General features: G+C 37.6%; 2 protein-coding genes across 2 annotated transcripts; one reads left to right on the top strand and one right to left on the bottom strand.

The window, feature by feature from the left end:
- Window positions 1-2,000: 2,000 nt before the first annotated feature.
- On the bottom strand, window positions 2,001-16,000 carry LOC308514889 (killer cell lectin-like receptor subfamily F member 2; the record flags this gene model as incomplete). Its single annotated transcript, XM_081085224.1, has 6 exons — window positions 2,001-2,133; window positions 2,789-2,901; window positions 3,718-3,872; window positions 9,371-9,436; window positions 14,867-14,965; window positions 15,862-16,000. 6 exons carry the CDS (start codon window positions 15,998-16,000, stop codon window positions 2,001-2,003), a joined length of 705 nt encoding a protein of 234 aa, XP_080941350.1.
- Window positions 16,001-49,086: 33,086 nt separating this feature from the next.
- On the top strand, window positions 49,087-89,009 carry LOC308513988 (ovostatin homolog 2-like; the record flags this gene model as incomplete). Its single annotated transcript, XM_081084025.1, has 36 exons — window positions 49,087-49,151; window positions 49,428-49,611; window positions 50,128-50,284; window positions 51,501-51,553; window positions 51,924-51,944; window positions 52,558-52,726; window positions 53,215-53,299; window positions 57,170-57,287; window positions 58,282-58,393; window positions 58,845-58,954; window positions 59,298-59,456; window positions 60,739-60,966; window positions 61,974-62,028; window positions 62,469-62,614; window positions 62,961-63,110; window positions 65,814-65,984; window positions 66,761-66,905; window positions 71,362-71,458; window positions 71,913-72,141; window positions 72,522-72,651; window positions 74,711-74,826; window positions 75,417-75,468; window positions 76,205-76,288; window positions 77,011-77,187; window positions 78,026-78,107; window positions 78,710-78,866; window positions 80,687-80,776; window positions 81,596-81,761; window positions 82,530-82,741; window positions 83,913-84,122; window positions 84,566-84,690; window positions 86,156-86,246; window positions 86,616-86,684; window positions 87,304-87,406; window positions 88,362-88,435; window positions 88,832-89,009. The coding sequence occupies 35 exons, from the start codon at window positions 49,087-49,089 to the stop codon at window positions 88,412-88,414; spliced, it is 4,371 nt and encodes a 1,456-aa protein (XP_080940151.1). The 3' UTR covers window positions 88,415-88,435; window positions 88,832-89,009.
- Window positions 89,010-107,440: the final 18,431 nt, after the last annotated feature.

Genomic DNA, 107,440 nt, shown 5'->3' on the forward strand with positions numbered 1-107,440 from the left:
TTAAGCAGTGAAAAACCACTGAATGGAATTAGGTAATGACTAATGTAACCTGATATGAGGATTAGAGAGTCACTACGTCATAATATGCAGAATGGACACTGGCAGAAACAAACAAAAAGATTATTGCAGTAATCTAGGGTAATATGGAGATATGAGGGTGAATTTCAGAAATACATATGTAGTAAAATTGAAAGGACTTAAATTAGTGTTTGAATATTGAGGGTGAAAAAAAATGGAAGAAGTCATGGTTGACTCCAAGGACTCTGGCTTAGACTGGTGTGGGAATGTTCCTGTCATTAAGTTAGTGGAGATTGAGGGGCCTTGAGATGTTCAAATAGAGATGCCTGATAGGTACTACACTGTAATAAGATCTAGGCTAGAAATGAGGGCTTGGGAGTTACAAATAAATTGAGGGAAATTAAAATTATGGAGTGGATGAGCTCAGACAAGAATTGTGTGTGATAGAGGATCCACACAAACTCTGAGGAACAGAAGAGGAAAGAGACACGACAGAAAAGACTGAGGAAGAATAGCTGGAGAAATAGAAGTTCAAGAGGGTCTTATGTCATAGATCCTGAGGTTAGCGAATATTTCTAAACGAAAACACAGGTCAACAATGAGCAAACTTGATAGTTAAAATGAAAGTTAAAAAGTTCTCATTATATTTAACCAGAAGAAAGTCATTGGTGACATGGTGAGAGCACTTTGGTGAAACAGTAGAAAAAGCAGAAGCCAAATTTCAGAACTTGAAGTGGAAGGTAGGAAGAGGAAAAAGGAAAATAAACATTTTTAGGAAGTTTGACTTATAAGAGGTGGTAAAACCCATGGGCAGAAACTAGAAACTGCCGGAAGCCGGTCCATCCTTGCTGCTTGACACAGTCGCTGCAGGATAGAAACATCTGCACAGCATATGTTTCAAGGGACCTGGCGTATATAGCATACTGTTCTTTATATGTTTGCTCCCCTTAGTGCTATGTGTTTTAACCAAGGTCACCTCTCCGAGAAAGGTTGTTTCCCCAGGTAGGGATTTTTCCCTGAAGTTAGGGAGGGGATGAAACTCCTTAACTAAGTGCCAGGCGGGTAGTTAATCACTTTAACTACAAACAATCATGCTTAAGCTACATAATCTTTACTCCCTGGAATGGAGATAAGAAACGCACTAACCTTTGTAATAGAAATTGACAGGATTAAAATCAACTGGTATAAATACGGATGTAACAAGACAATAAACAGCAGAACCTCTCTGGAGATCCAGACCAGAACTTGGCTGGAGATCCTGGCTGGAGGTCCTGGCTAGGCTGCTGATCAACTGAACACTGTCTCCGTGTCCTTCCTTCTTCGCTGACTCCGTCTACGCCTTTGGGAACCCCTGGACCTGCTGGGGTTGGACCCCGGCAAGAAACCACATGTGGTTGAGGCAAGTTTTCTTGTAGTTGCTGATAGAAAAGGAAACAAGAACAAGAGATTAGAGAGGAGGTAATCAACAAAGGGATTTTCTTGAAAAAATTAAAAGGGATGTAATTTTGACTGTAGACTTGTAGATTTTATTTAGACAGAAAGAGAATACTATTTTAATGGAGACAGGAGAAGAGGAAAAAGTATTAAGATGCAGACAAATACGTAGACTCAATGGGAGAAAGTTCAGGAATATATCGTCTAATGTCTTCTCTTTAAAAAAAAATGAGCAAAAGAATAAACTCCTCTGTTAATGGTGACTAAGAGGTGAAGGGAGAGAATCATTGAGGAGATAAAAGAATAATTTCTGTCTGAAACAGCCACTCTCATGAATGGGAGATGACTATGGAAATACAGTTTGAGTGACCAGGTAGAACCAAGAACTCAGTTGAGGCTGATTGCCTGTATTTATAATGACACAAACTGACACCAGTATCATCAATATCACAAAAAAATTTTTTGTAGAAACAAAGTGTTTTTACAAAATTGAATAAATAAAGAATATCTGTGGACATTTTTTATTGGAACGCATACCTGTAATCAATTTAGAGGTCATCGTCTGAAGAAATCACGTTTTGAAAAATATGGTAACTATGAGTTTGACATGTTTCAGAAAAAACACCCTTCTTTGTTATCACAGCACAGGCATTGTCTTCATCCTTGCTCTTGACTTCACATCTGTAGAGGAAAAGGCACATTGTTCTCACTCTGCTGAAAGCACAATTGTGTGTATTTTGTGTGTTTTCTCTCTTCTTAGAAAAGAATGTACTATTCTCCAAGCTGGAGGTCTAAGGCATTGTAATATTCAGACAAGAAATACACAGTAAACAAAGACTTATCTAATGAATAAATTGCTCCAAATAGCTTTTTAACCCAAAATGGTCATTTGTAAATAGAAATACTATGTGGAGTAAAGATGTGAATAAGAAAGACTGGTTTCCAAATGCCATTTGATTATTGAAGTCTAATATCTTATTCCTTAGAATTTTTAATTATTAGAATCCTTTTAGTAAAAATGAGGATTATTCTATACCTTTTGAGAAACATTTCATAAGAATTTAAATTTAGACAATTTTATATTGAATACAATTTCTATTTATACCTCTAGTGTTATAGATAAACTAAAAGAAAATGCAAATATGAAAATAAATTAGCTTAGAAGCCTTCATTTCTCTAAGGAAAACTTCCTACACCCACACATTAACAAATATCAAATTCTGCAACCTACCAGTATAAGAACCAGTTGTCTATCTAGAGTTTCTGAAAGCCCCCAGTAGGGATTGGCTGCTGAGCTTTTATATATCCCAATGATATTCAAATGTCAAACACTCACAACTGTGGATTTAATGGGGTGCCATCCAGCCAGGTCCATGTCTTTTGTGGATATGTAATGTTCAATCCAATCCAAAAGTAGATTCCATCTTGTATACTATTTTGTATGAAATCCTGTGAAAAGGGATACAGAGGAAATTAAGTGAGTTACACCTAGTAAAACTGTCTCTTCTACTTCTTTCCATCTGTAAAAGGTCTTGATATTTATCTCCCTAATCAGGAAAATCTTAAGAAAGTTAAAGATGTTTTCTACATATGTAGGCAAGGAAATCAGTGTAGGAAGAAATTCAAAATACATGACTTTAATGAAAGCATGCACTGCTTAATGGAACTCATGAGGATGGTGATATAAACAGCAGCTGATGAAAGGGTGAAAGGAAGATATGAAGCAAAAACGAGGAATGAAGAAGTCTGTTTAAAGAAGCAAGAACTGCACATGGATGGCTCTGTCCACCAATGTGCAATCTTGTAGAAAAATGAAGCTTATGGTGAAACTTCACACAAATGAAACAAGAGCCCTATATTTCCACCCAACATATTCGGATATTGCCAAATATTTGTAGTGCTTTTGATGAGTACCTCAAAGAGCTCCTACCATTCTCTCCAAGAAGGATGCCATGGATATCCTAGCTTTGTAATTTACTTAGGAAGTGAAATAGACAAGTTTATAAAAACTGTCAAGTTCTGCAGATTCTTATGAAAATGAGGAAAATACCGTCACCTATGTCATAAGTTACTGTGAGCACTAAGTTATATAACATTTGTAACACGTCTACCATAGTTCCTGCCATATGACAGGAATTGAAATGGCTGTAACTATTCATCTATAATTCCTGGATTATGAAATGTACCGATTTCTCCCAGTTTTCATTTTTTTTATTTTTTCCTCTCCCATAGTATATTTTTTCACTCGCAGTGATTAGCTCTTACCAGTTCAGCCTTGTCTTGTATCATCAAGAGTTGTGATTTCATTCTTAAGCAGAATTTTTGGCTATCGGTCCAGGAATTAAAAGTTTTAAAAAAGCTATAGCATTTCCCTTTCTCCTGCACCCAGTCATTAGGGCATAAGTTTAGTCTAGGATTTCCTGAAAAGAAAACATAGGAAAAAGTAGGTATGAGAACAAGGTGTGAATATCAAAAAACAGTTTTGCACTAATTTTATAAACTGTTTTCTTTATATATATATATACATATATATATATGTATATTTTATTGAGTTTTCACAGAGAGGAAAGGAGAGAGATAGAGAGCCAGAAACATCGATGAGAGAGAAACATCGACCAGCCACCTCCTGCACACTCCCCACTGGGGATGTGCCTGCAACCAAGGCACATGCCCCCGACGGGAATCGAACCTGGGACCCTTCAGTCCATAGGCCGACGCTCTATCCACTGAGCCAAACCGGCCCCGGCATAAACTGTTTTCTTAAAGTTAACTATTTTTCCCACTTTTAAGAAATAAACGTCCTCTCTACTGATTAATAGTCTTTAGAAGAGATACATGCAAGAAATATTCAGTTGTTATGTGTTGAGTTATTACTACATCAAGTAATTCTCTGAATTTTTATGTACATGAATATATAAAATGTTTTTTTTCTATAAGAAACATACAAAATCCATGAAATGATTAACTCCATGTTCCTCATTTTATAAATAAAGATACTAAAGGTTAAAGTTAAGTTAAGTTAAATATAAACTTGGAAACTGAAGGTTGAATGACTTACTCAAAGTTATAAAACTAATAAGTGGTGGGCATAGGGAAATTTAAAGTAAAACAGAGAGCTTGAACGGCATCACAAGAAAACTACTGTGGAAAAATAAAGTCATTTTTAGAGTCCTTTTTAACTGCAGAAGAATGTATTTCATAACACACTGTATTAGCGACTTCATAAAACAAATTGTTCAACATGACCCCACTATCTATGTGCCTCAATGGCCACCAGACTTATCTCTGTAAAAAGGGAAAAGGTGGAATAGGTATTAAAATAAATCTATACTCAGAAATGAGTACAAACAGGTTTCAACTGAACTAACATTTTCTATTTTAGGTTGAATAATCGGTATATAAGTATTGATTGTATTCTATTTAAATGTTTATATCTTAAATATTGCATATTATATTTAAAATAGTCACAAATTTTTATAAAAACTTACCTGATATTCTTATATTAAATGAGATAACCATGAAAATATAAGCTACTGTATAGAAAAGTTAGTTATTACCATTAAAGACTATGGGAGCTCTTTGGGAGACCATATGAGAAATCATATTATTTCAGGAAAACATTAATACTAAGTTTATGAGTTGGTCCGACGGTTGTGGGTTATTGCTAAGCTGATTAATACTAAGTTTATGTTTAGAATCAGCAAAGCATCTTGATTCTTTACAACCCTTTTTCCAAGGCATTTTATTTTATAAGTAGTAACAACAAAGTGGTCATTGAAATAGTGTATTAATAAGCTAGGCTTTAACTGCATTGGCCAGGAAAAATATCCAACGAGACACCGAAGACCAAAGCTAGAGAAAAATGTTAGTTTTCCTGATATTCAGTATAACAAATTATTGACAGAAATAGATAACTTTAAGGTCTCATGCTTATTCAGACATTGACCATGACATGCCCTTTGTGATGGTAGCATTTAGCTTCTATAGCAAAGCATCAATTATTCACTTCACTCTTTTTTTTTCTTGCCTGAAAGTCACATACCACAGCAATAGAGAAGTCCATGCTTCTGCCAGAACAGTACAAAGAAAATAAATTAAACTATTGAAAATTAACTACTGGGGATCTAGCCTGCAACCCAGGCATGTGCCCTGAACAGGAATTAAACCAGCGACCTCTTGGTTCATGGGTTCGACGCTCAACCACTGAGACACACCAGCCTGGCGTCAATAAATAATTCTTGAGTGCCATAATTCTGGGATTGCCCCCCCCCCCCCCATCAAGAGAAGGTCTCCAAATGGTCCAAATGGTCCAGAAAAGCCTAGAAAAGTACATGTATGGAGAGGAATATCAGAATTACCACAATAAGGAAGTATTTTGTTGACCTATTAAAGAGATGTGTTGTGAAGACTAAAAAAAAAAAAAAGTCTTAAGGGTAACCATAAACATGCACATTACTTAAATTTTATATTGTTTTTAAAATATATTTTTACTTATTTTAGAAAGAGAGGAAGGGAATGGGATAGAAAGACATAAACATCGAAGAGAGACATCATCAATTGGCTGCTTCCTGCACGCTCCCTATTAGGGATGGAGCCTGTATATTTTATTCTATCACTCTTATAGCCATTGATAGTTAATGAGAATATATTTGTTAATTATCCAAACTTAACATAAGGACTGGAAATATATTTTAGTATAATTCTTTGTATTTAGACTGTGCAAACACTTATAGTTTAGGGTAGATATTTTACTTAAAAGTTAGTTGTAACTTATGAGAAAATGCTAACTTTTATCCTTAAAGAGAGAGAGAGAGAGAGAGAGAGAGAGAGAGAGAGATCTGTTGTTTCCCATATGTCCCCAACCAAGAATTGAACCAGCAACCTAGGTATGTGCACTGACATAAATTGAACCTGCAACCTTTGGTTTACAGGACAATGCTTCAACCAACTTGAGCCACCTGGACAGGTGAGAAAATGTTAACTTTTATTTTACAATAAGCACATATAAGAAAAAATAAGCACCCTAATGTTTTTTTTTAAAGGGGGCAAAGATGAATAATAGGCAATTTATAGAACAAAAATTATAAATATCCAACATTTGTTTTTACATTTAATTTCCCTATTATATAAGAAGTGCAGCTAAAGTCAACCATGATTTTATCATGATTTTTATCATATTATATTAGCATGTATAATCTGAACTGTGTGTGTGTGTGTGTGTGTGTGTGTGTGTGTTAGAAGGGTTCAGCAGGTAAGAAGATGAAATGGAGAAACAAATATTCAAAAGAGATGTACTTTTTGATAGCAGCACAATTTACAGTAGCTAAGATTTGAAAACAGCCTAAGTGCCCATCAGCAGATGTGAGGGTTAAAAGACTATGATACATCTTCACAATGGAATATTATGCAGCTGTAAAAAAAGAAAGAACTCTTACCATTTGCAACAGCAGGGATGAACCTGGAGAGTATTATGCTAAGCAAAATAAGTCAGTCAGAGAAAGATAAGTATCACATGATCTCACTCATATGTGGAATCTAATTACCAACATAAACTGATGAACAAAAATAGACCCAGAGACATAGAAACATCAGACTGTCAAATGTCAGAGGGAAGGCAGGGGAGGGTGGAGGGTGGGGAAGAGATCAACCAATGAACTTATATGGGTATAGGCATACCCCAAGGACACAGACAATGGGTAGTGAAGGCTTGGGGGTGAGGGGGAGAAGGCAGAGGGCAATGGGAGAAAAAAGGGACATATGTAATACTTTCAACAATAAAGATTTATTTTAAAAAAGAGAGAAATGGGCTTGATCAGCATGAATAAGTTGAGAGAGTATGCTGCCTCATTACTTCATAGAGGTTTGTTTTGCTGGAGACTAGTACAAAGGAGAGCTCTGTGTTGTGAGAAAGTAGGCTGCTATTGTAGGAAGTGAGGACTCAGAGGGCATTGTAGAATATGTTAATGTGCTTCAGCTTTATTCTAAGGACTACAGAAAGTGATTATAGAGTATTAACAACAGGAATGCCCTTGCCACTGATCTGCATTATAGAAAGATCCTGCTAGCTGAAGCCTGGAGAATGAACAGATAGCTCCTCGCAACTCCCTTCTTCATGAGATGTAGTGATCGCCAAAGACCTGACAATTAAATCTTTTGATATTGTAAATTTTAAAGAATGACCTAAAACATCTTAATTGCATATTAAAACAAATAATAAGTACAAAAACAGTAATCACTATAGTATAGATGTAGCATCTAATGGATAAAAAAATAAGCACTGTAAGTACTAGTATAATGTCCTTGGGAAGTAAAGGGCAATCTTATCAACAAAACTAGTGTAGGCCAATGTGTCTCACATTTTTCACCAAATCATCTCAAATGATAAAAGACAATGAACTTCTTCCTTAAATTCCTATGCACAACATCCTGAAAAATTCATTTCATCTTAAATTTTCATGCAACTATTACATTCTAACCTTTACTGTATTTGTGAGCTAGATTTAATACACTATTTAGATTACTTTCCATTAAATCATATAAATAATGCTTCTTTCAGGAAGCTACTGTAGACCTCTGTTAGAAAAGACTGTATTGGTTCAAACTGCAGGTGCAGTGCCATATAACTATCCTTACAATCCCACACATTGATCATGAGATTCTTGAGAGCAGAAAATTTTTCTCAAATTTCTTGTCATCTTGTCAGTAAAATAAGTATTTTGTATACATCTAATCCTATATAATAAAAGACTAATATGCAAATCAACCAAATGGCAGAACTACTGGTCGCTATGACATGCACTGACCACAAGGGGGCAGACGCTCAATGCAGAAGCTGCCCCCTGGTGGTCAGTGTGCTCCCTCCAGGGGAGCACCTCTCAGCCAGAATCCCTGATCCTCTCCCACCTCCACAGCAGCACTAATGATGTCCAACTGCCGGCTTAAGCCCGCTCCTCATGGGAAGCAGGCCTTAGCTATCAGTTGGACATCCCCTGGGGGCTCCTGGATGCAAGAAGGCACAGGCCGGGCTGAGGGACCCCCCCTAACCACCCCGAGTGCATGAATCTCATAGTATATAAAGTCAAATAAATAAATTAAAAATTTGGAAAATGGAAAGAGATAGCCAGTGGTAGGTTTGTGGCCAAGGGGATTACATACTTGAAGTAGGGGCAAGTTGGCTATTGGAGAAAGTGGTATTTGAGAAAAGTTTTAGCAACAGTAAGGTAAACAAGTCAGCAGTAAGCATAGTCTATGAACCTGAGCAGATTTACAGAAAGCCGAATGGGAAGGAAAGATTGAAGTAAAAAAAAAAAACCATCTTCAAAATATTGAACAGTATCTGAATACACCAGACAAAAATATTTCATTTTGGTATAAGAATTACTTTAAGCTAAAGATATTTGAGATTTAGCAGATGATCCTCTGAGTTACTCTGACCTGACTGAAAGCAGAAAATTCTGAGAAATGAGGGGGCCATAAATTTTGTCTTTGGGGTGATTTATTCTCAGGAAAAAGACTGAGAGGAAACCCACAGTAAGCCCACTCTCTGGGGAGTTTTATGGTCATGAAGAAGAGAGAAAGACTAATTTCACCAGCACTAACAGACACTGTCACATACTTCCTGCAGTTTGTATTTCTAAAAAAAAAAAAAACACTTACCTTTCCTAAAGAAAGGAGGTTGGCCCATAGAAGTCATCTCTTCCCCTCCTTTTCCTCTCCTAAATTAGGTATATGAGGCTTTAACTTCAAGCATTTTGAGCTAGCCACTTCTTTTGTTAGTTCCAGTATGCACATAAATAAACATTTTTCTCCTGTTAATTGTCCTTTTGTCAGTTTAATTCACAGTCCCCCAAGTTTTAACTTTAGAGGGTAGAGGGAAAGTTTTTTCTTCCCTACAATATAATGAAATAGAATCACTTACTTGTGAAATTTGTATTACATTCTCTGGTTCCATTTTCACTGAAGGACCGTAAGTTTGGGTGACATACTAATTTAAGAAAAAGAATAACACTAATTAGGTTTCTATAATTATAAAACTGTGGCTTTTAATTATCCATTAAAATGAGCCTACAAGTGAATGCATAAACTTCTGGTTGAAAGTAAGTCTGTTTATAGTATTTCAACCCTCTAATTTAACAAAAGATTGATTATTTAGAGATAGATTTCCACTTGTAAAAAAGTAAGTAAAAACAAAAAATAAAACAAATGATCTTAGTAAAATTAAAACATATTTAAATTTGCATCTGTTTATTATGGTAGGTTAAAATTATTTGTGATCTTGAACTAATTATGAAGCCTCTCTGTTTCTAAGTACTTTCATATATAAAAGGGAAATGCTTAACAAACAGACTTGTTTTAAAACTAAAAGAAAATGTATATAAAGTGTGTATCCCAACCCCTAACACACAGAAAGTCATAACAAATAGAAAGAATAACAGATATAATTATCCATAGCTCTTATTCAGTAGAACTCATCTTAAAAAAAAAATCTTTTCAATTGAATTTATTAGAGTGACATTGGTTAATAAAATTATGTAAATTTCAGGGGGTACAATTCTATAACACATTATCTGTATACTAGAGGCCCAGTGCATGAAACTCCTGCACAAGTGGGGTCCCTAGACCTGGTCAGCAATCAGGGCCGATCGGGTTCCCTGTCTCCCTGCCTCCCTGCCTCCCTGCCTCCTCCTTCCCTCACCGCCCACGCACCACCATGGTACAGTTTCCCACCTCTCCGCCTCCCCCCCCCCTTCCCTTGCCACCCATGTCTGCTACCACCCACCCCCAGTTCCCCATCCCAGCCTGGGGCCCAGCCCTGATCAGGCGATCGGGGTCTACCGGCTGCGGGAAGGAACCAGGAGGTTGGCCAGCAGGCCCCATTGGTGATCGGGGTCTGGGGGCTCAAAGCAGCTCCTGTGTTAAGCATCTGCCCCCCCCCCCCGGGGGTCAGTGCACATCATAGCAACTGGTCGTTCCAGTAGTTCCGTCTTAACGGTCACTTAGGCTTTTATATAGATAGATTGTATTGTGTGTTTACCACCCAAGTCAAGTTTCCTTCCATCACCATGTATCCCCCCTTTACCCTCTCCTACTTCCTCACACCCTTTTCCCTCTGATAATCACTATACTGTTGTCTGTCTATGGGGGGGGGGGGAGGGAATAGTTTGCTTTTTTTTTTTTTTGCTTAATACATTCAACTTTATCACTAGCCTCCCCACTCCTTCCCTTCTGACAGCTGTCAGTCTGTTCTCTGTATTTATGAGTATTTCTATTTTGTTAGGTTTTTTGCTCATTATATTCCACAGATAAGTGAACTCATATGGTATTTGTCCTTCCCTGACTGGCTTGTTTCACTTATCATAATACTATCTAGGTCCATCCATGCTGTCCCAAATGGTAAGATTTCCTTTTTTTTTTTTTTACGGCTAAGTAGTAGTCTACTATGTAAATGCGCCACCACATTTTTATCCACTTATCTACTGATGGGCCCTTGGGCTGCTTCCCTTGGCTATTATAAATAATGCTGCAATGAACATAAGGGTGCATTTATTCTTTCAAATTCGTTTTTCAGGTTTCTTCAGATATATCCCCAGAAGTGAGATCACTGGGTCATAAGGCAATTCCATTTTTAACTTTTTTAGGTAACTCCATTCTGCTTTCGACAGTGGTTGCACCAATCTGCACTCCCACCAACAGTGCATGAGGGTTCCTTGTTCTCCACATCCTAACCAACACTTGTTTATTGATTTATTGATTATAGTCATTCTGACAGGTATGAGGTGATGATTAGTGATGTTGAGCATCTTTTCAAATGTTGTATCTCCTCTTGGGAGAAGTGTTAATTTAGGTCCTTTGCTCATTTTTTAACTTTTTAAATTTTTTCCATCACAATTTATCCCCTCTTTGCCCTCTTCCACCTCCACACCCTCTCCATCTCCCCAGCCTCCCTGCACAATCACCCCACTGTTGTCCGTGTCCATGATTTCTCTTTCATTTTTTTCTTTTTTGCTCAATCCTCTCATGCCCCCACACCCCCACCCTCACTAGAGCTTTCTTTTGCCCAAGGAGATATATTAGAAAAAATATTGCTACAAGAAATGTCTGAGATTTTACTGCCTATGTTTTCTTCTAGGATTTTTGTGTTTTCCAGTCTAACATTTAAGTCTTTAATCGATTTTGAATTTATTATATATGGTATATATCCATGGTCGGCAAACTGCAGGTTGCGAGCCACATGCGGCTCTTTGGCCCCTTGAGTGTGGCTCTTCCTAAGCCATAGGAGTACCCTAATTAAGTTAATAACAATGTACCTACCTATATAGTTTAAGTTTAAAAAATTTGTCTCTCAAAACAAATTTCAGTCGTTGTACTGTTGATATTTGGCTCTGTTGACTAATGAGTTTGCTGACCACTGGTATATATGGTATAAAAAGGTAGTATAAGGAGATGGTTTATACCATAAAAAGTTTCATGAGCACTTGAAAAGAGTGTACATTCTGCTGGTTTGGCATAAAATACTCTGAAGATATCAATTGAATACATCTGATATAGGTGTCATTTAAAGCTGCTGTTTCCTTGTTTTTTGTTTGTTTTTTCTTTCTGGAAGATCTATCCATTGATGTCATTAGGATGTTAAAGTCCCCTACTATGACTGTATTGCTGTCAATCTCTCTATGTCCATCAAGATTTGCTTTATATATTTAGGAGCTCCTATGTTGGTTGCATAAATGTTTACAAGTGTTATATCTTCTAGTTGGGTTACTCCCTTTATCACTATGTAGAGTCCTTTGTATCTTGCTGTACCCTTTGTTTTAAGGTCTATTTTATCAGATATAAGTATTACTACTCTAGCTATTTCTCTTTTTTTTTTCATTTACATTTGCATGAGATATCTTTTCCATCCCTTTATTTGTAGTCTGTGTGTATCCTTTATTCCGAGGTGTTTCTTGTAGACAGCATGTATGAATCTTGTTTTCTTATTCATTCCACTATCCTAAGCACTATGATTAGTTAAGCCATTTACATTTAAAGTGATTATTGAAAGGTACAGATTTATTGCCATTTCATTATTTTAACTATTTTCTTCTTCTTCTTCTTCTTCTTCTTCTTCTTCTTCTTCTTCTTCTTCTTCTTCTTCTAGCAGACACTTTAATATTTCTTGTAATGCTTGTTCAATGGCAACAAACTTCTTAAGCTTTTCTTGCCTTGGAAGCTCTTTATTTCTCCTTCAATTTTTTAAATGATAGTCTTGCTGGCTAAAGTAGTCTTGGTTATAGGTCCTCGATTTTCAGATTTTTGAATATTTTATGTCAATACCTCTGGCCTGAATTGTTTCTGCTGAGTAATCAGCTGACAGCCTTATGTCAGCTCTCTTATAGGTAACTAACTGCCATTCTCTTCTGCTTTTAAAATCCTCTCTTTGTCTTTAGCCTTTGCCATTTTAATTATGATGTGTCTTGGTGTGGGCCTCTTTGGATTCATCTTGTTTCAAACTCTGCACTTCCTGGACTTGTGTGTCATTTTCCTTCATCAGGTTAGGGAAGTTTTCAGTCATTATTTCTTCAAATAGGTTCTCAATTCCTTGCTAATTTCTCTTCTTCTTCTGGTACCCCTATGATGCAGATGTTCATTTAGCTCATGTTGTCACAAATGTTCCTTAAGCTATTGTCATTTTTTCTTAATTATTTTTTTTATTGCTTTGATTGGGTGTTTTTTTCTACCTTGTCTTCCAAATCACTGAATCAGGTCTCTGCTTAATCCAACCTACTGTTTATTCCTTCTAATGTATTTCTCATTTCAGATATTGTAGTCTTCATTTCTGATCAGTTCTTTTTATAGTTTCTATGCTCTTTTTCATGTTGTAGTTCTCAAAGTTTCTTTTAGTTGTCACTAAGTTCATTGAACATCCTTATAATCATTCTTTTGAACCCTATATCTGATAATTTGCTTGCTTCCATTTCACTTAGCTCCTTTTCTGGAGATTTCTTCTGCCCTTTCATGTTTCTTTGTCTTCCTATTTCAGCTGCCTCTTTGTGTTTGTTTCTATGTGTTAGGTAGATATGCGATGACTTCCAGTCTTGGTAGGATGACTTTATGTAGTAGGTGTCCTGTGGGACCTTGTGGTACAGTCTCCTTGATCACCTGCACTGAGTGCTCCCAGACTGACCCTTGTAGGAACAGATATTAAATTTTACTTGGCCTTAAATTTTCAAGCAGCTCATATATTCTGTCAAAACTTTAAAAATTAAATCACTTGTAGAGTCAAAAATTTTTTTACACTTGCTCATAGCCAAAAGGTCGAAAAACAATCAAAAGTTTTTTTTAAAGGGCTAAATCATCTTTCATAGAACTAAGTAATTTACAAAAATATAAAAATTCAGCCTAGCTAGTATGGCTTAGTGGTTGAGCATTAACCCAGGAACCAAGCGGTGACTGGTTCAATTCCCAGTCAAGCCACATGCCTGGGTTTTGGGCTTACTCTCCCATCAGGATATTCAGGCAGCAGCTTAACAATAATGTTTCTCTCTGATCAATGTTCCTATCTCTCTATTTCTCCCCCTTCCTCTCACTCTAAAAATTGATAAAACATATTTTTTGGGGGAAAAAAACCAAAAAACTTCAGTTCATAGATTTATGACTGTCAAGCCCACAATATTTACCAATTAAGTAAATTTAAGAGCAGAATAGATTTTATAAATTAGTTTATTGCCTCCTATGTATAGGGAAAAATTAATAATCCTATATAATAAATAGGTGATATGCAAATTGACCATCATGCCCTCACAAGATGGCTGCCTATGACCAGGACAGCAGGGGGCTTAGTGAGGGATGACCAAATGACTGAACAAGCAAGCTGTGTGGGGCAACCAGGCAGGCAGGGCCATTAGAGAGGGATGACCAAACATCTGAACAGCAGGCTGCGTGGGGTGACCAGCCAGCAGGGGGGCCATGAGGGGCGACCAGGCTGGCGGGGGAGGGGGAAGTTGGGGGCAACCAGGCTGGCAGGGGGGACAATAAGGGGTGACTAGGCCAGCAGTGGGGACAGTTAAGAGCAACCAGGCTGGCAGGGAGGGGGCAGTTGGGGGTGACCTGTCTGCCAGCAGGGGGCAGTTAGGGCTGACCAGGCAGGCAAGCAGGTGAGTGATTAGGAGCTAGCGGTCCAGGATTGTGAGAGGGATGTCCCGGATTGGAGAGGGTGCAGGCTGGGCTGAAGGGAGCCCCCCACTCCATTTACAAATTTCATGCACTGGCCTCTAGTTATTAATAAAATAATCAACTCTGGCATTTATTACTAACATAATTAAATTAATGATGAAAGAAATCATTAGGCAAATGTGAAAAATTAGTCTGAAAAAGTTAGAGAAATAAAGGTAAATGCCAAAGAAAATGTGGAATATATAGCTTTCAATTTACTTACCCCAAATAATTAGTCCTATCACCGTAGCAATGAGAATAAGCAGTGCAATGCTCATCAGTCTCAGAGCAGTCTGATGCCACTTTGGACATTCAGGGTAATCTGTAATGATTAATTTTTCTTTCTGAAATACTTTGACATTTTAAATGAACTTGAAAATGTTTCACAGAAATAAAAATTCTGAGGGTACACATTGTCTGAAGGTTGGGGAAGAAATCTACAATTTTTATTTAAATTTCCTTGACATGCACACATATTTAATTATCATTAATGAATAAGATTTATTGATTTTAAATAAAAGGTCAATATGCTTTATTTAAATAAATATTCTTCTTATGTTAACACTTCTGTACCACTTGTACAATGACCAAATGGGTGGATATTAGTTGATCAATTGGCTAGTCAAACCATTTCTACTAAAATTTTTCATTTACCTTCATTTATATCTTGACTGGGTTACACAGATAATATTCAGTGGAATTAAGGCACAGAAAGGTGAAATATAAGTGGTATCAAAATAATCAAATAATAGTAAAAGCGAATATCTAATGGAGAAACATAAGAAAAATTGTAGCCATCTCCCCAAATGTTGTTTGAAATAAAGTTGTATATTTATATCAACTCATAAAACAAAAATAGGATGATAATCTTTATAATTATATACTTTGCTTCAATAAAATAAACATTATAACACCTTCACAATCTTCAACACAAGTCAAGTCAAATCTGATCTATTACATTACATTTAATAGTATTCATAAACATAGAACTACATGCCAGGGACTGTGCTAGATATAAGTGTTACAGAGACAGAAAACCACACACTCTAGTGCAGATACATCTATGTAAACATATTATTTCAAAATAAGATAACAAATTTTCTGAATAGACTCTAGTTCAAATTCTTAGAAGTTCTTATTAAAAACCTAGGATTAAAAGACCCATAAAGCATACTAGCTCTATAATCTGTGGTCTAATGGAGAGTTATGGATTCCTACCTTTGCATGTCCACTTGAGTTGGCAATGATAGGGATGTTTCCTTGGGTTCTGAGTCGCTGATCGCTCTGTGTTTTGCTCCTGTCCAAATGTCCTATAAATAGAATAATGCATCTTTGAATTCGATGGAAAGAGAGACATCACCTAGTCAAAAGCAGAGTTCCTGCATAAGAACTGTGGCACTGAACAAACCCCAAACCTACATGTAAAATTACAAAGGATGTGGTTAAAGAATGAGGAAAACATCTTTCTTTTTTATTTTTTTAACTTCCACTCAGCTTTAATTACACATTTTACATTTAAATACTTGACCAAAGGTAAGACATTCATCCAATTATTTGATTACAAGGCTCATTAACTGGGGGGGGGGGGATCCATTATAAATACTTAGTTTGACATGCATTCCTAGAAACAGAGCTAGGATGAAATCTACTAGTTAACATGTTATGAGTCTCCAGGACAATGTGACATGACTAAAAAATACTCCAGATAACCTTGATCTGCATGTGCTCTTTCCATGTCCATAAAATGAAGAGCTCTTCCTGATCACCAGTTTTCCATATAACAGGCAAGTAAACCTTGTAACACTAGACAGAAATGTCACAGCAATTTGGCTTCTTTCAACAGGCAGAGAGTGAATCTTCATTCAAAATGAATCTGACAGCCAGTGACAGCTTCATTAGTATTCATCAACCCCCAGGATGCTGGCAAGATTGTCAGATTTTAGCCAGGTAATTCTCCAGCAAATATTCTCCCATACGTCTTGGAATTTTCCTTTGCACCTTAGCATCTTTTTGTAACAGTGTCATTACACTGAGTGCCATTGTTCCAAGAACACAGGACCAACTCCCAAGTCCAGACACAAAAAAGCAGAAACTTCTTTCTTTAAATAACTTTTACTTTAGGATAATTTCAGATTTATAAATAAATTGTGAAGTTATTAATAAATCTAAATATCAGAGTTTCCATATAGCCACACCCAACTTCCCCTAGTGTTTGGTACATTTGTCAAAATTAATAAATCGACATTGATACATTATTATTATTAACTAAAGTCTATTTACTTTGCATTCACTCTTTACCTAATACTTTTTCTTAGTTTTTACCTAATGCCTTTTTCTATTCAAAGTTCCCATTTAGGATATCACAATGCATTTAGTTCTCAGGTCTCCTTAAGAAACTCTTGGCTGTGACAGTTTCTCACTCCTTTTATTTGATTATTTTTTAAATATCTGAGGAATGTTGGTCTGACATTTTGTGGACTGTTGCCAAATGGGAGTAGTTTAATGTTTTTCTCATCGTTATCATTAGGTTATAGGTTTTCAGTGGAAGAAGACAGAGATACATTGCCATTCTTATCATATCTTATGAAGGGCACAAAATATCACCATGGCTTATCACGGATGACATGATGTTAACTTCAATCACTTGACAATGGTAGTATTTTTCAGGTCTATTTACTGTAAAGTTACTCTTATCCCCATTTCCATACTGTACTCTTTGGGAGGAAGTCAAGATTTATAGCTCACACTTAAGTCAAGAGTCATGTTCCACTTCTTTGAGGACAAAGTTTCTACATAATTATTTAGAATTCTTCGAGTGACATTTGTCTCGTCTCCCATTTATTTATTTAAAAAATCTTTTTCACTAAAAACTCATTCATATTTGTTTTACCTTTTGAGTTATAATTCACTACTATTTTATTCATTTAATTTCTCACATTGTTCCAACTTTGGCCATTGGAAATGCTTTTAGTTGGCTCCATGAGTTCATATTATTGTCTACAACTCTAATACAAGGGTGGGAAAAAGTAGGTTTACAGTTGTGAGTTCCTATGATTTATCTTTTAGGTAATGATGGCTGGTGATTTAACTTGCATTTTTTTTCTATAAGAACCAGTGTAAACATACTTTTGCCTACCCCTATACGTTATAACATGGATCATGCTAGTCTCCTCCCTTGCATTTCTATAACCTCCCACTCCAAGAGTGAGAAACATGTCTACTACCATCATTATTCATTTACTTACTTGTTCAATTCCAGTATACATAGTTAGCGGTTTCAGCATTGTTATTCCACACCTTGTGAAAAATTACTTTACCAACTACAGTGCTTATGTACACTTCTCTTTGTCATTAGTCTTAAAAGTTAAGACGACTCATTTTTAAGTTTGCTTAGATCATCAAACTTCATTCCCACACCCTTCAGGGAGGCCATTTCATACATTTACAATATATTTCAGATTCTTCTGGAAGTTTCCATTTTCCACACTGGGGGCCAAGAGCTTCCAAAGTTATTTTTATGTGCATTCATTAAGGTTCAGTCTTTCTGCCATGAAGTTCTATGGGTTTTGACTAAAGCATAATGTCACGAACCCACCATTATAGTATCATACAGAATAGGTTCACTGCCCTAAAAATGTTCCCTCTGCTTCACTTTCAACCCTACTCTCAAATTCTGACAATGTTTACCTTCCCTACAGTTTTTTTCTTAGCTAGATGTCATGTAAATGAAATTATACAGAATATAATTTTTCAGACTGGCTTTTTTTGTGTGTAAATCTTCAAATCAGGTAGTGAGTCCTCTAACTTTGTTTTTCCTCAGCATGCGGTCACTGGTGTAGAGCCCTTGACTTTCTATATTTTTAGAACCAGTTTATCGGTACCTACAAAATAGTCTGAAAGAGATTTGTTTGGGATTACAGTCTGAAGTTGGAAAGAATTAGCATCTTATAATACTCAATCTTCCTATCTAAAACACGGAGTATCTCTACATTAATCTAAATTTTCTAAATTTTATTTTTATCAGTGTTTTATAATTTTCCAAATATAGATTCTGTATGTATTTTGCTAGATTTATACCTATTTTGATATTTTTTGGTGCTGTTATAAATGATATTTTTAAATGTTAAATTCTAATTCTCCATTGCTGGTACTATATACAAATGTAAATAATTTTTGTATATTAACTTTGTATCTATAAATTTTCTGTGCACACTTTTTATTTCCAAGATTTATTTATTTTAATACTTTAGGGTTGTCTAACTAGACATTCATGACATCTTTTGAAAATATTAATAAAATTTATCAAGCTCTAGTCAGGCTAAGTGAGAAGAGAGAAATTACCAATATCAGATATAAAATAGTTCATTGGCATTAAAGAGGCAGCATAGAAATACCACAGATAACTTTACTCCCATAAATTTGATAGAAAAATAAGCCACTTCCTGGAAATACACAAATTACCAAAACTCAAAAAGGAGAAATAGATAAATTGAATAGCCCACCTCTATTAAATTAATTATATCAGTAATTAATAGCCTTACAAAATAAAAAAACAAAAATAAAGCCAGATGGTTTCGCTTGTGAATTCTACAAAAAATGTAAGAAAGATATAATGCCTAACTCTTAAAAGAAATAAAACAGAGAGAATATTTCATAACTCATTCTATGAAGCCAGCAGTTAATACCAAAGCAGATAAAGACATTAAAAGTAAGTAAAAACACAACCCAATAAGAGCAAAGATATTATATCTACTGGGACAGTAGAAAAAGCACCTAGAGATAAAGGTTGTAAATATTCTTGGTACATAGGATGCATTGTGTGCGAATGTCTAGTTTTTCTACATCAGAGAAAAGCATCTGTGGAAAGACAACCACAGTATCTTCCTTTACTGGCACCTTATTTCCTCTCAGCAATGACAATGGCATTTCGTGGGCATATCTTGTAGTGTGTGGTTGACCTAAAAATTTATCATATATATCCTGTGCTTTCCTCATGTGTTTAAAATTTTTCATGATAAAATAATAATTTAGACCAATATGCATGTAAATAGACAGGAAGCAGCAAACTGACTGCTTGAGAACTGGGTATATTATCAGAAGAACTGATATAGTAAAGAGAAGGTTTGGGATTGAAGGAGATCTTTTAACAGTATGCTTACTTGTAGAGATTATTCTCCAAGGGGCTGGAGGGGAGTAGGGGCAAATAGAGGGCAGAATATGGCAAATAAGTAAAGAAAAAGATAGTTGCCAAAAAAAAAACCCCAAAAAACAAAAATGATATCACCATTATTGCAATAGAATTTGTAATAATTGAAAGAGCAAAGTAAAAAGTCCAGGTTGAACTCAAGATCATGTAGTAACTATGAATTTTTATGTCCTTACTTACAGTATGAGTATTGGAGTTACCTGTGTAAGTATCAAGGGTAGTTTCTTTTTCATCATTGGAATTCCATCACCCAGCAGAATGCTTGACAAATGGAACTTTAAAAAAATATGTAGAAAATAAAACAAAGACACAATAGGGTCAATAAAACCAACACAGTGATGATTGGAGCCAGGAAATGAAAAGGATGTGCTAGCTATTCACCTATTTACAAATAATAAAAATAAATATTTTATGATTTACACTAGAGGACTGGTGCACAAAAATTAGTGCACTCGGGGGGGGGGGGTCCCTCAGCCTGGCCTGTGCCCTCTCACAGTCTGGGACCCCTTAGGAGATAAAGACCTGCTGGCTTAGACCTGCTCCTGGGTGGCAGAGGGCAGGCCCAATCCCTAGGTGCAGCCCCTGGTCGGGCTCAGAGCAGGGCCGATTGGGGAGTTGGGGTGCTGCCCCCTGTCATGCACAGAACAGGGCGGATCAGGAGGTTGCGATGCCACCCTCAGTCATGCTCAGGGTAGGGCCGATTGGGGGGGTTGGGGCACCACCTGTGTCACACTCAAGGCAGGGTCGATGGGGAGGTTGCGGCGCCACCCCCTGTCACACACAGAGCAGGGCGGATCAAGAGGTTGGGGTGCTGCCCCCTGTTAAGCACAGAGCAGAGCCCATCAGGGGGTTGGGGAGCTCCCCCCTGTCACACACAGAGCAGGGCGGATCAGGGGGTTGGGGCGCCGCACCCTGTCACAATCAGGGCAGGGTCGATGGGGAAGTTATGGCTCTACCCCGTCACACACAGAGCAGGGCCTGTGGCAGGGTTGTGGTTGGGGCGCCACACCCTGTCACACACAGAGCCTCAGGGTGATCAGGGGGTTGGGGAGCTCCCCCCCTATCAGGCACAGAGCAGGGCCGATCAGGGGGTTGGGGCGCCTTCCCCTGTCATGAATAGAGCAGGGCGGATAGGGAGGTTGTGGCCCCGCCCCCTGTCACATACAGAGCTGCAGGCTATCAGGGGGTTTGGGCCCTGCCCCCTGTCATGCTGATCTTGGTGCCAAGAGGCCTCGTGGCTCCGCTGATCCCGGTGCTGGGAGGCATATTACCCTTTTACTATATAGAATAGAGGCCTGGTGCACGGGTGGGGGCTGGCTGGTTTGCCCTGAAGGGTGTCCTGGATCAGGGTGGGGGTCCCCACTGGGGTGCCTGGGCAGCCTGGGTGAGGGGATGATGGCTGTTTGCAGCTGGTCACACACCTTTCAGGGCGGGGGTCCCCACTGGGGTGCCTGGGCAGCCTGGGTGAGGGGATGATGGCGGTTTGCAGCTGGTCACACACCTTTCAGGGCGGGGGTCCCCACTGGGGTGCCTGGCCAGTCTGGGTGAGGGGCTGAGGACTGTTTTCAGGCTGGCCGGTGACTGAAGCTCCCAACCGCTCCATTTTTCTTTTCTTTTTTTTAATTCTGGGCCAGCTTTAGCTCTGAGGCTTGGCTGCTGAAAGCAGGTATATGGTTTGTTTGGGTTCTATAATTGAAACACTGTTTCAACTCCAGCTCCGAGATCCCGGGCTCGCTAACTGAGGTTTCAGAACTCTACTTTTGCCAGCCCCTGTGTTTGGTCTCAGCTGGAGGAAGTGGTGCATCGGCTTTAGTTTTTTTCTCTCTCTCTTTCTGCGGAGGTGGCAGACGGCAGGGGAGAAAGAGCACAGGGTGAGCGATGACGGTGGGGAGGGATGAGTGGGTTGGTGGGGACATGCTGGTCTTAATAGTCTATTGGCCTGCAGGGCCCTGCACCCACTCTCCTGCGGCTTTTCCTCCCACGGGTCCCTTTTGATGTCTGCATGCTTCTGGTTCGGCTCTCAACCTGAAACTTGTATAAGGAGGAAGTGATAGTTTCTCTGTATGGCACCCGTACATCTCCCTAGCCCTGTGGGCAGGCTGGGCTCCCAAGAGCTCATTAGAAGCTATAAGGCTTTTCCCCACCCTGAATCATTTTCCAGCGAGGAGATGGGGACCTGGTGCCACCTCCTCCGGACCCCCTCCCAGAAGTGGGGCGAGGCTGGATGCATCTGGGCAAGGGAGGCAGAGACACTGGCATTGGATTTCAATAGCATGGAGGTCACTGTTGACTTTGACCAGAACAGTTTTGTGTTTTTTTAAAAAATTATTCTTGTTTGACAACTGAGTTACATTTAATTTTTTATTTTTATTTTTTTTAAATATATTTTATTGACTTTTTACAGAGAGGAAGGGAGAGGGATAGAGAGTTAGAAACATCGATGAGAGAGAAACATCAATCAGCTGCCTCCTGTACACCTTCTACTGGGGATGTGCCTGCAACCAAGGTACAAGCCTTGACCGGAATCCAACCTGGGATCCTTCAGTCCACAGGCTGAGGCTCTCTCTATCCACTGAGCCAAACTGGTTAAAGCTGACCGGAGCAGTTTTGATGAAGTGGTAGAACAATAGAAAAAGCCATCTAAACAAATGGGTTCAAGAGAGAACAGGAGGAAAGTGAAGAGGGGAATTAGAGACATCTCTTGCCAGGGCCGACCAGCAGACCCTGGATGACGGATTAGTTTAAAAACAATTGATTGGCTTATTCTTGCCAGAGAGCCACACTCTTAGGGAATAGGGCATTAGACAGTGAGTTTGATTGTTTTGTTTTGTTAATTTTTATTGAATGTATTGGGGTGTGGCACTGATTAATAAAATTATGTAGGTTTCCAGTGTACAATTCTATAATATATCATCTGTATATTATATTGCATATTCTCCACCCAAAGCCAAGTCTTTTTTGGTCACCCTTTATCCCCCATTCTGTCCTTTTTTACCTGCCCTCTCCCCTCCCCTTCCCTCTGCTTATCATGATACTGTTGTCTATGAGGTTTTGTTTTTTTGTTTGTTTGCTTAATCCCTTCACCTATTTTACCCCACCTCCCAACCCCACTCCTCTCTGAGAACTTCACTGTCTGTGAGTCTATTCTTAGTTTGTGTATTTATTTTGTCCATTACAAGTGAGTTGGATGGACTGGCTAGTGATTGTTGAGAAAGGTGGGCCAGGTAGAGGACAGCAGGAGCAGGACAGGAGAAGAGTTTCGAAGTGGGAACTAGAAACTGGGAAGGAGCACACTGGAGGAACAGTGTGGAAGGGCAATAGGGAAGTATGCAGCACTCTTCACAGTTCTGCTCAGAGCACACCACACTGACAGCCTTCTCATTACCTTCTCACTGTCCCCCAGAGAGGTCCCTAGAGCTCAACACTGTCCACCATAGACGAAGCATTATGAAGAAGCATGCTAACGGTTTCTGAGAAAGATGAAACAGGCCTGAAGAGTAGAACACTGCAAAGAGAAACATAAGGCCATGGCCACGGTCCAGGATATGCATGAACTGGTGAGAACTTGAATACATGACTGAAAATGTTCGTAGTTGTTATTTCACTAATTAGAAGAGGAATTTTCTTTGCGATTATAGGTTTATGTTATTCCTTTCTGTAACATAAAAACGTACGCACAAATAACCTATTGTAAGAAGGATATTTTGAGTCAGTCATTCATTGAGCAATGACAGGCCTGTTACTATATTTGACTCTTGTGAAATAAAACAAATAGTTCTTTCCACTTAAAGTGCTTTCTCTAGGGGGGTCAGCAAGCGTTTACCTGAGGAAGTGAAGCCTGAGATGAATTTGAAATGAATAGGCGTTAAGCAGCAAATGTAATTTGAGAGTGGATTGATGGCATGGAGGAAGTGGACGAGAGCTTTCTGAGCAGTTGGAGACTGTGTTTCTGTCTCATCACTCACAGCTCCTTCTGAGTAGCTATTGTTTCATTTCAATGAAAGAAAATCGGAAAGTGAGTTTGGAAGTTGTTTTTCAGGAAAAAGGAAGTCAAGTAGCTTCCAAATAACCTCCCTTTTTAAATAACCATACCCCATGATTCTCTGACACAAAATTGTCTGTCTTCCTGTCCCCTGGATCCTTCCATAGAACTATATTCTTTCCTTTCTATTTTCAGGATATCCAGTACATTCTGAAGGCTATTTAATCCCATACATCTGTCAGGTGGGAGTGTAATGAAATATTATCGCTTAGGCATCATATGGGTCAATTAGTAAAAATATTAAATGATTTTTTTCTTTCAAGAAGATTGTCAAAATATTGCTCAAATATCCAATATAATAAAAAGATAATATGCAAATTGACCATCACTCCAACACACAAGACGTCCACCCCCATGTGGACACAAGATGGCCAGCAGGGGAGGGCAGTTAAGGGTGACCAGGCCGGCAGAGGAGGACAGTTGAAGGTGACCAAGCCTGCAGGCAAGGACATTTGGGGGGTACAAGGCCTGCAGGGGAGGGCAGTTGGTAGGAACCAGGCCTGCAGGGGAGGGCAGTTGGGGTTGACTGGGCCAGCAGGGGAGGGCAGTTGGGGGCAACCAGGCCAGCAGGGGAGGACAATTAGGGGCAATCAGACTATCAGGGGAGCAGTTAGGCGTCGATCAGGCTGGCAGGGGAGTGGTTAGGGGGTGATCAGGCTGGCAGGCAGGCAAGCGGTTGGGAGGTAGCAGTCCTGGATTGTGAGAGGGATGTCCAGCTGCCTGTTTAGGCCTGATCCTGGTGGGTTTGGGTCTAAACGAGCAGTTGGATATCCCTCGAAGGGTCCCAGATTGAAGAAGGTGCAGGCTGGGCTGAGGGAAACACACACACACACACACACACACACACACACACACACACACACCCGAGCATGAATTTTGTGCACCAGGCCTCTAGTGCTATCATAAATGCTGATGATTTGGTTTCCTCCTCCATAGGAACCTATCACAGCAATAGAATGTCAATTGAGTTTATCAGTAATTTCCTTCTAGTGTATTGTCTCAGAGGACAAAGACTCAGGATGTACATTATTAGAGAGTGACCATATTCAGGTTGAACCTAAAAGAGAACCTATTCTTTTTTACCACTGGAAAGAAAGTCAAAGATTCCCAAGTACAATTTGCTCATTTTACATGTGAAAGTTGCCTAGATAAGGTCACAGAATTAAGCATCAAAAAACCAGGACTAAAACAGATTTCTCCAAAATGATCAATCCTTGCTGTATCTTCCTGTTTCAGTGTTTCTTCCACTTTCCGGCATGTCTATTTGAATATTAACTTCTCAAGTATAGTGTTTGTCTGTTTTTTCAAGAATTTCTTGTTTTCTGAGATTTTTACATGTTTCTCCTCCTAGAGTCAGCATTTGAGAATGTTATGTTAAGAAATATTTTTTTTTTTCTGGATTCTCCTTTGACAGTATAGTGTTCTTATATAAAAGTGAGTCTATTGCCCCCTTGTGACTATAATGCACAATTGCAATAGTAAAAGTGCAATTTTTAAAGGGAAAGTTTCATGTTTATCAAAAGTTCAGGAATGGGTCAATAAAACCAGTATTTTCCTTACCTAGAGTATCTTCTCCCAAAGTTATTACAACTTTTTCACATATACTTTACCAATCTCTCTTGCATTCTATTGCCTTTTATTTTCTGAATGCTTTGAAAGTAAGTTGCACACATAAATAAATCTAAAAAAACCAAAAATAATTCAAAATTTCAAATTCAAATATACTCAAATTTTCCTAAAATATCTTTATAAGCCCTTATGTTCTTAATCCAGGATTTAATCCAGTTTTACACTTTGTATTTTGATTATTGTCACTGCTAAATGATAATTAAAAACTTAAAGAGTTTCTTTGACCAAAAATAAATTCAAATTGAGCAGCATTTAATCTAGCAGATAAAAAGGAGCTCAAGGAGCTGTACGAAAATGAAAAGACTTTTATAGGCAGAAGGGAGCAGAAACAAGGATGTTGTACTAGGCAAAAAAAGAATATTTGTTAAGGCACTAGAGGTCTGGTGCACGAAATTCGTGCATGGGGGTGGTTTTCCCTCAACCCAACCTGCACCGCCTCCAATCCGCGAGCCTTCAAGGGATGTCCTACTCACTGCTTAGGCCCACTCCCCAAGGTTCTCTGCTCTCTGAAGGACCTGCCTGCTCAACGCCATGGCAACGTGCAAGAAGGCCCTGTTGTCTGCTCTCTGCAGGGCCGGCTTGCCAGCTCACCGCCGGCGGGACTGAAAGGACTGGGGGACTGATGGGGGTGGGTCTGGCTGTGCCACCTGCCTGCCACTCCCCTGGGGGGCTGAGCAGACTGGGTGTCTCCATCTTGTTGGTATGAGCTCCACCATCTTTTGTGATGGAGTGACGGCCAATTTGCATATTCCCCCTTTATTAGATAGGATGGTCTTTCCTTTAGGATCACAGGGGTTTATCAGGCAGACTACCTAACTAGCATTAACCAGGTGATTCCTGATTGACTGCTTTAAGATTCCATTTCTGAGAGAGCTGAAATTCTTTGGTGATATGGGGCTTAGCACAAGCGACTCCATTTTGAGCCTTCAAACTCATTTTTGACATCACTCTGGGTTCTTTAATTTAAAAAATACTCCTCATTATTCTTTATCATCTACTCTTTTTCTACCATGGCATTCATTCATTGAAGAGTCTAGGCCAGGGGTGGGCAAACTTTTTGACTCGAGGGCCACAATGGGTTCTTAAACTGTACCAGAGGGCTGGAATAAAAGCATGGATGGAGTATTTGTGTGAACTAATATAAATTCAAAATAAACATCATTACATAAAATGGTACGGTCTTTTTTTTTTTTTTTTTTTAGTTTTATTCATTTCAAATGGGCCGGATCCAGCCCGTGGGCCGTAGTTTGCCCACGGCTGGTCTAGGCCAACTTTATTATAGAATGTACTGTATTATAGATTCAGATCTGATTGTTTTTTTAATAATGTCCATGTCAATTTTAAAATGTGGCTCCAAAATTCTTTGACATTTTCCATTGAGTGGAAGGGTCTGTGATTTGGTTTTCACTACTTCAACAAATGTTACATTCAAAGTTAGATTGTAAAGCTCAATGAAGTGTCTGCCTACACTGAGAAGCTCTTGGTAAGCTTACTTTTAGAACTCAGCAACCAAGGCCAAGAAGACTATTTGTAGGTGTTCTGGACAGAAGTCCCAACTGAAGTTCCAGGTGACAGCCATCCTCAGCTACTAAGTATGTAAGTGAGGAAGGCTTTGCAATGGCTTCAGACCCAGTCACTCTGTGAGAGCAATTGCACTAGAAACTCTAATAAAGGGTCCTGTCACCCCCCCGCCCCTCAGAGCATGTAAGAGATAATAAAATTATTGCAGTTGTTTTAAGTCACTATGTTTTGGGGTAATTTGTTGTACACCTATTCATCACTGGAACAGTATTTTTACACTGTTTCTTCATCTTTAACTTCAAATCATGAGGCAGTTAATACTAATGATGCTTCATTATAAAAACCTATTATTTTTGTTTTCATAAAACAATAAAAAAGAATTCCCTGGTGTTAAGAGGTTCTTGAAGTGATTATTATATTTGTTGTCAATAAAATGCATCAATTTATGAAATCTTATCTCTTAGTGTTGGTGCAGACACTATGTAATTTTAAATATCAGCACAAATTTATTTTTATTTTTTATGTTCACAACAGAGATGAGATAGAGGCTCTGACAGGTGGATTATTAGTTATTTTTTTTTCTAAAAGGCTTTTCTAAACAGGCGTATCATACAGCTTATCCAACGGAAAAATAAATGGATTCAATAAATGGAATCCAGCCATCTGAATTGTGTGATCTTGAATAAGTGACAAATATAAATTTACTTTTTGACATAAAAAATAAGAGCATTCAAGATAATGACATTCTCTCTGGGTAAGACTTTGGCCACATCTCATACAGTTGGATCTGCAATGTTGTTAATATCATTTATTACATATACTCTGTGGTTACTTGAAATTCTTTTCAGTTCAAGAATTATTTAGGAGTGATTTCCTTTCTTCCAAATATTGAGGGGTTTTTTGTTTAAAATATTTAATAATTTCTAAAATCATTACAAAATATTTAACCCTGTACTTTGTGTTTTTGAAAAAGAAATATGTTCTCTGAAGTACATAATTTAAATATCTCATATATCTACTCTATTATTTGTATTATAGTCTGTTATATCCTAGTGAATTTTTAGTTAAGTGAACCCAGCAAATAGAGTGTATATTGGCAAACCTTCCCATCATAGTTTTGTTTCTATATGTTTTACATATACTTAAAAACATTTCTTTAGATATTCTTAATCTATACTTGTAGTACATTAAAGTTCAAGGTCAACTATTCATTAAAGAAATACTGATTGACCTACAATGCCTGCCAGTATTTTTGTCACTTGGAATACATCAGTGAACAGAATACAGAAATATCCCAGACCTTATAAAGTTTACGTTTTCTAATGGTCAGGTTAATGGTAAACAATAAAACTAAGTGAACGTTGTCAAAGGTAATAAATACTAAAGGAAGAAAAAAGGTAAGAAAGTGTGAAAAATGTGAGGGATGGTGGTGGCTAGACTGCTATTAAATAAGATGGTCAAAATTAGACGTATGTAATGAGCAAAGGCTTAAAGGGGGTGAGAGAATTAGTTAATAGAATATCAAGGAGATAACTTAGACAATAGAATATTGTAGTGAAAGAGAAAAGGACCTAGAGAGAAGGAAAAGGCCCGAGAAAAACAAAAATATGGCCGGTAACAAAAGTAGGAACAGCAAGAAAGTAAAAATGTCTGGAGCTGAGTAAATGAAGGCACAGTGAGATAACAAGGTCAGCTCATGTAATAATAACTGTAGGCTATTGTAAGGACATTAGCTTTTCTTCTGTGGGAAATGGAAAGCCATTATGGGGTTTAAAGAAGAGTAAGAACATAATCTGGCTTCATTTTAGTTTTGGGGGATCAGTTTGGTTTCTGTGTAGACAAATAACCATGGAAGCAAAGTCAGAGGCAAGGAGACAGATTAGGAGACAATTACAGAAATATAGCATATTAAATGTAACAATGTCTGTAGTAATTATAAAATAACTAGGGACCCATTGCATGAAGATTCGCGCAATAGGCCTTCCTTCCCCTGGCTGCTGGCACAAGTTTTCCTCCAGCACCCGGGACCCAGGCCTTTGGTCCGGCCACAGTGGAGAAGCCAAGCCTCTTTAGTCTTCAGTCTTCAGTCGTCTTCAGTCTTCGCTCCGCATCTATGTATGCAAATTAACCTGCCATCATTGTTGGGTTAATTTGCATATTCATCCTGATTGGCTGGTGGACATAGCAGAGTGATGACCAATTTACATATTTCTCTTTTATTAGTGTAGATAATATTTATAATATAGCACAACATCTATATTTATTGAATTTACTATCTTAACAAGCTATTAAAATGTCCTTAATGAAGAGACAAATCATGTTAATTATCATGTGCGTAAATTCATGTTTTTTATAAGCAATGAACCAGAAATGTTCAATCATTTATATTAATCACCATGTTCATCAATGTTGATAATTCTCTATATTATGTGTAGGAGTTACTCAGAAGAATTTGGATTTTTCCCAAAGAGAATTGATTTATGTGTAACTTTATTCTTGGTGCATCCATGGGAGGAGGGAATTTTAGGAATCTCCTATGTTGCCATCTTGGAGACATTGTCTTCTGTGCATATCTTCAGCCAAAACTTTAGAGCAACTTTTCTCAACTGGGTAATATGAGAGAATTAAGTCCTACAGAGAAATATTTACATGACTATTTTCTCAGTATTTGCAAGAATGGCACATACATAGTACCATTCTGAGTGCATAGAGAGAAGGTAATTCATTACATTCATCAATAATTTAGGAATTAATTCTGTTACAGAAGTCTGAATGTGAAGGGTTAATTTAGAGTCCTGGGCTTGTCATTCCTTTTTGACTTTCCTAGAACTCTTGGAAGTAGTCAGCTCAGTACTGGACAATAAGCAGTGGAAATGTGGTCCCCAAATGCTTGCTGCCAATGGGTGCTTCATTAATGGTGAACAAGAGATTATCTTTTCACCAATGTGTGATATAGACTGCTGAAATTTATCTATAAATATTTACATAATTTTCATTGCTTTCCACCTTAGTTGGGTGAATAATCTATACCTATGAACTTCCTCCTATCTTTCCTAAAGATATACAACCTGAATAGTTTATAAAATACATGAGTTCTGGAAAAGAAAAATGTAAAAATGTTTTATATTACCATGCTGGTAATACCTGAAAGAGGAGGATTTTTGACTATCAAGAACTGGAGTTTTGATGCAAGTTAGCTTCATAGTAGGCCTAACAGAGCCTAGATCTATCTCCTGGTTGTTTATCTAGTTCCCAATGGGGTGGTTAAAATTGATGAACTAGCCATGATCAGAATCCCCACCTTTGACTCTTAGATTTATGAAATAAACACATACAATGAGAAGCAAAAAAGCATTCTGATTATTTTATCCTCAATGAACTAGAAATTGCCACTCATGCTCACTTTCCTCCGCTGTCTCTTCATTCCACTCACTTCTGATTCCAAATCCGTAACAATGCATCTAATTGATAGATCCTACATCATTTATCTGTTCCCTGGCTTTAAGGTAATCTAGAAATGGAATTTTCTTATTTCTTGGAAGTGAAATATATATGTTGGATAATCACCAAAGTATTAAAAAAGTCCACCAAATGGCCTGAGGTAAAGATTCATACCACTTTATGAGCCTTAACAAATCTGTTGCAAGATGATTATAGATTTAGAACAGGACATTCTGAGGGATTGTTGCAAGGAGGTTTAAGAAAGAGTTATATTGGAGAGTTTGTTCTTCTTTCTGGAGGATATGGAAATATATGACTCTGGGAGCCAAGTTGTGGATTTGGCAGTGGCTATTGTAAAACCCTTCTTTTCCCCTCTCAGACAATGGACCTTTCTGATATAGATGCTTTAGAACTCAGGAAAGAAATATATTTGCATTAATATGATTAAAAATTCCACTGAATTGGAAGCTGTTATCTGGACATTTGGGGACTCACATGTCCATGCCTCTTGTATAACATATACAAACTCTCAAGAAAAAATATATTTACTGATGCGCATTGGGGATAGGAGTGAACATAAAACCAAGATGAATTTATGGAACCTGTCCATGCACCACAATGCAGTAGATTGATCACTTCTAGATGTAGGGGGTTATAATTTGTTGATTTGGACTAGAGAACATGTATACAAGGACAATTTTAGAGAAATTTATTTAATATGAAATCCAATTTGATTAGAATAACATCTACTAAGCCAACACTGTGCTTAGAGATCTGTACTTCAATTATACAGGGTGGGGCAAAAGTAGGTTTATAGTTGTTTATATAGAAAGTAATACAATAATTAATAAAGAGTAAACTGTTTCACACACTCACAAGTGTACTAGTAAACCTACTTTTGTCACACCCTGCATAATGGGAATTGCAACAAGACAACAAAATTATATAACTGCAGTTACAAAGAGCACAATGATACATATTTTTAAGCTAACCTGGGCTAGGATCATTTTGTACTCATCTCTGTGCTTCAAGAATTCCAGTCAGTCCTTGTAACATATTTGACACCCTCCAATAATTTTTAAAATGTAATGTAATCTGAAAAGAATAGGGAAGGCACAAATAGTTATGATCAAAGCATAGTAAATACATAGTCCTCTGAGATTTATAGATATTAGTGTTCTTAAGCCCTAATAGGTTGTCAAAAGTATTTCTCCCCATTAAGAGATAATATTGTCCTAAAATAATGAATTTATATTTTTAAATTCAGATACAGTATGAAAATAAGTTAAACCTCACGGGTGAGAAAGACCTTCCTATTTGAGAAATTGAGAGAAGTCCACTTGGTCTGAAGTACAGCAAACTTGTTTTAAAAAACTCATTTGCTTTCCCTGGTTGGTTGGCTCAGTGGATGGGGTGTTGGACTGAAAGGTCCCTGGTTCAATTCTGGTCAAGGGCACATGCCTGGGTTGTGGGCTCAATCCCCAGTAGGGGGTGTGAGGGAAGGAGCTGATCAATGATTCTCTCTCATCATTGATGTTTCTATCTCTCTCCCTCTCCCTTCCTCTATGAAGTCAATAAAAAAATAGATATTAAAAAAAACTAATTTGCTTTTGCTACTGAATTTTATTGATTTGAGACTTTGTTTATTATAAAACGGGGTTTAAAAATGAAAACAAGTTCTAACTAGAAAATGTGTCTTATTCTAAAACTATGTAAATGAAATTCATATAAAGCAAAGAGTGTCAGTTCTCCACAACTTCAAAGAGGCACCCTTTACTTACTTAGAATCTTGACCTTCATCAGTTCACTGGCTCCATGCAAGGTCTTCTCCTACTGCTCAGCCCCAGGACTATCAGATTTAATCTTGATAATATTCATCAGTTAGGCTAAAATCAACAGTCTTGTGTGTTGCAATATAGGGGGAAGTAAATGTGATTTGGCTTAAGTATTGAAAAGGGAAATAATTTTATCTATTTAGGCTAACATTTTTTATTCGATTGCATATTACAAAGGCATTTGCAAGACTAGGTATCCTTATAGATACAATGAGGCAAAAACTAGTTGATTCAAAATATTAGCTGTTTTAAACATTGATCAATTGTTTAAAATGTAAGATTTCAAAGACATGGACAAACTGTAATCTAAAATACAGGTGGAAGAATTGATCTTAAATACAGAAGGCACACTTAATCTTCTGACATGAGAAAGAAGTTGAGAAAAATGGATTGAAATATATTTGAAAATTTGTGAGAGATATGGAATGAAGTCATAGGCGATGTTCTCAATTTTATTGATATAATAGGATAAAACTTGGAAAAGTGAAAGAATTCACCAATAATACAGTGACTTGCTTAGCTGGGCCACCAAAAGTTTTGCTTTAAAAGGGATTAATTTGTATAGTTGTATTGTTTCTTCAACAGCATGATTTTTTTTTTAAAGAGCACATTATTCTTGGTCAGGGCTTTCTAGAATAATAAAGATTTTACAATGAATATATTTCATTTCTTTTTCATTTGACATGGGACATAGATTGGAAAATCATCTCTTTACTTCTTTATAATACCTGGAAACTATCACTGGTCAATGGGAAAAGGAAACACATTATTTGGATCTTTAAAAGGCTTTCAACAGCAAGCCTAGTGATTTGTTGACTTTAGAATATTTTCTAATCCTTCTATTTGCTTTCTTATTCATACAATCTTAAGTTTATAAATGAAAATGCCTGGTTTTATGAGAGCTCAATTACATTTGAATTTTTTTTTCAGTCCTGGTGGATGGAGTTGTTCAGGAAGCAATTTTCCCATGTTTGTGTTGGACTAAATTAATCAAATATTGTTGGACTAATTTGCACAATTCCAGAACAATTGGACAGAGTCCAGTCACAGCAAGAAACTGATTATTCTTCCTTGAACAATACAAATCGCTGCCTTGGAACCAACCAAATGGCCACTGCTTTTCTAAACAATTGATTCTAACCACAGAGATAAGATGAATAAACGAAGGAGGAATCATAGAGACTATGTACTTTAAAATGGCCATATTCTACAAAAGCAAACATGAGGCCAGGTCAGAAAGTTTTAATTTGCTTACATCCAATGTTTTACTTCACCCTTCATGTCCTAAGATTTATTGTTTTTACTAAGTGCCAAGGATTGTTCACAATACTTTTAATCCTCATAAAACACATTTAGTCCTCATAAAAACTCTATAAGCTTGGTGCTATTATTTTTCTAATTTTGCAGATGAGAAAATCAGTTTCCAAGAGGTTTCAGAATGTCCAAGATTAATCAGTCTGTAAATGCAAGAGCTGTTAAAAAGAAACCATAGGCTCAAAATAGTGTCACTTGTACTAAAAGCCCATGATACCAAACCTAGATTTAGTACCTGATTTTAACTGCAGTTTCAAGTTTTTGCAGAAATATAATTTTAATCAACCAGTCTGGAATTTTCTAGTCAACACCAATGAGATAAACTGTCAAGTAGGCCCTCTCCATTGCCCATAAGAAGAAGAAACGAACTACATGAGAAAACACTTGCCTTACCATCTCTCCCACCCTAAAGATGTCCTGGTTTAAGATTAATCCTTTATTTTTTTTGCTAATGTATCCCCTGCCACACTCTTTTTCCTCTAATACCTTCTTAGCACCCTTCTATTTGCTGCCAAATTCAAGATATAATTGCCTTGAGAAGAATAAAGCAACTTCGTATGTTGGCAATGCAGATCTTTGTGCATGGAAGAAATTGGAAGGGAAGGATAAGTAACCAAACACAAGACTCAGTAATATGGAAACATGTGAGGCTACAGACTATCCAGAAACAGTATTTTGGTGCTTTGTGAAAATTTCTACAATATCACAGGTCTTGGGAGATAGATTCACCCACAGAACTTGGAAATCCAGTCACTATTCTTGCTTCACACAGATGAATTATATTATCCCATCTTCTATAATGCCCTGGAACATATTAGTATCTTAAAAGAGTAACATGCTTTATGAATATTGTTTCAAATCTCAATTGGAAACTATTAAAAGAGTGCTTGTAACTTGCAAAAGCATAATTTTAAGTATTATAAAGAAATATTACTTTATTCTTTTTCCTCCCTCAGTATGCAGGTGTACTGAGTTTGTTAGATTTCTGTGGAAATTATATTACTTTATAGGACTAATCTTAGCAGCAAAATTAGTATAATTTAAGCTAGACTCCCTGCCCCTAATATCTCCACAATTGCCTGTGCCTGAAATGCTGTTACTAAAGAGACCTTTCTTTGGCCCTGAAGCATTTTTTAACATACACTCACTTTACATTATAATACCCACACCCCAGATTAGCTAGCACTTTCATCATTATTATTAAAATAAATTATAATGACAGAAGAAGGTTCTTCAGGGGGGGATAAAAATGGAATGTATGGGGTTTTAAGGCAAACTTTTCTATTTCTTATTTAGTCAGAATTAGTCCAGATGTATTTCTTCCTCAATGCTATAAGAATATTTCTTTTTTGATGAGGTGGTCATTAACTTTTCTTTGTAGAATATATTATGGATTTTATAGATCAACAAAATAACAAAATGAAAGTTAGAAAACTGACAAAAGATGGCTGATTATTTTATTTTGCAAAGTAAGGAATTAAAAATTTAAAAATACAACCATTTGTTTTTACCATTACTCTATAAAAGAAAGGACATTTGATATCAAACATGTAAGAAGAATGTAAACTCAGAATGAAGAACCTAATTTGTAGTTTCCTTATTTCCCCCAAGGACTAATGCAAACTTTGTCAACAACACCAATACCTTATTATCTGATATTCTCACATCATTTGAGAAACACTATTCTAGTGGTTCTCAACTGGGGATAATTTTGCCCCCCAGACATTTGGCCATTTCTGGAGATATCTTTGGTAGTCGTAACTGGGGGAAGTGCTACTGACAACTAGTGAGCAGAGGTTAAGGCTTCTGCTAAACATCTTACAACACACAGCGCAGTCGACACAACAAAGAATTATCCAGCCCCAAATGTCAGTAATGCCAAGATGGAGAAACTCTGCTTGGCTGGTGCGGTTGAGCATTGACCTATCAACCAGGAGGTCACGGTTCAATTCTTAGTCAGGGCACATGCCCAGGTTGTGGGCTCAATCCCTAGTGTGCAAGAGGCGACTGATCAATTATTCTCTCTTATCATTGATGTTTCTTTCTCTCTCCCTCTCTCTTCCTCTCTGAAATCAATAAAAACATTTTTTTTTAAAAAAGATTGAGAAACCTGATCTAAGAGATCAAAGCAGTAAAGAAACTCCTGTATTGATAAGACAGCAGTTCAGAGCAACACTTCTTAAAAGGACTACAGTGTCTTCTTTCCTGGATTCTATGACTCCAACTAAGGACTTTGACACATATTTGAAGCCACATGAATCTGAGTTGGTGACCATTTAATCCAGTGCATTCCTCATTACTGCTCTTTTTCCAGGCTCCATTTCCAGGAGAAAATGTACATGAAAGTAGCTGGCATGTAGTAAAAGCTTCATAAATGTTGTTTTTCATATTTTTCCTTGTAAATCTATTTTTTCTGATAAGCAAAAATAAAAGCAAAATGGCTTCATGATTTGACACCTCAGTTTGCTTGCTGCCTCAAGTTTCAGTAGATCTTATCTCTGGTTCTGCATTCTAGTTGCCCTGGTCACACTGAATCCTTTTACTCGACAGATTCTTTCTTACTTCTAAGTTGTAGAACATTTTTAACTTCACTTGGGACCTATGACTTTACTCCAACAAAGAGGTATCACACTTTCAAGGTGGTAGCTGTCCCTGCTGCTTAGATCTCTGGTAGGCACCTGACTTATGTGTTCTACTGCTCCCATCAAGGCACTTATCACACTATATTATAACTGGTTTTGAAAATTTCTCTCCAATTAGGTTTTAAATCTCTTAGAGTGGGAATCACATATACCTTATTAATGAATTGTTGAATTCCTAGTGCCTTTTTTAAGGTTTGGCAAATAGTAACTGTCCAGTAATTATTTGTTAAATGAATGACAAACTCTTTTAAACAAATTATCCTGCTTTTCATATCTTGCCTGGAGGCCTTTTCAAGTAATAGTTAGGTAGTAGGCATTGACAGGAGTCCAAAACAGGAGGGAAATGATGAACTCCCGGGTGTTATGTACAGTTAGCAATTTGGTAACATGTCTTGGAGGTATCCCTGAAAGTTCATGATCATCTAGGAATGAATTTAGTAGAGAATGGCAATTGAACAAGATTCTTTTTTTTAAAATATATTTTATTGATTTTTTTTACAGAGAGGAAGGGAGAGGGATAGAGAGTTGGAAACATCAGTGAGAGAGAAACATCGATCAGCTGCCTCCTGCACACTCCCTACTGGGGATGTGCCCACAACCAAGGCAAATGCCCCTGGTCGAAATCGAACCTGGGACACTTGAGTCTGCAGGCTGATGCTCTATCCACTGAGCCAAACCAGTTAGGTGCCGGAAGCCGGTCCATCCTTGCTGCTTGACACAGTCGCTGCAGGATAGAAACATCTGCACAGCATATGTTTCAAGGGACCTGGCGTATATAGCATACTGTTCTTAATATGTTTGCTCCCCTTAGCGCTGTGTGTTTTAACCAAGGTCACCTCTCCGAGAAAGGTTGTTTCCCCAGGTAGGGATTTTTCCCTGAAGTTAGGGAGGGGATGAAACTCCTTAACTAAGTGCCAGGCGGGTAGTTAATCACTTTAACTACAAACAATCATGCTTAAGCTACATAATCTTTACTCCCTGGAATGGAGATAAGAAACGCCCTAACCTTTGTAATAGAAATTGACAGGATTAAAATCAACTGGTATAAATACGGATGTAACAAGACAATAAACAGCAGAACCTCTCTGGAGATCCAGACCAGAACTTGGCTGGAGATCCTGGCTAGGCTGCTGATCAACTGAACACTGTCTCTGTGTCCTTCCTTCTTTGCCGACTCCGTCTACGCCTTTGGGAACCCCTGGACCTGCTGGGGTTGGACGCCGGCATCTGGCGCCCGAACAGGGACCCTTAGGTAAGTCCTCCCGTACTTGGGACGGATAGGACTGCACCGTAGGCTGCTGCAGACCCCCCCCTATAGAGGATAAGTAGGGTAAGCTGGTAGTTAGTACAGAACTTAGACTGACAAGATGGGCCATACTGAGTCTAAGGAAAAAAGACTCTGTATTAATCTTTTAACGCATATGCTTGCTAGCAGAGGAGTTAAGGTTACTCCCAGTCAGACAGAAAGTTTTATAGAAGACGTATGTCAATGGCTTCCCGAAGATGGAACTGTTAATTTAGAAACTTGGACTAAAGTAGGAGAGCAATTAAAGAACTATTACAGCTACCATGGATCTGAGAAGGTCCCGGCAGTTACCTTTTCTCTCTGGAATTCAATTTGTGAAACCTTGGCACCAGAGGCAAAAACGGTTGAACTTTCTCAAAATTTAAATAGTCCCTCGGCTCCACCCAGAGAGGATACATCATTATTGTCTTCAGCTCAATCTAAAAGCAATTTAGCTATGCCTACTGATCGGGAGGAGAATAAATATCATAAACATGACCATTGGTCCTTTCCAGTCAGTAGAGAGGAGAGAGGACCTCCCATTCAAAACAGGCTCCACAAATTAGAAAGGAAGCCTGTGGCTCCTATGAGCTCCATGTCTAAATTTCAAAGGGCGATAAGAGAAGCTGAAGCTAATGGAGATCTTGAATTCTCACTCTGCTTCCCAGTTGCATATGAGAATGAGTCTGGTGGGGACGGAAACCCCACCTGGGAGCCTATACCTTACAAAGTACTTAAAGAATTAAAATTGGCCTGCTCTGAATATGGACCTCTAGCTCCTTACACACAAACCTTGGTAGAAACCCTAGCCAGTAAATGGATGACTCCTTATGATTGGTCACAGGTTTGTAAATCCTATCTCTCAGGAGGCGAATACTTATTATGGAAAACTGAATATGATGATCTTGCTAAGAAAGCTGTAGCCACTAGCAAAAAAACCAGAAAAGGAATAACCCTAGACATGATATGAGGAGAAGGTGATTTTAACACGGCTCAGGAGCAAATGAATATGCCCACAGAGGCACTTACCAAAGTAACCAGTTGTGCAGTAAATGCCTGGAAATCCCTACCTTATACAGCAGGAAAAACTACCACCCTTACAAAGGTTAAACAGAAGGTCGAGGAACTGTATCAGGATTTCCTTTCTCGCCTCATACAGGCAGTCAAGAGAGTAATCAATAACAAAGAGGCAGCCGATATCCTAATCAAACAACTGGCTTTTGAAAATGCTAATAATACCTGTCAGGCTTTATTAAGGCCGATTCGCAGAACAGGAACTATAAATGATTTTATAAAACAGTGTGCTGATGTAAGTCCAGCATTTATACAGGGTGTAGCTATAGCTGCAGCTCTCAAAGGGGAGACATACCCTCAATATGTACAGGGCATAGGACAAGCCAGCAATAATACAGGTAATAAAAGAAATATGAACTGCTACTCTTGTGGCTTATCTGGGCACTTTAGCAGAGAATGCCCAAATAAAAATAATAATAATACTCAGGCCAGATGGCAAGCTCCTCGACAGCCTGGAAATACAATAGGGAATAATATTAATCCTCCAAAAACCGTTTGTCCCCGATGTCAGAAAGGATTCCATTGGGCAAAGGAATGTAGATCAAAATACCATAAAAATGGTTGGCCTTTAAACCCTACAAATAACTCCCAAGGAGGTTATATCCCATCACCTCAATTGGGAAACTTGAGAAGGGGCCAGCCCCAGGCCCCTGCAATAATAGGGGCATCAACCCTCAACTCCTTTGCAAATTTCAATCAGTCAGTGACCTCTTCAGGGCAACCCCAGGCAGTGCAGGATTGGACCTCCACTCAACCACCCACGCAATACTAACCCCAGACTCGCCAGTAGCAGCCATTCCTACAGGAGTATCTGGGCCGCTGCCTGAGGGAACTGTAGGTTTAATATTAGGACAGAGCTCCACCTCGTTACAGGGGATCTTAGTCATCCCAGGAGTTGTTGATGCAGACTACACAGGAGAAATACAGATTTTACTTTCCCCACCCACCACAACTATACAGATTCAGCCTAACCAGAGAATTGCCCAATTACTCCTGTTACCAATACATAAAATAGGGAAAGCCATTACCCAGGAAGCTAGAGGGGCCGGAGGCTTTGGATCTAGCGATGCAGCATTTTGGATACAAGAAATCCATGCTACTAGACCTACAAAAATTTTACAAATTCAGGGAAAACCAATTGAAGGTCTATTGGATACAGGAGCAGATGTTTCCTGCATAGCAGGGAAGGATTGGCCCTCTTCATGGCCCACGCACACCACCTCCACTTCCCTAGTAGGACTAGGCAAGGCATCTAATTTAAAAAAGAGTTCTCAGATTTTAACTTGGGCTGATGAAGATCAACATTCAGGAACATTCTGTCCCTATGTAATTACAACTATCCCCTTTACATTATGGGGAAGAGATATCTTATCTCAAATGGGAGTTCTATTATATAGCCCCAGCGGTGTTTGATTTACTCCTGTTACAAAATATTACAAGAAAATGAGTTTAAATATTCCTCTCCTCACCATGTTCTACAACATACTCTATTTGTAATTAATATACTAAATGTAGATTCTGAGGGAAATTCCCCAATGTACAGGCATTGGAACCCTGATCTAACTAAACCTAAAGCCCTCGTCAAATGGAGAGACTTACTTACAGGAACATGGAAGGGACCTGATGTACTTTTAACCTGGGGGAGAGGATATGCTTGTATATTTCCACAGGACGCAGACTCACCTGTGTGGATTCCAGACCATCTAGTCCGACCTCATGTCTCACCGCCCGCCATCTCTGCTTCATCATAGCACACCTGACCAGTGCCCATCTGCAGCAGATGTGCAGCCCTGAACTGGAACAATCTGTCCATTGGGAGGATCACATGTGCCTCCTTTTTGTCTTTCCACATGTCCCAGCTTTGCCCCACATCTCCTTTCCTTTTTCCTTTTTTTAAAATCTAACTACTTGTTTGTTGGTTCTTTGGCCTTTCTCCTTATTTCCTGAACACAGCCTTTTCTAGAATCTCCCTACCCTACTGTTCCAGGAAGGGCACCTCCCTTTTATGCCATGACTAGGGGTGTTTGGTATATGTCCCATACATGGAGTTGTCTTGTGCCAAGAGCCTGGCATCCTGGGCTGAGAAAGCCCTGTTCCGGGACTCTCCTTTGTCCTTTATTGGCCCCTCTTACCCTTGTGTCAAAAGGGACCCTCTTCTTACAATCCAATTGCCCATAGCTGTTGCCTGAGCTCTCTGTTCATGCTGAGTTTGAAGCCTCATGGTGGCTGGTACCATGGATCTGTCGCTCACCCAATAGCATGAGCTGGGCCCTCCCTGGAGAAGAAACCTGGGTTCCCCAAGATATGTGATCAATGCCGGGGCCCAGCCAGCAGGCAAGGGGATCCCAAGGCAGCTGCTGGGCATGGAGGCCAGAGGGACATAGGCTACCAAGGAGACAGAACTGAACCTCACATCACCCTACTTGGCCCAGAGATGGCTGGTAGTCAAAGACGGGTAAGACCCCACAGGGTGGGGCAACCTAAGACAGGCACAGTCGGGGGCCAGTAGGAGAGAACTTGGGGTTCAACAGAGGTGGGGCACAGATCCTCACCGCCCCAATGAGTCAGGGGCTTGAACACTCGCCCCTTCTGAGGAAGGTCTCCCGTCCCCATGGCTGCTTCCCGCTTCCCAAGCCCAGCTCAGATTGGGACCCAGGTAAAGACAGAGACTGGCTGACAGCAGCTGGCCTCTCACTGCAACAGGACTTGTTTCCCATTTCTACCTTGTACCATGGGGAAAGGGTCAGCTGAAGGAAAGGGCTGTGTCAGTATGCTGCCTTCTTCCCTTTCTTCTCCCTCTTTTTTCTAAACATTTCTATGCCTTGTAGTTCTTTTGCTTTCTCTTCTTTTTCTCTCTACTACCCTCCATCTTCCATATCAGCTGACCCAGAGGGCACAGCTTACTCCTCCTCGGACACCGAAACCACCATTAACCACGGCCCTGATGGACCCTTTGATGCAGCCCTTCAACTTGCTGACGCTTCGGGAAGCCCATCGCCAGTGATGCCGCCCGCTAGCCAGACCAACAAAGACAATCAAACCAACAACTTGAGGACAGCTGTAATCCCTTGACTGAAGAGGCCAGCAACCTTCTACAGAAATGGGGCTCCTTGTGCTCTCCATCCACTATGTTTATAGTTATGCTCACTGTCATTGCTTGCCAGTCTTCTTCCAAGTTTTAAACTGCCAAATCTGAGAGGTGGCCACTGATTTGCATGCGCTATCATTTAAAAAATAAAAAAGGGGGAATTTGCCGGAAGCCGGTCCATCCTTGCTGCTTGACACAGTCGCTGCAGGATAGAAACATCTGCACAGCATATGTTTCAAGGGACCTGGCGTATATAGCATACTGTTCTTAATATGTTTGCTCCCCTTAGCGCTGTGTGTTTTAACCAAGGTCACCTCTCCGAGAAAGGTTGTTTCCCCAGGTAGGGATTTTTCCCTGAAGTTAGGGAGGGGATGAAACTCCTTAACTAAGTGCCAGGCGGGTAGTTAATCACTTTAACTACAAACAATCATGCTTAAGCTACATAATCTTTACTCCCTGGAATGGAGATAAGAAACGCCCTAACCTTTGTAATAGAAATTGACAGGATTAAAATCAACTGGTATAAATACGGATGTAACAAGACAATAAACAGCAGAACCTCTCTGGAGATCCAGACCAGAACTTGGCTGGAGATCCTGGCTAGGCTGCTGATCAACTGAACACTGTCTCTGTGTCCTTCCTTCTTTGCCGACTCCATCTACGCCTTTGGGAACCCCTGGACCTGCTGGGGTTGGACCCCGGCAGTTAGGGGTGAACCAGATTTTTGAATTATGTCATACCTTATTCCATGAGTGTCATAACAGCAATTCAGATTAAAATGCATGGTATTTATCATCAGAGACACAAAGTCAGAGTTATAAGGAAATATGGATTGGCCCCAGGCAAAATAAGCTGTGAAAAAGTAATTTGAAAATATGACTCAGGCCGTAGCAACACAATATATTTCCATTAAATGCATCATCACTGCACCACTGTGATATTAGAAAGTGGCAGAAAGACCGAGTTGTAAAGTTACATAAAATAATATGGCAAGAGTCATATATAAAAATATTATTTTAAATATCAAAATGGTAATCACAGTGAGTTAGGTGTCCAAAACAGAAGGGTTACTCAAGGTAGTTTGAAGATTGCTCAGATGGTCACAGTGAAGTAGGTCAGACCCACTCAGTTAAGATTATTTCACTTTTACGTTACTATCTTTTCATTTATCAAGTAAAGGAAAAGATGCACAAGAATATAAAAATATAACCTCCAGCACTTCCCTTCTACTTCACAGAAGTCCCATCTTAATTTGTTTTATCAATCCAGGAGTTGAAAGGAGAGAAAGTTCCACTGGTTTAGAGAATCCAGAATCACAGATTGGCTAACTTTTATCACTTTCATTCTGGGAAGAAGGTGAAAATCATACCTTTAAAGATTTGTCTGTGAACAAAACCAACTCCATATCTATGTCCCAGATGTCTTTAATTTTTCATATTGTGACCTTTAACCAACCTCACTGTCCTTAGCTGACACACCAGAGCCTTCTAGTTGATGATTATCTATATTCCTTAAACAGTAGCCATAAATATTTTTGTTGGTGATGACCTGAATGGCATGACAACTGAGATAAATATCAAACAGGTGATAGTATTGATTATAAACAATCATCCATCACAAGATGACCAGTAGGTATAGCATTCTTTGTCCCTTTGTCTTTTCAATCATTAGTACCTGAGTTATCCTATATAATGAAGAGGTGATATGCAAATTGACCATCACACGCTCACAAGATGGCTGCCTACAACCAGGCCGGCAGGGGGGTTAGTGAAGGATGACCAAGCAACTGAACATCAGGCTGTGTGGGGCGACTAGGCTGGCAGAAGGCTGTGAGGGGCAACCAGGCCGGCAGGGGGGCATTTGGTGGTGATTAGGCTGTCAGAGGGGGGGGGGGGCAGTGAAGGGCAACTAGGCCAAGGGGGGGCCAGTTGGGGATAACCAGGCCTGCAGGGGGGGCAGTTAGGGGTGACCAGGCTGCAGAAGGGGCAGTTAGGGGCAACCAGAAAGGTAGGCAGGTGAACGATTAGGAGCCAGTGGTCTAGGATTGTGAAAGGGATATCTGACTGCCGGTTTAGGCCCGATCCCCAACAGTCAGACATCCCCCAAGAGGTCCCGGATTGGAGAGGGTGCAGGCTGGGCTAAGGGAACCTCCCCCCATGGACAAATTTCATGCACCAGACCTCTAGTGCTATATAAAAAGAAAAAGTCCTGTAACAAGAGTCTATTGATGAAGAATAATCTGTACAGATTGCTGGGTCATCTGTCTGCTCTGACCTTACATCATTGTGAGTAAACTACCCCATAGTAAATTCTATTATATTCTATCAAGTTGCCTCAGCAGTCTTTGATTTTAAGATAGTTTCACGTTAAGGTATCCATACCTTTGCTCCACCATCAGACAATACCTCATCACTCATACTTAATGTCCAGGCTCCAAATTAAATATGTTTTTGGCCCCACAGCTGAGTAACCTCTTTCAAATTTCATTTATTGCCACATCATCTACCTTATTCAAGTTAAAGTGTAATAATAGTCCTAGGCATGGAGTACCACATTGATTAAGGCTCCTGCGTTTGATATATTAACAAAATAAAAATTTGAATATCCTTAAGTGACACTTCTTTGGTGCAATCCCCTTTGATTCTGCCATTCTCCAGGTAGAAAACTTCCTAAAAATGTTTCTTTCTCTATTATTGCATTTACATGGTTTGAAGTTGATTTGGGGCTTGTCTCATCAACTATATCACCCTATTCTTGAAGAAAATGAACTATATATACTTTTTTATTTCTATTGAATCATAAAATCTAAAACACATCTAATTAATATTGTTTAGCTAATGAATAAACCTCTATGTTGAATGGAGGTTAAAGTCCAAAGATGGTAGCAGCAATTCCCAGGCAGATGGTAGTTTCAGTGATGAACTACATTATTATAAATACCATATCATGTTTTTATTATTATTACACATCCTTTCTTTACCTTATCCATCCCTCATCCCAGGATTTTAATATTTCCTCTAGTAAAGAAAAAAGTTATAAAACTAAAGATGTCTGAAGTACCATATTGGTGGTAACATTTGGTAAGACTCCATTTACATTTCTCTTTATTTGTCTGTCTGTTTGGATGAAGTAATAGTATTTAGGATTAGTGGTGCTCACGTAGGCAAATTGAAATATAAAAACTAACTCTAAGTGACTTGGGATAAAATCCTATTTTTAACAGTGTTGAACTTTGCCCATTAAAAAAAAATAATAATAATAAGTGGCTCTATAAACCCAGTCACATCATAAGTATTTAGTTTGCCCTTCATTATCCACCTATTTCTCCTTTTATTTATTTATTTATTTTTTATTTTTTATTTTTTTGGTCACTCATCCACAGGTTGCTATTGTGTGATTAGAAATTTCTTGGCAATTCTAACAATCAATCAGTGTTGTAGGAGATAAAGATCTGAGAACAAGAAGAGCAATTTCACTTGTCAAGCTGGTTGTTCCTTTATAAGGAAAAGGTGATTTCCCTTTTAATGGATTACAACATCAGGAACTGAATAGCCTAGTATAGTTTAGTTTAGTCTAAAACATAATTGACAGCCTATACATTACTAATCTTGGGCAATACTCTTATTTGTAGTGTTTGCTTAAACACTTTATAAAGGTGAACTAGAAGTTCAAGATGTTCTCAGGAACTGTGAAATAGATTTCAAATTTTTGAAACTTACAATGGACTACCATTTTTTATGCAGGTGGAAAAATCAAGAAAATGTATCCCCATTATTTCAAGAACTTTTAAAAGACATAATGTCAAAATGACACTTCCAGGCATTGCCTCAGATTCAACTCAGTGACAGTAGGAAAATAAACCAATATTGTCCCGTGCCTGATGAATAGCGCCCAGCTGGAGTTGCAGAGTAGCCAGCCGGATCTTCACCAGTCTTTCCCTTACCATTGGTTATCTTCTTTCCCTTTGAAAATGCTTTTTCCATATAATGTTAGCAATGTCTGTGATATCAAGCATCATATGTGTGATGTAATGATTCAGAATCTTTATCCACATCTTCAACTTTTTTCGGAGCAGCATATTTTTTATTTCTTCTGTCTACTGGGTATCATATCTCTGTTGTACTGCAGTAACTCCACACTTAACATGCTAAACTTAAATCGTCACTTCATCTATATGTTCATTTTGTCTTCTCTCTTGTCTAATTGCAACAGCATTCAATATCAGTGTCGATCTCACCCTCTCTCTCTTCTTCATCACATATCAAAACCACCTCACGTTCTAGCATTAGAGTAAATATATGGTATTTAATATTGCTCTTACTTCTGTAACATAGGATAGTCTTTGAGCAAACTCATACTTCTCTGACTGCTATTTTACTCTCATTCATTTCTATTTTCTATGAAGTACAGAGTTATTATACTCATTGCTCTTCAAAACTGAACCTACTATTATTTAAAAAACATACCCAATATTTGATTATAATCATAGTTCTCTTCAAAAAGCTGTTACTTCAGTAATAATTTCTTCAGTTTCTACTCTATCTGAAAAAGTCATAATCATGTGAATATTTCCAACTCAAACCTCCATATTTCACTCTGTTTCAGCTTTCACATATATCTTTTGAATGTGATTCCATTGAGCATTGCTCATAGTTTCCATAGAACAGTCTTTGTATCACATGGCATTGCAATTTATGCTTACATATCCTGCTGGGTGAACAGTGAACTATTCTAAGAAAAGAAGTAGTCTTACTCATCTATTTATCATCAGGACCTGGTTCAATACTAAGTCCTTCCCAACGTACATTCTCATGATGCCCTATAGTTCATTTTCCTCTGCAACACTTGCCATAATTGTAGTGAAATAATTAATTTTTCAAGTAGCTATTCAGAATTTGCCTTTCCTGATAGAATAACTCTAATAACTTATATTCATCTCTTCACCCCAACCATATACCATAATTCTAGCAGATAGTAAATAATCAATAAATATGTACTAAATGAATATGTGAATAGAAGTATTCCCATAGTAGGAACCACTAATAATGTAAATAGTATTGAGTCTGTCAAGTGACGATGATGTAATATCTGTTTTCTATTATATATCCTTTTCCTCAGTAGAAACATACTAAGAATTTAGAAGATAGTACATTAATCCATGTCCTATCATATTCTTACCTATGAAAATATCCTTTAACCTCACTTAATTTATAGTTGTTAAAGGAAATTTTTCCCAATCACTTACTGCCTGAGTGACCCTATGAAAATTAATGACTTTTTCTGGTGCTTTATTTTTCTTATTTGTAAAATGAGAATAAATAATAAATTTAAAACTGTATTTCATGAAGATTAAATGGGATACTGTCAATATTAGCATATAGCACATTGCCTGTTAATTATTAAGTACTCAGCAAGCAGCCTCCCTCTTCAAAACATTCCCCCTTGCTTTATCATTCTCCCTCTTTTTCCCCCTTCCATACTTCTTCCTTCCTTTCCTTTTTTCCTTGCTTTTCTTCTTCCTCTCTCCCTTTCCCCATTTCTTTCTTTCCTTCTCTACTAGAAGGTAAACTCTTTTAGAGAACTGTGTCTTATTTATCTTGTTTTCTCTAGAAACTAGCATAATAAACAAGTACTCAATAGATCTTGTTGGATTCATATCTGAATTTTCTGGAATAAGAGTCCAATAATCTCAGGACCATGTTGACCAGATAAGATAAATTGAGTCATTTACTCAGAAAAAAAATACATTTGGAAAATAAAACTATTTTAGAGAAGTTTCATTACTTTTTTTTTTTTCAGCATTGAGAATAACGAATTTGTTGCTTTGATTTATAAACAATCTGCCTTGTGGTGCTGCTTGTCTTGAATGCTGATGAGTTGAAGTTCGGAGCTTCCATTGTTTTGGAAGCTAGTGACTTAATTTATCTTATGAGTATGGAGGGTGGAGTGTACAGAGTGATTCTAATAATAAGTCTAAAGGGCTGCGGGAAAGGTATTGGTCAAAAACAGAGCTAACAGCTTGACGATCCAGTGGAAAGAAAGTAAATCTTAAAACTGGTAAGGAAGGTCGACAATTGAGGATTAGCAACTTTAGCGGAAAGGCTGTAAAAACCCCACAAAAGTCCTAAACAGGAAGGGGAGGGAGCCATGTTTTAATTCAACGGAGTGGACATCGTCAGAGTTGTCATGAGCACAGTTCTGCACTGGAATGTGAAAGGTGGTCGTCAACAAAGCCTTGTTGTCACATTCCCTAGGTCTCATGGTTGCCTGTGTTTTACCTTCCAGTACAGCTCTCATCTGTTATAATTGGTTATGTGCTTTTTTTCCCTTTGTACTTGCTGTTGCACGGTTGCAAGCCTATTTTTAAAAGACTGACACCAGTTCCTGTCTTCTGTTACCTAGTGTAATAACTCCATCTGTATTTAAACTAGAAAGGATGCTAAAGAAAACATGATGAAGGGAGAATTATCACACTGGACGCTGTCAAGAGTTTGCCAGCTACTTTGGTATGGCTCATTTTCCTAGTAGAAATGGTTTACAATCAAAATTATGTTAAATCTTTTTCTTTTCTACCAAAAGTGACTAGTATGTGTGTATGCATGCACACATATTCAACACATGTTCTTTCTTTTTTTTTCTCTTATATTTAAGGTACAAAAGGATATTAAACATTGTAAAAAAGAAAATCATAGTAAATGTTGAATTCATAGCAACATTTTAAATGCTGTATTCTGTATTATGAAATTATAAAAGCATGACTTAACAGTTTCAATTATCTGTAAAATGAGTCTGCATTGAGATATCTATTTGTATCTGGGTTTTGGCAACATCAGATATGCTACTTCTCTCAGAAGCCTGGAAATTTTACCTTTTGGGAATTGTCCTAACCACAGCTCCTTAGAGGGGCAGCTTTCTTTCATGTGCTAATTCCTACAAATTAATGCTTTTGGTACTGCGGTCAGCCCTGTGAGCAAGATACTAAATTAAACTAATGAACTCCTAAGTGTCACACAACTGCTTTCTTTGTTTTCCTGTTTCTTCCTGTTCAACCTCTACAGCTAATTCCAAAGACAGCAGCATCGGTGAATTTAAGAAGGAAGTAGTATATTAAGTAACAACCGCCTGGAAAATAATGGGAAAGGCAATCAAGTGTGATTGATGGTTCTTATGATACTTGCTCCAAAAAAAGTAATTGATCCTTCATTGTGTGGCTATAAAAGCAACACTATACAGAGAGGGGCAGAGTAGAAGGAAGGAAAGACAGCGGAGAGTTGAGGCAGCTGTCTTCTAATAAGAGAAAAAGAGAGACAAAGAGACAGAGATAATAGTTACAGTGAACTCTTTCTTGTTCGGGCATTGGGATAAAATGGTGCTCACCCTGCTTCTGAGCACCCTTTGGCTTCATTTTACTGTTGCTGTGGCTTCAGAACCGTAAGGGAATATTATACTCTCTATTCATATTAAAGTACTAGCGGAGACCTCATTAAACCTGTCTGTGTTAGCATTTGATACTTTTCCACTTCTGAGACTGAGTGCTGGTTTGCCTTATAAATTTTTAAACAAGTGTATAAATGGAATTGATATATTTTTTAAGATACCTCTCTCTGTATACTTAGCATTCATTGTAATGAAAGATGTGTATATTTCAGGACCATTTCAATAAGATAACATTGCCTTTTATGTGTGTTCTGCATTTCTCCTACCTAGGCAATATATTCTATGGGTCTCCTCTGTGATTCAGAGTCACTCTACAGAAAAAGCCTGTCTCCACCTTTTAAACCTTAATGAGTCTGTATCCTTGAGTATTGTCCTAGAGTATGATGAAGTCAATGTCACTATTTTTGACCAGCCTGTGGAGGAGGAGAACTTCTATGCTTGTGCAGATTTCCAGGTGAGGCACTGAATTTGCCATTTCAGAACTTTGGATGGGAACATGAAATTATTATTTAAAATTTCATTTTAGAGGGATAACAAATCTTGATTTCAGATGACTTATGGAAGCTAGGGAATAAAACAAGAGAATTTCTGAGGCAATAAACAAAATGAAAATTAACATAGGCAAAAAATGTGTGAGATATTACCATTTTCTATTGTATGGAGTGATTAAATGTAATTACTGCTTTTTGATAGAACTGTTCAACAATATAAGAAATCAGAATCTAGGTAAAGGGAAGCAGAATTGGAATTTGGGGCAACAAAAAAAAATAGAAGGCAAGAAGACATAAAAAGAAGTTTATTAAGAACTGTTTTCATACTAAAAAAAATAATTAAAACAAGTAATCACAGTCTCTCATTAAGAAATAATGAGCTTAAAATGCTCTCAGACTGAGAACCCAAATTAAGGCACTGTTCACCTTTTTAATGTCTACAAATAATTGTCCCATTCTCTGATCTTTAACATAAACAGGTTTCTCAAAAGTCCTCTGAACAGTTAGCTTTTGTGACATTGTTGGCTAAGGGTGATACTATTGAAATCTTTGAGAGGCGGTCCGTAGCACTCGTTTCAGAAGAGACAGTAACCTTCGTGCAGACAGATAAACCCATCTACAAACCTGGAGAGAATGGTAAGTCAATACTCACGTTTCCTTTGTACCCTTGACCTTATGAGCACATTCTTCAAATTTAGGGCAACCCAAACATAGGAATTTTAGTCTTAAATTTATCCTTAATGTTATAGAATCATGGATCTCTAGAATTTTTACTAGTTGAGTAGGTCAATTATACAATAATTCCTTCAAGCTCCAGTAATTGAATGCTTTGCTTCTTAAAATTTTGCATGCCACTTTTACTTTGTACAAATTCTAGTGACAGGCATACATAAAACAATGGTTACAAGCATGGGATGTAGAACAAAATTATTTGGTTTGAATTGTTGCTCCATAATTTACCATTTGGGCAAGCTGGTTAAATCTCTATTTAGACTCAACTTTTTAAATCTGTAGAATGAAGATAATCAAAATATCTCACTTATACAAATATTGTGAGGATAAAAATCAGATCGTCAGTGTAAAGCAGTACCCAGTACACAGTAAAGACTCCATAAATGACATTTATTATCACTACTATTATTATCCATTTCAGTAGAAGTAATCATAAATCTGAAAACCAAAGCAAAGCCCTTCTATTTTCTTTGTTATTGTAAGTAGAAGATAGCATAAAGAACACTAACCAAGGACTCAAAAGAATTTGGTTTTGTCTTAACTTTGTTAATGATTTATTGGCCTTTGCCAAGCAAATTCTGATCTTAGAGATGTAAAATAGAAGGTTAAATGAGAGCAACTATAGATTTTGTTTGATTTATTGAAAAGAAATAAAAGAATTGAAACAGAATTTATATAGTGAGATTTTTTGCTGCCTAATATTCTCTCTCTGGAGTTACTAAAATGCTATGATGGACAGGCCTGTGTAAAAAAATAGCTAAGATGGTTTTCTAGAATTCTGCTCAAATTAATATACTGTAATGTTTGTTAACATCAATACATTTTTCCCAGAAAAATTATGTTTAACTCCTACCATACATATTTCACATTTTTCCTTCTATGACTCATTCTGCCACAAATTCCGGTGGTGGCAGTAGCTAGTGTCAGCTTTAGCAGCAACCAGCGTCATCAGCAGAGGAATTACAATGGAGCAATAAGATAGGATCAAATCAGAGCTAGGGGAGAAGGGAGAGCAGTATTCTATGATAGGAAGGCAATTTATTTCTATGTCTATTTGTAAACAACTATACCTAGGAGAGAAATAACAAGAAAAAATATTACCCCCCCTCTTTTCTTTTAGTTCAAATTCGTATTGTGACACTGAATACCAAGTTCAAACCTGTTGAGGAGCTGGTAAGTTCAATAATTTCTAATGATACACTGAAATTTAAGCAAGTTAAACAAATCTATTGCTATAGAAAGTGTCATCAGGAAGTTTTTCATAAGTACGAAAATAGATTCTAACATAGAGAACTATGCAGGTATAGTCTCATTGCTAAGCCTCAAATTTAAACATAAAACTTTCATTTATCATGAGTTAATTTCTATTTCTTTAAGACTTTTCATCATGTAAGAATGGGCTGCATGAAACATTTGCCCTCTGTGAAAACGAGAACGAAGTCTCAATATTTAAACTAAGTCAAATAGTCTTTATTAGTGCAATATGTGGCCAAAAAACAGTGCACTATTACAATATTAACCTGCTTTTTGTTTCCTCTTGCAGTATCCTTTAATCACACTTCAGGTAAGAAATCTTTTTTTCATTTCTATTATTTTAAATATTCAGATAAATAGTGATTTGTGTCTAGTTTTCATTATGCATAGTTACAAGTTAAGATAACTGAAATAGCGGAGGAGAAAATCTTTATATATACAATATAGGACATCAGATGAAGAACTAGACAAAGGGCTGCCGCTTTTAGTATAGTCGGTGTGGCAAGTGCAGTAACTTAAGTTTTCAAGGAAAAGAAAAGATTGAGCTCTTTTTAAAGGAGTTTTATGTTTAAAATTGCTTAATTGTGGCTGCTGGCCCTTCTTAATCCTAATTTAGCCATATGTTATTTTAAGGAAATGGAAAGCATATACATCTACAGATTTAGAAATTAGCTCAGAAGGTGATTTTATTATTATAAAATAGAATTTTGGTTTTCAGGAAAAAGTTAATGGAGTCTCTTTCTACTAATTCAGATCTTTGATATTGTGCAGTATGGTATCTAAATGTAGTTGAAGCCTCTAGTTAGTTCAGTACAATGAAAAAGCTTTCTTTACTTCCCATAATTACAGAAAGTACCCAAATGAAGAAGGAAAAGATAATACTCTTATATGACCTCTGTTTTTATTTCTTCTTTATTTTCTAGGATCCTCAAAACAATGGGATTTTTCAATGGAAAAATGTGGCTCCTTTTCAAAATATTACCCAACTCTCATTCAGATTGATTTCAGAACCAATATTTGGCGAATACTCTATCATTGTGAATAGGGCATCAGGAAAGACATTGACACACCCATTTACCGTTAATAGATATGGTAACAATTGCTACTTATAATTGTGCTATATAAATTAAGCTTTCAGAGGACTCGACAAAGTAGCTTTTATGTTAGAATTAGAAAAGTAGGTGAAGCTTTGTTTGGTGTTCTCCCATCTTCCTTTCTTGGCCTTTTCTGCTTTATTATCTTTCTTGCTCCTCACTCCTTGCCTTCATCCTTTTTTCTGACCCCTGCCTTTACTTCGTAAGAAATATCTCATTTTATAAAATCTACACAATCTTCTGGGAAGTATTACAACAAATAAATATAAAGTTATGAAAATAGAGAAGAGAAAGGAAAGGGAAATAATCATTAATTACGCACTATCACTTACTGGTGCAACACAGAATTTGGAGCAATTGAAACATGGTCTATACAGATGTACACAGAGGAAAATATAGTGCATAGAACCATACCTAGCTATGTAATTGTAATAAATTTTGCTCTCCAGTATTTGTAGGGGCTCAACTATATTTCTCTTTTTCCAGTGTTGCCTAAGTTTGAAGTAAAAGTCAATGTACCACAAACAGTAACTATTTCAGATGAGGAATTCCAAGTGGATGCATGTGCTAAGTAAGTATTTATTCAGGATATTTGACATCACATGTCAATGCAAGGCTCAGAGAGAAAGAGAAATGAAATTAAGCATGTAACTTTAATTATTTGTATGCTTATGTTAAAATTATCAGACAAGTAATGAATTGCCATTATAAGAGATTTTAAAAATATAAAGAAAAACATAAGAAATTACCTATAATTAATTCCACTAATGCCATTGATACTGGGATTTTTATCTAATCTTTCATGAAGTTTCTATAATTGCAATCATACTTTTCTACCCACTATAATTAAGAAACATGTTACCATATATGCCAATATTTTCATGAATTCTAGCTTCTTGCTACATAAATGACTCTATGACTATACCAAATTTACTTAACCACTTTTATTATATAACATGTAGGCTGTTCCATTTGTTTTTACTAGTAATAAATAGTATTATAGCATATGTCTTTGTGTATACCAGTAAGTGTATAAGAAGTAGCTTCTGAACTAAAAATTACTTAAGAAATATTTCAAGAATAGGAATTACCAAAATGAAATGTGTAACATTCTTTTAGTCTTTTGATTGCCATAATGCTCTCAATATATTGTGCCAATATACAATTCCAACACTGCCTGTCTCATTGAATCTTCATTATCTTTGGAGTTTTCAATTTTTTAAAAAAAGAACATAAATTTTTGAAATGTGTTTGTGAAAAAGAAGGCACTTTATCAATTTATTTGAGTTAATTTAAATAATTTTAATGTAAAAAAGATTTCTATGTGATGTGAGAAATTTTTATTTTACTTTTGGAAAATTATTTCTACTGATATGTACCTTTTTAAAAAGTGTAATGTATTTTCTCAAATTTCTAAAAAATAATTAAAAATAGATAATATTTAGTGAGTGCCAATTACTGTGCTAAGCATTGCATTTATTATATTCTTACCACCATGCTATGAGATAGACACTATTATCATTTTTATTTTATATTGAAAGATTATAAGTCACAGAGAATTGAAATAACTTATCAACATTAATGGAGCTTTTTTGATGGCAGAACTTGGGTTTAGGCCTACATTATCTGACTTCAGAACTATTCTCTTACCCAAAAACTCTGTTGTACTTTATGTAACAAAATTTAAAATATTAATATTTCCACATATTTAAACACTGTTCAATTGATGACATGCAAATTACTTGCCTTTGAATATTTTAAGCAGTATATTAAAGATACATTGGGTAAATCTTAGTTTATTAACTAGCTAATAAACAAGTTAGGGTAGTGCTCGTGGATGCCACAAAGAATCTTGAAAAACGTTTTTATCTTTTTTATATTATTTAAAATGTTCATTGGACTCTAGAAAAAGAAACATAATACTTTTTGAGTTTCAAAAAGAGTAGCTGAACATATACCAGAATTTCATAAATGTAATATATAAGAGATCATAGACTATCTGTGTTAAAAGATAACAGGATAATCAACTTAAGCTTGAAGAAACCCAGGAACCTAAGTTGCTACACTTAAAAACCCTACACAAAACCAAAATTGTCAGTGGGATTAACAACTATAATTTATCTGCCCAATGGCATGCTAATAACACATACCAGAAGAACCAACATATTTATCAAGTATCACCTACATGAAAGACTTGCTAAGCTAAATATTGATATGGAATTGGAACATTTTGAAACTTCTTTTATGCTATATTCTACTTAGATTTGACATTAAATAGTACTTTAGTATTAGCAATAATAATATCCTGTAACAGGACCAGGCAATTGAGATAGGAGCTGTGGATGCTACAAGGTTATTTCAGGGCAGGCTATGTCTAGAAGTTAACATCAGTGAGTCAGTTGCTTACCTCAAGTTGTATAACTGTGTCTGTGCATTGTTTCTTTAGTATTCCCTGGGACTAAGCTTGGAACCAATAAAGAAAAAAAGAAGGAAATTAGATTATTTTAGTCAAAAACTTCAGAGATAAGTTGAATTTTTAAGAAGGAAGAAAACTTGCTCACAGGCATATTAGTAAACTGAAGTAATATCCAGCAAAAGCTTTTAAGTCAAAAACGAAGAGAGAATGTTTATTTTGACCTGTATGAAAATTTAAACTACATATTTCAAGGACATATGTTAGCCTATAGATTATATATATATATATATATATATATATATATATATATATATATATATATGGCTAAGTGACCAACCATCCATCTGTCCAACCAGCCGGCCAGCTGGCCGGCCGGTACATATGATGCACACTGGCAATTTAAAAATAAGCGTTGACTTGCGCATGCGCAATACATATAAAGCTCTCACTGGTGCCAATCTAGACAGAGTAGGAATATTCCTACCTGAACCAATTTTCAAACATGGTCAGTTATAGCTTGCTTTTTTTAGAGTTCGAAGAGCGTGTGACGTTAAAGTTGCCAATACTTCATCACAAGGAAAATTAGTCAAGCACTCTGAAAATATTTTTACTCTTCATGTGGTATACAAGAAGACATTAGAATAAGTTTAATCAGTTTATCAGTCATTGTTTTTATCAATGTTGTTTTTATATCATGTCTTTGTTGTTTTTATATCATGTCTTTGTTGTTATATCGTGTTATTTCTTCTAATTAATTTCCTTTCAATGGGCACAAATCTGTGCACCAGGCCACTAGCACTACAATAAGAATTATACTTCATAAATAAAAGACAGTAAGAAGAAATAAGTTATTTCAGGTAGAACTTAACCTTGCTTCTCACATGTAACTAATATTTAGAGCTGACAGAGGATTTTTTAAAAATAGTTTTTATTGATTTCAGAGAGTAATGGAGAGAAAGAGAGAGAGATAGAAACATCAATGATGGGAGAGAATCATTGATTGGCTGCCTCCTGCAAGTTCCACACTGAAGATTGAGCCTGCAACCTGGACATGTGCCCTGACCACAGAATTGAATCCTCCTGGTTCATAGGTTGACGCTCAACCACTGAGTCATGCTGACAGGGTCTGACAGAGGATTTTAATTATTTGAATTGAGTCAAAATCTCAGAAGCATTAAGGATTTTTAAATAGTGAGAAATAAATTAGTGGAATGGAAAGAAAATAGACTGTGGATTGAGGAAGATCTGAGTTTGAATTTTAATCTCATCAGTTATAATGTGGGAAAGTGTTACTTGATCTCAGTATATTAATCTATAAAATGAGATAATATACCTACATCTCAGAGTCCCCTAGAAAAATGAATAAGATATCATAATGTACACACTGGATATACACTAGATCCACCAATTAGAAAAATATATTCTAATTCATCAATTTTATTACATTGAGTTTTGCCATATGCTAATTTCACAATTGTTATCTGTGTTTCAGAATCTTAGTGGACCTAATTCTCAACTAAAAAAACTCAAATTAACTGTATTTGTCTTTGGTTAAACTTTTAAAGAACTTGTATTGATGTTTTTTGTGTGTTTTAGTAGAAAATGAGATATGTATTTAACCCCACCCCATAAAGACACTATACTTTTGGTCAAAGCATATTTAGTTTAGGGATATATTTTCTGCTAAAGAAAAAAAAGTGATGCAAACAATTTTTGTATTTCTATCAGATTAAAATATAATTTTAAAGACTAAACTTAATCATTAAATCCTATTCACTGAAATTTTAGAGTCTACATTATCTTGAATTTTATTTAAAAAGCAGCTGAATCCTGCTGCCTGATCAAATACCTAACTTAACCTAAATTCTGTGGGGATGATATCACCAAGAAGTGAGAATTCCTAATAGAATTTGGTCATTGAAGTAGTCATAGTTTAGAGATTTCATATGTAATTTCTGAAGAAGACCATAAAATATTACCATGGTTTTGTTCATTAATAATTACCAATACACCTTCTCCTACTAGGTACACCTTTGGCCAACCTGTGCAAGGAAAAGCCCAAATCAAGGTGTGCAGAGAATATTTTTCCTTTGGAGATTGTGAAAGAGACAACAATGAAATTTGTGAACATTTTATTGTGCAGGTACAGTTCATAATCTTCATTTCAAAAAAGTTCAATTTATTATTATTCTTTCTTTGATTTCATTTATAAAAGGGATATAACACTTTTCATCTTGTAAATAATAGAGGTTGCAGGTAGGTAAGGTAAAGAATGAGAAAGAAAATGCAATGTTTAACAATAGTCTCTTATTCTCTAGGCTATGTAAATTGTTACCCACCTATAGAATAATACATTTTTAGAAATGAAAGCTGTGATTGGCTCCCTTGTGTTATAATATTTTGTCTAGGTGACCTCCCTGATCTTTCTTTGGAGAATCATTAATTATCCTTTAAATAAATGAATCCTTCATAGTATTCCCCATGCAACCTAGAACTGTTCTTATGAAAAAAAGGTCATTTGCAAACATCTGCAATTCAGAGTATCTGCATTTATTACTTTAGATTTGAAGTTCATTTTTTTAAATATCATTCAGTTCTATGCTTATCTTTTCAAAATTTGTTATTGTTGACACTATTAAAAATGTCCTCCATTTTCCTCCTCTTTGCCCACCTTCACTCTCCCTCCCACTCCCCACTCCCTCTCCCCAACTCCCTCTGTCCGCCCCACCAACCTTCACCACACTGTTGTCAGTGTCCATAGGCTATGCATATATGTTCTTTGACTAATTCTTCATCTTCTTTTATCCAGTCCCCCCTCTACCCCATTCCCCTCTGAGATCTGTCAGTCTGTTCCTATTTTGTTCACCAGATTATTTTTTAACTTGTTCCCTTCCACATTGTTTCCAGGAGAATAACCTTGACATCTGTAAAATATACAATAGCTCCTTACTTTGTTTTAATTGGTGATGAAAACTACCTCCCCACATCTTTGGTAATTCTGTAGTCATTTCAACAAGTTTGTGAGATGGACCCATTGGGTGGTGGAGGGAGATAAGTATCTGTGCTGAAATTCTATATTCTTTAAAGACTTTTGGATCCCTAACTTTTTCTTTGTATCTTCTCTCTTTATTTTTCAGTTGGAAAATGGTTGTGTTTCTCAAATTGTAAATACAAAAACCTTCCAACTCTACCGTTCTGGATTTTCCATGTTATTTCATATCACTGTAACTGTGACAGAAACCGGGACAGGTAATGGTTGTATTTTATTGGCAACCTGAGGACATACGCAGCTTACCAGAAAGAAGTTTATTGAGTTAGTAACACTCACCAACTACAGATCATTAATTGCTCAATAGAGTAAAGTGGACTACATTTGCTAATAGGTCAACTTGAAGGTTGCTTCTGAATAAGGTTTTTCTAATAATATTTAAAATAAAAGTATTATGTAAATGCTACACTCAACTTGGAATAGTTTGCTTGCCTTACTTAAGAGCTACAACAACAAAGTTGAGCAGTTGTGACAGAGACCATGTGGTCCAAAAGCTTAAAATAATCACTGTCAGATCCTGTACAAGATAAATTTGTCAATCTCTGATCTAATACAACTGGGAATATCACAGGTGCAAAAGTTAGTGAGAACTTTATAAGATTCCACATCAATTGATTCATCTTCCTTGACAGTATTTTTCATTTGTTACAGGTGTGCAGATCAGTGAAAAAGCTCCTGTTTCTATCACTTCATTTCTTGGGACAGTGAACTTTGAGAACACGGACCCTTTCTATAGAAGAGGAATTCCTTTTTTTGGCACAGTAGGTTTGACTAAAAATATATGTTCTCATTTCACTTTCTTGGACCATAGATTGCCCTTTGAAATTTTCTGAACATGTTTTTCCTACTTTCATAACACATTGCAACATTACTACATCTGACGTACTGGGAAAAGTCCTAGGCTAAAAGAAAATGATAGATAAAAGTATAGCTGTTTCCATATTATATATGTACTTAATGGAACATCTGTCAGAATTTAAGAAAGTTACAATAAATGATTACATTTATGAATAGAACATTTCTTCTCAGTAGAGATGTGACATTTTGAATTTGAAAAATCAACGCTTCTCTCTCTCTCTCTCTCTTTTTTTTTTTTTTTTACAGCTTAAATTTTCTGGTCCTAATAATGTCCCGATGGTGAACAAACTATTGCAATTGGAGCTCAATGACAAATTTATAGGAAATTACACCACAGACGAGAATGGTGAAGCTCAATTATCCATTGACACTTCAGATATATTTGATCCAGAGTTCAACCTGAAAGTAAGACATCAAAGAGTAGACAAGATCCCACAGAAAATTCCAATGTTAGGAATTTTGAACGTTAGGAATTTCTTAAAATATAACTTATATTGAGAATGTATTTTAACAGAGTTTCAAAAGTTAGGGTATTTTATATATTTGCTTGTTCCTTAGATAATACAAGAGAATACTTATTCAAGAGGATGAGATAATAATAGTCCATAATTTTTATAAACTAGAGGCCTGGTACATGAATTCATGCAGGGTGTGTCCGGCCAGTCCCAATTGGGGCCGATTGGGGCCAGCCAGCCGGGGAGGAACCATGGGAGGGCTCCAGGGCGTGTCCAGCCCATCTCTCCCAGTCCCTATTGGCCAGACCCCAGCAGCAAGCTAAGCTACTGGTTAGAGTATCTTCCCTCTGGTGGTCAGTGCACATCATAGCTACTGGTCAAAAGGTTGGTCGAACAGTCAAACAGTCGGACACTTAGCATATTAGACTTTTATTATATAGCAGTGGTTCTCAACCTTCTTAATACCACGACCCTTTAATACAGTTCCTCATGTTGTGGTGACCCCCAAACATAAAATTATTGTTGTTGCTACTTCATAACTGTAATTTTGCTACTGTTATGAATCGTAATATAAATATCTGATATGCAGGATGTATTTTCATTGTTACAAATTGAACATAATTAAAGCATAGTGATTAATCACAAAAACAATATGCAATTATATATGTGTTTTTTGATGGTCTTAGGCAACCCCCGTGAAAGGGTCGTTCGACCCTCAAAGGGGTTGCGACCCACAGGTTGGCGACCGACAGGTTGAGAACCACTGTTATATAGGATTCTATAACAACTTATTTTCCTCTGAGAAACTAGAAATAGCTCATGAAAATTATTTTACTCTTTTCCTTTGATCATTTTATGCATAGATTAGGAGTCTTGACACTATGATTTCTCTTTTTCTGCTTCTTAAACAGAATTTTACAACTAAACAATTTATCAATGTTTAAGTGTAACTGAAAGACACAGGACCTTAAGGCTCATCTCTGACTTCAATTACAAAGTAAAAATAAATATTTCATTGTAAGCCTAATGAAACAGACATACAATTATGGTCATGTTTTGTATACAGAAAGAGGAGAGTGCTTATATTATTTTAACTTCCAATAACTTTGTTTAAAGCCAGCCACAAGCTGAGGTTTTCTCTGCTTTGAAGGGATCAGAAGTCTTTCTTTCGGAAGTAATTACTGTCCTTGAAAGATAGTGCTAAGATCCTTTGCTTTCTTTTCTCTTATCAGGCCACATTTGTTCACCCGAAGAACTGCTATGTTCCCACATGGTTGACGCCTGAGTATTTGGATGCCCATATATCAGTCCCACGCTTTTACTCCCGAACCAACAGCTTCCTGAAGATTGTTCCTGAACCAAAGCCGCTTAGATGCAATCAACAAAAGATTGTTAATGTGCATTACTCCCTAAACAGTGAAGCATACAGGGAAGAGTCAAATATAAACTTCTTTTATTTGGTAAGTCTTGGCTGGTGGATTCTTGGATCTTGTCTGTCTGCTTAGCATGGTACAGTTTAGAACGTGCCCATCAGTCATGCATGCCAGTCTGAGGAGGCCAACCCAGCCTCACTTTGCTGGTGAATGCTATTGGCAGCATTAAAAAAAAACCTCAGAAACAAATAAACAAATGCATAAAAAAGATTCAGGCAATTTCCCTAAGGTTGAAAACTTATTCTTCTGAGTCTGCTATTTTAAGGCTTTAATTATAACTCACATCAAGTAAGTAGTTATGCCCCTTTGTGAGAGTAAAATAGTAGGCAGATACCAGAGACTAAGCAGAAAGCTGATTTTGATAAATATTAAAAGAAATTAGCCCTTTTTGTTCTGTCCCTATAGTTATTCATCTTGTCTCTAGAAGGCATATTGAAAGGTGAAAAGCTACAGAGTTGGAAATTATGACTCCTAATTAAAAACCTCCACCTTCTCCTAGTTTTCATGCAAGTTGGCTGATGTTGGACAGATTGTTTAAACTTCCTAAGCCTTAGCTGCCTCAGCTGTATATTTGTAATTGCAAATAGTAAGACATCTACTAGGGCCAGTAGTTTGTGTCAGACAGTGTTAGGAGGGCTTTACATGTGTTAACTCATTAATCACCCTTCTGAGTAGCTCAATTTTACAAATAAAATAACAAAGGCAAAGAATTGAAATGACGTGGCTTATTCAAAGCCAGGCAGGCTAGACAATTTCGGAGCTTTATGCAGCTCTTACTCAGTGCACTGCATACTATTTAAGAAGTTTCTAGCACATAATATACTCTCAATAAATGGTAGTGACTTTCTCTGTTCTTTTCCAAGTTTTGCAAACTCCATTTTTACTATTTGTTCGTGGAAAATATCCTATCCTACAGACACACCCCTAGATTGTTCAGAATTATAGAATTATCACTAGATTGTTCATTATTTAATAATTCTATGAAATATTAAATAATATGATTTCAGCTATTGTGTTTTCTTTTTGCTTCACAGGTGATGGCAAAAGGGGCTATCTTGCTCAGTGGACAAACGGAAATCAGAGACAAAGGTGCTTACAATACATTTTTTAAATATGTACTCCACCTTCATTTTTCTTTATTTTTTAAGAACATGTTATAGTGCTAGAGTCAAAAGGTTAGGTTAGAAGAGTGCTTAACATTACCACTTGTGAATGGAGGGCACTAGTTAGCATGGTCCAACATAACTTACTAAATATTTGATGAAGGAGATTTCAGGCAGTTTCTATTATTGCCAGGTTATTAAATACATTATAGAAAAGTGATGCCCAAAACCTAAATCTCATTATTGACTCAGTTTGGCAGTGTTGATATTGGTATAAAGAATTTCCATTATTTAATTCATTTGTCTTTAGAGTAAAGCCCAATTTGCTCTTTCTAGCCATAAGCCATTCCCTTTTATGTAAGTGTACCCAGTGAGCCAGGGGCCTTCTGGCATTGCACCCTTCGATGACAACTCCTATTCACACAGCCTGGAATGGACAGTTCTCGTTCCCGATCAACATCAGCGCTGATCTGGCTCCTGTGGCCATCATGCTCGTCTATACCATTCACCCCAGTGGGGAAATTGTGGCTGACACTGTCAAATTCCAGATTGAGAAATCCTTTAAAAACAAGGTGATGCTTTTTTCTATTTCTTGCTGGTCCTGAATGAGAGGGGTGAGCACTTGTCTCCCTGCCATCTCACTCCTATTAACTTTACAGGGGACTCTCACAATAAATGTTGGTGTAATTAAATTATCAGGAGATAATAGAATCGCCAAACAGAATGAATAAATTTTGGCAGCAATGTCAATCCTGAGATGATGGGAGGATGTCCCTGGAGGGGAAGCGAGGGTGATAATAGGCCGGAAAAATATAGGTACAGAAATCTATAAAGATGTATTTGGGGGAAAAACGGAGAATATGTAAATTATATTCATATTAAGTTATCTTACTCGCATTCTTTTCTCCTCACCTTCAGGTTAACATCAACTTCTCTGAGGAACAGGGACCCCCCGGCTCCAATATCAGCCTCTATCTAGAAGCAGCCCCTGACTCCTTCTGCGCACTCCGGGCTGTGGATAAAAGTGTCCTTCTCCTGAAATCGGAACAAGAGCTGTCAGCTGACAGTGTGAGCTCTCTGATTTCCCAACTTTTATCTAAACTCCTGCAAGTCTAACCCTTCAGATGATATTTTTGAGATGGAACGTGTTGAAAAATCAAATATTCTCTTCCTTTATTCCTTCATGGATTATTACTTAATTATTTCTCTCATCAGACCCAGCACTTAAAACAATACAGAATTCAGTAGATAGTTATAACAGGGTAGGGATCATATAACAATATGATTTTGAAAAAAGGTAATAGAGGTAATTATATGTATGTGGAAACCTAGAGTTAAATCTCTGTGTTGAAAGATATGCTTGGCTCCCTAGTGGGTTTGGCTCGGTGGATAGAGCATCCGCCCCAGAACTGAAGAGTCCCCGGTTTGATTCCAGTCAATGGATGCTCATACCTAGCTTGCAGGCTTGATCTCCAGCCCTCTTCAGGGTCTGAGGCAACCAATTGATGTGTCTTTCTCACATCAATGTTTCTCTCTCTCTGTGTCTCTTCCCCTCCTTTCCACTCTTTCTAAAAATCAATAGAAAAATATCCTCAGGTGAGGATTAACAACAACAACAAAAGATATGATTGGCTACAATTTAAAGTCATAATCTATTTATTCATCTTATATTTTCATAAGCATTTTCAGACCAGCAATCCCAGAATTTCACACCAACTTGTTTCAGTTAACTGTTGGATATTTTCCCTTTATTTTTCACACAAGTACATATAAACATGGAAATTTTTTAATTTTATTTTTTATTGTACCTGACCTCTAATATTATTTTGTTTTAGTTTCAGGTGTACAGATAGTGGTTAGACAGTCATATGCTTTAAAAAGTGGTCCTCCCATTATTTCTAGTACCACCTGGCACCGTACACAGTTATTACAATGATTTTTACTGTATTTCCTATGCTGTATGTACTTCACATCCCGTGACTATTTTGTAACTACCAATTCGTACTTTTTTAATCCCTTCACCTTTTTCACCCAGTCCCCCAAACCCACTCCCCTCTGGCATCTATCAAGTCTGTTCTCTGTATCTTTGAGTCTGTTTCAATTTTATTGGTTTGTTTTAGGAATTTATGATCATGTTCAAAACTAATTTAATAATTTCAAAAATGTATTATTAAAATTATTCCTATTGCCCTACTCCAGTTGGGCTTCTGTAGCATTTGGGCTACCACAGACTGGGTAGCTTACAAATCACAGATATTTCAGCCTGAGATCCGGATGCGAGCAGTGTCAGGTGCAGTGTCTCTTCCTGGTGGTAGACTTCTCCTTGGGTCTTGGTGGAAGGAATAAGGGATATTCCTTGAGGACCTTTTATAAGGGCATTAATATCATTCTTGAAGGCTCTGCCCTCATGACCTAACCACCTCCTAAAGGTCCCAACCCCTAATACCACCACATTGGGCATTAGGATTTCAACATACGCATTTTGAGAAGACACAAACATTCAGACCGCAGCACCAGTGTATTGTAGAAAATGTGCAAAATAAAAGGATAAAAGAGAAAATGTTTTAAAAATCACTCATAATTGTAAAAGTTAGACATATGTACATTTTTGTTGTAATTTTTATTTATTTTATTCAAATTACTAGTATTAAGTGAAAGTTTATTTAGAAAGTAACAGATGTGAAAGTAAGCCAGCTGAGCAGTGAAGGCTTAGAAAACAAGTTACAGAGGCAAAAGAAGGGCCCTTTGGAGCTTAGAAACGGGAAAGGCAAAGAAAACTCACCTGAGTGGAAAAAGAAGGGGAAGGGTAAAGTATAGGTGTGCTCCTGTGAGAGAGGCATATATATTTCACAAATAAGATCTTGTTGAAAAAATGCAATTTTGTATTTTGCCTTTAACGTTCTATAGTAAATCTAGTTTTAAATAAAAACCTATAAAAAATAATTAATAGCAATATCTAATAACCATGAATCAAGACATAAACTGTATAATTTTTCCAATGTAAAAGTGTTTTACTAAAGTTTTGTTATGAGAAGGGCAGGTTATCTGTACATTAAGTTCTAGGTTTCTGCTTTCTTCAAGTATCTTAAAAATGTCACTCCCCTATTGCCTTGCTTTGAATATTGCTTTTAAGACTTCTGACATAAGTCTAACTCATTTGACCTTGTAAGTTATTGAATCTTTTTTGCCTGAAGGCCTTGAGGGCTGTTTTTCCTTTAAATTTTAAAATAGTTTTAGTAAAATACCTGTCAGAATTTATTGTTTGGGGGAAATTTTCCTAAGTACACAGTGACCCATACAATGTGGAAACATAGATCTTTTATTTCCAGAATTCATCTTGAATTATAATTCTCAATTTTAATTTTTCCATTCTTTCCCCCTCTACTAAAACTTTATAAATATGCGTCATCTCTGCCTGCTTGCCAATTCAACCACTTTGCCTACGACTTGTTTTAATTCATTCTTTCTCTCATCTTTATTCTCTTTTTTTCCTATGCTACTTTTTAACATTTTCTTTCAGACTATTTTTTTCTTAAGCTCCTAATAATTTAGAGTTTATTTCTCTTTTACCTTACAGCAGTTTTGTTGGAATTCATTTTTTTCCAGTTCTTGATAATTGGTGGAAGAATGACCCAAAAGTGTTGGATTAAATAGATTCAATATATTTTAAAAACAAAACCACAATAAATGGTTATGGCACAAATTTTCCAATTTTATAGAAATAAAATGAGTACTTAAAATCATTGAAAACCATGTGATTTTTTCCCACAGTTGTATGACCTGCTTCCAAATATAGAACTCTATGGTTATTTCTATCATGGTCTCAACCTTGACGATGGCAAACAAGACCCTTGCATTCCTCAGAAGGATATGTTTTACAATGGTTTGTATTACATACCTGCAGGAAACTATGAAGATGGAGACACCTATGATATTATCAGGGTAAGAACATTTAAAAAATTTTTATTTATTTTACCTCAATTTGAATGCTCATATTGCATATCTATGTTTTATTATTTATGTAGTTTTTTTCCTATTCTTTGAGATAGGGATCAGTAATCTGCTTAAAGAACATTCAAAAGTTGTCTTACAAAAAAGAGATATTCATTTCTGTTGATTCTTTTGTTGAAAATAAATTAAGTGGCAGCTAAAAATATAAAACCTCATGTTTGAAGTAATGACATAGTCTTCAATTTTTTGTGGTAAACTTTATGCAGAAATAGTCAAATAAAGAGTCTAGAATAGTGTCTGTGCTACCAATTAAATATGCTGAGACCACATGAAAGGATCTTTATCATTGAAGTCACAAATATAAAGGAAAAATGGCATCAAATTAGACAGACTTTAGTTTAAGTCCCAGATCTTCAAATTACTAACTATACATTGTATATCTGTGTGTGAGTGTGTATATGTTTGATATTGATTAGGATCATAGTAGTGCTGTTTGTATTTTTCCCTTAAAATTAAATGAAAAATGATGTTAAATACTTAGCAAGATTCTAGCACATAATAAGTGGTGGATAAATCAGACTGTCATTTTTTATTCGAATTAGATATTTTTCATACGTTAAATACAAGTGATTTAATTTCTAACATCCTAGACCTTTGCTAGGAGAGGAAATCTGTATATTTAAAACTATAATGTAGCTGATGGACCTGTTTTAGGTCTTGTGTGAAGGAAATGCACAACTTATCTTTTGTTGTTTGTTTACTTGAAGTCCATGGGTCTGAAAGCCTTTACCAATCTCCATTATCGGAAGCCAGAAATATGTTCAGTAGAGTGGAGGCCATTCTCCGAGAGATCATTGCTAATTGGACCCCTATGTGAACCGATGTACAGTGCCCCCCCACCTAAAATTGCATGTGAGTAATCTAGAATTCTGTGTTTGGGAGATGGCCAAAGGAGTATTTGGGATAAAATTATAAAAAATAGAATTTTACTTGTGAATTATGCCATTTTTTTGGCTACAATTAGACATCCTGCAAAATAGGCAGAATAATGCAGGATGGGAATGGTTTAGGCTAATAGGAAGAACTGGCTTCAAACATGAGAGGAAGTTTATTTTTATTGGTAGAACATAATATCAGAAGCGTATAGGAGCAGGTAATGTGTGATGACATGGAAGGACAGTCATTATAAGTGAGTATGATACGAGAGAATGAGGGGTCCTTATGGGGCGTTATATCCTTATTATGTGTAGACCATAATTCACAGAATTCAAGGCAGAGGATATTTTGATTCCCAGATAACCAAACAGATGGCATCAGAGCAGTGTGTTCAAATACTAGTCCATTTACCAGTGGAAGACCTGGAAGCACAAAACTCAGTCATAATCCTAGATGAATAAGGCAATTAGGTAGATTTACAATACAGAAATTTCATCAGGGAAGCAAAATGAAACAAGGTCATCAGAATAGACCCCAAATCAAAGTTGTATTCCAGATCTGAACACACTTGAGTAACATCTTTTAAATCCCTCTGGCCTACCATTGAGGATTGGAGTAGTAATTTAAGTGGGGTTGATCCTGAAGATGGATATCAGAAACACCACTTGAGAAAAATGAAAGGCCTGACAACTTTATACAAGGATAGACTTGCCGAGTTCAAGAGGCCCTAGAACAGTGATGGTGCACCTTTTGAGCTCAGCATGTCAGCATTTTGAAAAACCCTAACTTAACTCTGGTGCCGTGTCACATATAGAAATTTTTTGATATTTGCAACCATAGTAAAACAAAGACTTATATTTTTGATATTTATTTTATATACTTAAATGCTATTTATCAAAGAAAAATCAACCAAATGGTTCACCATCACTGCCCTAGAAAGTTCAGAAATTGAAACCATTTTGAAGTCCTGGTCAAGAGGTTGAAACTGCCTACTTTTCTGCTATTAGATTAAACCATATTAACAGAGCTTTATCAGACGCATCTAAACTTTTCAGTATCTTTGCCTAAAATGGACTGAAACCCAGAGTCATTCATTTTCATCTCTTTCTTTAGTTGTTCATTTATTAGTTCACTCAACAAATATTTATTGGGGTCAGAAATTTAGTTACATATTGTAAAAGCAATAGCTTATTCTCTGCTTTCCTGGAAAGTTTAGTCTAACAGGGACGCCTTACAGTGAAACAGGTAACTCCAAAAACCTGGGAAGAGTACATTAAGTGGAAATAAGGTCAATAGAAATGACCTAAATTTCTCAAGGGCCTATTATGTCCTTCTGGAAAAAGTTACATTTATACTAAGGCCTGAAAGAAGGTCTATGAAAAACAAGGTAGGAAATTAAAAGCACTCCAAAAATGGCAGAAGATGTGGTTCAAAGGCAAGAGTCAAGATAGCTAAAGCAGAAGGGATAAACAGACAGATCATAAAGATCTTGTAGGGCATTTAAAGAATTTGAAATTAATTCTAATGCAGTATTACACTATTGACAAGTTTTAAGCAGATAATCTAATATGTGTTTTCAAAAGATCTCTGCTCTAGAAAAAGGGATTGGAACTTCTGCTGTCTAAGATTGCCTGTATGAAATGTTATAAATGCTAGTAATAGAGTTGAGAGACAGTGGTGATTGGACTATTAATAAAAAAAACTATTTTCATTTGGTTGGTTATGATAAGAAATGCAGGATGGGGAGTGGGGGGGCGAATGCCAAAGACAATTCTTAAATTTCTGATTTGGGTAAGTGGGTAGATTTATTTTGGTACCTGTCATGGAGATGGGAAATACTGGAGAAAAGCAGGGGAAGATATAATGAGTTCACTTTTTGGGAGTTTAATTTGAAATGCCTGTAAAGCATCCCAAAAGAGACGTGCACAAGGGTGTTGCATGCACAACATGGAGCTCAGAAGAGAGGTCCAGTTGGGAGACAGATTGGGATGCCGCAGCATAAGTATTGTAACGAAGCTATGTGTGAGAATATCAATGCAGAAGACACAGTGCACAGGGGAAAAAAGAGGACCTGAAACAGAGCTCTTAGGAACAAATCAAGGACAAGAAGATTACATCCTCAAACAAAAATGGCAAAAGAGATGAGAAGTCAACTAGAAGGAGCTGGTATTATGGAAGTTAACTAGTGACTCTTGAAAAGGATACAGTGATTAAGAATATCAAATAACCTAGAGACCAAGCAAGTACAGAGTTAACACTATTAATGTCATTAGAAGCTTTAGTGAAAGTCATGTTAGCCTAGCAGAACTGGCAGCTACCAGCCTGCTTTCTGGCCAACACCAGGGTGTCAGATGAGAAACTGGATTCAGTGACTAGGCATCAATTTTTCTAAACTTGGCTGTGGAGGAACGACGTAGGACAGTGATGGCGAACCTTTTGAGCTCGGCGTGTCAGCATTTTGAAAAACCCTAACTTAACTCTGGTGCCGTGTCACATATAGAAATTCTTTGAACTTTGCAACCATAGTAAAACAAAGACATATTTTTGATATTTATTTTATATATTTAAATGCCATTTAACAAAGAAAAATCAACCAAAAAAATGAGTTCACGTGTCACCTCTGACACGCGTGTCATAGGTTCGCCATTACTGATGTAGGCTATTTGTTGTTAATAATGGGAGAGATATGAGCATCAAAATGCTGATACCTAGATTGAGATACACGTTTATTGACAACTAGAGGCCCGGTGCACAAAAATTTGTGCACTGGGGGGGGGGGGAGGGGCAGGGGTCCCTCAGCCCAGCCTGTGCCCTCTCGCAGTCTGGGACCCCTCAGGAGAGAATGACCTGCTGGCTTAGGCCTGCTCCCGGGTGGCAGAGGGCAGGCCCAATCCCTAGGTGCAGACCCTGGTTGGGCTCAGAGCAGGGCCGATTGGGGAGTTGGGGCGCCGCCACCTGTCATGCACAGAGCAGGGCGGATCGGGAGGTTGCAATGCCACCCTCAGTCACGCTCAGGGTAGGGTCGATTGGGGGATTCGGGCACCGCCCCCTGTCACACTCAAGGCAGGGTCGATGGGGAGGTTGCAGCGCCACCCCCTGTCATGCACAGAGCAGGGCCCATCAGGGGGTTGGGGAGCTCCCCCCTGTCATGCACAGAGCAAGGCCCATCAGGGGGTTGGGGGCCCCACAGAGTAGGGCCGATAGGGGAGTTGGGGCACCACCCCCTGTCACACACAGAGCAGGGCGGATCAGGGAGTGGGGGCGCTGCCCTCTATCACCCACAGAGCAGGGCCAATCAGGGGGTTGGGGCACCACCACTGTCACACTCAGGGCAGGGCCGATGGGGAGGTTATGGCTCTACCCCGTCACACACAGAGCAGGGCCCGTGGGGTGTGGGAGTTGAGGCACCGCACCCTGTCACACACAGAGCAGCAGGGTGATCAGGGGATTGGGGAGCTTCCCCGTATCAGGCACAGAGCAGGGCTGATCAGGGGGTTAGGGTGCCTTCCCTGTCACGAACAGAGCAGGGTGGATAGGGAGGCTGTGGCCCCGCCCCCTGTCACACACAGAGCAGCAGGGCGATCAGGGGGTTTGGGCGCTGCCCCCTGTCATGCTGATCCCAGTGCTGGGAGGCATATTACCCTTTTACTATATAGAATAGAGTCCTGGTGCACTGGTGGGGGCTGGCTGGTTTGCCCTGAAGGGTGTCCTGGATCAGGGTGGGGGTCCCCCCTGGGGTGCCTGGCCAGCCTGGGTGATGGGATGATGGCTGTTTGCTGCTGGTCACACTCCCTTCAGGGAGGGGTCCCCACTGGGGTGCCTGGCCAATCTGGGTGAGGGGCTGAGGGCTGTTTTCAGGCCGGTGGGCGATGGAAGCTCCCAACCTCTCCTTTTTTTTTTTTTTTTTTATTCTGGGCCAGCTTTAGCTCTGAGGCTCCAGCTCTTAGGCCTCCGCTGCTGAAAGAAGGTATCTGATTTGTTTCGGTTCTATAATCGAAACTCTGTATCAACTCCAGCTCTGAGATCCCAGCTCGCTGAAAGCTGGTTTCTGGGGTTTTGTTTAGCTTCTATATTTGTAACTATGTTTCAAACTGCAGGCTCAGAGGCCGGCAAGGTGGGCGAGGAATGTGGCAGTCCTCCGTCACTGAAGCAACCAAGACTCAGGTTCAGTTTAAGCTGCCTGGCTGCCGGCCACCATCTTGGTTGACAGTCAATTTGTATATCGCCCTGATTAGCCAATGGGAAGGGTAGCGGTCATATGCCAATTATCATGTTTCTCTTTTATTAGATAGGATTAGCCTCAAGAGCAAATTCTTATACTGCTTCACACTGAGCATATATGGTTAAAGACGTAGCTTATAGGTGTGTCATTGAAACAAATATTTTCATTCTTCCAAAATAAAGCATTTCTCTTTTCTTTTACCTGGTGAAGTCGCAAATGAGGACTTAGGCCCTGTGGAATGGGCTATAACAGAAACAGTAAGAACGAACTTTCCAGAGACCTGGATATGGGACCTCGTCAGTGTCGAGTGAGCTTTCAACAATTCTCTTTCTGATGTGTCTTTATTTCTATTTTCTTTTTGTTATTATTTATTAAACATTATTTCTGGGTATATAAAGCAGTACCACATCTGTAAAATTATCTAATACCATTCATTTGTATGTGTGACTACATTTTTTTCTTCAGCATATTTTTCATTTATTAATTTCATGCATATAGATGCAACATGCCTCAATTTAATAAAGGAAAAAAAAAACACAATTCCTTGTTTAAAGGAATGTGACCTTTTTAAGGTTAAAGTTCATAGAAATACAGCTATAACTCATTTGTAACCCTTCGTTAATGCTTGCTTATTTATTTATTTATTTATTTATTTATTTATTTATTTATTTATATATTTATTTATTTTTGCTTGCTCTAGGCTGATTTTTAGGTCCCAGTTTAGATAAAAATCTCATTTTGCTAATAATCTGTCCTTGTAGTTCCTCGGGTTCAGCAAATGTTTCATTCCGCATCCCTGATACTATAACTCGATGGGAGGCAAATGGCTTCTGTGTGAATGGTGATGCAGGGTTTGGCATTTCGTCGACAATTGCTCTGGAAGCCTCCCAACCATTCTTCGTTGAAGTGACCCTACCCTTTTCAGTCGTTCGAAACGAAGAATTCGATGTGATTGTCAATGTCTTCAGCTACCTGAACACATGTGCAGAGGTAAGTTGTTCCCTTTGCTCTGGAGACCAAATCTAACAAGGGCAAAAAAAAGACTTAATATTTTCCTGGAATATGGCCACATTCTTTTCATTCTCCAATGCAAAATGGCACTATAAGGTTATTACTTGTTTCCATAGTCCTCAAACGAAAACAACTGCTTTAATTCACGGCAGTGATTTAAATACTGCTTTGAGAATGTCAATTCATAGTGATGTGTGTTCTGACTTTTTTATCTTTGTATATGAGGAGTCATTTGGTATGTTTTATCTCTGCTAACTTAAAATAGGTAAAGCAGAATTTTCTCAAGCTGGGAAGAAGAATAATAATAGCAAAGCATTTAGCATGTCACCCTCATTGCCATGACTTTTTTTTTTTTTTAGATTTCTGTTCAACTGGAAGAATCTGAGAATTTTGAGGCATATATAATCACCCCTAAAAACAATGACAGTGAGGTCATTCAAACTGGAGAGAGGAAAACATATGTCTGGACTCTTATACCTAAGAAGTTGGGTAAGCAGCTATGTACCTATGCCAAACTCTGGTGGAAAACCAACCCATTTTTATTGACCCTATTTTTCTTAAATTGTCTATACAAACAATTTTCTCCATCACAATTTTAATACTACTTTTTTTAAAATTCCCAATTAAAAAGTCTTATTTTTACTAACTAATATCTGGTTGCTAATGTTTGTGTAAAACAAAACTGCCTTTCATTTGTATAAAAGCATAATGTGATCAAAATACAATAGAAATGCTAAATTGCATGACCTATAAAATCTATATGTATTATCCCAAATGAAGGCCATATTTTCACTAATGCTGACCAATTCCTTCACTTCTCACTTATTCCTTCCTCACCTATCAGCATGAACCCATGTCACTTATACAAAAATTGCTCCTCAATTACAATTGTCAGAATTTGCAAATGTATTAAATACTAGAGGCCCCATGCATGAAATTCATGTAAGAGTAGGCCTTCCTTCCTAGAGCTGGCACCAACTTTCCTCTGGCACCCGGGACCATTGTATCTCCAGCTTGGCCCAGAAGGTCATCTGGAAGGACATCTGGTCTAATTAGCATATTATGCCTTTATTTTTATGGATATCATGAGACACCAAAAACCCTGAACACTTAGATGGAGATCAAACACTGAAAAGCATTGTCTTGGTGTATATATTACCTGCAACACAGAAAAATAAATTTGCAAGTATCTTCTTGAAAACAAGAGAAGGGAAAAGCTAAAAGGATTCTAAAAAAACAAAGAATGATAGATGTGGTAGATGCATGATTATCATTATCACTAATTTAAAAAATTAAGTGTCATCAAAATTTTCTTTATTTCATGTTCCATATTTATTGTATTATTTCTCTGAGTTTTTAAAATTTATTAAGGTCCCTGGCTGGTGTGGCACAGTGGTTGAGTGTCGACCTATGAACCAGGAGGTCATGGTTCGATTTCCGGTCAGGGCACATGTCTGAGTTGCAGCTCAATCCCCAGAGGGGGCATGCAGGAGGCTGCCAATCAATGATTCTTTCTTATCACCAATGTTTCTATCTCTCCCTCTCCCTTCTGCTCTGAAATCAATAAATATATTTTTAACAGTTAAAAATTAAAAATTGTATCATTTATTAAAGTGACATTGGTTAAAAATATTATATAGGTTTCAAGTGTACAGTTCTATAATGCATCATCTGTCTACTGTATTGTGTGCTCACCACCCCAAGTCAAATTTCCTTCCATTACCAACAACCAGTATTTTTATGAGATCGTTTTAGTTCATCTGTGATATTTATCTGCCTAAAACTACTTTTCCTTTTAGATTTTGTTTCTCAATTTTTCTAACTACACAAAGTCTTCAAAATTTTTACCCTGACAATTGAGTTAGAATACTGTACTAACTTGTATGGCTTTATGGCATTAAGTGGAGGACACAGTTCTAAGGGGGAAATATCAAAGGCTTTCTTAAAAAGAAACAAAATACAACAACAAGTAAGAACAGTATATTGGTTATACATATTGGTAAGTAGGCAAATAGGTAATATTAAAAGAATTATATTTCTCAATCCTCTTATTTTTTTATAATTAAGGAAACTGGAGATTATGTGATCTTGATATTACAGGGAGTTAAAAAAAATAGATTGCTTGTCCGCACTTGATTTAAATCCAATGCCCTTTCCACAATGTCATATTTTCCTGTTTTTGTTTATTTGATCTCAGGGTAAGTTAGGACCCTGGTAATCTGATGTTATGTCTACATATAGTCATATATAACATAAACAATATCAAGGAATCTCCTCACTTGGCTTTGCAGAACTATTATTTTTCCTTAAAATTTCTCAAGTTCTAATTAAGTAAATGAATCACTTATTTAATATAAGGAATCTTGAAACAGGCAAAACAGAATATACCAAATTATATCCTGTCAGGAGAAAGAATGTATTTTAGTCTAAGCATAAATATGATAGAATTCAGTTCCTCCAATTGAAAATATGGTTCACAAACTCTATCATTTCCCATCATAGAAGGGTCCACTGGTCAATTTAATGTATGTTTGGGAATGTTTTCCAGGTAAAGTGAAAATCACTGTAGTTGCTGAGTCCAGACAAAGCAGTGCTTGCCCAAATGAAGATGAGCAGCAAAATCTAAACTGGGAAGATACTGTGGTCAAAAGTTTGTTGGTAGAGGTATGTGCATGCAAAGCTATCAAGCTCTTCCAGGTGAGAAGTAGTATCTAATAGGTTAAATATTAAAAGACATTCTCTTTGAAGAGACTTAATTGAGCATAGTTACTTTTGACACAGGATATGTCATCTGACCCAGAATAGCAAAACATCACGTAACACAAGCTTGGTGATTTTTTGTCTGCTCCTAACTCATGATGTTTCCTGTACACTTATTTTTATTCCCTTCTCCTTTTTGATTGACTACAATCCAAGGCAAGTCTACTTGCCTTACGATCCTATGTAGTTTCCATCATCCTTACCTGCAAAAAGCTTTGTCTATTGGAGATGCTAAACAGTATCAGCATCTGTCATGTCCCCAAATGACAACAAAGTTATCTTTATCCAAAACATGGGAGCACAGGGCCTAAAGTGGATGTTGGTAATGTACAGTGACTTCCAGATATAAGCAGAAGGGGACAGTGAATGGATCTTCTCCCGAGGGCAAACAGGTCCAGCCATACCTATGTAAGTGGATGCTTGATTACTTTTCCTTCATGGAAAGATCACCCAGACTCATTACTTTGTGCTTGTTTTTGTTTGCTCTTTGACAGCCTGAAGGTATTGAAATAGAAATGACTCAAAGTTTCTTTATCCATACAAAAGGTAAGAGGATCTTTTAGTTATCAACATTTGTCATGTTGTGTACCCCAGAGATTTCATTCTAAATACCTAATGGGGGATTATTTTTTTCACTTCCTAAGTTTACGGTATAATTTTTGCCATAAAAAACTATAGTGTTTATGGTGTTTTATTTTATTTTATTTTATTTTTAGTTCACCCAACTCATTGGTCTGCCTCAAACTATTTTTCCTATTTTGTATATTTTCTGCTTCTCAGTTTGGTTGTGACTAACTGTGGGGCAGTGGTAAATCAAGATTATGCCCAAATTACACATAATCTAACCTTTGCTTTTGTACTCTTGGGATGAAACAATCACTGCCCCTCAATTGCTTGCTTAATGGCCTCACAGCACTGTTTTATCTGATTGATAATGATATGATTTTAATGACTAATAGGTATCTCCAAGATTTACCTAGTGTGTGTGCTATGTTACATGTCATAGTCAGCAGTTTTTGACATTTTTTATACTTAAGTAGTATAGGCACTAAACTAATGGGGAATAGTGGCCATTATCTAACATACAGATGCATATATCATTTTTTGAGTGTATTGTTATTCTAAACTAGATCAAAACCTCAATTTATGTCTTCTAACAAGCAACTTGTAAAATTTTTTTAAAAGGAATATATTTTATCATATGTTTGTCCCACAAGTCTTTTTCTATTGTTTATGAAAGGAAGCCATCACATTGTTTATTTTATTGATATTTTCTTTCCAGGCACTAATGTCTCCCTGTCAGTGGTTTTGGATTTGCCAGATAATGTGGTAGAAGGATCAGCCAGGGCCTTCATCACTGTTGTGGGTAAGTTGGTTAAATTTTGTGTTTCACAATGATTTGAAAAGTCTTCACTGAGGTGGTCTGTAAAACTTTCTTAAAATAACAGGATGGAGAGATTTTTCTTATGCTATCCATGGGAGCAGAATTATTATTGAGGATTATTCTCTAAACTTGTTTTCATATGAGGATCTGAAGGAATTATAGCATCATTTTCAAATCTGTGTCTCTAGGAAACATTTGTTCTGGTGGATGATAGTTGGTGTTTAGAAAACAAAGAGTTGTATTATATTAATATGAAATATTAAATTCCCCTTTGGAGAATCAGAATAATCTTTGCTTGTTATAAATGCTGGAAATATCCCCAGTAATAGGAGAATTTTGTTTTTCAACAGTAAAACTAGTTTATCATTAGCATTAACACTTTTGGGGAAAGGGATGAATTACAGTTCATAGTTCATAGGGTCAATTTCTCAAAAACAAAGAAGCAAGCAAACACAATTTTTTAACTTTCTCTTTTCTGGTAATGAGATTTTTCAGAAACAGTTTTCATACCAGAAACCCCATTAGTCTGACCCTTCATATCTGTCTCCTTTTCAGAATTACTTCATGAAAATTTTCCTTGTTTCCACCTTTTAGACTCAATTTTTAAATATTTTCTATTTTCACTATGCCTCTTTCATCTGTAGTTATTAATGCTCAGATGCCAACTTAAAGTGATAGTAACTTTCTGCTTTTCCTATTTTTAGGGGATGTTCTAGGACTTGCGATGCAGAATCTGGAGAACCTCCTGCAAATGCCCAGTGGAAGTGGAGAGCAGAATATTGCCCTGCTAGCGTCTGATACTTATGTCCTTGACTACCTGCAATCTACTCAACAATTGACAGAGGAAGTTAAATCTAAGGCTTTCTCTTTCTTATCTGACGGTGAGAAGGTTCAAGTAATTTCTGCCCATAATAGATGAAATCAGTTGTTCCTGATGCCAAGATCTCAAAAAGCTGTTATTATGAGGTAGTCCCGTGGGGGAAAAATGGATCTGAACTGAGGTATTTTCTGAGTTTGAACTATGTTTTTGTTTGGTTTTTTGTTTTGTTTTTGGTATTTTTGAGATTTTTTAGCCTTTAATACCTGTGTGGTCATTTGGTTTCACAATGTAACACACTGCAGCATTTCAAATTATGAGTTCAGGTTTTTTTAGTGCCTAATCTTTTGCCAAGCTACTTTGTGTGTCACTGTTGCTGTTATTAATAGTAGCTAGAAATGGTTCATTTATCAACTTCTGTATTTATCTTTCAATTGTGTTTCATTGCAATCAAGTGATTGAATTTGTGTGCAGAAAAAAATGCATAAACTTTGTAAAAATGTGATGTTAAGGAAAAGTCGGAGCTATGATTTATTTTGGGTTTTCTTTTCAGAAAGATAACACAAACAAAATGACCTTAAGGAAATTTTTTGTAAATGCCAATTATTGAGCCAGGCTCAGTCACATGTAATATCTATATTTTTTTTGGGGGGGGGGGCGGTGATTTTATTATTTTACAGTTATAACCATATTGTCACATAGCATCATTAAACCCTGATAAGGTAGACGTTATTTTTTCTCAATATAGATACAGAACCTGAGTTTCAGAAGTTAAACTGAAATGATCATCTAGTAACTTATGTCTATCTAACACCAAAACACAAGGCTCATATACTACATCATCCTTTTTCTTCTAACTTTCTTATATTAAAAAAATAATCTCCTACAATGTTGTATTTTAGGCTATCAAAAGCAGCTGTCTTTCAAGAACATTGATGGCTCATATAGCATGTTTTGGCAGAGGAATCAGAAAGGAAGCATATGGTGAGATGTGAAAATTTTAAATAATGTAAAAATGATCTGAGGAGGGCTTACGAGAGAATGAGAGCAATTGAGTTCAGTGGAAATATAAAAGCAAAGTGGGTTTCAAAGTGAATTTACAGAGGCGAATCAGATAATAGTAAAACAGTTGGTTATTCCAGTTCTAAGGCAGTATACCTAGAGTCTCATGGCAAATTTAATGAGAGCTCCTCTACTTCCATAGCTTGTTAACGCCATGGAAAATGCCACAACTTCGTCTGCATTTCTCAGGGTCCCATGTTCATTCAGGAGAGGAAAACTAGATGTCCCCAAAGCATCCTGTTACACCCACTCTCTCACCACATAAGGATAATCTAATGAACTATGTATCGAGAACTGAGTGTATAAACACACTGGAAATTACCTACTCTTATTTTCACATATTGCTATTCAAAACATCTTATTGCCCAAAAGGAAAGAGCAGCTATCAATACTCATTAGTCAACATTAGCCAAATTGGATGCACCCATTACCCAAAGGGGACAATGCTGATGAATGTGTGGAGTAGCTGACATTATCATTTCCTTCTTATTCAATTTTTGTCCAACGGGTGGTGTGCATTACAGGCTCAGTGCCCTTACTTTTAAGACATTTGAGAGAATGAAGAAATATGTTTTCATTGATGAACAAGTTCAACAACAGACCTTCATCTGGCTTTCAAGCAAACAGGAAAGCAATGGTGCCTTTAAAAGTGATGGCAAGATTTTCCACAATGCCTGGGAGGTGAGAGATTAACAGTAGCATGTTTTTCTTGCTCCTTTGTTTTGCCTACCTTCCCTGCCTCTGGCCAAACTAGCCTGGAACATGAATATTTTTTCTTGTGAATATTACCTTTTCTGAGTCTGCTGAAGTCATTGGCCTGTGGTGTGTCAGTAGCATCACTGCTAGATCTAGCTCCCCATGAATCTATTATTTGCCTTACTGTCTTTAGCCCTTCCATAGAAGCAATCTATTTTAAGATATAAACTAAGAGGAGGATGGGGAGAGAAAAGGAACTTAGAGAGGAAACATTCATAAGTTTGGAGCCAGAAGATATATTAAAGGAAGGGGCCTTGAGTAAGTAATTCATTCCTATTCCTATTCGTGGGTGACCAAAAAAATTAGTGGGAATATCTAGTAAATTACATTGTTTCAATGAAGCACTCTCCCAATACCTTCTCAAGTCAAAGCATGAAGGCCTAGCTTGCCCTAAGTCAAAAGGCAGATGGGATGATGTCTGTCTTTGACAGTAATCACTCCTTCCCTTTTCTGTCCATCTTTAGGAAAATCATTAGCATTCTCCCTCCTGTTTGCCTTTGCAGACTGCTGCCCACCTCCATCCCCTCCTCTGTGTCCTTGATTCTCCTAACATTTGTATTTCCCACTATAAATCCCTGCTCTGATATTTTATCGTGCCCTGATAGCCTCTGGGATATCCTGGGCTTTTCTCTTGTGTCCTTCCTCATAATCACCACTTCTATTTTTTGATTTTTGGAATGTAAAGCTAATCCACTTCAAAATATAGGCCAATAGCAACTCTGGATGGTATTTAATTTTAATGGGAATTGTTTTCACATTGCCTTACGATTATGTAGTATGGAAAAATGTCTTTGAATTATGTCAAACCTACTCCTCACAATAGGAGGCCCCTGATAGAGAATAGCACTTGTTCCTATGTGGGAAAACAGAATTTTTCATGTTCCCTTCTCAAACATCTCCACATTTCTTCTTAATGGCTTCGTTACTGGTCCCTACATCAGTTTGTCTGATCTTACCCAATCCTTTTTCCATGACTCTGTGTGTGTCCATTTTGAACTGGGTCAGAGAATGAGAAAAGGAGAAAAATACAAACCTGCACTGCAGAGGAAGGGTGATACAGCCTGCTGCAGCTTAAGTGTGCGCTTTGGGTCCCCACATCTTGTTTTAGGGCCCGACATCTCCAGGTATTTACACCTTGATAACTGAGCTCTTCAGAAGTGTGTCTCTCTCTCTCTCTCTCTCTCTCTCTCTCTCTCTCTCTCTCTCTCTCTCTCTCTTTCTCTCCATATATATTAAAGAGAAGTCACCTTTTGCTTAAATAAATAAAACAAGAATTTAATATTAGATCAGTGGACCCCAAATGCCTTATGAATGTTATTTGCTTCAGTATCACTAGAACACCCATTAAAATTCATTTCCCTATACCGTATTCCAGACTTTTTGAATCAGAATCTCTTGTTTGAATGCTGGTTTATTTCATAAGTTCCCCAGAGTATTTTTATGCACAGTTTGCAAACCACATAACTTATAAATGTTTTTCTAAGTTTATACCGCAATTATATATGTGATTAAGTATAGTTGAGATTAATTGTATGTTTTATTTCATTATTACATTGGATCTTGGTGAATTTTTATTCAAACAGCATGATTATTAACAACTTAATTTAAAAATTACACATTTTCAAGTGTTTATGAATAATGGTAATTGTTTTCAGTGTTTCTTTTATACTTTGTCTCACTTTAGAAGGATAGCTGTTCTTTTGTGCTCTACCACCCTGTAGGACTCATTGTTCCTTTGTGTTTAGGGAGGAGAAGAAGAAGAGGAGGAGGAGGAGGACATTTTACTCACTGCATATATTGTTGGAGCATTCCTTGAAGCTGGGCTCAATTTTACTGTAAGGATGCCCATCATCTTTTCGTTTCAGTCAGCTGCATGCATATTAAATAAGTCAATTCTTACAACAGATGGAACATCAAAAGAACATTTCAATCATTACCTCTCTTTGAGTTGATGTTACTCAGGCTATTTTTCATTCATAGAAATCTTTGATGAACACTATTGAGTTTTTCCCTAGGGAGAATATACATATCTACACACAAAAGAGTTTTCCATACCACTTCCAATATTTACAGATCTTCTGAAGTTCAGCCATGAATTTTAGATTAAGAACCCGTGCACTAAGTATAACCATAATTTAGATTCTGTTTCTCAAACCAATTCAATGTGTAAACATTTCAACTTAAGTGTTGTTCTTCTTGGCTGCCTCCCAATCCAAAGGTTAAATTATCTGATTGCACACTCTGTTCCTGAAAAAAAGATACTAGGAACTTTCAGGATCATTGTCTATCTCAAAAATCATCTTTAGAAATATAAGCTTCTATTTTAAGCATTAGACTAACACATCTTAAGTAAATGTGTATTCTTTGCCACATATAAGAAATTTATATTGTTAACTGAAATATGACTGATCAGATATAGAAAAGGCATTTTTAGATTATTTAAATTTTATTTCTCAAACACTAGTAATCCATCCAAAATTAATTTTATTGACACTTATAAAGAAAAATACATATGCATACGTATGGACAGGTTTGTATATAAAATATATTTTAAGGATACATAACCTAAGATATAAAGAATGATTAGTTTATTCAGCAAGATTGTGAAGTGTGCGTATATAATTTTAAAATATGTTGTTTTTCTACATGACTAGTTTCCTGCTCTGCGACACGGGCTCTTTTTCCTGGAGGAGGCACTGGAAAATGGTGTCACCAATGACTATAATCGTGCAATGCTGGCTTATGTTTTTGCATTAGCTGGAAAAGAGGAGCAGGTGGAATCCTTACTCCAGGTCTTGGATCAATCTGCTACCAAAGAAAGTAATTATTATTTACTTTTTCTAATAGAGATGACCTTGGGAATAAAGGGATGAAAATTCCTTAGCATTTATATAGGAACACTCTCTTGACTAGTATATTTCTATTTCCCTTATGGAATTTCCAAATGGCCCTTTGTCTTTAAAGAATACTATATATTTTCTACTAGTTTCTTTTTAAATGAGTGAAATAAAGTAAATCAAGCATAGTGGCCATACCATAGATAATAAAAACTGCTTGTAAAACTTAATCACATACCACTTTTGACCTTAAGAAGTTGCTATATTCATTTCATAAGGCTGCCATATAAAATACCACAGGCTAGACGGCTTAAATAACAGAAGTTTATTTTTCATGGTTCTAGATGATAGAATTCCAGGATCAAGGTGTCAACAGGTTTGGTTTCTTCTGAAGCCTTATTCCTGGTTTGCAGATAACCATCTTCTCTCTCCATGTTCACATTGTGGGTTTTTTCTCTGTGCATGCACCCCTGGTGTCCCTTTCATGTATCCAACTTTCCTCATTTAAGGACACTAAGTAGATTGGATTAAGGCACATCCTAACAGCCTTGTTTTAACTTAATCACCTCTTTGAAGGCCTTATCTCCAAATAGAGTCATGTTCTGAGGTTCTGGCATTTAGGACTTGAACATGTGAATTTTGAGGGATACAATTCAGTCCATAATAGGGGCCAAGAATGGAATTTGCATCATTCTTATGTGTAATCAGTTCTCTTTATAGGGACTGTGTTAAAATTCTTTCTTTTTCTCAGATAATGTAATATATTGGGAAAGAGCTAAGAAATCCAAGACAGAAGCACCCCCATCCTTTATTCCTCCGGCACCTTCTGCCGACACTGAGAAGACTTGCTACGTGCTGTTGGCCATAATTTCCCAAAAAGCTCCTGACCTCACTTATGCTAGTCAGATTGTGCAGTGGGTTGCTCAACAAATGAATTCCCAAGGAGGCTTCTCTTCCACCCAGGTAATTAATTGGTTGTGAGTCTGGTATTAATAACAATATTTGACAGCAAAGATAATCATAGAAAATACCTGCAAGGTTAAAGGATATTTGCTATTTAAATCCTATTACAGTCAATTAACAATGATTTATTGGTCACTTCTTGTGTATTAGGGACTCTACTAAGAATTATTTATGTACAGATTAATAAAATGAGGTTCCTTTTCAAGAAATTTTTCCCGATCTATATCTCCATTTCTACAGTAAAAATAAAATGTAAGTCTAGAAAAGATTGTTGTCATAAACACCAGAGTCTTGATGATGGTAGATAGCTGATGATATTATAAAGTACATATCAACCAAGAAGAAGTATTTTTCTTTATTTCTGTTGTCTGCACTTTGGGAAAAACAGATGAAATGAGTGCATAACAGAAAAAAAATAGTTATGAAAAACAATTATGTTTATCTTTCCTTAGCAGGAAAAATAACTTTAAATGCAAATTAATGCAGTTTTATTTGCACAGGGAAAATGTTCACTTCCCTCTTTACTTTTTTTCAGTCTTGGCTTCTGACTAAAACCATGTTTGTGAATCTCCTAATAGCTATCTCCAAATACAGTTACATTCTGAGGTTCAGATTTCTCTCTTTGAAGATAGTTGGGTATAAGCATTGTCCAAGGCAGGTTAATTATAACATCTTGATTTTTCAGAAAGTTTTTGGCAATACTTACAAAAACAGAGATAATACTTTATATAATCCTTTAGAAAAATACAATTTGATTAAGATTTGTAGAAGAAAATCAATTTAAATGGTAGCAACTAGCACAAGCAAATATATGTTCCTATCCTTTAGGATATTGCTTCTTATTGTTCTACTAGAGGCCCAGTGCACGAAATTCATGCACGGATAGGGTCCCTAGGCCTGGACGGCAATCAGGGCCAATTGGGGCCTTCCAGCTGCTGGCCAGGGCCTTCCTTTGTTTTGCACCACCCCCGGGGTGGTCAGCACATGTCATAATGAGTGATCGGTCTCCCTATCTAACTCCTGTGGGGACAATTTGCATATTAGGCTTTTATATAGAGAGATTGACCTGTCTTAGGAATGGTTCCATGGACTGATTTAAATGTCATTGTTAATGATAACTAATACTGCAGCATAATGGAGCTGGTACTATAGGTTGTACTCTTCCATGCAGGACACTGCCGTCTGTCTTCTTGCCGTAACCCGTTACATGAAGCTAACATTCTCTAATGGTCAAAACAATGTCACCGTTAGCAACGAAGAATCCAGTGAGACTTTCCAGGTTGACGAAGACAACCGCCTACTAGTCCAACGTTCAGAACTAACAAAAGCATATGGAAAATACACAGTAGATGTAGAAGGACAAGGCTTTGTATTTATTCAGGTAATGGAAGTCTACCTAAGAGGGAGATGAATGTTGCCAGTAAAAAGGTCAGGCTATCAGTTCAGTTATATATGAAGTGCTATTTTACCATTTTACATAATTCCATCATTATTTCTACTCATTCTCTCATTGATATGCTCTACTCAATAGCTGAAAATGCAAGTTATTTTATGAAGAGGTATTTAATCTTAAAGATAACTGGGTAACTGGGAAGTTTCTTGAGGAATGTCACCGTTAAAAATTATTCTGATATTTTTATTAAATTATGTTGTTAAATATTCGTGTGTATTCTGAAAACTAAACAATTACATTTAGCCTTATTTCCTAAGTAGAGATATAAAATAAAGTACATTACTTATGTAAATAAGAGAAACAATAAGTCCTTCAGGTTTTACTACAGAAAAAGTAGATGGATTTTTTTAATGATTTGTTATCTTTCCTAGGCTACCCTTAGGTATAATGTGCTGCCATCTGAGAAGGAATCTGGATTTTTCCTTTCCTTGGAAATCCTAAAGAAAAACTGTTCAGATAGATTCCAGAGTAATTTTGAACTGACAGTAACCGTCAAGTAAGTGTCCATTTTAATATCAACTCCCAGGTTAGAGAGAAGGATATATATATATATATATATATATATATATATATATATACACACATATATATGTATATACATATATATGTATATATATATATTAGAGAGTATACATATACATATATATGTGTACATATATATATATATATATATATATATATATATATATATATATTAGAGAGTAGCAAAATAACAAAATATGAACGATAGTAACCAATGATGATTTTACTTGTTGGTGCATTATTTCTATAGCATAGTCACTTTATAGTTTTCTGTCTAGACACCACAATTTAGTACATCTTAAACTAAATCAGAGCTAGCATTATGCATATATAATTTATATTGTGTGCAAGTAAAATTTGCAAGCTTCTGACACACTAATACTGCAACAATGCTTCCTTCTTTTTTTTTCTTTTTTTTCTTTTTTTGTATGAAAAAACTGTCAGTTTTGGAGATTAGAGATACTACTTTTCCACCTTAAAACAAGCACAGGGAGGCCTAGAGGACAAAACCTACAAATGCTATTTTATAACTTACAGAGTAAAATTTCAGATTTTTCAGAGTAGGAAAGAAAAATAAGTATCTTAAAATATAAAATGTAGACACCAAAGAGTTTTAACCTTAGTTAATATATGAAGAAACACTGCGAAAAATTAGTTTGGAGGATTTTCTTAGGATTTCCAAATGATAATGTCATGAACACCAGAGCTAAAATAAGAACTAAATACACTGTAAAACTCTTAACTTCATGTCCCAACAATCCTCTACAGTGTTAAGAACACAGCCTAGATCTCTTAGGGACATGTCTATGATTCTACCAGTATCTCACTTTCTAAACAAAGATTTTCTTTAAGTATTGTCCAAATCTAAGGCTACTATCAGTATATATAATATCAATTTACAAGCTTTGTTTATAAGTTCTGTCTTTGAGACTTCAGGTAATCTTAAAAACAGGGTTTGGTTAGATTCTAGTTTCAAATAATTCATTATTTACTCCAACTACGTTGCTTTGTCTCATCTCATCCATTATTATTCTAGTTATGCCTATTCTAAGGTGTTTAGGAATGACTTTCTTGCCCAGCTGATGTGGCTCAGTGGTTGAGCATTGGCCCATGAACCAATAGGTCACCAGTTCGATTCCCACTTGGGACATATTCCTGGGTTGCAAACTAGATCCCCAGGAGGGACATGCAGGAGGCAGCCGATTGATGTTTCTCTCATTGATGTTTCTATCTCTCTATCCCTCTCCCTTCCTCGCTCTCTCTAAAATCAGTAAAGACATATTTTTAAAAATTAAATAAATAAATAAAAAGAATGACTTTTATCAGGTGTTTTTTTCTTCAGCTGTGCCTTTCCTCCAGACCTATGGCTAATTAGTATGTTTGTCCCCACAACACTTTTCTAAACTGATGTCCACAATGTGCTTTGTTTGAAATTTCAGATACGTTGGGATGCGCGATATCTCCAAAGTGGCCCTTGTTGATGTAAAAATGCTCTCGGGATTTACTCCAGGCATGTCATGCACTGAGGAGGTAAATAACAGAAGTCCAATCTTTCAGCACAGGAAAGCAATAGTGTTTAGGATAAATACCTGGTTAGCGAAACCAAGCTTGGAATTCTTCGTTTAAACAAATTTATTCATAGTTCACATTTTCATTTTTGCTGTAACAGTGGAGGGGTGGTGTTATTAACTTACAGCAATTAACAGACATTATTTTTCATAGCTTATAATCTATTTCTTACTTTAATTCTGCTATGCTTATGCAAACATAATGGCACAAGGGAACATTCCATAATATAGGTTCCTGACAATTGGTTAAATAAGAATTATAAAGTATTCAATACCAGAATAATACTCTTTAATATTTATTCCCCATCCTTCCCTGACAATTTCTTCAAAGCTTGAAAAAAATGGCCAAGTGATGAAGACTGAAGTCAAGAATAACCATCTTCTTTTCTACTTGGAAAATGTAAGTTGAGCAATAATTTTTTCCATGGTTTGTTCTTTTTTTTCTTCGGAGTGTAATTGGATGAGTCTATTTCTTGTAGATATACATGACAGGGTTTCTCAAAAAATATGGGACATTAAAGATTATCAGTGGTCTTCTATCCTAGTGCTCATCTTAACCCTGTTAACTCTAATGTTATTTCATGTGTCTTGGCTGCCTGACTAGGTAATTCTCAAGTTTAGAAACATAATTTCCCTGTTTTTCACTCCTCATGGCATCTAACATAGTCTGGTCACAGAGTAGATGTATAATTCTCTTATAGTTTTGACTTGAACTCCAGTGAAGGTGGCATGAGTTCTAGAATCATTCTTTCTATGTGTATATCATTACCATTCACATGAATGCCTATATTATTGCTTTCAACTAAATTTCTCGCACTTCAATATAAGCAGTGGAACTTAAATTTATATACAATTTAATGTTACCTAATTATTTAAGATTAAGTTATTACATAAAATTATATAAGATATTAATACTCTGGATCTATTTAATTGGTTAGATCATGAACTCTTGGAGATATTTTCTCAGTGATTTTGTTTCCAAATCTACTCTGATATATTTGTAATTTGTGTCTTTATAGGTCTCTAGTACAGCAAAGAGTTTAACTTTCTCTGTTGAGCAAAGCAACTTTGTGTCTAACATTCAGCCAGCCCCAGTTATGGTCTACGATTATTATGAAAAAGGTAGGCAAGCAACAACCATGCTCTAATGCTGCCGAACATATCTAAATCTAACAGTGCCTGAGCTGCCAAATTTTCCAAAATCACCTTCAGTCTACAAAGACTATACAATAAATGATTTTGTACTGATTTTTTTTTTTTTTTACTTCATGATATATCTACTGAGTGGGCCAGTTTCCAATTACAGAATTTTTCAAACCTAGAATCCTTTAGACACAATGTGCAGGGGCATCCCTGTCACTTGAAACATAAACTATGTTAAGTGTCAACGCCTTTTTGTTGTTGTTACTGGCAAGACTTACCATTTTATGCTCCCTATGAATTTTAATTTGAGAAGGGGAATGGGAAATATTCTGAATTGTTATAGGAAAATGTTGCTAGATTAGGTTCCAAACCAATTATAAAATGTCACAGAGACCACACAAAATTTCCCTGGATTGTTAGTGATATCATTTCCTTGTTGAATGTCATACAAAGTTTGTCAGGAAGTAATTGAATTCTGGCTCTGTTCTTTACTAATAGAATATATTTCATCAAGTGCCTTAAACTTTTTTTTAGTCTTCACTGGAAGATATATTTTTATTAATTTTTAGAGAGAGAGGAAGGGAGAGAGAAGAGAGAGAGAGAGAGACTGAGAGAAACAATGATGTGAGAGAAAAACATTGATCAGTTGCCTCCAACTGGGGGATCAAACACACAACCTAGGTATTTGCCCTGACCAGGATTGGAACCTGCAACCTTTTGTTATAAGGGACAATGCTCCAACCAACTGAGCCACCTGGCTAGGGCAAGTGCCTTAAATTTTAATAAGATATTGTTGGATTTCAAAAACAGAAGTGATTGGCTCTCTTGCAAAATTACTGAAAAGATTAGGCCTAATGTATCTACAATTGTCTGACTTAACTGATTATAGAAAGTTGGAGATTTAATAAGGATGAATTTTTCCTTTATTTTCCAGAAGAGTATGCCATTGTTTTTTACAATGTCAACAGTGTTTCAGTTTCCCAATGAGAAAACAAAGCACAGGAAAAGGTAAGGAAATTGTATATCATAAAACTCTGAAAAAGCATCTGGTAAGCAAATGAAAACCTAAAGATAGAACGATGAATGACACAAAAGGAGGTCTCTGGTATTTATAGAGGTTTGGCTATTGGATGAGTATTCTCATAAGTCATTAAAATTTTATTAATTTCTTTAAAATAGCTTGAAAGAATGTGTAGCTATGTATATGCCTTTTACAAATTTCTCATTTAAAAAAATCTCTCATTTTTGTTTTATAAGTTGGTAGGTCATTATATATGCATGCACATATATTTATTTATAGTCATGTATATATTAAATGTGTATGTGGGTGTATTTGTGTGTGTATATAGGTATGTTTGTATATTTATATATTTATTTATATTTTATTATGTTTTTAAATCCCAGGTGGAAAGCTATTTGCTTTGAACAAACTTATCCTTCTGAATCAACCTGAAAGAAAACCACTCATAATCTGTAACCTTGTGAATCAACCTGAAAGAAAACCACTCATAGTTTGTAGCCTGTTATGACTTCTCAGATTTTATTTCCTTATTACCTATTAAATGCTGTGATTTCACATTTGAGTCTATGACTTTCTTTTCTTTCAGTCCTTCATTCATAATTTTCATCCTAGAAAACACAGGACTTCATTTGGTAGCAAACTATATATTATTGTCAATATTAAATTCAAGTTTTTAGACATTATGACATACAGAAAATATGGAATCCCCAACATCCAGAGAAATTCAGAGTTGATGAGGAGTAGAGAAAGAGACTAAATTTAAGAGAATTTCATGTGAGTTCAAGAAAATGAAAATAAAAACCAAAACACAACACAGAAACATTTCAGTAAAAGATTATCAAAAAATGAGGGGGCATTGCTTAGAGAGTCACAAATTGACTGATGGATGGACTTAGTGAATTTATGTTCATGATTGAGAAGGTAATCCACTTTATTTTATCATAATAAATTATTTTTCTTTTTTCTGAGTATCACTTTTTACTGAAAAGTGATATTCCAAGTCTGTCCTTTGCTTAACTTAACACTACTATCCGTGTAATGAATTCAGATTGAGAAAAGTGAGCAGGAAGAAACTGGAGAAAATGGAAATGAAAACAATTTCACTACTAACTTTAACACAGGCTTCTGACTGCTGAGCTACTGCTGCAGACAAGAAAAATCCATAAGTGAATGTTCCAGTTTTGGAGTGAAGAAATTTGAAAACAGAGTGTTCCATCAATATTCCACAAATTTAAAATACAGTTTTTTAATAGAAGACAGTTAGACTTATTTTATTTTGTAGCCTCCCTTCTAATAGCTAAATTACAGCTGGCTCTTAATAAATGGTTTATCACAGATGAATTGTTAAGGTCCATCCATGTCTGATGCTACAGAAGTTTATTTTACTGTGTTAATAATTTCTTCACACCATCTCAGTTCTCTTGTTTTACCAAAACATGCTGCATCAGACGAGTAGATAAGACATCACATTATTCTTGCCCTGGTGGGTTTGGCTCAGTAGATAGAGCATCGGCCTGCAGACCAAAGGGTCACGGGTTTGATTCCAGTCAAGGGTGCATACCTGGTCCAGGTCTGGATGTGAACAGGAGGCAGCCAATTGATGTGTTTCTCTCAGATCTATAGTTCTCTCTATCTTTCCCTCTCTTTTCTACTCTCTCTAAAACTCAATGGAAAAATATCCTCAAGTGAGGATTAAAAAAAAAAGACATCATTATTCTTATTTTTTTAAAACACCCCAGGCTTGAACAAAATAAACTGACAAACAAAATAGATCCAGAGATATGGGAGCATGGAACAGACTAACAAATCTCACGGAGGGGAGGGCGAGGAGAGATTAACCATAGGATTTATATACATAACACATGGACACATACAATAGTGTGGTGAAGACCCTAGGGCAGCCTTGGGCAAACTACCAGCCACTGGACGAATCCGGCCCCTTTGAAATGAATAAAACTAAAAAAAAAAAAAAGACCATACCCTTTTATGTAATGATGTTTACTTTGAATTTATATTAGTTCACACCAACACTCCATCCATGCTTTTGTTCAGGCCCTCCGGTCCAGTTTAAGAACCCATTGTGGCCCTGAGTCAAAAAGTTTGCCCACCCCCTAGGGGGTATATGAGCAGGGTGGAGTGGGTCAATGGATGGAAACAAAGGAGACATCTGCAATACTTTCAATAATAAAGCTAAAATTTTAAAAATAAAATAAAAACACCCCAGGCTCTATAGCTATTCAAAGATTCCACTCAAGGAAAAAATGTGACTCTTCTAGTATATTCTGTGCTAAAGGTTCAAGAAAAAATGAAGGGAATTTGCTTTAAGGGAAATCATTTCTCTTGGTGGGAAACTATTGTTTTCCAAAGTAAGTGATCAATTCTTAGTCTGCATTTTATTTGACATGTAGTGAGTATTAGTCCGCTCACATAGTAATATTGTTCCTCAAATGATAAGCAAGCAAGGAAGGTATGCAGAGTCAACTACTTGCTGTACCTCGAAGCACAGAGAAAGTCTTCAGTTTACTATTTACATCTGCAAAATTTCTTGGTGTTACAATGAGAATGGAAGGTAATAAGGAACCAAGGCCAAAATATCTTTGAAAAAACTGAAAACTATAGATGAACAATATAGCTCTGTTACTTACCCTTTCCCTGAACCCTCTCTCTAGTATATTTTTCACAGAAAATCAGTCATTTCCCTAGTTCCAATTTTAACAGAAACTTGGGCATAAGGGGCATTCCAGTTTAAGAGTTTGAATAGGAAACTCCAAACTTTGATGTGTGTGTGTGTGTGTGTGTGTGTGTGTGTGTGTGTGTGTGTTTAAGAAGTAAATTAGGCCACCATGAAATAGTTAGTGGAGGCTGTATAAATCTGGTTTGAATAAGGTTTGTGTTTTCAAAGCATCATCTGGTACTTGCTCCTCTTTTCCCTCCACACAAATATACTTTAGACCATGGGAATCCATTCCATCTGTCATGTTCTTACATAGTAATCACACATTATTCTGCATCTTGAAATAAATTATACATACATTTAATACCTGAAATACTTAAATCCCTTTTACCATCTTCTAGAAACCCCCTCCTCTTTGGCCCCCTCCTCATTTCATCAATTTTGTCTTCTTTCTTTTTTCTTTAGTTTCAGATTCTTTCCCTTTATTTTTTTTTTCTATCATCACTTAAAGATGTTTGTTTCTTTCCCATAATATACACATTTTTCTTCTCACTTTCTGGAAACTTGTTAATCTCTTTTTTGGTTCTAATTTCTTTTCCCAAATATTAAATAATATTTCTTAATGATTGTAGCAAGCCCTCTTCTGTTGTTACTATACATACTAAAAATTTTGTGATTTAAATTATCATCTGTATTTTTATGATTTCAACATAAATGCCTCTATATCTCCATGTAGCCCCATGTATGCCATTACCTACTATATTCTTTAACCAAATGTCCAATAGGCACCTCAATGGGATCCATCACCTACACCCAAAGAATATTCTACTGAGATTCCTATCCAGTGTGTGATAATATCATCACCAAACAATCATATGAGTATCAACCTAACTCCTTCCCTCTCTCATCTCTCACACTTATTAGTTACTATTGATAATTCATCAGAAAAGAAAAAAGACTAAAATACCAAGTAGGAAATTTAGGGTCAACTTTATTGAGGCAGTCAGATATGAGCAAAAGCTTAAGGGAGGTGAAGGAGTTAGTTAAATAGATGTCTGAGGGAAGATTATTCCAGGCAGTGGGCTTAGACAGAAAAAGTAAAATGTGAGGGCATTAGGTAGAAGTGTGTCCTCTGTGGCTGGGGAGCAGCAGCTAAGTCATTATGGCCAGAAAAGAGAAAGCAAGAGGAGCATATAGAACAAGATAAGAAGATGAAAATCAGAATGGGGAGATAGAGTAAGTAGGCAATGGAGGATCACTATTAGGACCTAAGCTTTAACGCAGAGTGAAACTGGGTACCAATGCAGGGTTCTGCATGGAGGAGTGACCTGATCTGGTTATGTTTAAAAATGATCACCTACCTTCTGTGCAGAGAACAGGCTGTAGGAATGCAAAGTAGCAGAAAAAGACCTGACAGAGGCCATTGTAATAATCTGGGTAAAAAATAAAGGTGGCTTGGACCAGGATTGTAGGAGAGGAGATGGTAAGAAGCAATCAGATTCTAGATGTAGTTTGAAGGAAAAACCAATAGGATTTCTCTCTCTCTGGTCAAAGGCAAGTGCCTGGGTTGTAGACTCAGTCCCCAGTGTGGGGGAGGGGGAGGAGGGTTGCAGCCGATCAATGATTCTCTCTCATCATTGATGTTTCTATCTCTCTCTCCCTCTCCCTTCTTCTCTGAAAACAATATTTGAAAAAAAGAAAGAAAAGGAAGTAAACAGGTGAATATTAAGAATCCTAAAGGCAACAGATAAAATAATAGTAACAACAAATTCTGAAGACAGACGCAATGTTGTGAAAAGCAAACCTTTATGGGAGATAACCTCCCCTTTGAGTAGGTTCAAAGGAATGCCCAATGAATGATTCTGGAAAATAACGTTCAGGAGATTTTCACTTTGGTAAGATGTTTGAGCAGAAGGTTGCCATTCAGTTTACTGGAATGGGTAGATGACTAACTCTGGCATTTATGTGAGACTCTTTCTACTAAATATTGTCGCTCAGAATATAAAGTGAAACCAAGGTTGTGGTTATCCCTACAGATTTAAATTTTATCCAATAGATTTTATTTGGAATATTCACGGGCAATTAGGTCACCGCAGTTCAGTTGGAGAAAGTTCTATAGTCTATGGTTTTCCCTCAGTGCTATTGGGATGCTGTGCCCAATATTGGGCTCATGGCAAATCCAATACTGGTGTAATGAACTCATGCCTCATCCCTATACTACCATAATCCTCACAAGTTCATTTACAGTTATGTGTGATTTTGTAGAACTAACATAGATATTAGGGAGGGAAATAATTCAAGCGACTAATACTTTCTTCCTGCAACATTTCTTCCATCTAAAGAGCTGAACACAGACAGGCACAGCGACCACGCCATCTTGGGAAACAGAGCTGCTTGAGACTAGGATCCTGGACTCAGCACCACCCAGTCTGATCTCAGACGCATACCAGGACCCTGCAGCCACTGGGGACAGAGACCTGTGACCACAGCTACAGACCTGCGGACACCAAAAGTTCAGAAATGCCCACGGCAGATCCGTGAGTAACAGAGCCCATCCCCGCTTCCCACAGGCTTGCGGGCAGCGCCAGAGTAACTAACTGATAGACCCACTCCTCGCCAGGGCCTCAGCGCTCCAGGAACTTTAGACTGGAAGTGCGCAAGCACCTTGGAACTGATCCCGCGTAGGGCCTGGTTCAGGAGTCCTGGGCTGGGAGCAAACGCGCGAACCCCAGGAACTGAGCCTACGCACACTGCCGGCTCCGGAGCCCTGGGCTGGGAGCAATCGCGTGAACACCAGGAATTTGTCCCACGTATCACAGGCCCAGGGACCCCGATTCTCTGGGCAGGAGGTAGCACCAAGCACCAGTGACTTGACTGTGTTTCTTATCACCTGCGCCTGAGATCCTGATTCCCTGTGCATTCATACTAAGAGCCAGTGACTCCAATTCCTGGTGCAAGGGCACACAGGGACCCTGATTCTCAAGGCAAGGTTGCGCGAAGCAACAGAGACTCTGATACTGGATTCTGGGGAACTCTGACTCCGGGCGCACGCTAGGGGGCTCTGGTTTTCAACACGCTTCAGGGGGGTCTCTGTTTCAGCAAGGTGCAGGCAGGGTCCCTGATTCTAAGGGTGCGTATGAGGCCACATTGAGCGCTGACAACACTGACTCTGAGCGAGCCTGGTTCCCACCAACCCACAACAACCACACATCTTAGTGTCAGAGCTCTTCAGTGACACTAGGGTGGTGGGAGGCTCCCACTGCACATGGCCCAGGCCCACGCAACTCGACGTTTGAACCATCGGGAGATAATCAGAATGAAGAGACGAAACAACAGCCAGAGGAAAGACAATGAGGAGTCACCAAGAAAGGACATTAATGAAGTGGAAGCATGCAACATGACAAAAAAAGAATTCAGAATAATGGTTGTACAATTCATTCACCAGATGGATGCGAAAATCAACAACCTATGCAAGAATCAGGAAGAAATGAAAAGTGATATAGCTACAATCAAAAACACCATGGAAAGTTTCAACAGCAGACTAGAAGAAGCAGAGGACCGAATTAGTGAATTAGAAGATAAAGCAGAGAAACAAGCTCAATCTGAACAGCAAACTGGAGAAAAAAATTAAAAAGCAGGAGGAGAGCCTAAGGGAGCTTTGGGACAACATTAAACGACGTAACATACGCATAATAGGGCTGCAAGAAGGACAAGAAGACCAGCAAGGATTAGAAAATCTATTTGAAGAAATAATGTCAGAAAACTTCCCAGATATGGGGAAGAAAAAAGTTACACAAGTACAGAGAGTCCCAGGCAAGATGAACCCCAAAAGACCCACACCAAGACACGTCATAATAACGATGGCAAATGTACAAGACAAAGAGAGAATCTTAAAGGCTGCAAGAGAGAAACAGAGAGTTACCTACAAAGGATCCCCCATCAGATTATCAAATGATTTCTCAACAGAAACACATCAGGCCAGAAAAGAATGGACAGAAATTTACAAAGTGATGCAAAGCAAAGGACTGAATCCAAGAATACTCTATCCAGCAAGGATATCATTCAAAATAGAAGGGGAAATAAGAAGCTTCACAGACAAAAAAAGGCTAAGGGAGTTTATCACCACCAAGCCAGCAATGCAAGAAATGCTAACGGGACTGGTGTAAAAAGAAGAACTAAAAAGCCCAGAAAGAAAACAGCCACACACAAAAAATAGAAATGGCTACAAACAAGTACCTTTCAATAATAACTTTAAACGTAAATGGACTAAATGGTCCAATCAAAAGACATCGAGTGGCTGAATGGATAAAAAAACATGACCCATATATTTGCTGTCTACAAGAGACCCACCTCATTAGAAGGGACTCACACGTACTGAACGTGAAGGGATGGAAAAATATCTTTCAGGCAAATGGAAATGAAAAAAAAAGCTGGGGTAGCAATACTTATATCAGACAAAATAGACCTCAAAGTGAAGGCCATAACAAGAGATAAGGAAGGCCACTTCATAATACTAAAGGGATCAATACAACAAGAGGATATAACCCTGATAAACATATATGCACCCAATGCAGGAGCACCCACATACATAAGAAAACTCCTGGAAGATATCAGGGAAGAGATTGACAACAATACAATCATAGTAGGGGACTTTAATACACCACTGACATCACTGGATAAATCCACTAGACAAAAAAACTCAGCAAAGAACAGCAATCCTAAATGACTCACTAGATCAAATGGACTTAATTGACATCTTCAGAACACTTCACCCCAAAGCCACAAAATATATGTTCTTCTCAAGTGCTCATGGGACATCTTCAAAAATGGACCACATATTGGGTCACAAACAAAGACTCCCCAAATTCAAGAAGATTGAAATCATACCAAGCATCTTCTCAGACCACAAGGCCATAATATTAGAAATAAACTACAATAAAAACAACTCAAAATACTCAAACACTTGGAAGCTGAATAGCACGTTATTAAATATTGATTGGGTTACCAATGAGATCAAAGAAGAAATTAAAAACATCCTGGAAACTAATGACAATGAAAACACAACAATCAAAAACCTTTGGGACGCAATGAAAGCAGTCCTGAGAGGGAAGTTTACAGCTCTACAGGCCTATCTCAAAAAACAAGAAAAAAATGGTAGTAAATTGTCTAAATCTACAGCTCAAAGAATTAGAAAGAGAGCAACAAGAAAACCCCAGAGTGAGCAGAAGGAAGGAGATAATAAAGATTAGAGCAGAAATAAATGACATAGAGACCAAAAAAACAATACATAAAATCAATGAAACCAAGAGCTAGTTCTTTGAAAGGATAAACAAGATTGACAGACCTCTAGCAAGGCTCACCAAGAAGCAAAGAGAAAGGACCCAAATCAACAAAATCAGAAATGATAGAGGCGAAATAACAACAGATCCCACAGAAATACAAATAATTGTTAAAAAATACTATGGACAACTCTACTCCAACAAACTAGACAACCTGGAGGAAATGGACATATTCCTAGAAAAATACAACATTCCAAAACTTAATCAGGAAGAATCTAAAAATCTCAATAGGCCAATAACTATGGAAGAAATTGAAGCAGTCATCAAAAAGCTTCCAGCAAACAAAAGCCCAGGACCAGACGGCTTCACAGGAAAGTTTTACCAAACATTCAAGGAAGAACTAAAACCTATCCTCCTCAGACTACTACAAAAATTCCAAGAGGAAGGAACACTTCCAAGCTCATTCGATGAAGCCAGCATCACCCTAATACCAAAACCAGGTAAAGACAACACAATGAAAGAGAATTACAGGCCAATATCCCTCATGAACATAGATGCCAAAATCCTCAACAAAATCTTAGCAAATAGAATCCAGCAGTACATCAGAAAGATCATACACCATGACCAAGTAGGATTTATCCCAGGGATGCAAGGATGGTACAATATCCGCAAATCAATAAACGTGATACATCACATAAACAAATTGAAAGAAAAAAAACACATAGTCATATCAATTGATGCAGAAAAAGCATTTGACAAAATTCAACACCCATTTTTGATAAAAACTCTCAGCAAGGTGGGAATTGAAGGATCATACCTCAACATAATAAAAGCCATATATGACAAACCCACAGCCAACATCATACTCAATGGACAAAAACTAACACCATTTCCCCTAAGAAAAGGAACAAGACAGGGATGCCCACTCTCACCACTCCTGTTCGACATAGTACTGGAAGTATTAGCCATTGCAATTAGACAAGAAGAAGAAATAAAAGGCATCCAAATTGGAAAAGAAGAAGTAAAACTGTCCTTATTTGCAGATGACATGATATTATACTCAAAAAACCCTAAAGACTCCATCAATAAGCTATTAGACTTAATAAAAGAATTCGGCAATGTAGCAGGATACAAAATTAACGCCAAGAAATCTATGGCATTTCTTTACACCAATAGTGAATGTGCAGAAAGAGAGACTTAAAAAGCAATCCCATTTACCATCGCACCAAAAAAATTAAGCTACCTAGGAATAAACTTAACTAAAGAGGTAAAAGACCTCTTCTCAGAAAACTACAGGACATTGAAAAAAGAGATAGAGGAAGATATAAAGAGATGGAAGAACATACCATGTTCTTGGATTGGTAGAATCAACATCATTAAAATGTCCATACTGCCCAAAGCAATCTATAAATTCAACGCACTTCCCATTAAAATACCAATGGCATATTTCACAGACCTAGAACGTACTCTCCAAAAATTCATCTGGAATAAAAAACGACCCCGAATAGCTGCAGTGATCCTGAGAAAGAACAAAGTAGGTGGGATCTCAATACCAGATATCAAGATGTATTACAAAGCCACTGTTCTCAAAACTGCCTGGTACTGGCACAAGAACAGACATATAGATCAATGGAATAGAATAGAGAGCCCAGAAAGTGGCCCGAACCAATATGCTCAATTAATATTTGACAAAGGAGGCAAGAACATACAATGGAGTCAAGATAGTCCCTTCAATAAATGGTGTTGGGAAAATTGAACAGATAAATGCAGGAAAATGAAACTAGACCACCAACTTACACCATACACAAAAATAAACTCAAAATGGATAAAGGACCTAAATATACGATGGGAAATCAAACAAATACTAGAAGAATCCAAAGGCAACAAAATCTCAGACATATGCCAAAGCAATTTCTTCACCGATACAGCTCCTAGGACATTGGAAACTAAAGAGAAAATAAACAAATGGGACTACATCAAAATAAAAAGCTTCTGCACAGCAAAAGAAACCATCAACAAAACAACAATAAAACCCACTGCGTGGAAAAACATATTTGCCAATGTCATATCTGATAAGGGCCTAATCTCCAAAATTTATAGGGAACTCATACAACTTAACAAAAGGAAGATAAACAATCCAATCAAAAATGGGAAAAGGATCTAAATAGACACCTTTCAAAAGAGGACATTCAGAAAGCCAAGAGATATATGAAAACATGCTCAAAGTCACTAATCATCCGAGAGATGCAAATCAAAACAACAATGAGGTACCATCTCACACCTGTCAGACTGGCTATCATCAACAAATCAACAAACGACAAGTGCTGGAGAGGATGTGGAGAAAAAGGAACACTTGTACACTGCTGGTGGGAATGCAGACTGGTGCAGCCACTATGGAAGACAGTATGGAGTTTCCTCAAAAAACTACAAATGGAACTCCCATCTGACCCTGTGATCGCACTTCTAGGAATATATCCCAGGAACCCAGAAACACCAATCAAAAAGGATATATGCACCCCTATGTTCATAGCAGCACAATTCACCATAGCTAAGATCTGGAAACAGCCTAAGTGCCCATCTGTAGATGAATGGATTAGAAAACTGTGGTACATCTACACGATGGAATACTATGCTGCTGTAAAAAAAGAAGGAACTCTTACCATTTGCAACAGCATGGATGGAACTGGAGAGCATTATGCTAAGTGAAATGAGCCAGTCAATGAAGGAAAAATACCACATGATCTCACTCATTTCTGGATAATAAAGAACATTATAAACTTATGAACAAAAATAGATACAGAGGCAGAGCTGCCTCGAACAGACTGTCAAACTACAGCAGGAAGGCCAGGGAGGGTGGGAGGGCAGGAGCGGGGTGGGTAAGAGATCAACCAAGGACTTGTATGCATGCATATAAGCATAACCAATGGACATAAGACACTGGGGGTTAGGGGAGGCCAGGGGATTGTCAAGGGCGGGGGGAAAAAAGGAGACATATGTAATAATCTTTGTAATACTTAAATAAATAAATAAATAAATAAATAAATAAATAAATAAATAAAATAAAGTGATGAACAGAGTGGATCCAAAGACATGGAAGCATGGAACAGAATGCAGAATCTCAGAGGGAAGGCAGGGGAGGGTGGGTGGGAGGTAATCAACCAAGGACCTTGTATGCATATATGCATGGCCCACGGACACTGACAATGGGGCAGTGAGGGCCTGGTGTGGGGCGGGGATGGGCTGGAGGGGGTCAATAGGGGGGAAAAGGGGACATATGTAATACTTTCAAAAATAAATAATTATTTTAAAAATATAAAATTAATAAAATAAAATGTTGTCTATTTCTCATACATAGTCACTACTTCCAGATTCATAAAGTTGTACTTAAGGTTTTAAAAAAACATGTCCAACTGTATTTTATATATAAGTATCATATATACTTATATTTATACTAGAAGCCCAATGCACAAAATTGGTGCAAGAGTAGGCCTTCCTTCCCCTGGCTGCCGGCACTGGCTTCCCTCTGGCACCCGGGACCCGGGCTTCCCTTGCAGCCTTGGCTTCATCCGGGAGGTCGTCCAGAAGGACATCCAGAAGGCCATCTGGTTTAATTACCATATTATACTTTTATTATTATAGATATTATACATATTATCTTTATATATCTTTTGATCTCTGGAGTAGCATTTTTAAATAAAGCTAACTTCTGCTTAACAGTTCTAATTTATTTGCCTAATCTTCGTGAAATTTTGTTATATAACTAGAGGCCCGGTGCACAAAAATTTGTGCACTCGGAGGGGAGGGAGCGTCCCTCAGCCCGGCCTGTGCCCTCTCGCAGTCAGGGACCCCTTGGGAGATAACGACCTGCTGGCTTAGGCCTGCTCCCGGGTGGCAGAGGGCAGGCTCAACCCCTAGGTGCAGCCCCTGGTCGGACTCAGAGCAGGGCCGATTGGGGAGTTGGGGCGCTGCATCCTGTCATGCACAGAGCAGGGAGATTGGGAGGTTGTGATGCCACCCTCAGTCAGGTTCAGGGTAGGGCCGATTGGGGGGTTGGGTCACACCCCCCCCCCGTCACACTCAAGGCAGGGTCGATGGGGAGGTTGTGGCACCACCCCCTGTCACACACGGAGCAGGGCCAATCAGGGGGTTGGGGCGCTACCCCCTGTCACGCACAAAGCAGGGCCGATCAGGGTGTTGGGGAGCTCCCCCATGTCACGCACAGATCAGGGCCCATCAGGGGGTTGAGGAGCTCCCCCCTGTCACTCACAGAGTAGGGCCGATAGGGGAGTTGATGCACCGCCCCCTGTCACACACAGAGCAGGGCGGATCAGGGGGTTGGGGCACCGCCCTCTATCACCCACAGAGCAGGGCCGATCAGGGGGTTGGGGCGCCACCACTCTCACACTCAGGGCAGGGCTGATGGGGAGGTTATGGCTCTACCCCATCACACACAGAGAAGGGCCCGTGGGGGGGGGGGGGGGTTGGGGCGCCACCCTCTATCACCCACAGAGCAGGGCCGATCAGGGGGTTGGGGAGCTCCCCCCTATCAGGCACAGAGCAGGGCCGATCAGGGGGTTGGGGCGCCTTCCCCTGTCACGAACAGAGCAGGGCAGATAGGGAGGTTGTGGCCCCGCCCCCTGTCACACACAGAGCTACAGGGCGATCAGGGGGTTTGGGCGCTGCCCCCTGTCACACTGATCCCAGTGCCAGGAGGCCTCTCAGCTCCGTTGATACCAGTGCTGGGAGGCATATTACCCTTTTACTATATAGAATAGAGGCCTGGTGCATCAGTGGGGCCAGCTGGTTTGCCCTGAAGGGTGTCCTGGATCAGGGTGGGGGTCCCCACTGGAGTGCCTAGTCAGCCTGGATGAGGGGATGATGGCTGTTTGCAGCTGGTGACACACCCTTCAGGTTGGGGGTCCCCACTGGGGTGCCTGGCCAGTCTGGGTGAGGGGCTGAGGGCTGTTTTCAGGCTGGCGGGTGACTGAAGCTCCCAACTGCTCCTTTTTTTCTTTTCTTTTTTTATTCTGGGCCAGCTTGGCTCTGAGGCTTGGCTCCAGCTCTGAGGCCTCCGCTGCTGAAAACAGGTATCTGGTTTGTTTCGGTTTTATAATCGAAACTCTGTATCAACTCCAGCTCTGAGATCCCAGCTCTCTGAAAGCTGGTTTCTGGGGTTTTGTTTAGCTTCTATATTTGTTACAATGTTTTTTAAACTGCAAGCTCAGAGGCCTGCAAGGCAGGCAGGGAATGTTGCAGTCCTCCATCACTGAAGCAAACAAGCCTCATGTTCAGTTTAAGCTGCCTGGCTGCCGGCCGCCATCTTGGCTGGCAGTTTATTTGCATATCGCCCTGATTAGCCAATGGGAAGGGTAGCGGTCGTACGCCAATTACCATGTTTCTCTTTTATTAGATAGGATTATATCTACTGTTTACTCAGCTAAGTTAAACAACTTCCCCCCCCCAAATAGACATGCTATTCCAGAGGGGTAAGTGTTTTGGAGCAGCCCTTTAAATCTTTGTGTGCATACTTGGATAGACATTTCCTTGAAATGCCTTCTCCATTCTCCTGTTTCTCATCCTTCAATAATCTAAAGTCTGCTTTGGAAAAGTCTTTTCTGGTCAATATAATGCTCATTTTCTGTCCTTTATTGAGTCTCTGTTGACAAAATACATACTGTTCTATATCCTATTTTTAATTTCTCCATATCTCATTCACTGTTAACTAAAAAATCATTCCTAAAATCCTCTTGGAGTAGCTACTATACATTTCTCTAGTTTGAGTCTCACCACAAAAGAAAAACATGTGATCACCATTTTAGTATAAAAACACTACTTTGTATATTAAATTGCTCTTTATTCTTCTCTCCACCACTTCAATGATCAGCTTAAGAAGAGCTATGTTTGTTTTTATTTCTAGAGAAAAATGTATTTACCTCTAGATTGAAGAAGTAAAAAGAATTAGCCTTCCTATATAAGTAACAAGCTGGTAAGGTTTAGTTGTTACAATAATAAACATTCACTGAGCAACTGACCTTATTTTTCTGGATAAATAAGGCAACTATAAAAAGTTAATGATAAAAATGAGGTTCACATTGGGCTCTCAATGTTGTCTTTTCATAGGGGAAGAACTTAGGAAGAAAGACCTGCGCTTCACCAAGAGAGGAGAAACCACCGTCCAGCTGAGGGAGTGAAAGAGACAGTCCGGAAGTATTTCCCTGAGACCTGGATCTGGGACCTGGTGCCACTCGAGTAAGTTGTGTGTTGCCTGGAACTTAGTTTAGGAGCATCCTCCTCTATGATTCTGCTGTTATCCTGTGATCCTGATCCTTTCAGTTCTGTTCCACTCCTTTATGGTAAATAATTAGATTCATAGTTAATTTATCTTATAGTGAAACAATGCAACTTTTTTTCTAATTTAGTCTTGAGGTACTTAAAATCATAGAAAACAGGAAGCTAGTCTCTCCCTTAAAAGGAAAAGGAAAACTTTCAGAGACTTCATTAATAGTGAAAAATCTTATATAAAGTTTACCATTTACCACACTAGGCTACGAAGCTACCATGCTGTAGGATCAGCTATGATCTATGCCAAAAAAAGGAAAAGAGCTGGAGAGGGTGGAGAGGGGGAGAGAGAGACTTGCCCACTCTCTTCCTCTTTTTCTTTTCATTAGTTCATCAGGTAGCAGTGAGTTGGCAATCAAGGTCCCTGATACAATCACAAAGTGGAAGGCCAGCGCACTCTGCTTGTCTAGAACAACAGGACTTGGCCTCTCCCCCATCATCTCTCTTCAAGTCTTCCAGTCCTTCTTCCTAGAACTCAGGCTCCCTTACTCTGTCGTACGAGGAGAAGCCTTTACACTCAAAGCCACTGTGTTCAACTATTTGTCCCACTGCATTCGGGTAAGGGCACTTCTCTACAGGTGAGCAAAAGTAGAAGGAAGGAACACAATCACCATTCACTACTTAGGTGTCCTAGGAATTCTTGTAAATCATAATTGCATATGATGCAACTTAATTTTGGAATGGAATGGGTTCTCAGAGCAAAACTACCTGACAGGTCCAAGGTGGTAAGGTTGTACTCATTTGGGACTCTATATTATCTGTGTAGTCTTAATTTCAGATATCATTTCCATCTGACTATTTCATGTTTTCACTCTGAGGAAAATATTTTTTCCTTGTGTGGGCATTTATCCTAATTCATGTCAGTTTTGCAATTCCTTTATTGCAAACATTTAAACTACAAAATGTTTGACAGGCTGTACCCCTGGTTGAACAATTTCTCAAAGCCTCTCAATTAGTATGCATTGTCCCTTGAAGTTCCAGTCCCCTGTTACTGACCCTCTGCCTGTGTTCTTTCTCAAACTTGTGGGTGGGTATGGGGGACAGGTTAGCATGGAGCTAGAGGACTCTCCTGCCTTCTTGGCTGTCCCAGTAGAGAAGAATGAAGAATCTCACTGTATCTGTGGAAATGGGCAGAAAACTGTGTCCTGGGCTGTGACCCTCAAGTCACTGGGTGAGTGATAATGATTTGCTTTCCTCTCTGACCCAGATATATGTATTTTTTCTCCTCTAATAATGATCGATTGAAAGAAAACAATTAAATATATTGAGGAAATTAAAAAGAGAAAAGACCATTCAATATAGAATCACTGTATTAACTCCTTATGAATCTTATTCCTCAGGGAAGGTGAATTTCACAGTGACTGCAGAAGTCCTACAGTCTCAGGAATTGTGCAGCAATGAGGTGCCTAAAGTCCCAATGTTTGGACAAAAGGATACTGTAATCAAGCCCTTATTGGTTGAGGTAGGCAGGTGTACTTTCTCACAGACCTTATTATCTACTATGTATGTGACAGTGACATTTAATTCCCCAAATACAGATGTACCCACAACTCAATATTTTACTCTACATACAAGCGACTGATTTTTCTCTTCTACATTCAGTGTCACTTTATGTTTTATTCTTTCTTTCAATATAAAGCCTGAGGGAATAGAAAAGGAGGAAACTTTCAACACACTCCTCTGAGCACCAGGTAAGTATCCAAAATAGGCAAAGTTCTCATGTGTCGCCACTTGCCAAAGTATATAGTTATAAAATGACCACTGAGGCATGTTGTCTTCTGGGAGAAAAAAATATTGTATACTTTCCCATGTACAAACCTAAGGATATTTGATAAAGAACAGCCTTTTCCTACTGAAGACATAGAGAAGTTAAATGACCTAAAAGATACTGGCTAATAATAAAGACAAAAGCTGATGACTGTGGGGCAGGATTCCTTCCAAACAAAACTGTGTTTCCCAAACTTCTCTCCATTTTCAAAATTCTGAAATATCCCTGTGGCATCAATACTGTTTATTATTCAGCTAATAGCTTAAGTGCATTCATGTTTTTTATTTAAACAATCATCTTAAGAACTTTAGAGATAATCTGCTCTTGGAGCACATTCAGCATGCTCTAATCTCTGGAGTCTTTTCACTTTTTGTTCCTTTCTCTTGGAAGTCTCTTCCCCAGATATCTATCAGTCTTATTCCCTGACTTACCTAAAGTCTCAAGTCTCCTATGATTGTTTTATCAATGAGCTTTTTAGTGGAGGGCCTGCTCACCCCAGCCTGGTCTTCCTGACTGGCCTTCTCTTACTAGCTTCCCCATTTAAATACTCACTCTGCTTTAACTTGCTCTATGAAACTTAACTTCTATTATTCTATATATTGACTTGTTATCTTATTTCTCTCATAAAAATGAAAATTCCAGGAAGTCAGGAAATCTGTTTTGAAAATTACTATATCATTGCACTTAAAACAGAACCTATACATAGCACACACTTTATACATATTTATAGAATAAATGTGATTTTTAAAAAGACTAATGATATTAGAAATTAACATAAACAATGAAGAGAAAGAAATAAGTATATCATAAAGTATGCGCATAGAAAATCTATGGAAATTTAACACCAATAGATATGATTAATCGGAACTATACTATGGGATGAATCATTGCTTTAGGAGAAACTTGGATTGCATCAAGGAAATTATAAAAGAACCAAGAGAAATGAAAAGTTGGATCTTCATCACATAGAGAAAAAATATTCAAACAAAAATAAAACATTTCTCTTGTTTGTTTCCCCTGCCCTTATATGTATTTGTCTTTTTTCATTAGCAACTGGAGTACCTGAAAAGTTGTCACTAAAAGTTCCTTCAAACATGGTCGAAGGCTCTACCAGAGCAACGTATTCAGTTTTGGGTGAGTCTCCCAGACCAGAGGAAGCAGATGTCTACCACTACAATTCTAGTGCATGGGGCCTCACCATCCATGGTGAATGAGATCACTTACTCTAGTCACTGGATTGAGAGAAAGAGCACTAAGCTAAGAATTGCATTGTGTATTCATCAGAAAAGGGTTTGCATAGATGTTATGATATATTTGGGTCACCTCTCTGTGTCCTCATCTTCAAAGGATTGAATATGTAGTGATGCTTCCTAATATATTTGAATCTAGTTGTTTCTTATCAGACATACCATTCAGTTTTTTCCTTGTGTTTTTTTCCCACCCTTGAGCCATTTACCTTACTTTTACCACTTTTCTCTTTTCTCCCTATTTTTGCATCTCCTATGCTTTCTTGCCTTCACCTCCATAAGTGAGTCGACCTCTCAGCTAGTTTCTATCTTCCTATCCCAACATAAACCAACTCCAAGTTCCTCTGATTTTTCTATATCTTTCATTCCCTAGGTGATATACTAGGCTCTGCAATGCAAAATCTTCAGAATCTTCTCCAGATGCCCTATGGTTGTGGAGAGCAGAATATGGTGCTTTTTGTCCCTAACATCTATGTTTTGAACTATCTGAATGAGACATGACAGCTGACAGAAAAAATCAAGTCCAAAGCCATCAGCCATCTTATCAGTGGTAAGAGATTACCCCCAGTAGGAGAATCTTTAATTGAGTCCCTAAATATATCCTACAGTGAGTTCAAAACAACATCCCTTTGGTTAAGATTTAATAATTATTTCTGCAGTGATATCCAATAAAATGTCCCACTATACAATCAGAAAATTCAATAGCATCATCAATTCTTGGAGATCCTATATAATAAAAGGCTAATATGCAGATCAACCAAAGTGGGGAATGTCCAGTCGCTATGATGTGCACTGACTACCAGGGGGTAGACGCTCAATGCAGGAGCTGCCCTCTGGAGGTCAGTGCACTCTGAAAGGGGGAGTGCCGCTCAGCCAGAAGCCCTGAGCTCAGCTCAGGGGAGCAGGCCTAAACCTTCAGTTGCATATCCCCTGAGGGCTTCTGGACTGCCAGAGGGCACATGCCAGGCTGAGCACCCTCACCTCCAGTGCACCAATTTCATGCACCAGACCTCTAGTATCTTAATAAAATAGCAGTTTTTCTATGACTGCTCAATGAGTTTTGAGGAAAATACTGATTATTTCTCCAATGTCTCTGCTATTTCATAAGTCTATGCAAACTTCTTCAGGGTACCAACGACAGTTGAATTATAAGCACAACGATGGTTCATACAGTACCTTTGGGGATCGTGGTGGTACAAGTCATGAAAACACTTGGTAAGATAATTATTTCCATATGCTCTTTGTAGACCATAATATTTCAGAATTATGGAAATAATATTCTCTGATACTTGGAGTTCTTTATGGAAATCTGTTATGCTTTAAAAACCCATATGGGTGTCATCAGACTGGGTGATCTCACCATTCATCTGTGAAAGCTTACCTGCTCTGATAGCATTGTAAAGACCAATAAAATAATGTTCCCCCAAAATGGAAATATAAGGCAGAAAGTGTCATAATGTGGTATTTTTCCTTCATTGACTGGCTTATTTCACATAATGTGAAATGATCAAGGAAGAAGCTCCTACATCATACAATAAGAAAAGGGAGCCTGGAAAGCACAGAAGGAGATTGTGATGTAGTAAACGCATTCAGAAAATGGAAGTTTTCTGCCAGGCCAGTGTTGCTCAGTGGTTGGGCGTCAGCCTATGAACCAGGAGATCACAGTTCGAGTCCCAGTCAGGGCA

This window comes from Myotis nattereri (genome assembly GCF_964212035.1).
Source record: "Myotis nattereri genome assembly, chromosome: 2".
Classification (NCBI taxonomy): Eukaryota; Metazoa; Chordata; class Mammalia; order Chiroptera; family Vespertilionidae; genus Myotis; species Myotis nattereri.